The sequence below is a fragment of the Schistocerca gregaria genome, chromosome 5 (genome assembly GCF_023897955.1).
Source record: "Schistocerca gregaria isolate iqSchGreg1 chromosome 5, iqSchGreg1.2, whole genome shotgun sequence".
Lineage (NCBI taxonomy): Eukaryota > Metazoa > Arthropoda > Insecta > Orthoptera > Acrididae > Schistocerca > Schistocerca gregaria.
Window position 1 is genome coordinate 375,872,914 of NC_064924.1, and position 144,179 is coordinate 376,017,092.

At 42.4% G+C, this 144,179-nt stretch overlaps 1 protein-coding gene and 1 pseudogene across 3 annotated transcripts; both read left to right on the plus strand.

Moving 5' to 3' along the window:
• Positions 1-1,308: 1,308 nt before the first annotated feature.
• LOC126272537 (adenylate kinase isoenzyme 1) lies at positions 1,309-100,428 on the plus strand. 3 transcript variants are annotated; one of them, XM_049975456.1, is made up of 7 exons: positions 1,309-1,566; positions 55,475-55,607; positions 62,123-62,198; positions 68,944-69,107; positions 76,396-76,512; positions 85,567-85,752; positions 99,793-100,428. In XM_049975456.1, exons 2-7 carry the CDS (start codon positions 55,605-55,607, stop codon positions 99,868-99,870), a joined length of 624 nt encoding a protein of 207 aa, XP_049831413.1. In that variant the 5' UTR covers positions 1,309-1,566; positions 55,475-55,604; the 3' UTR covers positions 99,871-100,428. The 3 variants fall into 3 exon arrangements, with proteins under 3 accessions (XP_049831413.1, XP_049831411.1, XP_049831412.1); XM_049975455.1 differs by having other exon boundaries at positions 1,431-1,521; XM_049975454.1 differs by lacking the exon at positions 55,475-55,607 and having other exon boundaries at positions 1,321-1,465.
• On the plus strand, positions 3,243-3,360 carry LOC126274576 (5S ribosomal RNA; annotated as a pseudogene).
• Positions 100,429-144,179: the final 43,751 nt, after the last annotated feature.

The window sequence follows — 144,179 nt, forward strand, 5'->3', positions numbered from 1 at the left end:
CATATACAGGTTCAAAACTCCCTCATGCCCCACTTTTTTTCACGAAGTTGTGAACTGTCCGTCCGGTCATTGACGTGTCTCTTCGCTGTATTCAAATTTTCAACAGCTGTGTGTAACAAGGTGCATCCAGACGTACGTACCTGCTACTTGTTCTGCACAGGTTCCACATGTTACGCCTCTTGCGTTCCGTTTTGGAAGTTTTTAGTCTTCATTTCCTTCGCCGTAACATAGTTCTCACCCGATTATTTGTTTCTTTCATTTGTGCGAGAGGTCTATGAGGCATCTCGCACTATTCATCACATCTACTTGCGACGGTAATATACTCTCACCACGGATGGACAGTTCATAAATTTGGGAAAAAATTTGGCACGAGAGATATTTGAATACGAATCTTCCAAATTGACGACCAACGCCGTGACCCTAGAACCACGACATCGTGGTTATTGCATGTCGCTCGTTGTTGCCCATCTTCAACTTGGACCGTTCTTTCTTTCTATTTCGCTTCTTTTTACACCGTTTAGTACCCTTTTTTCCTGTTTTCATTCTTGATCTGTGTTCAGTTTTTTGACAGGCTATCCACTGAGCCATTTTACCACTAAATATGAAGGGGAGGGATGGGGACTTATCCTTGTAAGTAGCATCTATTTGTTGATTTTGATATTCCACAGGCGTAGGTATTCCAAACTGAACGAAAAAAAATACCACAGCAAGAGTTGAACTAGCGATCTATGGACTATCCCAGCTTACGATTCTACAATGTTAACGATTTAGCCATACAGCCAGATTACAAAATCGTCTACAGTTTAGTAGATGAAGCCCTCGGAAAACTTCAAATCCTTTTTTTCCCCTGTCATCTTGAGAACAGTCTGTTTCTCACCCCTTTTTAACAGTGTTGCGCGCTTGTGTTTCACTGCGGAGCAGGAAACAGCGTCAGACATTTTCACATTACGTATCAGCAGCGCGACAATCAGGGTACCACAGTGCAGAGACTGTGACTCCATACGATTGTTCAAATAAAAACTACGTAGATAAAGTATGATAAACGTTGATGACTGTTAATACTTTAGACTACCTTAATTTTCATTTACGACTAACACGATGTCTAATACGTTAAAAGGACCTACTTCTAATGGCGTAACCACACCTGTGGTTGATTGTTATGATGAACGGACTGCTGGTGACGTGGAACGCCTAGTCGTTAGAGTGCCCCCGTAGCACGCGCCGCAGTCTCGCAAGCAGTTTCCGCGGGCGCCGCCAGAGCGCGGGCCGCTCGCTCGCAACCCCGTCGCTCAGCTGGCCGCGACCGCCGCGTCCGGCGTCAGACACAGGCTGGCACAGTGCACAGTGCTGGCGATGCGCCCCCCAACGCCGCATGCGGCCGCGCTCCCTGCTGCTCGTCTCCCTGCTGGCGCTCGGATCCAGCCCGGCGCCCTTCTTCGCGCCTAACCCCCGCACCGGGCAGCAGGTCTGTCGCCTACCGTAGCCAGCGTCGCCGCAGCAGCCGAGCTCGCCCTCTCCCTGGTAAAACCCGCCATTCGCACCTCTTCTTCTGTAACTCTGTCCGAGGTAGACTCCTTGCTCTCAACAAAAGTCGTTAATGTTAGTGCAATAACTATTAATACTTCATTTGCTATTTCATTTTGTAGAAGTATTTAGATTCATAACAAGCCTAAAAACTCTTAGAACTGCAAAGTGTTTTTCTCCGTAGATAATCTGTTACTGACTAAATGCTGAAGCTCTGTATTTCTTTTTAACGTACACGTAACAACTTTAAGATATTTTTTATTGTTCAGACGCCTTGGAGCCTAGTTCGTCATATGCTCGTAAGTACAGTCACATAAGAAATATCTTTATTAATTATTTTTGTATGCTTTACACTCTAATGCAGTTTCAGATCGAGTCATAATGACACCTACTGTGCCCATCACTAAATGTTGCTGGTGAATCTTATGGCGAAGCTACTTCTTGCTCACTCTAAATCGAACATTACCATTGTAAGAAACCTTAATTATTAAGTCACGAACGTGGAGAATAGGATCCTTCTCCTACGCCGAACTATGACTACATAACACTTTCAGTATGCATCCTCCCGTTTGAAGAAATTTTATGTGTGCATTGTTAATGGAAACAATAGCTTGTCTCATAACATGAGAATTAGATACTTCTTGCAGGTATTAATTTAGCTGAGTCATATCAAAAATGACCTAGAGACGGCGTTTTAATTCTGATCGGGTGGAATATGACAGTTGTGATGCTGACTAGATTACACAGAGCTTCACATACATTTTTCATTTTAAAGTATATGACGTTTGAAGAAAATGTTTATTGACGTCAACACCATTTTACACCGATTAGATGCTTCGCCCTGTTTCGTTTGTATAAGTGCAGTAGGAGAACATTTGTACGTAAAACGTACCAGCTTCATTTACAAGTCAACTAGCCGAGAGATTTGCGCATGCAGTTATAGTTTTCCAAATAAAACATGTAAACTACGAAAAATTTCTATTTTACAAACGGTGCTGGTTTTAAGGCTACACTGTTCGCCTACTGAGCTAGTGACTGCGAAACTCTTTCGGCCGAAGAGAAAATTAATTTATCTTTACAGTGCAGAAGATGATCAGACGGATAGGTGAGTGTTTACCGACGACACAATGGTGCAAGGGAAGTGTCGCCTGTGGGTGACTGTAGAGGAGCTACAGGATGACTTGGACGGAATTTCTGTTTGATGTCATCAATGGCAGATTGCTTTAAAAGAAGAAAAATGCTAGTTAATGCTGATATGTAAGAAAAACTATGATGCAATGTTCGCAAACTATGTTAGCGGTGTTATGCTTGACAGTCGCAAAGGCACAAAGTTACAGACAGACAGGAAATGGAACGAGCATTTTAGGGAAGACGAATGTCGACTTAGATTTATTGCGAGAATTCTAGAAAAGTATTGCTCATCTTTAAAGGAAACACCGTGTAGAACACTGGTGTGGCCGACTCTTGAGTACTGATATAGTGTTTGGGACTCACACAGGTCGGACTACTGGAAGACGTCGAAGCAGTTCAGAGGCATTGGTTACCAGTAGGTTCAATCAACATTAATATTAATATTAGTTAAATGCTCCGTGAACTCAAGTGGAAATAGCTGGAGGGAAGGAAGCATTCTTTTCACAACTGACTGTTGGGGAGGTTTAGAGAACTGGCATTTGCGACAGACTTTAGGACGATCCTACTGTCACAGGATTGGGAGGGCAGGCTACGGCCTTGCCCCAGTGGTAACACCGGTTCCCGTCAGATCACCGAAGTTAAGCGCTGTCGAGCTGGGCTAGCACTTGGATGGGTGACCATCCGGTCTGCCGAGCGCTGTTGGCAAGTGGGGTGCACTCAGCCATTGTGAGGCAAACAGAGGAACTACTTGAACGAGATTTCAACTGTGCAGCGGAGTGTGCGCTGATATGAAACTTCCTGGCAGATTAAAACTGTGTGCCGGACCGAGACTCGAACTCGGGACCTTTGCCTTTCGCGGGCAAGTGCTCTACCATTTTAGCTACCCAAGCACGACTCACGCCCCGTGCTCACAGCTTTACTTCGCAGAACGGGAGGAACAAACGAAATGAAACTTTGTAGTTTTGAGAGCATGTGTGATGTTATTTCAGTGTTTACAAGATCGAGTCTAATTTGCAAACAACTTTACAAAATTAGAGCATTTATCAGTCTGACATTGCATCCCCTGTGCTCTGGATGCATCCAGATTGGGAAGCATGTCATAAAGCAGTTGTAACCTCGCTGAGGCAAGCTGCTCACAAATGTTGCAACTGGTCGTTAATATCCTGGATATTGACAGTGTTGATATTCCAGGTGGTCCCATACATGTATTGTCGGGGACAGATCTGGGAATCTCACTGGTCACGGAAGTAACTCAACGGCACGTGGACAGTTGATAGAGACACGTGACATATGCAGTCGAGCATTGTCCTGCTGAAAAACGACAGTACGATACGGTCGTGGGAGAGGTGACACGTGACGACATAGGATCTCCATCTGCATCGCTGTGCCGTAAGAGTTCCCTCAGTCACTAACAGCTGATGGCTCTTCGTACCCTAGCGCCAGTAATAACACCGCTGTGCCTCGCCAAAACATTGGAAGAATGGGACCTGTTCCCAGGTTACCGCCATATTCACCGACGGTTGTCATCCGTTGTATGCAGAACTGCTATTAATCGCTGAATGCAAATCATTGTCATTCATCAACAGTTCATGCTTCCTGCTCAAGGCACCACCCCAAACGCAGCCGTTTGTATTGTGGTGTTGACAGCACAGTACGCACGGGACTGGCTTCTGCTAGTGTCGACCAATGATGCGGGATATCGCTGATTGTTATAGGGGGTTCATTTCGTGTCCTCGGACTGCAGGCGCTGTTGTAAAGGGATTAAGATGTGCCTGCAGCACAATGCGACGATCCCCCCTTGGGGTGATACGCATGGGCGACCAGAACCTTGACAACAAGTATGCCTGCCCTCACGTTTCCATGTAGTCCAACATCGAGTCATTGTAACATCCGAACGCCCCTCAAATGTAGGTACTGCACGATATGACCAGCTTCCTAATGGAGATCCACAGTGACGCCACTTTCAAACTCTGTCAGGTGTTGATAGCGCTGTCTCACAGGAGTACGCAGCAGCTCTGTATTTTCTACAGTGATCTCTCAACTTGTGACTATATATATCCTACCAGGCCTGGTAACAACACTAAACTTGAACAACACTACTGCACTCTGGTAGCCGTTCTAGCTGTCACAGAACTGCAACTCTATAATCACTTACATACTCGCTGTTGGTGTGGACTTGTACGAAGTTAGATCGACATCCGACCATGTCTTCTGGTTGTTCTACTTTTTTTGTTAGGCAGTGTATATAGAGGCATAGTTCCACCAAGATACAAAGAACAACAACAGTAATTTTCCGCGGTACGAAAGAGGTGCCGAGTTATGAAACCGACGCAGAGTGAAATTTTAGTTTTGGAAACAACCCCCAGGCTGTGGCAAAGCCATGTCTCCGTAATATCCTTTCTTCCAGGTGTGCAAGTTCTGCAAATTTCGCAGAAAGGAAATAGGAGTAACCCATTGAATTACAGACCCATATCACTGACCTCAATTTGCAGTAGGATTTTGGAGCATATACTGTACTCGAATATTATGAATCACCTTGAAGGGAATGACTTATTGATACATAACCAACACGGATTCAGAAAACATCGTTCTTGTGCAACGCAGCTAGCTCTTTATTCCCATGAAGTAACGAGTGCTATCGACAGGGGATCTCAGATCGATTCCATATTCCTAGATTGCCAGAAGGCTTTTCATACCGTTCCTCACAAGCGACTATAAATCAAATTGCGTGCGTATGGAGTATCGTCTCGGTTGTGTCATTGGCTTCGTGATTTCCTCTCAGAGAGGTCACAGTTCGTAGTGATAGACGGTAAATCATCGAGTAGAACAGAAGTGACACCTGGCGTTCCGCAAGGTAGTGTCATAGGCCCTCTGCTGTTTCTGATTTACATAAATGATCTAGGTGATAATCTGAACAGCCCTCTTAGATTGTTTGCAGATGAAGCTGTAATTTACCGTCTAGTAAAATCATCAGACGACGAATTCCAATTACAAAATTATCAAGAGAGAATTTCTGTATGGTGCGAAAAGTGGCAATTGGCACTAAATAAAGAAAAGTGTAAAGTCATCCACATGGGACTGACGGAGGACATTGAAAAAGTGCAAAGAAGGTCAGCTCGTTTCGTGTTATCGCGGAATAGGGGTGACAGTGTCACTGAAATGATACGCGAGTTGGAGTGGCAGGCACTGAAACAAAGACGGTTTTCTTTGCGGCGACATCTATTTACGAAATTTCAATCGCCAACTTTCTCTTCCAAATTCGAAAATATTTTGTTGACACTCACCTACGTAGAGAGAAATCATCACCATAATAAAATAAGAGAAATCTGAGCTCGAACGGAAAGATTTTGGTGTTCCTTTTTCCCACGCGGCTTTCGAGAGTGTAATGCCAGAGAAGTAGTATAAAAATGGTTCTATGAACTCTCTGTCAGGCACTTAAGTGTGAATTGCAGAGTAACCATGTAGATGTAGAGGTAGACCTTCAGGCCCGTCTGTGTAAATTTTACATTTTCTTTCGCAAGCGACAAAGCACTTAACTTTTTCTATATTACAGTAGAAAAATGTAAAATTCTCGCAAGTTGCGTATGCAGTGGTCTGGATATGGGCTTAGGAACAAAATTAGTTGCAGAAAATAAATTGTGTATTCAATAAAAAGTGTGATTGCTGCAGCGTTTTTCTCGACTGATGTAAGATCGATGTACACTAGGAATAAAATGAAAAAAAGTATCCACGACAAGCCAATCGTTGTAATGGGGCTTAAGGCCCCGTAGAAATATATCTAGTGTTTGTCATCCCTGAATGTTGATACTAGCCTAGTGTCTTCCTATCTACAGGGTGTTTCCGAAAAAGCGTGCAAAAATGTAACAAGACATGGAAAATGCTCCACTGAACAATTCGATGTAGGGAACCTGAGGTCGGACAGCCAGCTTAAGGGGATATGCAAGTAAACTTGTCCTCCGCTTTGTCTAGCGTTAGTGTTTTCCATGGAATTAAAACTATTATGCGTACAACTTTACATGTACTCTGCTGTTTATTTACATGTACATTCTTTATTTATTGCAAGGATACGTAAAGGACGATCTTGATTACTAGGAAGTATTTCGTGCTCGCTGGATTGGAAGTGGGGTCTTATTCCACGGCCTGAATTCCCTTGATTAGTTTCTGTGAGGATATCTAAAGTCACTTGTGTATGAGGCCCCAATGGATACGGAGACGGAATCAGTTGCAGAATATTTGTAGCTGCCTGCGATGTGATTAGAAACACACCGGGAATATTTGTCGGGCTGCGTCAGAATCTTGTTCACCGATGTCATGTTTGCATTGAGGTTGATAGCCGACAGTTTCAGTACATTTTGTAAGATACAGTGTACGAGACAAACAGTACGTTCATTGAATCCGTGATGGTATTTGCAGCTGACTGTAACTAATGTAAGTAAGACATTACACAGTACTGTGATTTTATTCCCATTATCTCATTAAGCTGGCTTCTCCACTCCTCGTTCCCTACCTCAAATTCCCCTGTTAACTTCTTGCACGCTCTTACAGAAACACCCTATATACTGCACGGCCCTCCTGGAGTTTTCAGCGTAAGGCAGAGAAATCATTATGGATAACAGGACAGAGGTGGAAGTACTCGGGAGACTGTTGCTAAGCGCATCTCTGTATCGACGCGACTGCATCAGCCGGCGGCCATGTGGATCAATATCATCCGTTTATAGGTCAGGGCTTCTGTCTGGGACACCAGCCGTCTGCCAACAAACCCCCCATCCCCTTATTTATACAGCCACTAACAGCATGTATATTCTTCTCTCATTTAAATTAGAAACTTGCTGACTGAACTGGAAGATGTTTAGTCGATAAATTACTGTGCTCCAAAAGTTCTAGGAATAGGTATCTGACAACATAAAACAGAACGACAGAATTTTTGTCGTCTTTCTAGTACTGTCTTGTCACGGGTTCAGACTATACAACAGTGCTGCTACGCGGGTGCATTGATTGTGTCGCGGCAACTAAGTAACGGAGCCGCTAAAAGGGCGTCTCTTAAGTAACTGTTTCCGCCTGCGAAGGAAATGCTGCCGGAAGAGGCTGCCTTTATTTGTAGGTCAGAGGTCGCGCATCGATTCTTGCCCGGGAACTCGCCGCTGGGCGTCTGCAGAACAAGGCGGAGGGGTGACCTTCTTAAGAAACAGCGGTCTGCAGCCAAAGGAGCAGGGCGCGGCAGGCTGCTTCTGTCCGCCCTCTTCTCTGGTTGAGGAGAGGTGCAGGAAAGCGTCCTCAGTACTGCCACATCGCTTTTAACGTCATAAACGTCATACATTACCATCGAGCTATTTACAAGTTGTGTGTGGTGAATGTTCTGCTGATTTAAAGCTGGTGTTTTTGTTCTTCATTCAGTACATCAGTACCAGCAAACCCCCGATTCTTTAAACAATCGAACTGCCACTTCCAAAACAGCTTCAAATGCCCGATCTCTTTACTAATGAATTATATGTTAAGTATTTGTCGTTAAGCATGTAAGCGACAAAATGTTTAGAAAAAGTTTGAAATTATGCTTTAAGTTTGTTGGAAGTCGTTAACTGCTCTCATTATGAAACAGTGGACGAATATAGTCTGCGTAATTTGCGCTCCATTTTCAGCAAAAGTAGCTTTTCACGCATATTAATGATTATGACGTCACACTACTAGAACTATGTGTCATAAAATGATATAATTTTGCAGGTACGTCCATCGATATATATAGATACTGTCTGCAAAGTGTGTAGCAGATTGTTAGTACTACAGAAGTACGCAATTTAAACGTGGTACCTTATGCTCAAGTTTCACTGCGCGCCATTTTAAGCAGAAGCTAGTTTTTCCCACATCTAAATGTTCATGACATCACATGTCCTGATATATGTATCGTACAACGATATAATTTTGCAGGTACATTCAATGGTTATGTGGATACCGTCTGAAAACTGTGCTGCGAATAGAATCGTTAATATAGAAGTAATAAATTAAAGCATCATGTCTGATGCTGAAGGTTTACAGAATGAATGACGAAAATGTAGTAAGATCTAAAATTTCTTCCTCTCATCATTTTGCTGGGAGTGTTAACGAGAAGAAGTTTCGTGAAGGTTTGAGATTAGGTGTCGAGTTTGTCGGAAATCGCTAACTGCTCTCATTCTCAAATACTAATTGAATAAAGTTACACTGCCTCAATACAGACACACAGTTTCTAACTATAACATTCGTCTTATTGTGCTAAACTTTTAACATATGTGTATGCTTCGTAATGAATTGATTATGACAGCATTTTAAATTTTTAAATTCGCGAATTACAGAGCATCTCATTTTCGTTGCCCCTGGAAACCGTTAGTTATGCGACTTGGTTGCGGGACAGTCCCTTAGTAATATACATGTTATAAGCACCTTCTGTCTTGTGGTAAGCTAGTGATAAATCTTAGTAAAATCGTACTATCCCCGCCATGTTCTTTTTTCACAAACTGTTTTGTGCTCTCTTGAAAACAGTTTTTTTTTTTTCAAGTCTAAATAAGTCCAACACTCATCTCCCAGTTTCGAGGGTAGGGCAGGAACGTCTGTTTTCTTTGGAAGGTAAAAACAAGAAAAAACATTTTCCATTGTGTTCATTTGAATTGTCAGTGAAGAGTCAAAGATGAATTTGTACGTATGTATGTGTGTCCCACTGTGACCAATAGGGGAGGGTGTTGTACCTCGAAACTCTTCCCAGACTTGAATTTGAAAATGTCTTCTTATTCCATTTTCAAATGATAGCATTGACTTCATGTGTGCTGCAATAGTTTTCTGACATTGGCGGAATTACTCCGAAAAAGTAAAATTTTTCGAAATATGAAAAACTGTTCCAGAGTACAAAACGGCCATGCACACAGGTACAAATTTTCTATTAAAATTTAAAAGGGTTGCAGCCGAGAAAATCTTGTCTATACCGCATTTAATATACTATGTGTTACGTTATTATTCTGCTGCACATCAATAATAATCAGTAGGTGAAATTAACTTAAGAGGTAGTATTATCAAAAGCCAGTTAAAAGTTTAAACCATTTCTAAATACCAGCAGAATTTTACTTCCCGTGGAATTCTGTGATTGAAGAATTAACAGTATCCTCAAAATATGTTTAATATACTATACTACACTTAAATGTGTAGAACTTTTAATGTTTACAAACGTCGCACAAAAAGCAACCTCATGTCAACAACAATAAAAACAGTGCAAAATGACAGAAACTGGTTACGGCGATCTCTGGTTTGCGGTAGCTTTCAAGTAGCTATAAAATCGGTCACTCGACTGAAACGTCGACTACGAAACATTGTATGTTCCTAGACACACTATCCTCCAGGTACAAAGTTCTCCCCTGCTTTTATTATTTGCGAAGCCGTTGAAGATGTAATAAGAAATATCCTTTATTAGTGGTGACTGGTTTGCCATATTTGTCCTATTTAATGCCAAATTGACGTATTAATAAGTCGTCGCGGAATATAAAAGCAAATGATATTTCTTAGTGAAGGACACTTGGAAAATTTGGAAGTTTGTGGTAAGATCTTTGGGACCAAACTGCTCAGGTCATGGGTCCCTAAGCTTACACACTACTTAAGCTAACTTACGCTAAGGACAACAAACACACCTATGCCCGAGGGAGGACTCCAACCTGCGACGGGGTGAGCCGCTCGGACCGTGACAAGGCGCCTAAGACCGCGCGGCTACAACGCCCGGTGAAGGACACTTGATTCAATATCTGTATCACTCAAATATACATTGATAAGCCAAAAGGTTATGACCACTGCCCACCGCGATTTTGAAAGCCAACTGGTGACGTTCAGGTCACGTGACGTGCCAAAGAAAGTATTTAAGCGCAGCAGGAGGGGTGGGGAATAATTCTGGTGACGATTCGGGCGGCAAATGGGGAAATCCGTTGACGTAAGCGACTTTGAAAAAGGGCAGATTATTATGAACCCTCTATTGGAGACGAGCGTCTCGGGAACGGCGAAGTTTGTCAGCTGTTCGCCTGCCCTCTTGAGTGTCTATGGAAAGTACACTGCGGTGGGATGAACATTAGTGACACTTTTATTCAAGCCCGACAATTGTATTGAAGTCACCGCGATTGATGATGGTCCCCTGGACATTACAAAAGGCGTGACATAGCTCCTAATAGGATGGGTTGTCACCACGGCCGGCAATGCATGCTCTGCTGCGTGCTCCCATTCTGCCCACGGGACTTCGTTTGGCAGGGCGTTTCATTCCTCCATCAGCGCGGTTGACGATTCTTCGATCGTCGTTAATGCATGTGGAATCTCCCCAACGCATCCCACAAGTGCTACGTGGGATTTACGTCGGAGTAACGGACAAACAACTACGTTCACCGAATGTCCCCTCGTTCCAAGAGCTCTACCAGCTGTGTAGTTGGAAGCAGTCGCTCACTGTCACTCATGAAAATGAGGTCAGGACCGAAGGTATCCCCGAAAAGACGCACATGGAGAAGGAGTACAGTGTAATAGTAACATTGACCCGTGAGTGTACCGTGTTAAACATTTGGAAGTCAGTACGCCCATGCAGTATATACCTCCTAACGCCGCAACACGTGGACTACCAAAGCGATCACGCTAAAAAAAAAAAAAAAAAAAAAAAAAAAAAAACTCGGTGCATTACATGCCGTCATATGGTGGAAGGTGGCGACGCATAATGCACGCTGGAAAATCCCTGTTGATTGCTACGTTTCCTGTGGTATAAATGGGGTGATCTAGAAGGCCAATCGAGTTGCAGCAATATGACTGAGTATTTATCAAACTAGGAACTAATACATCCAAGTATCTAGGAAGAAGGGTGTGTCCACAGCATTCTCAGCATTAAGGGGGAGAAGAAAGGGTATATCTTTGGTCCCCGAGAATTCTGAAGCAAATCCTGGTTCGTGTCCACGCTAACCTGATTGAGACTCATAGATCACGGTACGAAAAACAGCCCGGAAGGTTACAGAACTACCTTCGGCCACAACTAGGCTCTCACACATCGTGGCTTAAACGTCTCATAGGATGATCATTGCGCTCTATGCCTTGAATCGTTCGAAAAGAGTCAAAATCGAGAAAGTTTGGCCACACTGCACACTTCTTCGTTAGCTAATGTCCAGTTTCCATGTTTTTTGCACCGCTGAAGTAGTTCAGTTTTATGTGTAACTGTGGAGAAGGTAATTTGTCATGGTACTCGATCTGCAGTGTCGACTGATTGCGTGTAGTTATCTTCGTAAAGTCCGCCCCGTTAGCTGGGTGGTCAGCGCGACGGGCTGTCATGCCAAGGAATCCGGGTGTGATTCCCGTATAGGTCGGAGATTATCTCCGCTTAGGGACTGGGTGTTGTGTTGTCCTAATCAGCGTCATCTCATCTCCATCGACACGCAATTCACCGAAGCGACGTCAACTCAGAAGACTTGCACCAGGCGACCGGTCCACCCGATGGGAGGCCCTAACCACACGACATTTCATTTCACCTTCGTAAAATTCGCTCGGAATCTGGGTAAGATATACATTGAGGTCACAAGCACATGGATAGCGATATGCAGATATACAGTTGGCGGTAATGTCGCTTACAAATGCTTCAAATGGCTCTGAGCACTATGGGACTTAACATCTGTGGCCACCAGTCCCCTAGAACTTAGAACTACTTAAACGTAACTAACCTAAGGACATCACACACATCCATGCCCAAGGCAGGATTCGAACCTGCGACCGTAGCAGTCGCGCTGTCGAGTACACAAGGTATAAAAGGGCAGTGCATTGGCGGAGCTGTCATTTGCATTTAGGTGATTCATGTGACAACGTTACCGATGTGATTATGGCCGCACGACGGTAATTAACAGAATTCGAAGACGGAATGGTAGTTGGAGCTGGAAGCATGGGACATTCCATTTCGGAAATCGTTAGGGAATTCAATATTACGAGATCCACAGTGTCATGAGTGTGCCGAGAATACCAAATTTCAGGAATTACCTCTCACCATGGACAACGCAATGACAGAAGTCTTCACTTAACGACCGAGAGCAACGGCGTTTACATAGAGGCATCACTGCTAAAATACAAGTAACACTGCTTAAAATAACAGCAGAAATCAATGTCGGACGTACTATGAACGTATCAGTTAGAACAGTGCGGCGAAAATTGGCGTTAATGGGCTATGGCAGCAGACCACCTACGCTAGCGCCTTTGTTAACGGCGTGGCATCGCCTGCAGCGCCCCTCCTGGGCTCGTGACCATAGTCGTTGGACCGCAGACGACAGGAAAACTGTGGCCTGGTCAGACGAGTCCCGATTTCTGTTTGAAAGAGCTGATGGTGTGGTTCAAGTGTGACGCAGACACGACGAAGCCATGAAGCCAACTTCTCAAAAGGTACTGAGTAAGGCTGTTGGTGGCTCCATAAATGGGTGGGCAGTGTTTACTTGGAATGAACTGAGTTCTCTGGCCCAACTGGACAGATGATTAACCGGAGGTGGCAATGTTCGGCTACTTGGAGACCATTTGCAACCATTAATGGACTTCGTGTTCCCAAACAAGGATGGAAGTTTCATGGATGACAATGCGCCATGTAACCGGGCCACCCTTATTCGCGATCGGTTTGAAGAACATTCTAGACAATTATTGCGAATGACTTGGCCACCCACATGGCCCTACACCGCCGGCCGAGGTGGCCGAGCGGTTCTAGGCGCTACAGTCTCGAGCCGCGCGAACGCTAGGGTCGCAGGTTCGAATCCTGCTTCGGGCATGGATGTGTGTGATGTCCTTAGGTTAGTTAGGTTTAAGTAGTTCTAAGTTCTAGGGGACTGATGACCTCAGATGTTAAGTCCCATAGTGCTCAGAGCCATTTGAACCGTTTTTTGCTCCTACACGAATCCCGTCGAACATTTATGAAGTCCTGCACCAGCAGCACTTCCGTAATTCTGGGCGGCTATAGAGGCAGCCAAATTCTGGATGTGGCAGGGGTAAGATCCAGGGAGTGAAGGGCTATTTACAATTTGTACAGAAACCTGATGGCAGTTATAAGAGTCGAGGGACATGAAAGGGATGCAGTGGTTGGGAAAGGAGTGAGACAGGGTTGTAGCCTCTCCCCGATGTTATTCAATCTGTATATTGAGCAAGTAGTAAAGGAAACAAAAGAAAAATTTGGAGTAGGTATTAAAATCCAGGGAGAAGATACAAATACTTTAAGGTTCGACGATGACACTGTAATTCTGTCAGAGACAGCAAAGGACTAGGAAGAGTAGTTGAACGGAATGGATAGTGCCTTGAAGGGAGGATATAAGCAAAACGAGGATAATGGAATGCAGTCGAATTAAATCGGGTGATGCTGAGGGAATTAGATTAGGAAATGAGACACTTAAAGTAGTAAAGGAGTTTTGCTATTTGGGGAGCAAAATAACTGATGATGGTCGAAGTAGAGGGGATATAAAATGTAGACTGGCAATGGCAAGGAAAGCATTTCTGAAGAAGAGAAATTTGTTAACATCGAGTATAGATTTAAGTGTCGGGAACTCGTTTCTGAAAGTATTTGTATAGAGTGTATGGAAGTGAGACGTGGACGATAAATAGTTTGGACAAGAAGAGAATAGAAGCTTCCGAAATGTGGTGCTACAGAAGAATGCTGAAGATTAAATGGGTATATCACGTAATTTATGAGGAGGTATTGAATAGAATTGGGGAGATAAGGAGTTTGTGGCACAACTTGAATAAAAGAAGGGACCGGTTGGTAGGACATGTTCTGGGACATCGAGGGATCACCAATTTAGTATTGGAGGGCAGCGTGGAGGGCAAAAATCGTAGAGGGAGACAGAGACATGAATACACTAAACAGATTCAGAAGGATGTAGACCGCAGTACGTATTGAGAGATGAAGAAACTTGCACAGGATAGAGTAGCATGGAGAGCTGCATCAAACCAGTCTCAGGACTGAAGACCACAACAACAACAACAACAATAACAACATAGAGGCAGCATGGCTCAATATTTTTGCAGAGCATTTCCAATGACTTGTTGAGCCAATGCCACGTCGACTTTCTGCATTACGCCGGACAAAAGAAAATCCTAAACGATATCAGGATGTATCCCACGACTTCTGTCAACTCTATGTACTTGCATTCACTGAGAGCAGGAATTCCTGCCGGGTTTGAAGCCGAATGACACTGACAAGACCTGATTCTAGTCTCCTCTACCTGTCAGTTAGCGTCTTCCTACAACCGCTCTTCCTACGCAGTGTTACGTCATTGCGAGAGGTATACCAGTCGTTATAGACACGTTGGGAATCCGCCTTGACACACCAACAAGTTGGACAACTTCATTCACGACGCGGTCACGGACACCTCGGATCACGATAGTTCCTTCTGTCATCGTGTCACGTATTCACGTCGACCCATCCTAGTGCTCTGATTCCATACAACCGACTGGCACATACCCATTCACTGACAAGATTTACGACGTCGGTGAGGTGTCGTATGAGCGCCTGGTACCAAAGCGACCAGCGCGCTGTTTTAAGAGTATGATCAATATTTTTTGCTACGAATTTATTCTCGCTTCCGGCTACTTTGAAATATAGAACGATTTATTCATCTTTCAATTCATAAGTTATCCCCTTGTGAAGTTCTGTCTTTCAGCTGATAAGGCTGAACTCTTGTTTGATCCCTATTGTGTAGGTCAACAAATTACAACACGCTGTTTAGATTCTCTTGAATCGCGAATTTATGATGAAGAACGGAACTCCCACAAAAACAAGACGCATCTCTGACTTTTATGTACGACAGTGCAGGCGATGTTTCCGCTGTTGCCAATTCCACGTGAGGTTACCCAGTCGTCTGCTGAGCACGAGACATCGCATTTACGAGGCTTCCTCTCGCACGTGCTTACATGTAACGCACAATCCACTTAGCATAACTATTCGGATTGCAGCAACAGTTTCAGATTACTGTTAAGAGTTTAGAATCCTGTCGCCGTTGACATTAACGCCAAACTTGATCACGGTATACCACGTGCAGATGAGTGTCGCAAAATAGACTACAAAATCCTTGATCATCCACTATTTTTAGACAGTAAGATTCTGCAAACATAATAGTATACTTCTCCATACTAAGACGACAAAGGACACGAATTTGTTCTATCAAGACTCCCCAGCAACGCTAATGAACAATTTCTGAATTTTTTGTTAGTTAGCTTCGGTTCCAGATCGTATTTCGTTCGTAAAATATAGCACTCTACACCGTGTATTTTTTGGATTCCGTACCTCACTCGGTAAAAACGGAACGCTTATCATTTTGTTGTCCGCCCGTGTATCTGTCTTTCTGTCCGACTGTTCAAAACCCTTTTTCTCAGGGACGGGTCGACATGTCGAGTTGAAATTTGTTTCCCATATTAGGGTCTACAGTTTCTTGGCGGTGTAAAAAACTGAAATTCTAAGCCAAAGCAATCGAAAAGATATGGCTATTTTTGTCACACATTTTGATATTCGCAAAATCACTCCTCTAAACCTATACAGGACTCCCCGTTGACCTAGAATCATGAAATTTGGCAAGAAGCAAGGTTTCACACGATAACGAAAGTAAAAATTACAAAAATTGTTAATTTTGAATTATATCACCATAAAAAAATGTGGTATCAGACAGTCAGTCCCATTATCTCAGGAAAGCGTGGTTGCGTCAAGTTGAGGTCTATGTCACGTACTGAGGACTATGGTCCGTCGGCTGTGTATTAAATGTTAGCTGCTAAGTCAGTGGAATGTACGGATACGGTCATTTATATCATATTTGTTGATATTCGCAAACCCAATCATCAAAACCTACATGGTACCTCCGATTGGACTATAATCATGAAATTTCGCAAGAAGCAATGTTTCACAATACAACTAAAGAAAAAACGCAAAAATTGTGAATTTGTAATTATATCACACTAAAAATATTTTTATCGACTATCTACTTGTCCATCCGTACGTTAAGCCCCCTGTTTCTCAGGAACGGGTAGAAGTATCATTTTGAAACTTGTGCCACATACTAAGGTCTATAATTCCTCTCCGGTGTAGTAAATCAAACCAAAAGATACGTCCATTCATGTCACATATTTTGACAGTCGCAAACGCACCCATCAAAACTTTTAGGTTGCTTCCCGTTAACCTAGAATCACGAAATTTGGCTAGAAATAAGATTTCACAGCAAAACTGAAGGAGAAGATCCGAAAATTGTTAATTTGTTAATATATCACACGAAAAAAATTTTTGTCACTTGTTATCAGACTGTTTGTCTGTCTGTCCGTCTGTTAAGACCCTTTTTGTCCGGAAAGGGTATACACATCAAATTGAAATTTACGTTCCCTGTTCTCTTGTCGGTAAAAGAAACGTAAGCTTCTGAGTTAATGGACGCAAAAGATACGACCATTTATGTCACGTATTTTGACACTCGCAAACTCACTCATCTAATCCTGTGGATACTTCCCATTGGTCTAGAATCATGAAATTTGGCAAGAAGAAAGGTTTTAGAGTACAAGTACACAGAAAAATCCGAAGCTTATTAATTTGTAATTAGATGACATGAAAAAATGTTTTTCCGTTATTTATTCGAGTGTGTTTGATCTTCCGTTTATTAAGACCTCTTTTTCTCAGGAATGGATCGATTATCAAGTTCAGATTTATATCATATACTTACGTCTACGGACCTTTGATGCTGTAAAAAATTGAAGGTTCTATCAGTGCAGTCAAAAGATACGCACTCATTAAAACCCATAGGGTACTTCCAGTTGGTCTATAATCATGAAATTTGGCAAGAACAAGATTTCGCAGTACAAGTAAAGGAAAAAAATAGGAAAGTTCTTAATTTTTAATTATATCACAGTAACAAATATTTGCTGCCGGAGTGGCCGAGCGGTTCTAGGCGCTGCAGTCTGGAACCGCGAGACAGCTACGGTCGCAGATTCGAATCCTGCCTCGGGCATGGATGTGCGTGATGTCCTTAGGTTAGTTAGGTTTAAGTAGTCTAGAGGACTGATGACCTCAGCAGTTAAGTCCCATAGTGCTCAGAGCCATTTGAACCATTTTTTTAACAAATATTTCTTTTGTGAACTGTTATCCGGTTTGCAACTTGAAATTACAACATTCTCGAAAGTGTTGGAATCCCTAGGACCGGTATCTTGCCAGTGTCAATGTCGATAACAGGCAAAAGCCGTCGGGATTCTCGATTCCCGGAATGGATGAACTGTCGATATACGTAATTACGTTTGTACAGAAGCTTCAGTGCGCAAGTCCTACTAACACCTGGCGAGTTTTTTCGGAAAGACGTGCTTCATACACAGTGTGGGTGTTGACGGAATTAACAGCACTAAGGCCCATCGCGACAGTTGTAGACGGTTTTGTTGTGAAAAAAGACTGCTATTTCTTTATCTTTGAACGGCGTTCAACAGTTTACAAACAATGCCATCTGTATGTACAAGTCTGTTTGAATAACGCGAGCAGTGTTTGGAACGAAGAGTGAAGTACAGTAAAAACATATCCGGCCGCCAGCGGCGGCGCTTCGTGACGTCCCAGCAGGTGTTTACAACCTCCCCTCTCCGAGCAAGCAGCTGTCTGCACGAGGAACAAGCAGACGAGTCGCACGGAGCGAGGGCCTTCGTTATTACAGGATCTGGAGACAGTTTAACTACCCTTGAAGCAAATACGGGAGCTTCCCCGGTCAGTGTCACGCGAATTTTAACACCCTATTAATCCCGTAGCAGCATCTCTGGGCAGTAGTCAGTATCTTAGTAGTGTGTGCTGCAAGGTGCACATTACCCCCAAAAAGGGCCCGCCCGGTTAGCCGAGCGGTCTGACGAACGGCTTTCCGTGGTGGGAAGGAGCGCCTGGTCCCCGGCACGAATCCGCCCGGAGGGCTTGGGTCGAGGTCCGGTGAGTCGGCCAGCCTATGGATGGTTTTTAGGCGGTTTTCCATCTGCCTCGGCGAATGCGGGCTAGTTCCCCTTACTTCGCCTCAGCTACAATATGTCGGCGATTGCTCTCCACGTACGCGTACACCACCATTACTCTACCACGGAAACATAGGGGTTACACTCCTGTGATGTGAGACGTTCCCTGAGGGAGCCCACCGGGGGCCGAACCGCACAATAATCTGTGTTCGGTGTGGGGCGTCGGAGGGGTGAAGTGGACTGCAGTAGTCGACGGGGGGTTGTGCACCACTGCGGTTGCGGTGGAGACGGAGCCTCTCCGTCGTTTCTAGGTCCCTGGTTAACATACAATACAATACAATACCCCAAAAGACGAAAACCTGGCCGGGCTACTGAAAAACAGGGAGGGGAAGTAGTAATATTGTACATTTCAGTATTATTACAATTGGAGCGCTGTAACATCATACACGTATACCGGGTGTCTCTCTTAAGAGTCGTCACGTGCAATTTCACTGGTGTATCGGAAGTTTTTTGCAATTTCGTTTTTGCAATGTGTAGCTGCAGTCAGTCCGATCGATGCTCTTCATCCCGCCTTTCATGCTAAGCCGTGTCAACGAAAAGTATTGGTTTGTTTCCCGTTACACGCAAAATGATTTTCAAAAGCAGGATTTTACGTGCCCGTTGAATAGAGCGGTCCCATGTCAGTTCAGTACGATATTCGTTTCAGCGATGCGTGTCAACACGACAGTATAAAGCGAAGAACTTGTCCTGTTTCATGTACCTCCCTGCCTGCGCTGTGTGCTAACGCCATGCAGTAGCTGAAGTTTTGATTAGCCTTCGTGTTTTACAGTCTTGTTAATTCATATCGCTAAACCGAATGTCGCACTAGACTAATTTTGGATCGCTGTATCGAAGGGGGACATAAAATTGCGCTTGAAAAATCATTTTATTTGTAACGGGAAGGAAATCGATGTTTTCCGTTGACACTGGGCGTTGCATAAAAGACATTACGAGCAGTATTTTTTGGGTAGACTCCAGCTACAGACTGCAGTTTCAGATGATACTATGTGTCAGGAATTAGTACGTAAAATACTCCTTTCTGTGTTCGCTGAAGTATAAACAACTGTACTTCTGTTGTTTCTTTGTATGCCAAGCACACAACAAGAATTCTTCCCAAAACCAATTATAACACATATCGCATTTACGTTCCTTAAAATCCTCAATTGAGTATCACTCGCTTTGGAAACACAAACAGAATGACTAAATAAACAAAGGCAGCTATCAACACGATGAACACTGCAAGTCACTGCACATGGCGAGCGAGTCATTGCCTTTATTATCTTACACTCTCACTTAGCCAAATGAGTACGTAAGTTCATATTTTCGACTGGGACGTATTATCCCAGAAATAAATATAGCTCCAACCGCAGCTTCTGAAAGAGCTCTTTTGGGAGTTTTTCCTTGGTTATAAGACAATCACCACAACTGGTTATCCCTTGCCCAATATTTCCAATCGTGAATCCCTCTACACTTCTGCTAGCTCGTTGAGATTTGGCTGAAAAGAGAAGAACTGTATAAAGGCCGGATCTCATATACCCAGCACCACCTGTTGGATCAGAGACTGAAACATATCTAATAAAATAGAACGGTACGGAGGCCCACAACACTAAATAGCGTGTTTGCTCCTGTCTAGGTATTCTAGATCTGTGATTTAACCATGAAACTCCGGGATGCAAAGAAGGCAGCCTAGATGTGGAGCGACCATCAGTCAGCCAGGACAGCCAGTAGTGAGCTGCCTCTTAGTTCATTGCGTTTGCTACGAATGTTCATCCTAGCAAGCAGATCATACCAAATCGATTGTTTGTGTTGAAGCTGTGAATCATAACTAACAAACAGAATGCAAAAGATTGTGCTGAAAAATTCAGTCGATCTCGGAAAGGTAGAACATTTTAGTGACGGGGGTAAAACCACACAGGGAGCCCCACAGGGTTCAATTTTCGAGCTACTCCGATTTCCTGTATATGGAAATGACCTTCCACTAAACATTCAGCTAACAAGATTGGTAATTATTGCAGACGATACAAGTGTTATAATAAATAAAATCAGAGTGAAAGCAACAGAAGAGTTAGTAAATGATATTTTCCAGAGAATTATTAAGTGGTTCTCTGAAAATGGACTCTCCCTAAATTATGAAAAAACAGACTACATTCAGCTCTGTACAACAAATAGTCATACCAACAATTGATGTAGTACATGAGCAGGAGTCAATAAGCTGGATACAATGCTGCAAACTTTTGGGTGTACATGTTGTTGTTGTTGTGGTCTTCAGTCCAGAGACTGGTTTGATGCAGCTCTCCATGCTTCTCTATCCTGTGCAAGCTTCTTCATCTCCCAGTACCTAATGCAACCTACATCCTTATGAATCTGCTTAGTGCATTCATCTCTTGGTCTCCCTCTACGATTTTTACCCTCCACGCTGCCCTCCAATACTAAAATGGTGATGTCTCAGAACATGTCCTACCAACCGATCCCTTCTTCTGGTCAAGTTGTGCCACAAGTTTCTCTTCTCCCCAATCCTATTCAATACTTCCTCATCAGTTATGTGATCTACCCATCTAACCTTCAGCATTCTTCTGTAGCACCACATTTCGAAAGCTTCTAGTCTCTTCTTGTCCAAACTATTTATCGTCCAAGATTCACTTCCATACGTGGCTACACTCCATACAAATACTTTCAGAAACGACTTCCTGACACTTACATCTATACTCGATGTTAACAAATTTATCTTCTTCAGAAACGCTTTCCTTGAAATTACCAGTCTACATTTTATATCCCCTCTACTTCGACCATCATCAGTTATTTTGCTCCCCAAATAGCAAAACTCCTTTACTACTTTAAGTATCTCTTTTCCTAATCTAATTCCCTCAGCATCACCCGACTTAATTCGACTACATTCCATTATCCTCGTTTTAATTTGGTTGATGTTCATCTTATACCATCCCTTCAAGACACTGACCATTCCGTTCAACTGCTCTTCTTTGCTGTCTCTGACAGAATTACAATGTCATCGGCGAACCTCAAAGTTTTTATTTCTTCTCCGTGGATTTTAATACCTACTCCAAACTTTTCTTTTGTTTCCTTTACTGCTTGCTTAATATACAGATTAAATAACATAGGGGAGAGGCTACAACCCTGTTTTACTCCCTATCCAACCACTGCTTCCCTTTCATGTCCCTCGACTGCCATCTGGTTTCTGTACAAATTGTAAATAGCATATCACTCTCTGTATTTTACCCCTGCCACCTTCAGAATTTGAAAGAGAGTATTCCAGTCAACATTGTCAAAAGCTTTGTCTAAGTATACAAATGCTAGAAACGTAGGTTTGCCTTTCCTTAATCTTTCTTCTAAGATAAGGCGTAAGGTCAGTATTGCCTCACGTGTTCCAGTATTTCTACGGAATCCAAACTGATCTTCCCCGAGGTCGGCTTCTACTTGTTTTTCCATTTGTCTGTAAAGAACTCGTGTTAGTATTTTGCAGCTGTGTCTTATTAAACTGATTGTTCGGTAATTTTCACATCTGTCAACACCTGCTTGCTTTGGGATTGGAATTACTATATTCTTCTTGAAGTCTGAGGGTATTTCGCCTGTCTCATACATCTTGCTCACCAGCTGGTAGAGTTTTGTCATGACTGGCTCTCCCAAGGCCGTCAGTAGTTCCAATGGAATGTTGTCTACTCCGGGGACCTTGTTTCGACTCAGGTCTTTCAGTGCTCTGTCAAACTCTTGACTCAGTATCGCATCTCCCATTTTACCTTCATCTACATCCTCTTCCATTTCCATAATATTGTGCTTAAGTACATCGCCCTTGTATAGACCCTCTATATACTCCTTCCATCTTTCTGTTTTCCCTTCTTTCTTTAGAACTGGGTTTCCATCTGAGCTCTTAATATTCATACAAGTGGTCATCTTTTCTCCAAAGGTCTCTTTAATTTTCCTGTAGGCAGTATCTATCTTACCTCTAGTGAGATAAGCCTCTACATCCTTACATTTGTCCTCTAGCCATCCCTTCTTAGCCATTTTCCACTTCCTGTCGATCTCATTTTTGAGACGTTTGTATTCCTTTTTTTCTGCTTCATTTACTGCATTTTTATATTTTCTCCTGTCATCAATTAAATTCAATATTTCTTCTGTTACCCAAGGATTTCTACTAGTCCTCGTCTTTTTAGCTACTTGATCCTCTGCTGCTTTCACTACTTCATCCCTCAAAGCAACCCATTCTTCTTCTACTGTATTTCTTTCCCCCATTCCTGTTAATTGTTCCCTTATGCTCTCCCTGAAACTTTGTACAACCTCTGATTCTTTCAGTTTATTCAGGTCCCATCTCCTTAAATTCCCACATTTTTGTAGTTTCTTCACTTTTAATCTACAGGTCATAACCAATAGATTGTGGTCAGAGTCCACGTCTGCCCCTGGAAATGTCCTACAATTTAAAACCTGGTTCCTAAACCTCTGTCTTACCATTATATGATCTATCTGATACCATTTAGTATCTCCAGGGTTCTTCCATGTATACAACCTTCTTTCATGATTCTTAAACCAAGTGTTAGCTATGATTAAGTTGTGCTCTGTGCAAAATTCTACTCGATGGCTTCATTTCTTAGCCCCAATCTATATTCACCTACTACGTTTCCTTCTCCCTTTTCCTACACTCGAATTCCAGTCACCCATGACTATTAAATTTTCGTCTCCCTTCACTATCAGAATAATTTCTTTTATTTCATCATAAATTTCTTCAATTTCTTCGTCACTGGCAGAGGTAATTGGCATATAAACTTGTACTACTGTAGTAGGTGTGGGCTTCGTATCTATCTTGGCCACAATAATGCGTTCACTATGCTGTTTGTAGTAGCTTACGCGAATTCCTATTTTCCTATTCATTATTAAACCTACTCCTGCATTACCCTTATTTGATTTTGTGTTTATAACCCTGTAGTCACCTGACCAGAAGTCTTGTTCCTCCTGCCACCGAACTTCACTAATTCCCACTATATCTAACTTTAACCTATCAATTTCCCTTTATAAATTTTCTAGCCTACCTGCCCGATTAAGGGATCTGACATTCCACGCTCCGATCCGTAGAACGCCAGTTTTCTTTCTCCTGAAAACGACAACCTCTTGAGTAGTCCCCGCCCGGAGATCCGAATGGGGGACTATTTTACCTCCGGAATATTTTATCCAAGAGGGTGCCATCATCATTTAATCATACAGTAAAGGTGCATGCCCTCGGGAAAAATGACGCCCGTAGTTTCCCCTTGCTTTCAGCCGTTTTCAGTACCAGCACAGCAAGGCCGTTTTGGTTATTGTTACAAGGCCAGATCAGTTAATCATCCAGACTGTTGCCCTTGCAACTACTGAAAAGGCTGCTGCCCCTCTTCGGGAACCACACGTTTGTCTGGCCTCTCAACAGATACCCCTCCGTTGTGGTTGTACCTACGGTACGGCTATCTGTATCGCTGAGGCACGCAAGCCTCCCCACCAACGGCAAGGTCCATGGTTTAGGGGGAGGGGGTGTACATAATGACGAAAGTTTGAACTGGACGTATCATATTACTGAGCTCCTCAACCAATTAAATTCAGCTAATTTTGCTCTTCGTTTAATTACTAATCTTGGAAAAAAACGTAGCAACCTCCTGAAATAATTTGCAAAAAATGGCTCTGAGCACTATGCGACTTAACTTCTGAGGTCATCAGTCGCCTACAACTTAGAACTAATTAAACCTAACTAACGTAAGGACATCACACACATCCATGCCCGAGGCAGGATTCGAACCTGCCAACGTAGCGGTCGCTCGGTTCCAGATTGAAGAGCCCAGAACCGCACGGCCACTCCGGCCGGCAAATATTTTGCATATTTCACTCAATGTCGTAGTGTATAATTTTATGGGATAACTCATCAGTTAGAAACAATGTATGGTAGCACAAAAGCGAGCAGTAAGAATTATATTTATTGTTCACCCAAAGACGTCATGTAGGTACCTCTTCTAGGAGCTAGGCATTTTAACTGCGTCGTCACAGTACATATTTCCGCTAGTGAAAATCCTCATAAATAATCTGTCACAATTCGAGAAGAACCGTGATGCACATTCCTACAACACTAGAGGGAAAAAAAGACCTTTATTACCCGTTTTTAAGACTGTCAGTAGCTCACAGAGGGGCTCAGTATGCAATAATAAAATTTTTTGGTAATTTCCTCAATAATATAGAATGTCTGGCAGGTAGCGAAGCAAATTTTAAATCGAATTTAAAATCATTTCTCCTGGACGGCTCCTTCTATTCCACTGAAGAATTTTCACTTAAAAACTGGCAGAAGAAAAACAAAAAAATAAATAGATAAAAGTTTGTTTTAATTGTATCTCCACGAGTAGGAAAAAAATGATAATGTGTTCATTAATGTTAACACTAATCATAGGCATCCATATCGTGTAAACTAACTAGTTCAACATCATTGCGATAAAACAATTGTTCAAATGATATATTGGACATGTAACTAAATAACACATTTTAAAACTCATCAAGGACGTTATTTTGAACTGCCAGACACCAATCAATTCTTTCCTTAAAAGTCTGAGTTCCCCTATAACTGAGACAGGAACAGAAGCATCACAAGTGGTGTTCGGCTGACTAAAATATGGAGGGGCTAATCGTACGCTCGTCCTGAGAGTGCTTTCCTGGATGCGGATTAGGTATGTATGGCCTCTTTCAACACGTCACCAAGTGACATGTCAAATAATCGAGATTTACCACGAGCACATCAAACTTGCTTCGCCGTCCTCTGAAGGTTATCACGGAAATAACGACCCTTTGGGCTCAGACAAGAACAAGGAATGCTTTTAAGTGCAAATGGTTCAAATGGCTCTGAGCACTATGGGACTCAACTGCTGTGGTCATCAGTCCCCTAGAACTTAGAACTACTTAAACCTAACTAACCTAAGGACATCACACACATCCATGCCCGAGGCAGGATTCGAACCTGCGACCTAGCAGTCGCACGGCTCCGGACTGCGCGCCTAGAACCGCGAGACCACCGCGGCCGGCCTGCTTTTAAGTAACAAGCAACACTTTACTCACATAACTGAAGGTTACTTGATTTCTCTACGTAATCACTTTCGTTGTTTAAGTAGTAGTCATACTTCTCCACGAGCTATGGACTATACTGATCGTAATCGGGTGCTGTCCGCCCCTGATAGCTGAGTGGTCATACCTAATGGCCCGGGTTCTATTCCCGACTGGGTCGGAGATTTTCTCCGCTCAGGGACTGGGTGTTGTGTTGTCCTTATCATCGTCATTTCTTCCCCATCGACACGCAAATCGCCGATGGCGAACGGTTTACCCGACGGGAAGCCCTAGCCACACGGCATTCCATTATCGGCTTCTGCAATTCAGAAAGTAAGTCCCTCGTCTCATTCTTCACACAGGCTTCAGTTCCTATATGTTTCCTGATCAGGGGTTTTTAATGTCCTGTAATGGTGTCTTCCAAGATTTCCTTCTTAAAATAACCTATGATGATTGACGGACTTCCGGGACGAGTTTTGTTGTGCACCTTTATTAGTCCACTGCTTAACACTTCACACCACTTTCCGTCCACTAGAAATACAGCGTGTTTCAAAAAGGACTTTACAACTTTGAAATTCATATAATTTAAAAATGGTTCAAATGGATCGGAGCAATATGGGGCTTAACATCTGAGGTCATCAGTCCCCTAGAACTTAGAACTACTTAAACCTAACTAACCTAAGGACACCACACTCATCCATGCCCGAGGCAGGATTCGAACCTGCGACCGTAGCGGTCGCGCGGTTCCAGACTGAAGCGCCTAGAGCAGTTCGGCTACACCGGCGGGCATATAAATTAGTTCATGAGTCCTACAGAGGTGATTGCAGTGTCAATTTGTAGAAATACATCAAGTTTTGTCCCGCTTAGTTCTCAAGTGCCGACTCGCACAGTAAGGAGCGCTAGCAGTAGTTGCGTTAAAGATGGCTGCACTCAAATGTTTGTGAATTTCTAAGGAACCAAACTGCTGGGGTCATCGGCCCCTAGACATACACACTACTGAAACTAACTTATGCTAAGAGCAATACACATACACCCAATCCCGAGGGAGGACTCGAACCTCCGCCTAGAGCGGCTGCGCACTCTGTGACATAGCGCATCAAACAGCGCGGCGACCCGGCGAGACATGACTGCCTTCAGTAGACCCCAGCGTGCTAGTTGTGTGTTTAGGTTTGAAGAATCGAAGTCGGTTACAACAGTTCTGCGTAATTTCCCTGACAATTAGACTAAGGATCCTCCTAGTAGACCTGCGGTTTATGAAAAAAATGGCTCTGAGCACTATGCAACTTAACTTCTGAGGTCAACAGTCACCTAGAACTTAGAACTAATTAAACCTAACTAACCTAAGGACATCACACACATCCATGTCCGAGGCAGGATTCGAACCTGCGACCGTGGCGGTCACTCGGCTCCAGACTGTAGCTCCTAGAACCGCACGGCCACTCCGGCCGGCCTACAGTTTATGACTGGCATAAATATTTTGTAGAAACAGGGGGCTCGGTGGACATGGGAAATCACCAGGTTTGCCCAAGCACATCTGATGACGTCGTTGAGCAAGTGGGACAACGTTTTCTCAGCAGCCATACGAAATCGACCCGACGTGCATCTCGCGAACTGCATATCCCACATACGACTGTTTGGCGTGTGTTGAGAAACCGTTTGCATTTGAAGCCGTACAGATTGACCATCATACAAGCAATGGACACTGATAAAATTGCTCGCAAGAAGTTATGTGCGGATATGTTAAATTGATTACATGAGGATGAACATTTCTTGGACAAAATCATCTTTTCTGAGGAGTCGACCTTTCACTACAGTGGCAAGGTTAACACACATAACTGTAGGATGTGGGGCAGTGAAAATCTACCTCAAACATTGCAACACGTTCGTGATAGCCCTAAACTGAGCGCTTTTTGTGCATTGAGCAAGAACAAAGGTACGGCCCCTTTTCTTTCCGTGAAAGAATCGTCAACGGGGTAGTATACCTGGTATGTTACAGCAGTTTTGGTAACCCAGATCGATGAGGATGACCAAGAACGAAATGTTTACTTCAAGCTAGGTGGTGTACCACCCCACTACTTGGCTGACGTCCGGGATTTTCTCAGTGACCGCTTTCCAGATCAATAGATTGGCCATGATGCGCCAATTGCGTAGCCGCCACGTTCGCCAGACCTGACACCACTCGATTTTTTTTTTAAATGGGGATTCATCAAGGATATCGTGTTTGTACCTCCTGTGCCGGCTTCTCAACCTGAACTTAGAGCAAGAATTTACGCTGCCACTGAGCAAGTTAAAACTGCAATGTTACAGCGAGCTTGGGAAGAAATTGACTTCCGATGGGATGCATGCAGGATAACCGACGTAAGCCGCATACAACATCTTTAATTTAAGGTAAAAAACCTGATGTGTTTCCCTACAAAATAATACTAAACCCAACTGTATAGCATCTTTCAATAGATTTATGTGAATTTTTAAAGCTTTAAAGTCATTTCTGAAACACCCTGTAGAGCTGCCTGTAAATTCCATTGTAGGCATTTCACCACCGGCGGATGTAGTGCAAGACGTTCTCGAAAGCAGCTGTTTCCACCGGGATGCCTCTTGGTACGTCGTGATTCATCAGAAACAAAGCTGTTACTCCAGTGATTCACGCCTCTCCACTTATCGCACGATGTGTTTGTCACAACGTGTAACATGACTTTCGACAGTGATGAAAACCGAATGTTTGTCCAGCTTGGCAGTGAATGCTGCCTCATGTTCACTCTTCCTTGTGAAATCCAAATAATCTGAGGAACAATTGAAGTTTTCTCATTACGTCATCTGGTCGTTGCAGAAACGTTGCGTTTGACTACACAGTGTGTTACGTCGTCGAGAATGCAGCATCTATCTCAGTAAGCATCCTGAACCCTGCAGCTGAAATAACAGGACGAAAATGTTCGGGAGCATGACGCCTCCAATTGTTGCCTCTCCACTATGCTGTAAATAAGTGTTCGTACATCGCCGAACGCACTTAATGCTTCCATTAGAGTCCACGTCAGTTCTATCGAGATAACATTTTAAAAAATTAATCCAACACCACCTTTCTTCTACATCACCATTTCCATTTCAATCACACCGCTTTTCTCATCATCCTATTTGTTCACTTTTCATTATTCATGGATAATATACGGAAAATCGTACGCTCTATTAGTTAAGAATCGCTTCCCTAAACCAAAAATGAGAAACGTACGTAAATATTTCATTACTATTATTAAGGTAAATGTTTTAAAGTTCCATGTCAAACACTTACTAATAATATGCTCAATAAAGCAGCAATAATAAGTTAACTGTATTCATTCTTGTAACCTATAAGAGGTTGCCAGATTCTAAAGTTAGAAAATTGTGACAGACAAATATCTACGGTTGTTTCAATATCTCACCCACAGTGTCGCTTTCAGACAGCATTAAGCAAACGTCGGGGGAAATCTTGTGATAACGCTCTAGAAAGCGCTTTTACTATACTGGCCACAACTCGCTCTCATATAATTATTGATATAGGAGGGTAATCCCGAAAGTAAGGTCCCCTATTTTTTATAAGTACATAGACCTGTTTATTTCTACAATGATTTACATCAGTTTACAGCTTGAACATTTAGCTATTTTTCGACATAATCACCATTTCTGTCGATGCATTTTTGTAGACGCTGTGGCAGTTTTTGTATGCCCATGTCATACCAGCTCGCCGCCATGCTGTTCAGAAAGTTGCGAACCTCTTCTTTCACCTCGTCGTCGGAGCTGAATCGCTGGGACCACAATTAACGCTGACAGGTATTGCGAGACTCTGAAAAAACTCGAACGGGCAATTCAGAACCGGAAAAGAGGAGTGTTGAGCAAGGGCGTGCACATTCTCCATGGCAACACTCGCCCACACATCGCTCGGCAAAGCGTTGCTCTCCTGCAACAGTTTCAGTGGAACATAATCACCCACCCACCCTATAGACCTGTTCCCTAGGTTAAAAGAACATTTGGCCGGAAAGCGATTCAGCTGCGACGACGAGGTGAAAGAAGAGGTTCATAACTTTCAGAACAGCATGGCGGCAAGCTGGTGTGACATGGGGCATACAAAAACTGCCACAGCCTCTACAAAAATGCATCCACAGATATGGTGATCATGCTGAAAAATATTTAAATGTTCAAGCTGTAAACTGATGTAAACCATTGTAGAAATAAACAGGTCTATGTATTTATAAAAAAAATAGGAGACCTTACTTTTGAGATTACCCTCATATCCCTTTATTGTGTTTTCTCTAATAAATTACATGCAAGAGACGAAAATGTCTCTACTGTCAAAAACTGTTATGTGTGCTTCTACTGCGGTAGTGATTCTCCCTTGTGTTTACACGAGCCGTTTCAGGAATACAAATAATAAAACCGCGCGAGATCTGAAATGATTAGTAACACTAACTTATCACCATAGATACACCAAGATCCCAAAATGCACTTCGCTGTAAAAAATAAATATTTCTTGTAATAGTTCTTGGTGGCACGCTGAACAAACAGTTCAGCGTTTCGCCTTGTTACTGCTTTTGCACATGATTCGATTCGTCACTCATAAATTTCTAATTATGAGAAATAGCTTTTTAATGCATTTTACAAAATCGGAAGTAACAAAGACTGTATTCCTTGATGTGAATATTTTTTTAAACACGAGGACGCACACAAAACATGTTCTACGCTTAAAACGACGAAGTAGGGTATTTGTTGCTACAGGGTCTAGGTTGTCCTTGTTTCACCAATACATTCCACATTACATGCTTTTAATCTCTGTTGTTTTATCCCATATCTGGCCAAAGTTCCAGTCTTAGTTTGTCGACGAAATTAGGTTCCATGTGTAAGAAACTATTGAGAAATCTTCAGCTCCTGATTGGACGGCCCTTTTTCAGTACGTCGAAGATAAATAGTTCGAACGTCACTTTCAGATCGGCAAGTGTTTCCTGCTGCTCTCTACGTCATATGCCTCACGAGGCCTTCATTGATAGTAATAATTACGTAAATGCACGGTAGGTATTGAAGTGGTTGTCTCCTCTGTTAACTTTACTTGCTTCAGAGCTTGTCAGAAAGCTGCACATCCGGCTGTACACGTTATGCAATCAACTTGAAAGCACAGGCGGCACATCAGGATAATTATTAAACTGTTTGTGTTTATATACATAATTACTGCACATACACTAATGAGATAGTGAAATGTCCATAGCTGTCTTGCTAGCTAGACAGCCCTTTTGTTTCTTGGTGGACGGAGTAGCTGAGCTTAGCATATGACAGTGATCACATAACATCCCACACAATGTTCGCGTGAGTTGATCGATAGATTATCGAGAGCAGGCGTATTTGTCTCACCGTCTCTCGAAAATTCGGCTTTTCACAGCTAATAGCTAAGCACAAGATGGAGTCTTTGTTGGGTCCTATACACAAGAAGCGAGTGAATTAGTCCCAACTCTGCCCATAATTTAGCAGAGATGTCTAGAGCAGATACTGTTCACGGCAATTGGAAAAGAATCCCACTCAAAAAGGAAACATCACTATCTTGACTTGGTTTGTTAAGGATAAAAAAGCACAATAGCAACATATCGGCCCCAGCAGTCGATCCTGCTAGAAAATTTGGTCCGTAATTCTGAGAGAACGCTGTTATGACATTTTGAATGTACAGGTTGTCTTCGTGCCTGCCTGTTTCTTGTCACTCACCCCGTCCCGTATAGCCACCTGCTCCCCGAGCTCCAAGCACTATACAGCAGGGCGAGAAGCAGCGTCCTCCTGTTCACATGGTGCTGAAGGCAAGGGAAGGTTAGTGGGGAGGAGAACACATCTGCCGAAAGTGTTTTGAAACATTGTTCTAGAACACGATGTTTCGTTTTTCGCGAAGAAAGATTACGTAATGTGCCAACCTGATGTCCACTCACATTAATGTGACCACCTGTTAAAAGCATGAATATCCTCATTTTGCACCGCGGAGAGAGTCGGTGAGGTTCTGGAAGGTACCGACAGGGTTGGTGAGCCAGGTTTCGAGAGTGAGGATCTTTAGCACGGACAGCCCGATTGGTCACACAGATTCACAATTGGGTTTAAATCCAGAAAGGTTGGTGGGCAGGGTAATACGGTAAACTCATCCTTGATGTCTTCGAACGACGCACATGCACTGTGAGCTGCGTGACACGTTGCATTGTCTTGCTGGTAGAAGCCATTGTGCCGAGGAAGACCAAACGGCATGAAGGGGTGGACATGGTCCTCAAGGATAAGTACACACATGTGTTGATCCATTTTGTACTCCAGAATGTCAAGATCACCCAGAGACTGCCACTAAAACATACCCCAGACCATAACGCTCTCTCCTCCGGCCTGGATCCTTCCGACGACTGTTGCAGAGTGTTTGCTTTCAGAGGTTTCGCGCCCGATGGGGCATAAAACGCGATTCATCTGAAAAGGCCACCTGTTACCACTCAGTGGAACTTCATATGCGGTACTGTCATGCAAACTCCAGCCTTCGTCGTCGATAAACAGCAGTCAGCATGGGGGACACGAACCAGACGCCTTCTGCGGAGGCCCATATAAAGCAACGTTCGTTAAACAGACATTGAGGTGACTGTTGGTAGCCCCTTAGTGCACCTGGGCGGTCAGTCGCTCAATACTTGCACATCTTTTCGCCCGTACACATCTCTGCTGCCGTCGTTATCCTCTGTCATCTGTGGCCCCTGGTGAACCACAGTTGCCTCACAGCTACTATTGTATAGCACCATTTTCCCATGCAACATATCCTTTAACCACGGCAGCAGGCGAGCAGTTTAAAAACTTAGCCGTTTCGGAAATGCTACCGCCCATGGCCCGAAATCCAACGATCTTTTTGGATGTCAGATGAATCTCTCCGTTTCCGCACTACGACAACGACTTCACTTTTTACTGCCCCCCCCCCCCCCCCCCCACTACCCTCTCTTCCCGTCACACTTTATATATCCTCTACTACTAGTGCTGCCACCTGCTGCCTGTGAGTGATTGTTGCAGGTTGACGCCGAATATAGGAGACGATCACATTAATGCGACTGGAAGTGTATATGCTCAATTATTTAAAAAATTTATTTATTTATTTATTTATTTATTGAGTCATCGATCCTCTTACTGGGTCGATGTAGCCAGCCACGAATTCCCCTCTTGTGAGAGCCTTTTCAACTCAGAGTAGCACTTGCAAGATACGTCCTCCATTATTAGCTGGATGTATTCCAATCTCTGTCTTCCTCTACAATTTTTTCCCTCTACAGCTTCTTCTGGTACCATAGAAGACGTTTCCTGTTGTCTTGACACATGTCCTATCATCCTTGTCAGTGTTTTACACATATTCCTTTCCTCTCTGATTCTGCGCAGATCCTCTTCATTCTATACCTTATCAATCCAGCTAATTTTCAACATTCGTTTCTACCACCACATCTCAGACTCTTCGATCCTCTTCTTTACAGGCTTTCACGCAGTCCATATTTCATATGGGTTGGGTTGTTTGGGGAAGGAGACCAGACAGCGAGGTCATCGGTCTCAGCGGATTAGGGAAGGACGGGGAAGGAAGTCGGCCGTGCCCTTTCAAGGGAACCATCCCGGCATTTGCCTGGAGCGATTTAGGGAAATTACGGAAAACCTAAATCAGGATGGCCGGACGCGGGATTGAACCGTCGTCCTCCTGAATGCGAGTCCATTGTCTAACCCCTGCACCACCTCGCTCGGTTCATATTTCATATTATACAATGCTGTCCTCGAAACGTACATTCACAGAAATTTTTTCCTCGAATTAAGACCTATGCTTGTTACTGGCAGACTTCTCCTTGCCAGGAATGCTCATTTTGCCAGAGCTAGTCTGCTTTTGATGTCCTCCTTTCTCCGTCCGCCATTGGTTCTTTTGCTGCCTAGATAGTAGTCTTCCTTAAATTCATCTACTTCGAGACCATCAATCCTACATTATGCCTCAAAATCTAAATGAATAAGCCTAAGCAACTGAAGAAATATTATGAAATGGAGTTAATGATTTTCGATTTACAATGTAATCACGCTTGTCACTTTGAAGAATAACGCAGCTCCTTCACGCTAACAGTATCAGCTTTGCAATTCAAATAAAATAACACACAACAGCGATTTAACAATTAAATAGCGCTACGCAAGTTCTCTAATGACACAGTCATTTCCATTAATTTGCAATGCATTTGTGAAGCGCAACGTAAAAGAGTTCAAAGTAAATAGAGCTGTGAAACCAGTTACGGCTTGGAGGCCGCGAAGCTTGACGCAAAGGACAAAGCAACATTATGAACACGAATGTCTTGCTCTGCTAAACAGTACTATGCACTCTGAAATGAAGAGGGTGAAGTGAGGCGGTGCGAGTGATAAACAACCAGCACACGTGAAGTTTAAAAGCGATACATTCAGAATGTGATAACTGCGAATTATCAGAATTATATCTCAAATTTTCGCATAGGATCGATTGCTGGGCCTTTTTCTCCTTAAAGTATAAAGTTAGGGTTGCGATTTTTCCTTGACAACTACAAAAACAGCAGCAAAATTCACAAGAGAACTACACTGTAGCGCCAAAGAAACTGGGATAAGCATGCGTATTCAAATACAGAGATATGTAGCCGGCTGGAGTGGCCGAGCAGTTCTAGGTGCTTCAGTCTGGAACCGCTCGACCGCTAAGGTCGCAGGTTCGAATCCTGCCTCGGGCATGGATGTGTGTGATGTTCTTAAGTTAGTTAGGTTTAAGTAGTTCTAAGTTCTAGAGGATTGATGATCTGAGATTTTAAGTCCCATAATGCTCAGAGCCAGAGATATGTAAACAGGCAAAATACGGCGCTGCTCTCGGCAACGCCTATATAAGACAACAAGTGTATGGTGCAGTTGTTAGAAGGGTTACTGCTGCTACAGTGACAGGTTTTCAAGATTTAGGTGAGTTTGAACGTGGCGTTATAGTCAGCGCACGAGCGATGGAAGACGGCACCTCTGAGGTAGCGATGAGGTGGGGATTTTCCCGTACGATTATTTCACGTGTGTACCGTTAATATCAGGAATCCTGTAAAACATCAAATCTCCGACATAGCTGCGGCCGGAAAAAGATCTTGCAACAACGATACCAAAGACGAGTGTAGAGAATCATTCAATGTGACAGAAGTGCAATGCTTCCTCAAACTGCTGGGCCATCAACAAGTGTCAATGTGTGAACCATGCAACGAAACATCATCGATATGGCCTTTCGGAACCGATGGCCCACTCGTGTACCCTTATGATGGCACGACCAAAGCTTTACCTCTCACCTGGGCCCGTCGACACCGATAACGTACTATTGATGACTGGAAACCTTTTGCCCGGCATGAAGAGTCTCGTTTCAATTTGCATCGAGTGGATGGACGTGTACGGGTATTGAGACAACCTCTTTAATCCAAGGACCCTGCATGCAGCAGGGAACAATTCAAGCTGGTGGAGGCCTTGTGATGGTGTGGGGCTTGTGCAGTTGGAATGATATGGGACCCCTGACAGGTCTAGGTAGGATTCTGACAGGTGACACGTACGGAAGCAACCTGTCTGTTCACATGCATCCATTCATGTCCATTGTGCATTCCGACGGACTTGGGCAATTCCAGCAGGACAATGCGACACCCCACACATCCAGAATTGCTACAGAGTGGTTCCAGGTACCCTATTTTGAGTTTAAATTCATCCACTGGCCACCAAACTCCCAGACCCGAACATTATTGAGGCATATCTGGGATGCCTTGCAACGTTCTGTTCAGAAGAGATCTCCAATGCTACATTCTCATTTTCTCCAGTTCTTCGAGAAGACATTCGTCTTTAGGTGTATGGTTGCGGCTGCAAAAGCCTTCATTTGCATTCAGAGACAAGGTTTTAGCTCCATATATAACTATTGACTTCAGAACCACTTCATAGTGTTGTACTTTAGTGTTTTGTGATTGGCATTTTTTGTTGTAGCACGTGCGCAATATTTGGTAGATTACTGCAAATCAAGCAAAGCCAAGCTTAACGTCCTGGCCTTCATGGGGCAGTCGAAACTAACCGACCACCGAGTCATCCTACGGCAATGGCGTCATTGGATGCGGTATGGAGAGGCGAGGGCCATCCCATAGCATTCCCGGCCATTGTCGGCTTTCATGACTGTGGGGCCACTAGTTCTCATTCATGTAGCTCTTTACTTGGCTTGACTATTTCAGGTTTACGCATTAATTCCTTAATTGTTTTCTTTTCCAGTGTGTGTTTCATAATTATTTCCCCCAGGTACTTAAATTTTTCTACTCTGTTGATATCTCCTTATTCCGTCTGGAGTTTTCTGGGGAGGCATCTGATTCAAGTAAATCCTTGCCTTTTTCTTTCGAATTATATTATATCTGCAAGCCAGTTAGTTCGGTGGTTTCCTTTAACTGTCGGATTTGAAGACTGGCAATTTCTACGTCGTTTGACAAAATGGCAATATCTTTTGCAAAAGCTACACAATCTAATCCCAGGGATTTATCCCCCATTCTCATCGGGATATGGTCGGTTTCCACTAATCTCGTTCGCCAGGTCCTGATGATTTTTCAAAGAACACAGTTAAAAGGCACTGCAAACAGTCCATCACCTTGTCTGATTCCTGTTTCGATTCCAAATGAATGAGTTTGTAACCGGCAGTCTAATTACTGCCAGCAGTTGAAGGTCAATGCCGAATTCATTAAGGATATCTAATAACACTTCGTGGTCTTTTGAATCGCAGGCTTTCTTTAAGTCCACAAAGACTGATACGCACCTATCGGACCCACCTTATGGTACTGTTAGACTGTTCAACTACCATTCCTGAGCTCCTCGTGGTATTCTCGTATTTGATGCTCGACTTGGACTTATAACGTTCCAGGATGGTATGGCACAGAATTTTGTAGGTTAGCGGTAGTACGCATATTCCTCCGTAGTAGTTGATGTTTTTCACGTTGCCTTTCTGGCCCAATGGCTGTTTAGGGCTACTTTCCTCATCTTCGGGTAGTGTTTTCTTAATCCACGATTTTTTTTTAATTTGCTGTTGCAATATTTGGGTTGATTCCTCGGAGGCATATTTCCACAGTTCTGCGACTACTCAGCCTTATTATTAGATACACTCCTGGAAATGGAAAAAAGAACACATTGACACCGGTGTGTCAGACCCACCATACTTGCTCCGGACACTGCGAGAGGGCTGTACAAGCAATGAGCACACGCACGGCACAGCGGACACACCAGGAACCGCGGTGTTGGCCGTCGAATGGCGCTAGCTACGCAGCATTTGTGCACCGCCGGCGTCAGTGTCAGCCAGTTTGCCGTGGCATACGGAGCTCCATCGCAGTCTTTAACACTGGTAGCATGCCGCGACAGCGTGGACGTGAACCGTATGTGCAGTTGACGGACTTTGAGCGAGGGCGTATAGTGGGCATGCGGGAGGCCCGGTGGACGTACCGCCGAATTGCTCAACACGTGGGGCGTGAGATCTCCACAGTACATCGATGTTGTCGCCAGTGGCCGGCGGAAGGTGCACGTGCCCGTCGACCTGGGACCGGACAGCAGCGACGCACGGATGCACGCCAAGACCGTAGGAACCTACGCAGTGCCGCAGCAGACCGCACCGCCACTTCCCAGCAAATTAGGGACACTGTTGCTCCTGGGGTATCGGCGAGGACCATTCGCAACCGTCTCCATGAAGCTGGGCTACGGTCCCACACACCGTTATGCCGTCTTTCGCTCACGCTCCAACATCGTGCAGCCCGCCTCCAGTGGTGTCGCGACAGGCGTGAATGGAGGGACGAATGGAGACGTGTCGTCTTCAGCGATGAGAGTCGCTTCTGCCTTGGTGCCAATGATGGTCGTATGCGTGTTTGGCGCCGTGCAGGTGAGCGCCACAATCAGGACTGCATACGACCGAGGCACACAGGGCCAACACCAGGCATCATTGTGTGGGGAGCGATCTCCTACACTGGCCGTACACCTCTGGCGATCGTCGAGGGGACACTGAATAGTGCACGGTACATGCAAACCGTCATCGAACCCATCGTTCTACCATTCCTAGACCGGCAAGCCATTCCTAGACCGGCAAGAGAACTTGCTGTTCCAACAGGACAATGCACGTCCGCATGTATCCCGTGCCACCCAACGTGCTCTAGAAGGTGTAAGTCAACTACCCTGGCCAGCAAGATCTCCGGATCTGTCCCCCATTGAGCATGTTTGGGACTGGATGAAGCGTCGTCTCACGCGGTCTGCACGTCGAGCACGAACGCTGGTCCAACTGAGGCGCCAGGTGGAAATGGCATGGCAAGCCGTTCCACAGGACTACATCCAGCATCTCAACGATCGTCTCCATGGGAGAATAGCAGCCTGCATTGCTGCGAAAGGTGGATATACACTGTACTAGTGCCGACATTGTACATGTTCTGTTGCCTGTGTCTATGTGCCTGTGGTTCTGTCAGTGTGATCATGTGATGTATCTGACCCCAGGAACGTGTCAATAAAGTTTCCCCTTCCTGGGACAATGAATTCACAGTGTTCTTATTTCAATTTCCAGGAGTGTAAAACATTTTTATATGTTATTCAAATTATGATAATCTTAGGCATTGGTCATACTTTAAAAGTGGTATTGACGGCAAGTTAAGTTTGGGGGCAGGGAGACACTGGATCAGCGCCTGACAAAGTTCTGCCTTTGAACATGGCAGTAGGAAATCTGTGAAGTGCAGCATTTGACAGGAACCGCTGAATCAGATGTTACTCTAACACCAGTGCGGCATTACAAGCTGAGGCAGTGTTTCAGAAAGCGTTCCTTCCGCCACTGCCTTTCGGCCGCCAGCTGCCTGGGTGGCGGCTGTAACCAGCTGAATTGGAATGTAATGCGTACATCCTGTGCGTCACACCCCGCCGTCACGCATTCAGTCACAGCACGGAAATGTCAATTCTCTGCAGTGTTTTTCAGCGACCGGAGGGCAAACAGTAAAGCTGATCGCTACGGAAATTCCTCTTAAGGAGTTAACAGTAAGAATGCAGAATACAGGAATCCTAACCTCCATGCTCTCGACCGTTTAAGCCAAGGATCGCAAGGAATCTTCGTGATTTTGTTTTACATGCCAGATTCTTTCTTCATCTCGTCGATTCATCTCTTGAATGGGACGGTGTAACGACAGTACACCGATAGCACGAACGGAGAGGTTAGCTAAGCGAATGTTGCCGAAGTTTCAATGCACTAAAACAGTCACTACAGGAGGCAGTAATAATGGTTCTGCCAGATTTTTTGTGTTGAAAATTATGTATTATACTTCGTACCAACAACATTCAGACATATCTTAGTAAAAGCGATATCTCGTGCCCCACATGTAATCGTATTCATTGTTATTGTCTTTTGAAGATATTTAGTATTGCTCCAGAATCTGATTCAGTTGTCCTCACTAGTGAGGGAGTCTAGACACTGTAACTTCTTGGCAGGTTAAAACTGTTAGCCAGACTGGTACATGAACATAAAAACGTACCTTTCACTGATCAGGTTCCGGATTCAAATCCCAGTCCGGCACACAGTTTTAATCCACCACTAAGTTCCGAAACAGGTCACAGTCCATTGTAGAATGAAATTTTCATTCTGAAAAATCTACATATTACCGCAGGAGTTAGATCCATAGCAGATGGTAAATAACAGATTCTGTTCAGAAAACTTTTTTAACTTTGCATTTAACATTTTTCCGTCTTGTTTGCACTTCCTTTGGCATTTCATGTACTCAACACTGTCATATTCCGACACTCTCAGAAGCTGTTTCAAAATGTTATCGAATACAATGTGATTCCATCAAGTCACGAATCTTAGGTTGTAAAATATCGGCATACTTCACGTGTAAGACTACTTCACGTAGCAGTTCACAGTTTATTAGTTTTTTTGTCATTCCTACTCCCGTTCGAAAATAAGGAACAGTGAAGTTTAAGTCCTCGTGTGACCATCCAGCGTCAGCTTTTACGTAGTTTTCCTAAATCACTCCAGACAGCTGGTGATACTTTTCTAATGACGTCTTAGTTGACGAGACGAGAAATTGTAAACTCCTTTCTAGACCCTGATAGAACAAGAAAGGCATTGCCTGCCAGCAACTTTCAATATTTTCTGTGTTGCAGCATTCATCCTGCCTCTGGAGAATGTTTTGCACTCCATTTTTCCAATATCACACACCCCTCGGTCCTTCCACATAGCAGTGACCCGCAAGCCACCGTACGGTGTGTGTTGGTGCATGTACGATAGGCTCACACTGTAAATGTTTCTCCTTAACTGTTGCTTTTGTGGATGGTGAGCGGTAAGAAATGTTGTTAGTATCCTGAGTATGTACCAACTGATCATAAGTATCCGTATAGTCCTATGTATGTGTAACTGACCACTAGATGTCACGAGACACGGGCCAACTATTATAAATAGCGGCAGGGAGTTTTGTGTTGTCGGCAGAGAAACAGTAACTGCAGAATGGGTCGATCAGCGGAGCTCAGTGACTTCGGCCTTGGACTAGTCATGGGATGTCACCTGAGAAGCAGATCCATCAGGGCGTTTTAAACCTTCTAAAGCTGTCCAGGTCGACTGCAGGTGATGTGATTGTAAAGTGGAAGCGCGAAGGAACAACCATAGCTAAATCAAGAACAGGCAGACTTAATGTACAGGGACCGTCGACAACTGCGGAAGGTGGTTGTAAAACAATAATAATAATAATGTCGCATGAAACCAGCAGAAGCAGTCACTCGTGTGCTCCAAAGCGTTGCCAGCAGTCCAAGTAACACATTAACAGATTGACTGAGCGTAGGGAGTGGACTACAATGGTCGATGATGTTTGGCTTTGTTGGGCGCTCAACTTCGCGGTCATCAGCGCCCATACAAAGTCCCAATTACTCACACAGTCCAGTTTCTTTACTCAGTCCAATTTACCCACTGCCACGAATGATGATGATGAGGAAATGATGAGGAAAACACAGACGCCCAGTCCAAAAAATGGTTCAAATGGTTCTAAGCACTATGGTACTTAACATCGGTCCCCTAGACTTAGAACTACTTAAGCCTAACTACCTTAGGACATCACACACACGTCTATGCCCAAAGCAGGATTCGAACCTGCGACCGTAGCAGCAGCGCGGCTCCGGACTAAAGCGCCCAGAGCCGCTCGGCCACAGCGGCCGGCACACCCAGTCCCCGGGCAGACAATGGTCGAGCACATTTCTATATTCAGTGCTAAGCGACGATTCCGGTAGCGTAAGGAGTGACGTCACTGAACAGTGGATGACTTGAAACGAGCGATTTGGAGTCATGAATACGGTACAACCTGTGGTAGTCCGATGTAAAGGTTTGGATAACTTCGTGATTACGGCCAAGAGCTGCTGACAAAATTTATTTATTTAACAACCAGTTTCGGTGCACGGATCATGAGGTTCCTGTATACCATTAGAAAGAACGTAGCCGTATAAGGCTAAATTGACACAATACTGTCAATTGATGTAGCTAATAAAATGTCACATACTAACATAAAAGCATTTAGAACAACATATTAAGCGATACAAAATTATTGTCATCAGACAATAAAATTCATATCTCTCCTCGTCCCTAACGCTCATGTCGGAACAACATGACAGAAACACACGTTCCCATTATAATAAAATCCTCTCCGTTCCACTGCATCGCTCAGTCACCTTCTCCAAGTCCTTTACAGTAGCGGGAACCCGACTGTGAAATAACCTCCCTCGTTATGTTAGAGAACTTAAAAACATGTCCAGCTTCAAAAAACAGTTAATGACGTATCTACTTAAGCAACAGTAATGCCTTCCTCTGTACATAAATGCACATTTATAAGGCAGTAGATGAGACAGAGTGTATGGAAATCTCTGCGTTTGTCTGCACGCAGCCAGGACAATTTTGTGTATGTTGGTGAAATATGATCAAAAAGTCGAACGTCACAGATATATCGGACGTAGACATTCATGACCAGTTCTAGACGTCGGGAATTTTTCTGAGAGAGGCCTTGTAGGATAATATCACTGTAGTCAATGATTGGGAGTATAAGTGCACCATCATAAGTTATTTAGTTCGAAGTGAAATGCTTCAGGCGTATTTTCAACTGTCCGATGAATTTCAGTCCTAAGCAATGAATAACTGATTTGATCCAAATAATTAATCTCCCCATCTACCAAATTGATATTCGCTTCCTCCTGGTAGAAGCACTAGACGTGTTCTTGTCTTCTATCTACTCTTTTGGATACACAAGATTCCTAGGAAAAGATTTATTTTCATTTTTTAAAATTTCAACTATTGATTATTGCTAGGTCTGGTCAGCGTACTCGTCTGTAATTGGGGATTTTTGGTACCCATTATTTGGTACCTGTTTTGTTTATAATTCTAATACACACATCAAAAAAAGTTTTGCTTCACCCCGGTTCCCAGAACTCCTGAAGATAGGTGTTGACGGTAGATATTACATCACAGACACAGTCCCTTTGACTGTTCAGAGATGTCACTAAACCCGAGCAAAGATGCAAACAACCGTGCATAAGCAGCGCCTATAAGATGCAAGGGGTCCGACAACCGATCAGTTTCAGTCATTCCACCAGGAAGGAGGTGCACTGCTCGTGTTGTCCGTAGTTCAACCACGCCGCGGTTCGATCGCATCCACATTGTTACTTTGTGCCAGGAAGGGCTCTCAACAAGGGAAGTTTCAAGGAGTCGCGGAGTGAACCAAAGCGATGTTGTTCGGACGTGGAGCAGATACATAGTCATAGGAACCGTCGATGACATTCCTCGCTCAGGCCGCCCAAGGGCTACTACTGTAGTGGATGACCACTACCTATGGATTATGGCTCGGAGGAACCCTGGCAACAACGCCATCGTGTTGAATAATGCCTTTAGAGCAGCCATAGAACGTCGTATTACGACTCAAACTGTGCGCATTAGGCTGCATGATGCGCAACTTCTCTCCCGACGTCCTTGGCGAAGTCCATCTTTGCAACCACGGCACCATGCAGCGCGGTACAGATGGGCCCAACAACATGGCGAATGGACCGCTCAGGATTGGCATCACGTTCTCTTCGTCGATGAGTGTCGCATATGCTTTCAACCACACAATCGTCGGAGACGTGTTTGGAGGCAATCTAGTCAGGCTGAACGCCTTAGAAGCACTTTCCAGCGAGTGCAGCAAGGTGGAGGTTCCCTGCTGTTTTGAGGTGGCATTATGTGGGGCCGACGTACGCCGCTGGTGATCATGAAAGGCGCCGTAACGGCTGTATGATACTTGAATGTCATCCTCCGACCGATGGTGCTACCATATCGGCAGCATATTGGCGAGGCATTCGTCTTCACGGACGACAATTCGCGCCCCCATCGTTCACATCTTCCTTCAGGATAACGATATCGGTATAGATTGAAAAGGTCTGTTTGTGGACGACGTGACCCACCAACCACGCTGTCCGCTTTGGCCGAGGGGTTCTAGGCGCTTCTGTCCGGAACCGCGCTGCAGCAACGGTCGCAGGTTCGAATCCTGCCTGGGGCATGGATGTGTGTGATGTCCTTAGGTTAGTTAGGTTTAAGTAGTTCTAAGTCTAGGGGACTGATGACCTCAAATGTTAAGTCCCACAGTGCTTAGAGCCATCTGAACCACCAATCTTCGCCGAATCGCCGATGAGGAGTGGGACAATGTGTACCAACAGTACCTTGATGAACTTGTGGATAGTTTGCCATGACGAATACAGGCATGTATCAATGGAAGAGAACGTGCTACTGGGTATTAGAGGTACCGGTGTGTACAGCAATCTGGACCACCACCTCTGAAGGCCTCGCTGTATGGCGGTACAACATGGTTTTCATGATCAATAAAAGGGCGGAAATAATGTTTACGATAATCTCTATTCCAATTTTCTGTACTGGTTCCAGAACTGACGGAACCGAGGTGATGGAAAACTTTTTTGATGTGTATATATTCGAATTGGTATTTTTATGTGACTGCTGATGGACCAAGTCCAAGGTCGTTTCCCAGTCAAACCCTCGTCCACCTTATTCTGTGCTCTGCCACAAAGGAACTCGAAGTTGGCGAGAAGTTCACACGAAACTTCCCTGCTCCCTAATGAGGATTAACGAGGAAACTGAAATTACGACTGCCGTGGGTTGCACTACATCACTCTTTTTATCTAAGCTTCACAATCTAATGAAATCGATAATGTTTCGGTACAGGCATGCCAGACTTTGAGCGGCATCCTCGAGTTTCACGAGTAAGTTTCCAATGGTGGGTATTTATAATTCTCGTGGCCCGAAAACGTTAGAAATGTTGCCCTATGGCTCCCGTTGGAAAAGTTTCAAGACTTGAAAGAGACCACTGTAGAGATAGCCCATAGGCAGTTGTGCAACACTCAGCCCGAAAAATAGTAACCGTTTCCTAAATTTAGTTTTAATAGGTCAAGTCAGCCAAATTGCTTACTTTGCTTACAAGCACCTAGAGGAAACATTTTCCTCGTTTTTCATATTGAGAAAGGCTGCTAATTCAGGTCTCATATGACAACATTTGCTTCTAGACAGAGTACCTCATCGATTGCTGCAAGAGATGACATGCGCGAGCTAATAAAACTTTCTCGAAGAGTCCAGTGTCTGCTTCAACAAGTTATTCGGCTTGTTGCAGAAGCCGAATGGCGTAACTCAGTGATTAAGACGCTGAACACGTAACCAGTAAGAGCAGAGTTCAAATCCCTAATCTCTGATTGATCATTCATTTGTTTTGTGGTTTCCACGAACAGCTTCAGGTGAAAGCAGGAGTGGTTTCTTCAGAAAAGATGCGTGTTGTTCTAAGCTCCTTTTTTTGGTCACCTCTGCTCCGTCCCTAATGACCGAACCGTGAACTAAAACTTAAATTTCAACAATCCTTCGATGCCATGACGAACCCACAGAAAAAATTCGTCACAGTAACTATTCTTCACAAAAGAATGAAGCTCTTTTGCATTCCATGTTTAATTTTTTTTTCAGTTTGCGCTTAACTTCTTTAACTTGTTTATATTAATTGTCACTCTACATCAAAATCTGTGACTTAATTCCTACATTTAAAGCTTTTCTTGATTGCGCCCTGTGTTGGTGAACCCCTTGGGTGTGACAGGCGCTTTAACTTATATGAGAAGAGAGAAGAAGTAAGACTTTTAGCATATACGAGTACAAAGAAGAAATATTTAGTAAATGAAATACGAGCTTACCGAGATTCGGACCTGATTTGCGACTGAGTTCAGAACTTAGTAACATGCAGAACTTTGACGTTCATTTTTAACTGGAAAAATCAACAGATTTTAAGGTAATATTGGCAGCACTCCAAGTGACAATTTTTTTTAAAAAAAGGTGTTTCAAAATGGATATATGGCTTTGAAAGTTTTGTAGCATATTTTTACATTCAACTTAGAGTTACAAATAATACATCAAATGCACCAACAAGTCAAACAATTTTGTTTGTATATCTGTGGGCAAAAGGAAGAGTATAGAACGACCATGAATGACTGAAGAAAGCGTTGAATGAGTGAGAGTATATCATGCGGGAGGCTAGTAGTGAATTAGCAAATCCAGTGACGTCTGTGTGGAAACTATTAAGGAGACGCTTACAACTATGTCCTTACTGTTTGTAGCTGTTACAAGCTCTCAAGTCTACATATTAAGGTTTACGTAGCAATTTGCAAACGAAATGCTGCATGACAGTGAAGCTCTTCTATATCGTGTCGTCTTTGGTGATGAATCGAAGTTTCACCTAAGTGGAAGTGTGAACACATATAATGTGTGCATGTGGAGGTCATGAAATCTCCATTGGATGGTAAATCTGCAACGAGTCTCCTAAATTGAATGTTTTTTGTACCATATCCCGACGGAATGTTTATGGCCCTTTTCTTTGGTAAAGCAACTGTAATTGATGTTTCTTACCTTGATGCGCTCGAACTATGGCTCTTACCTCAATTGAAGGAAGCTGAACCACAGAACTTTATTTGGCAGCAAGATGGTGCGCCACCTCCCTGGCGTAACGCAGTACGCGATTGGTTAAACGACGTTGTATCCAGCCGCTGGATTGACTGCAAGAGGCCGGATGACAGCTTGTTTTGCATGACACCACTCCCCCCTCCTTTACACACGATATGACATCATGCAAGTTTTACCTTTAGAAGTTCGTAGAGGATCATGTTTGTGTGCCTCCGCTACCAGCTGATCTACCCGACTTTATAAACAGCGTTATTGCAACAATTACTCCAGACATATTGATCTAATTTTGGGAAGATCTCGCCTACTGATTGGATGTCCGACTAATGTTGCTCACATTGAAAACTTATACTAGAAACCGTTTGAGTTGCCTTTTCATTTTCTCTATTATTTATAATTTTAAGTTGAATGTAATAAATGCTACAAAGATTTAGAACGCACATATTCATTCTGTAACAGCCTTTATACACAAGTGACCCAGTCGGTAACATCAAATGCTCCATGAGACAGTTCGCAGACGATGCTGCTGCAACACTAGGAGACTGTGGTGAGATGGGGAAGATTGACGATTGATGCAAGAGCTGGCAGTTGACCCTGAACGTAAATATAGGGTATCTCTTGCGCTTAAATAGGCGAAGGAATACATTACTGTTTGATTACTTTATTGATGATAAATCATAGGAAATACCAACTATCATAAAATATCCAGGATCAACCGTCCGGAGTGACCTAAAGTGGAATGATACAGACCTATTAACGTATCCGAAATACTATACAATGTAATAGGCGGGCTAGAGTGCAATTTTACAGAAGCCTTTTCCATTCTCATTATTTTTAACTGGTCGCATATTTTCTTACTGTTTCATACCACTTCTTTGCACTGGGTGACGAATATAAAATTTGTCTTGGCGTTTTCGACCAAAAATTGGTCTTAAGATTTACAACGGCTATTCAGTGCAGTGAAGAGAATTTTTGATGTGGGATGATATGTATTATGGAAATTCACACGCTCCGACAGACTGGGTGGGACCTAGCCTGAAGATAAAAAAACAACGGATCGAAAAGCCACAATGCCGCTTCATTCTGAGACTTTCGGCAGCACCGAAGACTTACAGATTGATCAAAAGTTCTAACGGATTTTTTGTCGTCAGTTTTCTAACTGGTTTGATGCGGCCCGTCATGAATTCCTCTTCTGTGCCAACCTTTTCATATGAGAGTGAAGCTTGCACCCTACGTCCTCAATTAGGCTGGGTGTGTTCCTGTCTCTGTCTTCCTCTACAGTTTCTATCCTCTACAGCTCCCTGGAGCACCACGGGAGTTATTCTTTGATCACTCAACACATGTCCTATCATCCAGTCCCTTCTTATTGTCAGTGTTTTCCGTACGTCCCTTTCTTCGCAGATAAGCTTCCCATTCCTTATCTTATCCGTCCACGTGATTTTCAACAGTCTTGTGTAACATCACACCTTAAACGTTTCGATTCTCTTCTGTTCCAGTTTCTCAACGGTCCATGATTCCCTACCATATAATCTTGTGCTCGAAACATACATTTCTCAGAAAATTCTTCCTTAATTTAAGGCCTATGTTCTCTAGGCCAGGAGAGCCCTTTTTTCCACACTGGTCTTATGTCCTCCATGCTTTGTTGCTACTCTCATTATTGCTACTTTCCACTACCTTTTTCTTTTTCAGGTTTATTCTCGTTCAGTATTCTGCTCTCATTAGATTGATCATTCCATTCAACAGATCTTGTAACTCTTCTTCATTTTCACTGAGGATAGCAGTGTCACCAGCGAATCTTATCATTGATATCCTTTCATAATTAATTTTAATCGCACTCTTTAACCTTTTTATTTCCGTCATTACTTCCATGAGGTGTAGATTGAGCAATAGAGTCAAAGACCACATTTCTGTCTTATACCTTTTTAATCTGAGGACTTCACTCTTCGTCTTCCAACCTTATTGTTCTCTCTTTGTTCTTGTACATATTGTATATTGCCCGTGTTCCTCTATAGCTTATTCAGATTTTTCTCAGAATTTCAAACACCTTGCACCATTTTTCACTGTCCAACGCTTTTTCCAGGTTGATAAGTCCCCTGATTGTGTCTTAATTTTTTTTCAGTCTTTCTCCCTTTACCAGCACGTCAGAACTGCCTGTCTGGTGGCCTTATCTTTCCGAAAGTCAAACTGATTTTCACATAGCAGATCTCTAATTTTCTTTTCCATTCGTCTGTATATTGTTGTTGCCAGCAGCTTGGTCGCACAGGCTGCTAACCTCCTTGTGCGATAGTTCTCGTACTTACGTGCTCTTGTTATCTTCTGATACGGGTGGATAATATTTTTGATAAGTCTGATAATGTTTCGACAGTCTTTCTGGCTGGACACACCAGCTTGAATAGTAGTTTTGTGGCCCCTTCCCCAAGTGAGTTTAGCAATTCTGATGGAATGCTATAGATCCTTTTTGCCTTATTCCATCTTATGTATTCCATAAGTCTGATTCATAACGGAACAAATACAATAAAGATTCATAAGCTTTTTTTACAATGTCCTGCCACGGCGATCTTTCAATTCCCACTTGTACAGATAACCGGCGTCGTTATATGACTTTCCTATAGGCTATCTTTCACTTGACCAAGGCTTTTTCACTTCGGGCCGATTTGTGACACATTCCTAACGATCTCTTTGCTATTTAGAATAATTTTTCCCGGAGTGTAAAAGACTTTCCTCATCAATTGTATTTTCATGACTCTTATGGGGCGTGACAGGCTTCAGAGATTTACTCTAATATTTTAATCTGATACTATGTACCTCTCTCTCTTCTTCATTGTGTTTATCTTAATTTATCAATATTTAAAGAGAGTTGCCACTAAAACAGATGATGATAGTACTGTAGTTCTAGGGGACTGATGACCTCAGGAGTTAAGTCCCATAGTGCTCAGAGCCATTTGAGCCATTTCATACGGCGTTAGTAGTGTCCTTCTTGACACAGTCACGTCGTTTAAACATCTGAGCGTAACGTTGCAAAGCGATATGAAATGGAACGAGGACGTGAGGATTGTGGTAGGAAAGGCGATTGGTCGACCACGGTTTATTGGGAGAATTCTAGTAAAGTGTGGTTCATCTGTAAATGCGGTCTGTTCCTGAGTACTGCTCGAGTGTTTGGAATCCGTACCAGGTCGGATTAAAGGAAGACATTATAGCAATTCAGAGGCGGGCTGCTAGATTCGTTACTGGTAGGTTCGAACACAACTCAAGTGCTACGGAGATGCTTCGGGAACTCAAATGGGAATTCCTGGAGGGAAGACGACGTTCTTTTCGAGGGATATTATTGGAAAAATCTAGGTGCAGAACGATTTTGTTGCCTCCAACATACACTGCGCATAATGACCACGAAGATAAGTTACGAGAAATTAGGGCTCATACGGAGGCATATAGACAATCCTTTCTGCCTCGTTCTATTAGCGAGTGGAACAGGAAAGGAAATGGCCAGTGGTGGTACGGGGTACTCTCCACCACGCCCAGTGAGGTTGACTGAGGAGCATCGATGTTGATGTAGATGTAGATGTATATGTAGGTGTAGAAGCGCAGGGTTATGTACTGTTCAAGATTTAGAGGCCGTTTCTTTACCGCCCGCTCTAATGAACGAAGGCTGCAACGTGTTCCAAAGTGAAGTACCACACGCAGTTGCAGTTATTTTGAAAGGACTTGTGTCAAAAACAACTTGTTAAAATTTCGCGAGCCGGCGACGAATGTGACTTTCTGAAGTTTCTGCACCTAATAAGGCCAGTGCAATCCCTTGGCGTGCTGCCTGCATCCTTCGCGCATTAGCGCGTTTAGTGGTGCCGCAAACTGGATTGTCGCAGTCACGTGCTCCGAGTCCGTCCCTAAAGGGCGTGAACGTGGAGCGGTTGGAAACAACTGAGTTTGCCGTCAGGCAGCGAAGCCCGCCGGCTGGCATTTGTCCAGGGTCGCCGTGTGACGTCACACTGCGGCTGCGGCGACCTGCGCAACACGCGCCGCGGCTGACGAGGAAGTGCGCCGTGTTAACACCGCGCTGCAGGTCACGCCCCCTCCCCCCGCCCCCCCCATAATCTGGAAACTTATTTTCATTTCAAGTTATTTGTGATGAGGAAGATAGATGACTGCAAAACCAATAATAAGAGGTTCAGGAATACCTCAAAAATAAGGTGACTCGCAAACACTTTAGGAGATCACTGATGAACAAATTCGACTTGAAGCTTTCGTAACAATATGTGACCAATGTCCACGGAAACGTAAGGAGTGAATATTCGGATTTAAGGTTCCAAGACGACGAGAGAGGGAATACAATATCAGAATGGCGACGAAAGCGGAACTGTGCCGCTTTTTCATTCTATCTATTACTTTCTCAATTTCCAAATCCCATTTTTCATACTTATAAGCCAAATTTTTTCGAATAATTCTGCTTCCATTCTTCTTGAAATTATTTAATTGCTTGGTTGTGTTTATGCAAGGCGTTCTGAGGGACATGAGCGCGTCAGCCGTGTGCTGCACTCAGTCTTGTTGAAAAAGGTGATCTGCAAGCTTCAAAAGAAGAGCAAAGCAGCGTAGCGCATTTTCTGACAGGAGTGTGGGAAACAGAAATAAATCCACGACTGGTACAAGTGAAGAGAGACACGGCATGTGTGTTGCAATTCTCATGCTCAATCAGACCTCCGCGGCATCGGTTGCTATCGTAAATTGCCGGTCATAAATAATGACGGCATCCTCCAGCTGGACAATGGCATCGTTATTGCCGTTTGGCTTTCCAAGCCGGCTATCATCGGCCGATAACGTTCGTCATCCCTTTACCCCCTGGGCCACATCTTTACACTTGTTCTATTCTTCGATGCCTTTCCATTAAGTGCACCTATTCCGCGCCACACCCCTTTGCTCTTCTTTTGAAGCCTCCACTTCACTTTTCACCTCGACTCAGTGTAGTGGACAGTTGAAGAGTGCATTTGCTATTTCTGTCGTCACGTATGTGTGTATCTGTGTCCCTCTATATCGGCGAGTTTGGAATTTCAGCTCGCTTATATGGACCACATCTTCTTCCGCTGGCAATAAAATTACGATTATTTCAGCGGTTTTCATTTTGCAGACTCCGGTTCGTTTCTTTTGGAATGCTCCTTATAATCACCCTCTCAACACTGTACCCTAGATGTTTTGGAGCGCTGTAGGTGGTGTAATGGTTCCAGAGGCCATATGACTCTCCATCTACAACTCCCAACTCCATCTACATCTACATCTACTTAATTTCTCTGCAGTTCACAATTATTTGCCTGGCAGAGGATTCATCGAACCAACTTTAAGCTACTTCTCTACCATTCCACTCTCGAACAGCGTGCGGGAAAAATGAACACTTAAATCTTTCTTCTCTTATTTTATTATGATGATCATTTTTCCCTAGATAGGTGGGCGCGAACAGAATATTTTAACACTCTGAGGAGAAAGTTGACGACTGAAATTTCATCAGAAATCACTACAGCAGCGGAAAACGCCTTTGCTTTAATGACTGCCACCCCAGTTGGTGTATCATATCCATGGAACTCTCTCTCCTATTTCACGATAATACAAAACGAGCTGCCCTTCTTTGAACTTTTTCGATGTCCTCCCTCAGTTCTGTCTGATGCGGATCCCACACCGCACAGCAGTACTCCAGAAGAGGGCGGACAAGAGTAGTATAAGCAGTCTCTTTAGTAGTTGCATTTTCTATGTGTTCCGCCAAGAAGTCACAGTCTTTGGTTTGTTTTCGCCACAACGTTATCTATGTGATGGTTCCAATTTAAGTCATTCGTAATTGTAGTCCCTAGGTATTTAGTTGAATTTACAGCCTTTGGATTACTGTTATTTATCATGTAACCGAAATTTAGCGCATTCTTTTTAGTCCTTAAGGGGCGAGTTAACACTTTTCATGATTTAGAGTTTATTTCCACTTTTCGCATCATACAGGTATCTTATCTAAATCATTTTGCAAGTCGTTTTGACCATTTGATGACTTTTCAAGATGGTAGATGACAAATATTCCACAGGACTGCTCACATTGTCTCCTAAATCGTTGGCAGCGCGGGGTAGCCGAGCAGTCTTAGGCGCCTTGTCCCGGTTCGGAGTTTATGTTGGTCAGGAATAACAGAGGGTCTATAACACTCCTCGGGGAACTTCAGATATCACTTCTGTTGTTCTCGATCAATTTCCGTCAGTCATTACGAACTGTGGCCTTTCTGACAGGAAATCACGAGTCCAGTCACATAACTGAGACGATGCTCCATAGGCACATAGTTTAATTAGAAGACGCTTTTGAGGAACGGTGTCAATAGCCATTTGAAAAATCTCAAAATATGGAATCAGTTTGACTTCTCCTGTCGATAGCGCCCATTATTTCGTGAGAATAAAGAGCTACTTGTGTTTCACAATAAATATATTTTCTGAATCAATGTTGGCTATTTCTCAATAATTCGTTTTCTTCGAGGTGATTCATAGTGTTCCTACACGCCGTATATGGTTCAAAATCCAACTGCAAATCGACATGAGTGATATCGGTCTGTAATTCAGTCATGACAACGAAGTGGTGCGTGTGTGCCAGACGATTGTTTGGAACCAGCGCAGTAAGATAGCTTGATGTTGATGTCCCGATAGAAGGGCAAAGGAAAGCTTGGATGTGTTCATGACTACAACGTGAATGAAGCTGCCCGATTTATTTACGTATCAACTCAGACTGACCAGTGTATCTCCAAGGAATGGTATACCACTCCCAGCCACGTATCACGGCCGATGAACAGTGTTAGCAAGAAGATCCTAACTGACTGGGTCTGTAAATGAGTGTCATATTTGTCAGTGACTGTCGGTTTCAGACGCGACAGTAACTGTTGCTCTCTGTGATTGGAAGTCCATCTCATTCAGTTTCCTAGCCAGCACCGTGAAGGGAACTGCATGCAATGCACAGTTGGACCAAGTGTAACTTTTTCTCCTACATCTTCATCATGAGTATGCTTTGGACGCTCTCCGCTCTCGTCTTCCAAAATGACAGTTTCCGTGTTCACTGGGCTGCACGCGTACGTTTCTCGCTTGACGAACACTCACCGAAGGAGGTGGCGCAGTGGTTAACACACTGAGCTCGCATTCTGGAGGACGATGGTTCATATCCCCGTCCGGCAATCCACATTTAGGTTGCCTGTGATTTCTCTACATCGCTTAAACCAAATGACTGGTTGGATCCTTTGCAAGGGCACGGCTGATTTCCTTCCCTAATCCGAGCTTGTTCTCCGTCTGTAAATAACCTCGTTGTCGACTTCACGTAAGCACTAGCCTTTCTTCCTCTTTGAGGAACACTCAAGGACCCTATCGTATCTCGACTGGTCCGACAACTCGTGACAGAAAATGTCTGGGACTACTTGGAACAGCAGGCGAAACATTGCAGTCAGCACCTCTGCAGTTCGTTAGGACTACGGTATTTAATCATCTAGGAGTGACTTCAGCAGAGTATTGCTTAACTGAAAGAACTTGTGGACTCTCTTTCTTGCCGGATTGAAGTCGTTATAAAAACTAGATGCTACCTAGCCAGTATTAACGTGATGTCTCCTGGGGACCAAATGTGAGTAGTTTAACACCCAGTCCGTAGCGAGTTCGTTAGGAACGGAAGCAAGAGTTAAGCATTGTTGTAAGGCAAAAAGTTGCATTTTTTACTTTAGTATAAGAGATTTAAATTTAATGCTTTTTTTGTCGAGAACTGATATGTCGAGACGGTGACTGTTAATTTTTACAATAAAGTAAAAAAAACAACCAGCCACTTTTATAATGTTAACTATAAGTAACCAATAGCGCCGTTATCGGTTTCGAACCGAGAGGTTCATCTTCAGATGATTATTCATATTTAAAATATGGCGAAGGTTACTTTGGATGCTGGTGTCCTGCATCGAAAAACAACGTAAGAAAATGACTGTTTCATTGTCAACGGACCTATTAAAGAATTATAGTAGAATAAAGAACTTCCTAAAATAAGAAGCGAATTACTTTTGTGTTACTTACGTTAACTGCACCATCTTTTTATTGAATTGATGACCAAGCAATATTTAACAATTTCCTGGACTTTGAACACATAAGCAGTTCCATTGATAGGCCGTTTTATAATAAAATAGTCCTTTCACTCCCTTCGTTTTTTGCTGTAGGGCGCGCTTGCCCAGGAGCATTTTCCACAATCAGCGAACATCACGTGTGCAGAATAATGTAATTTTCAATGTGAGAAGTCACCTAAAGAAAGTGTCGCTTCGAAACTGCGTGAAATTTCCTCGCTATACTATACCCACATAAGAGTCACAGTTTAGCCGCGATTTTCTAGTAAGTGGTGTAGGTAACATGCAATGTAATTTGTCATGGCTTCCCACCCGAGACTACGGTGGTTCAGCTAATCATTTCGAGGATAATCTCAATGAATCGACGCGTAGGATGATTTCCTCCTACACGTTTTCCGTGAGTCTCTCGTAGATGTCCCTCGAACGAGTTCTTGCAGCGCATTGGATTCTTTAGGAGTTGCAAGCACGCTACCTTTGATTGTAAGTGGACATGCAGATAGTTAATTTACTTGAAATAATAAAACAGCAATAACGCAGTAGTCTGAAACGATTCATCTCAAAAAGATGATAAGTTTCGTGAGCATGGGAAAACCGACTATCACGTGAGAACAGGCTTCGAATACATCTGTCGTCAACTAGCTAGATTGGCACGAGGCCGAAATCTCTTACTGACATCGTAAAACTTCGTAGCTCTTCGTACATCTTCGGTAATTTAACAGTATTCACTTGTCTACTGAATTAACTGAATTACTGCATAGCGTCGTTATGATGTTAAAGCCGTGATAGCGCTTAGGCTCCGGCTATTATTTGCCACGTAAAAAAAATGGTTCAAATGGCTCTGAGCACTAAGGAACTTGACATCTATGGTCATTAGTCCTCTAGACTCAGAACTACTAAAACCTAAATAACTTAAGGACATCACACACATCCATGACAGAGTCAGGATTCGAACCTGCGACCGTAGGAGCAGCGCTGTTCTGGACTGAAGCGCCTAGAACCTCTCGGCCATAACGGCCGGCTTTGCTACGCCAGAAGTGGACTCCAGTAACAAATATTTAGTAAAGAAAAATCTGAGTTTCGCGCCAGAACACTTGCCGTTTCCTTACGTATTGACCACGAAAAAGATTGACTCTCATTGCTCGCGTACTTTTCCTCACTGCCATGATTCACTGCCGCGCTATGTGGTTCAATCGTCGTTTGTGGAAACCAGCTACTTACTTGCTGCTGTCGTATTATGCAGCGCTGCTTAAGACAGCGAATTACTCCTGCTATCTGCTGAGTTCTCGTAAACGTAAAATTTAGAAGATACATAATTCCAGTACAGGTGGGACCTGTAAAACTGCTCTGTTATACCTAATAAATAGCATTATAAAATGTCTGGTTGCCATTGTAAAAATTATCCTGTATGTGTCTTCAATTTATTTACTTTTTAGTCAGACTGTGGCCTTCAACGTTCCCAGTTCAGGGCTGAATACAAAAATAATAGCTATTTTTGAGGTTGCAGCAGCAGACCTAGCGAGTGGAGATGACGTCGTAGCAACTTGGCGTGACGTGGTAACAGGTAAGCTGCAGCACATCTAAACAGTCATAGGCGTGAGGGACACGAGCGGTCACAGACCGCCAAAGAACGCCGTGCCCAGGTCCGAAAGCAGAGCACAACGGAGGCAGCTGACGCCGGCCAAGGCTGCGGCCGACACCGCTGCAAATATAGCAGGCGCTGTTTTTATTTAAGCCGGGCCCTGAGCGGAGCCGAGACCGCGGACCTGCCGCACCGCAGAACGCAGCACGGCACATCAGTCCGCCAAGATCCGCAGTCGCACAGCCACCAGGAGAGCGCAGGGTAGCCCCAGCAGCCCGCAGCCATGGTGAGTACCGGCCGCCGACGCGACCGCCACAGCTCGGCTGGTGTCGACATCGCACCGCACTGGTACGCAACAGACAACACGCCTACTCTGCCTAAACACTAATACTTTGGGATCCCCATCACCGGTCAAAGCTTAACCCTACATCTGCTCTGTGTCGCGACTACCACCCGCCAGTGTAATACTCACTGTGGATCTGTTCAACAGTTGCCTTACCAGCTCGCAAGTAGATGTCCTCTAACTACTACGCAGATCTGTAGAACTCATTCTTAGATCAATTCTCCTGCAAGTTATTGGTAATTAGTACACAAAACACCCACAAACCAAGTCTTTCAAATTTTATAATAACTGTTTCAACAGACCTGGTAACATATAATAGCTAGCTGTATGATCTGTTTCCATCTTAGACCATCTTCACTTCATGCCGTTGATATTGCTACATAAGCAATTCTTCTGAGTCATATTTACGTATACTATCAGCTATAAGCTGATGAGATTAAGACGTCTGAAAATATCAACAATTATGTCTTATTTCGACACCCAAAGTGCACAACCCATCATACAGCTTATTATTGCATGTGGTCAGTGTCACTAAATTCTATTCTGAAAACATTTTCGAGTTGAATTTGAAAAAAAGGTTGTTGATAACTGTCACCGTACACTGGTTTAGCTGCAGACAGCAAAAATTATTTCATACGTACATGTACAGACGGTGCCAGATGTACCCGAACGTACATCTCTAATTGGATATGTGTTGAAATTCTTGGAGCAGGAAAATAAAGTTAATATGGTCCAAAATAATACGTTTCTGTACGTTATAGGAAACTGTCGTCCAATGTTACATCCTTCCTACGAAAATAAGTCATTAACACAACGCAAATTGCTGGTTCTTGTATAAAGCTTCACGAAACTTAGTCTAGTGACTGACATTACATAAAATTTAAATAATTTCACTTGTCTTAATTGTCCTACTTCGGAAACTATTATAATAACTACACAGACTCTTTTTAGCCTTATGTTCCACAAACTTTTGTTTTAAACTTACGTTTCGGCTAGCAGCTTATTTCATAGTATCTTTAAAATAACTTCATGCTTACGTCGTGTGAAAATAAAGTTTTTTTTGGGGACTTATACATAGAAAATGATTTGTTAATATCATCTTTGCATAATTTATTCAACCTTCTTTTACTAAATAAACGCTCTTTTCCTTTAATTTTATAGCCTGTTTTATGCCTAAAGTTAAGTGCTTAGCACAGAAAAATTTTGTTTTAAAGAACACAAATAATATTCGATCGAAATCGAATTCTCACAGCACATCATTCCAGCGCGGTGAAAAATGCGATTAAATTGTGCGCAAATTGAGGACCAGTGAAATTTAAAATGGTTCCAAAATCGCAATTATCTCCACATGTATGACTGCCTGCCTTTATGTTTATAAAATTAAAACTACGTTACTTTCCAAGCTGCCTTTCTTTGGACCCAGATTAACTAGCTAACCATTTCCGAATTATGACCAGCATTATCGCTAGTGTTTCTTTTTATTTCGCTCAAAAATAAAATAAGCAAAGTATCCAAACACTAAACATTTGTCCCACGAAGAAAAGCAATAACTCTCGGCCAGTCGGTTGAACCAATAAGAGATATATTGAAGTAAATGGAGGTATGCAGGAATCTCAGAGCATTCGCATTTTAGCACCTGCAAATTTTTCGAGCGCTGTGTTAGACTGAACTCGCCACGACCCCTATGACCTTTGGTGTTTGGTTTCCCACGTAGCGGCTCTGCCGTGCCAGTTGCGGGGGACGGAAATAACGCTGACTCTACGTCTGTTTCTCCTGTCTTCTGTAAACTGTTACCTTATCATCTGATAAGCGTGATGAGTCTGTTATCGAGTAATTCGCGACACACGTAGCAGTATAATCAGTAAACAATCGTGACACGTTCTTGTCATGAGTATTGTATGCATGAAACAAAACAGTCAATCAGTCTGGCTTCAAAAGAAAACAAAATGGAGAAAAGAATAAGTTCTATCAATTGTAAATAAATAATTACTCTTAATTTAATACTAGAAGTCGAGCCATTGACACTAAGAACTAAAGTAATTGGGCATGAAACTGCATTTTTTATGTTTAAAGAAAAACAATATGTTGGTATCTTCTCTGTGATCGAAGATAAGATACGAACAACAACTTTGTAACGCTAATTTAATTGTTAAAATAAATTAGAAATGACTTCATTCTACACTTATGTCCCATGCTACATCCGTGTAATTCAGGATTCCAGTACTTGGACAGTCACTTGTAGGATATACATTAAACTAAATAAATTGAAAATATTGCATTTCTTCAAAATTTCTCTCTGTTTTATAGTAAGTTCAATGGTGATAAACATGAACTTCATAAACTGTGGTTTAAATGAGACTCGGCGGAAAACTGCAAATATGTAATTATATCACAGGAAAAAATATTTGTCATTTGTTATCTGACTTTCTGTCTGTTCGTCTGCTAAGACCCCTTTTTCTCACGAAGTTTCATGTTTCAAGGTGAAATTTAAACCAGACACTAAGGACTATGGTCCCTTGGCGCTGTAAAAAATTGAACGTTCTAAGTCAATGCACTCAAAAGATACGTCCATTTATGTCACATATTTTGATACTCGCGAAGTCACTCATCAAGACCTATAGGCTACTTCCCGTTAGCTTACAATCATGACATTTGGCAAGAAGCAAAGGTTCACAGTACAACTAAAAGAAATAAAAATCCTTACTTGCATCACATGAAAAAAAAAAATTTTTTGTCATTTGTTATCCGACGTCAAACCTGGAAATTTAAACATTCTCGGAAATCTAGGAATCACTGAGATCGATATCTTACCACTATCAATATCGATAACAAGCAAAAATAGTCGAGATCCTAGATTTCCGGAATGAATGAACTGTCTATACATATAATTGAGTTTGTACGGAACCCTCAGTGCGCATGTCTTACTCGCACCTGGCCAATTTTTGTAGTTTAGTTTGAGTTTTATCACACATTCCATAAGGCAGTATTAGTTATAACCAGAAGAAAAGTTCTCATAATTGTATGTCAGGAAACTAATCTAATCTAATCTAATCTAATAGCTGTTGAGATATACTTACGTCGAGTACTGTGGCAGTATCGGGTGGCGTAGGCCGTCTTACTTTTGCAGTTCTTTGCGCAGATCTGAATGGTTGTTTTTTCAGGAAAGCTCAAACCACCATGCCCGATTACAGTTCTGCTAATGGCCATCTTCTACAGACTGTTGATGATTCGCAGTTCACAGCTTGCATTTTATTTGCAAATAAGACGGGAGTCACAAGAAAAGTCATACAAAAGTACCACAATGCGAGCGTATGGCCAGACTCAAATCCTAGAGCAATAATAGAGGTGAGGCATCAGGAATGCTTCAGTATTACTGTATGGGCAGGAATGGTCGGTGACAGAGTCACAGAGCCATACATTTTACCAAACAGATTAACAGGTGCTGTGTATCACCTGTTTCTGCATGATGAATTACCAGCGCTATTGGAGAAAGTTACCCTTCCAGAAAGACATCTACTGTGGTTTACGCACTATAGGACACCACTCTGTTTTCTACGGATCGTGCAATAATACCTCACCTAAAGGCCTAGCGGACGATGGATTGACCGAGAAGGTCCAGTAGCCTGGCCTCCCCATTCACCACACTTGACTCCATCGGATTTCTGTCTATGTGGACATTTAAAGTCATTCGTGTAAGCCCAACCCGTCGGCAGTGTGTAGACGTCGCAGGAACGTGACACCAATGCACCTGACACAGTCCGAATGGAGTCAGTTGTATTTGAAAGGGTGAGAAGAAGGACTGAAGCATGTCTCAGCATTTGTGATAACCGTCTGCAGCACTGCCTATAGTGTCTACGTAATAGAAAGATGGGAATGAGAGAACAGATAGGCCCATATCGGTAGACGTGTCGGTTTCTGATCATATTGTTATTGGAACTTTTCTTTTAGTTTTGACCAGTGCTACCTCCTGTAGGAATATATGATACTTTTTAAATACTTAGTATGTAAAAAAATCAAAATAAAGTAAATGAAATTTATACTCATATAGGACATATACAAGGTAAACATCAAAATAAAATTACAGTGCAGCCGCAAGGAATCTGTCTTAAAGTTGTGGACTAGAAAAAAGTCTTTATTAGTCAAGATAGCAAGTTTTTTTTATATAACTAGTTTCGGCTAAATTAACGAACTAGCCATTTCAAGATTCTTTTTTTAGTGTACATCACGAACTGGTGGGGCACATCGACATGATTTTGTTTAAGGTGAATTGCTTACAAAGTTTTTTGTAGTCTCCATTCGCCCGACTTACACATTTGACTAAGGATTTTTTTGTGAATCTGCAACTGTCAATAAACGCAGATCGCTTATCTCCAATTTTTCTCTGCCAAATAGCAACAGAATCTGGCTTTCATTGGAATAAATATATAACAACTAATTTGCTATGGATATTCAGTACGTAGCCTCGTCAACGAAAACGTTCACGTTACGCCGAACGACTCAGTGTTATATTACTTATTACTCCTGTATTTTCTTAGGATCACAGCAATTTGCTGAATGCATCTTATTGTTCACACTCTTAAACAATGCGTTAGCTGTATCCTTTTACCTTTAATTTTTAAAGTTCTTAAACTTTTCTTCCTCAATTTTAAAATTCTTATCTAACGTCTACTTATTTGTGGTGTATTTTCCTTTATTGGCTTATGAAGAAGGGCACTAAGTGGCCGAAGCTGGTTGAGGAATTCAATTTCCTGTATGAAATTGGTTGCTGTTTACTTCGATATATACAACTAGAAGTGCTGAGGGTGGATAAAGTACTTAACATAACACGACTTGCAACAATTATTTCGTGTATGTAAGAACATCACACATTTTCAAGACTAGGAGAGTTATAAAATACACACATACGAATCTCCTTAGCCCCCATCTTAGAAGAATGTTTCATTGGCTCAGATAACGAATTTTCAATAGGAATTACATAAAATATAAACATTACTTTACAGATTACTAGAACTGATCTAAGACACATATCCTAGTTTATAAAGTACAATGATAGAAATCTATTGTAAAATTTTACCACTGATAAACAATTTTTGACATCTTCCACATGCACTTAATGGCTGAAACGTTTCTTGGTATGTTAAATCATGCAATAGAACACTATGGCATTAGTGCAAAGAATAATATCAATGTTTTTCTTTGTTTGTTTTATTCTGTATACACACGCTTTTGTTCAATTCAGATTAGTGAATCATAAGGAATCCATGCAGATTTAAATATCTCTGGAGTGAGCATTAAGATGCGCAGGATAGATTTTGAGTTGCCAGTATACAGTGCCATCGTGGTCAAGTGATCTCGTAGTCGCGCAGAACGAACGTCACGTCACTGCGCCGTCACATCAGCGTGTATTTACACTTAAGTCACGTCAGTTTGCTTAGCCCAGTACCGGATAGCTGTACAAAAAGTCATAGCATCGGAACTGAGTAACTAACAACAACAAAGTTTGCTAGCGGTCAATGCATACTTCTTAACGTATGTTCTTGATCAGTTATGTTTAATAATGTACTGAGAAGTGAAATATCATTTCAAAACATCAACATTTATTTACTAGGGAAAATAATATTTTACGTTCAAGCACATGAAGCAATGGGCACAAAGAAATACATGGATCCTTTTTACTCTATTCATTAAGGTTTTTCTTATGTAGCTAATAACATCGTAAACAGCTATTTTTCTTCTTTGATAAAGCTGACCGTTTCAGTTAAAATGTAATGGAAATTGCTTCTTCAACATATGTTCTTATTTACATACATTGTGGGGGCGGCTCTGTTCCGTATTGCAAAACGTAATAATTTTTCGCTTTCAGATATCTGACCTCACCTGTGTAAGAACACTCAACGGAGAAAAATATCCAAGTTGTCATGATACATTGCAATTTGCCACGAAAGCAAATGATAACGATAAAAATAAAGATAACGAAAACACAAACGCATGAAATCCACAACCACAACACGAGTGAGCGAGGCAAAAATACGTTAACTTACGATGTTAGCAGGACGACGCCATCAAAGTTTTCTTCCCATGAAACGATGACGTGACGTGACGTGACGGCCAATATGAACTGGCCTTAAGCAAACATTGACAACCCGAGATAATGTGAAAATTTCAGCTTAATGTCGACAACATGCGCAGAACACAATCCTCACTTCAGAGATATTTCTACGCTATGGGAATTCGCGCTGATAACTGGCGCTTACGCCAGAGACAGTGAAAATCTTTTAACGCAAGAAACGTAATATCTCTGGTCCTGTTCCCACTTTTGTAAACAATGTATTGCAGCTGTTGCTGTGCGTCTCAGGTCCTGTATTCCATTGCCCTCCATTTCTCATCCTGAGTTTTTCTTTACTACGAAAGAGGGGATTTCATCATGTCTTGCTAAATATGATCTTCCCTTATTGCAGGCAGACACAATCGAGAGGAAGGAGTATGATCTGGCACCACTGAAGAATGCAAAGCTTCCCATTATATGGGTCCTTGGTAAGTGTTCATATTACAGTTTTTAAACATTGCACCAGACATCTTTATTTAGTAACTCATGTATAAAGGTTTCCCTATTCAAACAGATTCAGTGAACACTGTCAACACACTAAACTAAAACTTCCAGTTACGTAATTTTAGAGTCATGATGTCGCTATTTTGTGGCTGCTAGATATGAGACCTAAACTGTTGTCATTGGTTTTGTGTCTGCACTAAAAGTTTGAGACAGTCTCCACCGCTACCAACACTGTTTTCGTGTTCCGAATGTTTTCTTTGAATAAATTACTGTATAGAAAAAATGGCTCTGAGCACTATGGGTCTTAACTTCTGAGATCATTAGTCCCCTACGACTTAGAACTACTTAAACCTAAGTAACATAAGGACCTCACACACATCCATGCCCAGGGCTGGATTTGAACTTGCGACCGTAGCGGTCGCGCGGTTTCAGACTGGCGGGCCTAGAACCGCTCGGCCACTACAGTCGGCTACCGTATGGAAGATTAGATACAAATTTGTTTTCTAAAAAGAAACAATTCGTGTGAGTACTTTAGTACCGAGTGTAGTGTGTCTTTTTAACGGTAATACTAGCCTATTGGCCATATACATAAATTCCATCAGTATGATATTAGTTTTTGCACTACTTTCACACAATTTAGTAAAACAGGCAAGTAGATCTCTAGTTTTGCCTCGGTGTTAAACCACAATAAGCGTTAAATTAAGGAGACACAGACGAGATTGCACGGTTCTTAAATGGATGAACATTGTCTGATCTCTTACGTTCTTGTTAAAATAGGCGAATCTCTCAAATAAAAAACGGTCTGCTGACGGAATAACTAATCCTGTTTTTACTGGTAAGACTTGTTAAATTGCACACCTTCTGTAGATCCTAGACCTGATCTCTCGAATAAACAATTCTGCTAGGGTAATGCTGTGTTTGGACAAACCTTTTCGAAATATCTTAATAAAAACTTTCAATGTCTACTTCTATCGATATTTCTCTGGAACACAGGTATGTAACATTATTGTTACGCCAACAGCAATTTTGGTCGAACAGTGTGAGAAAGTGACAGAACTAAGTAACTATGTGAAAAAAATGCTACTCGAAAATGAATGCTGTGTCTATTATTTCCTATGCACCTTTCAGTTGTTCTTTTCGTATTTAGTACTGTACCAGAAAATGTAATTACTGGCTTCATTAAAACGAGTACAACAGATCAAACTAGTTTCAAGAGCATAACGAGGATTTGAGGCAAATAATTGTGCTTTTATTGTCAGACTGATTGTGTTGACGACATTTCTGGTGAACGCTCCACGTTTTCGTTTTCCCCCCGTTCGGTAGACCTATTTTAATAGTACTAGACCTATTTCAATAGCCGGCCGCGGTGGTCTCGCGGTTCTAGGCGCGCAGTCCGGAACCGTGCGATTGCTACGGTCGCAGGTTCGAATCCTGCCTCGGGCATGGATGTGTGTGATGTCCTTAGGTTAGTTAGGTTTAAGTAGTTCTAAGTTCTAGGGGACTAATAACCACAGCAGTTGAGTCCCATAGTGCTCAGAGCCATTTGAACCTATTTCAATAGTAGTCTCTGTAGATTTTCTCCGATTATTTCACTCAGTATGTTTGACGAAAAGTAAGTCGTCTATTGAGGATACTATTAAAATAGGTCTACTGAATGAGAGTAAAATGAAAATGTGGAGCGCTCACCAGAAATGTCGTCGACATAAACAATCTGACAATAGCAGCACAAACCTTTGTCTCAAAGTCTCGTAAGGTTCCTGAAAATAGTTTCATCTTTTATACTCGTATTAAAGAGGCCAGTAATTTCGTTTATATATATACCCCAAAAGTGGATTCAGCAGTTGAACCTATCTGTATTTCGCGTCTGATCATCCCAACCCAAGTCGAGCATTTACGTCGGTGTGGCTCTGAGTTCACGTGTACGATTTTAGTGCGTGGGGATCAGGGATCGAGTTTTGCGTCTGGCAGGATATACTTCTTTGTTGTGTTAGACGACTATGTGTTAACATTCAGGGTAGGTTTATTATTTTATTTACTTGTCTCGCAATCTCCGCAGGTTTATAGCAAAATTCAGTAAAACCAACCTCCCGTATTGTGCCGCAAGTAAATAAGCATAAGCTTCCGAATTGCGTCGTTATTACATGTCTGTAAATAAAAAATGAGGAGACAAAAGGAAAGAAACTCAAAGTAAGAATTGTTTTTACCTTGTTACAATGAGGACAATAATTCTGTAAGTTCGACGTTTACAACAGATCACATTTACCAAAGGTGTTCGAAATTTGCACCGTTTGCTCGAATGCAAGTATTGCATTGCTCAGTCATCCCTTCACGCCCAAGTTCAGCCGCTTCATGTGTGCCGAGGTACGCGATTTGTGATGTCACATGTTCAACATTTCTCATCCTGTTTTGGGGTTTTTCCTGACATTTGCTACCCACTGTCTTTTATGTTAAATTAATTGTCTCAGTGTCTACGTCACTACAGGGTTTTTAAACGACAGAGTCTTTGGATCAAACTTGTGGGGATGATAGATGACGTCATGGAGATCAACTTTTAATAGTGACAAAATGTTTGTTGACGCTTCCTAATGGCATGGTGTAGCACTCTGTGGCGTTCGTATGTAGTGTGTGTCACTTATGATCCAGTCGTCTGCTCCACGTGGAAATGGTAGACGGAGCTTGTAAAATACATTTCTCCGCTTGGACACTCATTCTTAATGTTTTCTTGTTGAAATTCACTGTCTCAATGCACTGATAGTACGCAACAGACCATCCTAGTTTGGTGAAATCTCATTGTCCCAGGGCTGTAGAATTCAATAACAAGACGCCTGGCATCACTAGGAACTGTCAGCGAACATTTTCCTTCAAACAGAAATTCTTCCCCATGAAGTGATATATCACTCCTCCACATTTCATGCAAAGATTTTGGAATACCTTGTATATATAGACAAGACATATTTGTATGAATACATGTAGGCCATTTACAGGTTTTCAGCAACAGTAACAATTTCTGGTCCGGAACTCTTCTGTGTTACAGGAATTGCTAGGGAGAAACATCTTTAATCTATATTTTAAAACACTTCTGTTATCTGTCATCTAATTTATCTAAATGGGTGAATTGTGAAAAGATTTTATAGCTGTAATTTCACCCCTTTCTCACTTTTTATGCCATAGCTAGACTTATTAAAGAGTAATACAGATAATATTCCCTTCAGGTATTGTATTTGTGAATATTTCTGTTACTCTCAAACTCAGATGGGTTTATGTTAACAAATTTGATAAGTGAGTAAATGACTGTGAGGCTGTGGTTAGTATTCCCAACTGCTTAAAGAGACGCCTACATGATGTACCTGTGTGAACCTCACACAAAATTCTAATTACCTTTTTTCGTGACGTTAATGCTTTTTGCCTAAATGAAATGTTACACTACAATATCATGGCATAAGACATCAGAGAATGAACATATACAAAATATGTTAACTGCTTCTATATCCGCAAACTTCGCAATTATTCTTATGAAAAAAGTAACCCCAACTAAAATGTTTTAGCAGGTGTGAGGTATGGTTCTTCCAGTTCGTTTTCATCAACATGCACACCTAACAACTTGGAACTTTCTACTGTTTATTGCTAGTTGGTGTACTAGGTTGACAGGAGGTGGGATAATTCTGATACTACAAAACTAGATGAGCAGTGCTTTTGCAAAGTTTAGAGCTAGCCCATTTGTGCAAAACGAGTCGATGACTTTCACAAATTTATCATTTCCTAGTTTCTCTGTTAATAAATGGTTCAATTGGCTCTGAGCACTATGGGACTTAACATCTATGGTCATCAGTCCCCTAATACTTAGAACTACTTAAACCTAACTAACCTAATGACATCGCACAACACCCAGTCATCACGAGGCCTCTGTTAATACTTTTCAGCTCAGCTTCATGACAGTCATCAGCAAACAGGACTAATTCTGCCTCCTAATATCAAATAAAAGTGGCAGAGAATGTAATTTCTCCCCATGCAGATGTGTCCTCACGCACTGTATTACAAGAACAGCTTAGGGTAATGTTCTTCATTCTGTTTCTTAAATGAAAACAAAAACAGTCGTGCCGAACTACGTTTGCTATAAAAACTTAACTTCTCTAACAGAATATTTTGGTTTATGCAGTCAAACGCATTCGGTAAGTCACATAAGATTCCCACTGGAGAAATTTTATCGTTTAAAGAGTTTATTACGTGCACAAAAAATGAATAAATCGCTGACTCCGTAGAGCGGCTCTTTTGAAATCCAAACTGTGGTTGGCCAAGTATTCCATAAATACATAGGAGAACATTACCTTCTCAGAATTTGTAGAAACTGACCTAAGAATGACACTGAGCAGCAGTACTCTCTCACTCATCTCAGAGAGGTCTTACAATGACATATTTCAACCTGTCTGAGTATATACCTTGGATGACAGAAGCATTACATAAGTGTCTATGAACAATACATATTATAGGACCACAACCTTTTAGTGTCTTATTGGAGACATTATCCACCCCATATTAATAGTTATTTTTTATTCATGATGATCTTCGTTAATTGAGACTGGGATGTAAGGATTAATTTTTCATTTCACTAAACGTCCTTTGAATTTAGTCTTCAGTGTACTGACTCCATTTCTCTTCTAAAGCATGAACACAAATTTCCTCATCTATTTTTAAAAACCAATTGTTAAAAATAGCTGCTATACGTGAATTGTCTTTCACAATGCTCCCATTCTGTTTAGGTAGTAGCTGAGAGGGAAATGAGACAGGATTGTAGCCTGTTCCCCAAGTTATTCGATTTGTACTTTGAACAAGCTGAATAGCAAGCCAAGCAAAAATTTGGAAAGCAAATCAAAGTTCAGGAGCATGAAATAAAAAACTTTAAGGTTCGCCAATGATTAAGTAATTCTACCAAAAACAGCAAAGGACTCGGAAGCCTCACTTGACCAGAATGGATTGACTCTTGGAAAGTGGTTTGAAGAGAAACGTCAACAAAAGTGAAACAAGGGTAATGGATTGTAGTGGAATTAAATCAGGTGATGCTGAGAGAATTAGATTAGGACAAGAAGTAGACAAGTTATCCTATTTGGACGGGGGTATAACAGACGATAACAGAGGATATAAAATATAGTCCGATAATAGCAAGCAATATTTTGAAAAATAGAAATATTTAAATGCCAGAAAGTCTTTTCTGAAAGTAATTGTCTGGAGTGTAGCCTTACACAAAAGCGAAACATTTCTAGCAAACAGTAAAGACAAGAAGAGAATAGAAACTGTTGAAATGGGGGGCTGGAGAAGGATACTGAAGATTAAGTGGGTATATAAAATCAATAATGAAGAGGTACTTAATTGAGTGAAGGAGAAAAGACATTTTCGGCAGAACTTGAATAGGAGGGATGCAATCTTGAATCGTCAAGAAATAGTTGATTTGTTTAGGGAGGGAAGTGTGGAGGTAGACCAAGGGGTACTGGGGGCAGTTGGAGATATGCCCTAATATAATTCCTTGATTGTTCTTACCGAAATTCAGAACGAAATAGAAGCGGGCCAGAATGTCTGCCTGAATAGGAATAGATTGGGGATTATTATCAGCTCTGACGTCTGTCTTGGAGGCAAGGGAAATGTATCGAAAACCTTGATCGGAAACAGAGAGATCGGTACAATTTCCAATTTATTTCTGGGACAAATATATCTGTGTGTGTGTGTGTGTGTGTGTGTGTGTGTGTGTGTGTGTGCCTTTTAAGCTATATACGAGTGGATGTTGTTGAGTTGTTGATGAGGAGACCTGTACAGCGTAGACTAGCAAGTAGAGCTGCATCAGACAACGACAACAAAAACAACATGGGGAAGGAAGTTATAACGCCGTCTCTCTCTTCTGATGATGTACGCACCAGAAATTTCAAGGATAAGCATTTTGTGATGCGCATAGCATCTTCAATTAGCGTTAGCAAACATGTTTGCGTCACTCTCGCAGCTACTAAGAGAACTCGGAACGAAACAACGCTTTCTTTGGGTCTCTCCATTAATTCTACCTCATTGAGGTCGCGTAGGAGCAATACGTAAGAAGTAGATCAGTAGAGAATTTTGTAAGCTACGTATTTCATAGTTGAACTACATTTCTTTAGTTACCTTCCATACTTGCGGGCCTCGCGTCGAAGTCTGCAGTAATAAACGAGGGGTAGTCACGAAGTTTTATTAATCATATCAAAATAATTAAGCTAGGCAAATAATTTTTTGCTTGTTTGCACCTACGATCTGTAGTCGTAATATATATTTAAATTCCAGCACCACGTACCATATGACGCCACTAGAGGACCCAACTCGTCTCCGTTACCAGTGAACTACGTATTTTGTTTTGGGTCCTCTAGTGGCTAGCTTGATCCTTTGGATGGGATATTTTAGTATGTATTACGACTGTAGACCTTTAGTTGCAAAGAAACAAAGATTATTTACCTAATTTAATTATTGTCGACGTGATAAAAAGCTGTATGGCTACCCCTCTTTTAACGCTGCATATGTCGAGGCGAGTCCCGAAAGTATGGAAGAACATTGCAGGTATGTGCCTGAAATCAACAAAAAGTTAATTACGTAACTTTTTTTGTTTCGATGTGATGACTGGAACATTTTGACTGCCCCTCGTTCCTTCCGAGGACGCACAGAGCTGCTTGGAATGAGCGGGCGCCTTATCAATATGTAGACCTGCGTGTTGTGTTGCAGGGGGCCCCGGCTCTGGCAAGGGCACGCAGTGCGACCGCATCGTGCAGAAGTACGGCTTCACCCACCTCTCGACGGGGGACCTCCTGCGAGACGAGGTCAAATCCGGCTCCAAGCGCGGACAACAGCTGACCGCCATCATGGAGCGGGGGGAGCTCGTGCCCCTGGTAAGTCCCAGACCTCAACTCTCGTCATCGTTTGTGGAAAGAGGGACTCAGGTAAATAACAGGCGTAGTCAAAATTGAGGCAGAGGATGCCCAGTTTGGGTTTAGGAAAGGTAAAGGCACCAGGGAGGCAGTTCTGACGTTGTGGTTGTGGTTGATAATGAAAATTAAACTTAACCAAAATCAAGACACGTTCATGGGATCTGTCGGCCCAGAAAAAGGGTTCGAAAATGTAAAATGCTTCAGAGGTTCGAAATTCACAGGCATATAGGTCTACATCTACATCTACATCTACATCCGTACTCCGCAAGCCACCTGACGGTGTGTGGCGGAGGGTACCCTGAGTACCTCTATCGGTTCTCCCTTCTATTCCAGTCTCGTATTGTACGTGGAAAGAAGGATTGTCGGTATGCTTCTGTGTGGGCTCTAATCTCTCTGATTTTATCCTCATGGTCTCTTCGCGAGATATACGTAGGAGGGAGCAATATACTGCTTGACTCTTCGGTGAAGGTATGTTCTCGAAACTTTAACAAAAGCCCGTACCGAGCTACTGAGCGTCTCTCCTGCAGAGTCTTCCACTGGAGTTTATCTATCATCTCCGTAACGCTTTCGCAATTACTAAATGATCCTGTAACGAAGCGCGCTGCTCTCCGTTGGATCTTCTCTATCTCTTCTATCAACCCTACCTGGTGCGGATCCCACACTGCTGAGCAGTATTCAAGCATTGGGCGAACAAGCGTACTGTAACCTACTTCCTTTGTTGTCGGATTGCATTTCCTTAGGATTCTTCCAATGAATCTCAGTCCGGCATCTGCTTTACCGACGATCAACTTTATATGATCATTAAGTTGTAAGACCAAGAACGAAGTGCCCGGATTAGAAAGGATGTAATATTGTGATGTAATCCTTCTCTCTTAGTGTTCAATGAACATCGAAGGAGCAGCAACGGAAACTGAAAAAGCTTGAAGAGAGAGATTCGAATTTAGAATCAAAGGATATCAATCATAAGATTCGATGATGACACAGCAATACGCAGTGAAAATGAAGAATTACAGAACCTACTGAAAGTAGTGAATAGTCTTATGAGTACAGAATATGTATTGAGACTAAATCGAAGAAATGCGAAAGTAATGACGAGTAAGAGAAATGAGTTTAACGGTAAAATTAGCAACAAAATTGGGGAGCACGAAGTCACGAAGTGAAGGTATTCTGCCGTCTTTGAGGCAACATAATCCATGACGGAGAAAGCAAGGAGAACTTACAAAGCAGACTAGCACAGGAAAAGGAACCATTCGTGGCCAAAAGAAGTCGAGTAGATTAAAACTTTACCTTAATTTGAGGAAGAAAATTCCTCAACGTACGACTTGAGCGCAGCATTGTATGGAAGTGAATCATGAATTGTGAGAAAACCGGGAAAGAAGAGAATCGAAACATTTTTGATGTAGTGCTACAGAAGGATGTTGAATTTTGCGAGGACTGACAAGGTATAAAATGTGAAGATTTTCTACAGAATCGGCACGAAAAGAAACATGTGGAAAACACTTACAAGAAGGGCCATATTTACAGAACACGTGTTAGAACATGAGAGTGCGAGTATAACTTTATTAGTACTAGAGGACGCTGTAGAGGGTAAAAAGTGTAGGCAAAGACAGAGATTGGAATATACCCAACAAATAATTGAAGACATTGGGTTAAGAGCTAATTTGAGATGAAGAGGTTGGCACAGGAGAGGTAGCTGCGGCGGGCCTTAGCATGACTTAATAAACCGTCAATAAAATTGCAGTTCTGCCAGTATACAAGGAGTTCATTTAAACTTGAGACAACTAAATATTTCGAAAATGACAGATAGAAACAAGATAAAAAAAGATCGACTTGAAAAATTAATACTGGTAAAGGAGACATCTGTATGCCTTATAACTTGTCACTCCCTAACAATCCCTGCTGCGTGGGCAAGTTGTATTTTCAGACTTTGTATTTTCAGAAGGGCAGCCCCCCCCCCCCCCCATTTTTATTTCATATTCGGATTCCACGCAAAATAGTGTTTTCCATTCGCGGTAGATGGCGCTGTAATCAACAAATATCAAGAGTGCCTGTTTTTGCAATTAAGAACCGACACATCTGATCCTGCATTTCGTTTACGACGTAAATGTAAACTTTTGTGTTCTAACGACTGATATTCATGCTCAAAACATTTTTCAGTATTGCAAACTTATTTGTACTGTACAATAAGCTTAGCTGTCTCAATGTCTGATTAGAAACTACGTTTAGCACGATACAGGAACAACGACGCGGATGTAATAGTTTTCTGTTCCCATCTCGATGCTTGCCTTAGGTGAGTCCCCTTGCCTAACACAATTGTGGTGCTTGATTTCGGTGAGCATCCATGGCAGGTGTGTCTGTTACTATCATTTCATGGACATTTTTACCTTTTTACAATGGTTGTGGTCTGTATTCCGCCTATAGCCACTTAGTGGTCAGCGTAAGAGTAACGGCGGTTGGATGGAAACACACCTCTAAATCAGTCACGCACATGGCGGGATTCGAGGGTGGCCAACGAAGTCAAGCATTCCGATGGTTTGGGGGTCCACCACAATCAACGTAATAGGGAACAGAAAACTGTTACCGAACACTTAGCTTATTTGCCAGAAATGTCAATGTCTAACTATATTATCTGAACTGTACAGTCACATTTGAAATCTCAAATAACACTTGGATATCAGTATCAACCGTTAGAACACAAATGCTTACACGTCCATCGTAAATGAAACGTAGAATAGTATGCGTCGTTTCCTAATTGCAAAAACACGCACACTTGATATTTGTCGATTGCAATGCCATCTACCACAACGGAAAACAATGGTTTGAGTAAATCGTATGTATTTTTGGCGTAGAATCCGAATATGCATTGAAAGTGGGCGTCCCGCTTTGAAAATACAAAATCGACCGCAACCTTACAGGAGGGTTGGTTAGGAGGTGGCTAGTTGTAGCACAGATAGATGTTCCTTTTTTTATTTATATATATATTTTTTTTATTTTATGGCCGTCATTGGACGACTTTAGTCAGTTATACAAAGAAGGTCATTGTTGTTCATTAATGCGATTCAGTCCAACAATATCCAATAAGACATTAAATACTAGAGTGCTTATACAAGTATTATTATAATTCATTGTTATATGAAGTATGTCTTGCTCTTCTGTTTGCCCAATACTTCATTTTTCAGATATTTTCTTTCTTTTTTCGTCTGAGATGACTCTTCTTATAGTCCTTTTGTTTATCTTCGTTGAAAGTCTGGTCTGTCCGTATTGCATTACTCTGATTTTCTGTTTTTTTTTTGTCATCTACCGATATTTGGAGTTCTTTTAAATCTTCCTTAATTTCCGAGATCCATTTAATGTTGCTCTTACTGTTCCACAGTTTCTCTATTATTCTCTTATTAATTCCGTTTTCTGGTGTTCGATGTCTAAAGAATGAGATACGTTGCTTCCTGATCGTACTCATTACTGGTTATATTTTCTAGTACTGTTTCATTTGAAGATATTTTCCAGTAACAATTTACTTGATGTTTTTTATGCATGTCCTAATCATTCTTCTTTTCATATATAGTATTTTGTCAGTTTCCTCTGTTTCAGTTGTTTTGAAGATGGTTTCGGCTGCTTCTGTCATTTCTGGTTGTGTAACTGTTTTACACTGAGGCGCCGAAGATGCGAGTATAGGGATGTGTATTCACATACAGAGACATGCAAACATGCAGAATACGGCGCTGCGGTGGGCAATGCCTAAATAAGACAACAAGGGTCTGGCCCAGTTTTTAGATCGGTTACTGCTGCTACAATGCCAGGTTATCAAGATTTAAGTGAGTCTGAACGTGGTGTTATAGCCGGCGCACGAGCGATGTGACACAGCATCTCCGAGGTAGAGATGAAGTAGAAACCGTTTCACGAGTGTACCGTGAATATCAGGAATCCGAAAAACATCAGATCACCGACATCGCTGCGGTCGGGAAAGGATCCTGCAAGAACGAGACCAATTACGACTGAAGACAGAAGTGCAACTTTTACGCAAGTTGCCGCAGATTTTAGTGATGGGCCATAAACAAGTATAAGCGTGCGTACCATTCAACGAAACGTAATCGATATGGGCTTTCAGAGACGAAGGCCCACTCGTTTACCCTTTATGACTGTACGACACAAAGCTTTACGCGGCACCTGGGCCCATCAACACCGACCTTGGACTGTTCATGACTGGAAACATGTCAGCTGGTCGGACGTGTCTCGTTTCACATTGTATAGAGCGGGTGGACGTGTACAGGCATGGAGACATCCTCATGAATCCATGGATCCTGCATGTCTACAGGTGACTGTTCAAGCTGGTGGAGGCTCTGCAATGTTGTGGATCGTGATATGGGACCTCTGATATGTTTAGATACGACTCTGACGGTGACAAGTACTTAAGCATCCTCTCTGATCAGCTGCATCCATTCACGTCCATTGTGCATTCCGACGGACTAGGAGAATTACAGCAGGACAACGCGACACCCCAACAAGTCCAGAATTGCTACAGATTTGCTCCAGGAACTCGCTTCTGAGTTAAACTAATCCTCTGGCTTTCAGACTCCCCAGACATGAACGTTAGTAAGCATATCTGAGATGCCTTGCAACGTGCTGTCCAGAAGAGATCTCCATCCCCTGGTGCTCTTATTGATTTATGGACAGCGCTGCAGGATTCATGGCGTCAGTTCCCTCCAGCACTACTTCAGGCATTAGTGGAGTCCATGCTACGGCGTGTTGCGGCACTTCTTCGTGCTCGAGAGGGCACTACACGATATTAGACAGGTGTACCAGTTTTTTGGCACTTCAGTGTATAATCTTCTAATTTGCATCTATGGCGAGGCTTTATTGTTGTAAATGTTTTTGGTAATGTAATTCGTTTTGTTCACTTTTTTACTATATTTGCCATGTTGGTTTCTCATTTAGATTGTATGTTACGATTTCAGCTAAATATTTAAATTCATCAACAATTCTGATTTCCTGTTCTTCTATAGTAATTTTGTTCGCAACTGGTGGGTCGGTTAGCATAATCTCCAGTTTTTCATATGATTTTCTTAGTCTAATTTCTGTGCTGTTTTTTGTAATGATATAACTTGTTGTCTGGTTTCTTGAATATTGTTGGCTAGCACAGAAAGAGTACCAGCAAATCCCAAATCATTTTTTGCACTTCCAGTTCCTATGTCCTGTGGGTTATCCTTTCACCATTTTCTCATTATATATTCCAGTGCGCAGTTGAACAAAAATGGTGACTGCCTGTCACCTTGCCGTAAGCTTGTTTTTAAAAGTAATGGTTCAGAAAGTTCTCCTCTAAATTTGCTTTATATTTGGTATTAGTTGGAGTAAGACTTATTACTTTAATTGGTTTTGAATGAAGTCGCGAATTCCTTAAAATTTTTAATATTGAAGGTCTATGGAGACAGTCATATGAATGGATGCAGCTGATCAGACAGGATGCTTAAGTACTTGTCACCGTCAAAGTCGTATCTAAACATATCAGAGGTCCCATATCACTCCACCTGACACGATCCACAACATTGCAGAGCCTCCACCAGCTTGAACAGTCACCTGTATACATGCAGGATCCATGGATTCATGAGGATGTCTCCATGCCTGTACACGTCCACCCGCTCTATACAATGTGAAACGAGACACGTCCGACCAGCTGACATGTTTCCAGTCATGAACAGTCCAAGGTCGGTGTTGATGGGCCCAGGTGCCGCGTAAAGCTTTGTGTCGTACAGTCATAAAGGGTAAACGAGTGGGCCTTCGTCTCTGAAAGCCCATATCGATTACGTTTCGTTGAATGGTACGCACGCTTATACTTGTTGATGGCCCAGCACTGAAATCTGCGGCAACTTGCGTAAAGGTTGCACTTCTGTCTTCAGTCCTAATTGGTCTCGTTTTTGCAGGATCCTTTCCCGACCGCAGCGATGTCGGTGATCTGATGTTTTTTCGGATTCCTGATATTCACGGTACACTCGTGAAATGGTTTCTACTTCATCGCTACATCGGAGATGCTGTGTCAAATCGCTCGTCCGCCGGCTATAACACCACGTTCAGACTCACTTAAATCTTGATAACCTGGCATTGTAGCAGCAGTAACCGATCTAAAAACTGGGCCAGACCCTTGTTGTCTTATTTAGGCATTGCCCACCGCAGCGCCGTATTCTGCATGTTTACATGTCTGTATGTGAATACACATCCCTATACTCGCATCTTCGGCACCTCAGTGTAAAGCAGTTACACAATCAGAAATGACAGAAGCAGCCGAAACCATCTTCAAAACAACTGAAACAGAGGAAACTGACAAAATACTATATATGGAAAGAAGAATGATTAGGACATGCATATAAAACATCAAGTAAATTGGTACTGGAGAATAGCTTCAAATGAAACAGTACTAGAAAATAGAACCAGTAATGAGTACGATCAGGAAGCAACTATCTCATTCTTTAGACATCTAATGAGAACACCACAAAACGGAATTAAGAAGAGAACATTTTTTTCGTATGGTGCGTCGTTTTCGGGATACTTAGTCGTATCAGGTTAAAACATTTACCCTTTATATTTCGTTGGTTTGAAAACAGGCCTTTGGTTGTGGCAGCATTCTCTCTTTCTGACTGGTCCTGTTTTGTAACTCATCGTAAAGCGTCCCATATTGGGAGACAAGCAGGTGGACCTGCCCTGAATGGAATCCACGTAGCAAATGAACGGCAGTTTGTCTCTTGCACTGATCAACCTGAGACGGTTTTCACGGTCGTTTAGGAATATTTTGAACTGGTCCTCAATCACAGCCTCAGTAAATACGATACATTTACAGTTAAAATATGATGAGATAGAGAACGAGGTTTACACAAATAACAGACAGATGCGCAGCGACTGGTAAAGCACTTGCCCGCGAAAGGCAAAGGTCCCGAGTTCGAGTCTCGGTCTGGCACACAGTTTTAATCTTCCAGGAAGTTTCATATCAGCGCACACTCCGCTACAAAGTGAAAATCTCATTCTAGTTTTTACTATTCTTTTTCTTATTTACATATATATCTTCTGGACGCGTGAAAGCGCCATGTTGTTAATGGTTCCAAAGCTTCGATCACCGTTGAAGGTAGTACTCTTCAGGGCGATAATGTATACTGTCCGTCAAGCAGACCTGCTGCTCCATACGTATTGCTGATTCTCTCTCCCCTTGTTATATCATAACAAGGATGCCATGGCGCTACGTTACGTGACGGTAATCTTTTTACAGGAAGTGGTGCTAGACCTTCTGAAAGAAGCGATGCTTCAGAAGGTGGGCACCTCAAAGGGATTCCTGATCGACGGCTACCCCCGTGAGCTGTCGCAGGGCAAGACGTTTGAGGAACAGGTGAGTAACATCACGCTACTAATTCTTAGTTAATGCACAATCAGCGTCGCTTTCAGTAAGACATCTCTAAAACCACTATGACAACCCTTAGAAGGAAAGAGATTACGTAAGATTATCTAATAATATGTGGTCTGAGGCTTTTCGGCGTATATGCTTCATAAATTCGCGTCACAGACAACCTCGTCAAGCAGGGACACTGGTTAAAACTCAGTAAGGCCTGGGTATCAATACTAAGCTCTATCAAGGAGCAATGGTGCAAGCGAACGCGAAATCATTTTGCCACGGCCACCGAACAGATACTGCGCTCCTCATCGCCACCTACCTCAACACCGCTTCCCCCAGCAACGGACACGCCGCGCGCCGTCAGTGCACAGAATCACACCAGAACCCTCGAGGGATAAATACTAACGGCAGAGAGTGGACGGCCATTGCATCAGCACCACCTGACGATGGCCGAACGGCTATTCGCCGAAATATCGTAAGCATTTGCCGATCGTATCCGGCTGGACACTCGAGAAACCTTCAAACATTATTTAATTATATTAAAGCATTTTGGTGTTGGACTATGTTCATGCTTTTCACCATTTACAGTAGCTTCAGTCACTTTGGAATTTTTTTATTTTATGTTTGACTCTGCACTAAGAATGTTAACCAGTTGTATGATAACCGATGATTGCTGATCGATACTGGTAATCAATACAGATTTATTTCATCAGAAGTTGTTGGAAGTTCTTAAATATTATTTTCTTCAAATATTTACCACCTTGACAAAACACAGGGTGTCTGAAAAAGAATCATACGATTTGCGACGTCTGTATTTCTGAAACTAATAAACATATACAATGAATTTTGTTTTTTATTGAATGGGAAACTCAAAATACCTTTTCATAGATGTTCACCTTGAGGTGCACGGCATATGTCAGTGCGGTATTCAAGTTGTTCGCACATTACAGAGGGTATGTCTTGAGTTACAGCTTCCACAGCTGTAGTTATGCGACGTTTCAGTTTATTCATTGTTGTTGGTAACGGACGCACATAAACACAGTCTTTTATAAACTTCCACAAGAAATAATCACATACAATCTGGTCCAGTGTCCTTGGAAAAGTAAGGCTGAATCATTTGGTCCGGTGCGACCGATCCATCGTTCAGTAATCCTTTCATTTAAAAATTCTCGCACTTCCATACGTCACTGAGGCGGTGCCCCATCCTGTTGATAAAATAAGTCGTACAAATCAATCTACAACTGTGGGAAAAGAAAGTTCTGAAGCATATAGAGATATGTCTTCCTGGAACATTGTTCTCGGCAAAGATAAATGGATCATACACCTATTCCTGTGAAACTGCACAAATCACATTATATTTTGGAGCGTCCCTCTCATGTTGTACAACTTCATCTGGTTGTTCCATATCCCGTATTCTCATGTTATGACGGTTCAGCTTTCCATTTAAATTGAATGTTGCCTTGCCACTAAAAACTAAGCGTGGACGAAACCTGTCATCCTCCATCTTGCCAATAATGAAATTACAGGACTCCACACGTTGTTGTTTGTTACCTTCACGAAGAGCTTGCAGTAGCTGGTTTTGTATGGTTTCATGTGTAAACGTCGACGCATCACATGGCAGACGTACATCGGGGTAGTTGAGCTCTCGAGCTGCGAATGGATTTTTGCGGACTCCTTGTGAAACTATGGCGAATGTGTTCGACGTCTGTGTCAGACACACGAAGACGGTCCGACGATTTGCCTTTACACAAACAATCTGTTTCTCTGAATTGTTCATGCCATCGTCTGATACTCTGTTCTGTAGGAGGGTCCACACTAAGTTTGCTCTTTCTAACAGTACGTTACTCACGCACACAACAGCTATCGGATGATTATTTTTGATACACACTGTATGTTACTAACTTACACAGTGCCTTATTTACCAATTATACTTGGTGTAAAATGTAAAATTGTGGCAGGAGATGGTTGGTTAGTTGTTTTGGGGAAGAAGACCAGACAGCGAGGTCATCGGTCTCACCGGATTAGGGAAGGACGGGGAAGGAAGTCGGCCGTGCCCTTTGGAAGGAACCATCCCGGCATTTGCCTGGAGCGATTTAGGGAAATCACGGAAAACCTAAATCAGGATGGCCGGACACGGGATTGAACCGTCGTCCTCCCGAATGCGAGTTCAGTGTCTAACCACTGAGCCACCTCGCTCGGTTGTGGCAGGAGAAGAACCCCCTACCACCGAAAGTAGAAACTGACATGAGGGGGCTTGCTTGTACGCAACTACTACACAGCATTATCGCACGGCTAAAAATGTTTAGATAGATTACAGCAATAATAATGGAAACACAGGTTATCAACGGCGTACTATAATTTAACGAAATTATTCATTAAGTATGAAGGAAATGTATGACAATGTAGTTAACTGTTCACCTGCAATGGTATCTATGAACACTGATCTAGTCCTGAATCCAGTGAACGATGTGTAAGAGAGCGTCCAGCTGGATTCTTCTTGGCGGCGACTAGATGGTTCTGATACTACCCAGATAACTGTTGAGTAGAGCCAGGCCTCTGCTTATATCCATTTAGGGTGGTTGAATGTTTAATTGGGAAATATTTGTTTTGTGTGCGCCCTCTGTGACGTCTGACCGTAACTATGTTGCGTCTCTCAAGAGGCTGACCATATTCGTGACGCCCTCTCTGTATGGCTATGTTTCGTCTCTTCTGAGGGACTCAGTATACATAAAAATGTTAATGTTATGACTAAGTGCAAATGTGGGTATTCAGCACGTTGTCTTTAGAGAAAAGAAAGCGCGTCGTATCTTTCAATTAGTGACGGTACTAGACTCGCTTTCATTCAATGGAAGCACTCTGAATGTAAATAATATGCAGGGAACTCTTTCATATTTTCGATAATAATTTCCACAACTTTTAAAAGTTTGTTTTCGATAGGCACTGGGAAACAGTTTTCATCAGGATCCGTCGGACAGATCATTGAAGATTTATACATTTAAGAATTTATCATGTATTTCAGCCTCAAATCACATAAATGGCATTGTTACCGATTTCCACTACTTTATGAGTCATCGACAGACACAGTAACTCATCAAAGTACAACTAATGATTACTTGATAATAAGTGCAAGTCGATAATGATGCCATTTATTTCACCTGAAGCTGAAATGCAGTGGGTGTCAAAAATCGTGGAGCACACAGAAGAGGAGGACGAAACGAGATGAAACTTCACAGGTATAAGATATTGTCTCAGTGATTACGACATCGAGTAAAATTACCAAGAACGTCACAGGGTAGCTGTACTTAAAAGTGTGACGTTTCACCTTCTTTGGCCAGGATGAATGCACTGATTCGTTTTTACCCTCTCCTGAGACAAGCTGCCCCAAATCTGTTGTACTGGTCCTTGACATCCTAGAGACTGGCACAGGGACGGAGTTGAGGTTGGAGTTGGTGGGTGGTGCTAGTCTTCAACCAATGGTGCAGAATGACGCAGGAAGTTGCAGTGACTCCATTGCTTGTTCTCGGATGGCAGGGCAGATTCAAAGGGGTTATTACTGTGTGCTCGGTACACAATATGGCGATCCTCCCCTGTGTTGGTCAAAGGTGGTCGACCGGAACCTTGCTCTCACGTTCCCTTGTTGTCCAACATCGGCCCAATGTCACAGTCTAATGCCACGCAGATTTGGGTATTGCACGATTCGACCAGCCGTTAAAATGAAGACCCATAATGACGCCCCTCTCCAACTGCTGATAACCTTATCTCATACGATTATGCGGCATCTCCGCGTCCTTCACAGTGATCACTCTGTGCCTAACGCTGCTGACGCCCTTTATATCACCTAACAGGCCTGGTAACAACACCAAACGTGGACAACAATTAACAGGCTGTTAGCCATTCTATCTGCCTCAGAGAATTGCAACTCTAATCACCACCATATCCACTGATGGTGGGTGTGTGGTACGAAGTTATATTGACATCCGATCGTGTCTTCTGGATTGATTCACTGTTTTTGTCAGGCAGTTCGTACGATAAAAAAATCATTGTAATGTCTAGTCTGTGTAAATTTACGTGTTACGCTGATGTCAAGGAGCGGAGTGGTAGGGGTGTTGGCCACACTGCAGTACGATTCTTATGAAAACAGGAATACTTTTCGTACTAAGTGTCCAATGAACTCAAATGTACACTTCAGGTCCCCGATGCCTGTGTCCTATTCGTACATAGTACCCTCCTCTGAACTACTCACGTCTGTGTAAATATAACGTAACATTTACGATACAAATGTGTTCATTTCTTAATCCTTTATGTCTGTATCGTGTTTGTGGCCATGAAATCAGAATGTGTTAAAATAGTTCGAAACTGTGTTTCATCCGTACATGGGCAGCCGTTGCATGGCACAGAATACATAAATTTCGGGTAAGCACGTTTTACACTTACGTCCCACACACGCATGTCGTGCCACATATGACTGGCCTCCCGATAACCGTGTACCGGTGCCGACTTCACCGACGCCACATACGTGTGAAACGACCTCGGACGCATGTGCGTTCCTACTGAACTACGTAAGTTAGCTTGTCCATACTCAGCTGTGTCCGCGAAGCGCTCTCACAGGGGTACGGTTGCCCCCGTGCAACGTGCATACACAAGCGGCCAGCCACATCGCTCAGCTCTGCTACCCGCACTTAGTGCCCTCCACAGCTGCTCAGCGTTGCCCTTGCGGCTCACGGTGACCGCAGGCAACCATCCGAGTAGCTCTCGTGCCCACCCGTGGTTTCCATGATCGACTAGAAGTGATACTGCGAAATCGATTAACGAAAACAAGATTTAAAAAACCCATGTTAACTTAATATAAGAAAATGTAAGAGACATGTCAGATAGAACAGACACCACATATACTGGGTAGTCCATTGATACTGACGGGGCCAAATATCTCACGAAATAAGAATCAAACGAAAAAACTACAAAGAACGAAACTCGTCTAGCTTGAAGGGGGAAACCAGATAGCGCTATGGTTGGCCAGCTAGAAGGCGCTGCCATAGGTCAAACGTATATCAACTGCGTTTTTTTCTTAAATAGGAGTCCCCATTTTTTATTATATATTCGTGTAGTACGTTAAGAAATATGAATGTTTTAGTTGGACCACTTTTTTCGCTTTGTGATAGATGGCGCTGTAATAGTCACAAAAGTATAAGTACGTGGTATCACGTAACATTCCGCCAGTGCGGACGGTATTTGCTTCGTGATACATTACCCGTGTTTAAAAGGAACATTTACCAATTGCGGATAAGATCGATACCGTGTTGATGTATGGCTATTGCGATCAAAATGTTCAACGGGCGTGTGCTATATATGCTGCTCGGTAACCTCGACGACATCATCCAAGTGTCCGGACCGCTCGCCGGATAGTTACGTTATTTTAGGAAACAGGAAGTGTTCAGCCACATGTGAAACGACAACCACGACCTGTAACAAATGATGGTGTCCAAGTAGGCGTTTTAGCTGCTGTCGCGGCTAATCCGCACATCAGTAGCAGACAAATTGCACGAGAATCGGGAATCTCAAAAACATCAGTGTTGAGAATGCTACATCAACATCGATTGCACCCGTACCATATTTCTACGCACCAGGAATTGCATGGCGACGACTTTGAACGTCGTGTACAGCTCTGCCACTGGGCACAAGAGAACTTACGGGACGATGACTGATTTTTGCACGTGTTCTATTTAGCGACGAAGCGTCATTCACCAACAACGGTAACGTAAAACGGCATAATATCCACTACTGGGCAACGGAAAATCCACGATGGCTGCGACAAGTGGAACATCAGCGACCTTGGCGGATTAATGTATGGTGCGGCATTATGGGAGGAAGGATAATTGGCCTCCATTTTATCGATGGCAATCTAAATGGTGTAATGTGTGCTGATTTCCTACGTAATGTTCTACCGATGTTACTACAAGATGTTTGACTGCATGACAGAATGGTAATGCATTGCCAACATGATAGATCTCCGGCACATTGCTGTCGTGCGGTTGAAGCGGTATTGAATAGCATATTTCATGACAGGTGGGTTGGTCGTCGAAGCACCATACCATGGCGCGCACGTTCACCGGATCTGACGTCGCAGGATTTCTTTCTGCGGGGAAAGTTGAAGGATATTTGCTATTGTGATCCATCGACAACGCCTGACAAGCGTCAGCGCATTATCGATGCATGTGCGAACAACACGGAAGGTGAACTACTCGCTGTTGAGAGGAATGTCGTTACACATATTGCCAAATGCAATGAGGTTGACGGACATCATTTTGACCATTTATTGAGTTAATGTGGTATCAACAGGTAATCACGCTGTAACAGCATGCGTTCTCAGAAATGATAAGTTCACAAAGGTACATGTATCACATTGGAACAACCTAAATAAAATGTTCAAAGTACCTACGTTCTGTATTTTAATTTAAAAAAACCTTCCTGTTACCAACTGTCCGTCTAAAACTGTGAGCCATATGTTTGTGACTATGACAGCGCCATCTATCACAAAGCGAAAAAGTGCTCCAACTAAAACATTCATATTGCTTTACGCACTACACCAATATGTAATAAAAAATGGGGGTTCCTATTTTTAAAAAAACGAAGTTGATATCCGTTTGACCTATGGCAGCGCCATCTAGCGGGCCAACCGTAGCTCCATCAGGTTTCCTCCTTCAAGCTAGACAAGTTTAGTTGTTTGTAGTTTTTTCGTTTGACGCTTATATCGTGAGATATTTGGCCAGGTCACGATCATTGGACTACTCTGTATATAATTAAGGCAAAGACGACCAATGATCTCTTCAGTGCGAATGCACAAACCAAGTTCGAACTCTTACGGGAATCAGTGAATTGCCGCAAGTAATGACGGTAATGGGCAAGCGGCACTACATAAGTAGTGTGTGGATAAGCTGAGAATTTGGGTCTAACGGGAGGCGTACTAGGGTAGTCCGTGGATTTGTGACTGCCATTGTGTCCGGGTGACGCAGTGGTCACAGCAGTTTCCTAGTAAGCAGACGGCTCGGGTTCGAATACCGATCTGGTACAAATTTTCAAATTTCCCCATTGTGTTATAACAATGCCCACTAGCAGACGATATCGGTAATTCATTGTGTCTTCTAATCTACCTTGTCCATACCATGCTATTCTACCGCGGCACAGTGTCCATGGTTACGTATCTGTTTATGTTCACATGTATGTTTCTGAAGGAATAATTCAGAATCCATTCGTTTACAATTTTTCTTGTTGCTTTCTTCAATAACTATTTACTTGAGTTTTTATCAAGTTTCATTTGCTTTCAGCACATAGATGTCACCCGGAAAACTGATGTTTCTAAAAGGATTTACAATTTTAAAATTTCGTATAGATTTATTCATACCGCTTACAGACCTGGCTTTTGTGTCATTTTTTCGTATTGTACATCAAGTTTTCTAGCTTGTAGCTGATTGTGTTGAATGCGACTACATTGTTTATGTGGCAAAATCTCATTTGAAGTCGATTTATTACGAAAATCGCTGTAACGTGTCAGGCATGTTGTTCGACTGCGGCATAGACTCTTGCTCTGAGATCTGGTAGCCAAACCGGCAGGGATGGTACAAACACGGTATGCTTGATGAATGCTGATAGGAAAAAAAAATCTAAGAGGTGACAGGTCTTGCCTACGCGGGGCCATGGAATCAGCGTAACTCATTCAGTCCATTTACATGGAAAGCGGTTGCTGAGGAATTCCCGAACGTCGACGAGGTTGTGCGTGAGCGCGTCATTTTGTATGATGTTTACGATATGTTCTTGGATAACGTTCTCAGTCAGCGAAATAAAAAAGTTCTCCAGTTTCATCTTGGTAAAAGAAAGGACCTTAAATTTCTCCTTGGTCATTACGCAAAGGCGTTAACTTTTGGGCTGTCACGACCATGTTCCAAGGTTCTTCGTGGATTTTTACCTTCTATATCCCAAAGTCGTATTTATTAGCTTACCATTTAAGTGAAAAGTCGACCCATTTCTGAAGCTAATGTTTCCAATAAAATCTTCTTTACTCAAAAACGTGTGTGAAATATTATGGGACTTAACTGTTAAGGTCATCAGTCCCTAAGCTTACACACTACTTAACCTAAATTACCCTAAGGACAAACACACACACATGCCCGAAGGAGAACTCGAACCTCCGCCGGGACCAGCCGCACAGTCCATGACTGCAGAGCCTAAGACCGCTCGGCTAATCCCGCAGGGCTCTTACTCAATCGAGGTAACACTTCCACGCAAAAGTAACCATTTCAATGTCTTTCACTTCTTGCACCGTTGTTAATTTGTTCGCTTTGAGATGACAACGTCTTCTTAACACACATTGGTCATATGTGGGACACCATCTTGCTAGAAGCGCGCCGCGTCGATTCTTTGACAGTTAACAAAGCTTTGCCCTTCTTCCCCTAAGACGTTGTCGAACTCACGCACACCTCAGGATTTTTTTTTACTGAGCACGCATTGTCAATAAAACGCTTATGTCACTCATAAATAGTATGCCTACCTGGAGGATCCTTACCGTAATCGGTACGAAAATTATGCTGTATAATCGTCGGAGACTGGTTCATCAAACCAAAACACTCAGCGAGCTTCCCCTGGGTCACTGAAGGTAGCCATCTTTACTACGACTGTCGCTAGAGCTTGTTATTCGCGACTAGTATATTGTGTGAGTCAAAAGTTGATCTGCTTTCTTACAAATTACGCTGCAACTGTCGCCTTCGCTTGCAGTGGTAAGATTCGGTACTAGTGTACTACAAAACTACGCCTAATCTAGATCTGCAAGTCTCATGAATAGATTTGTAAGAATTTTCAAAATTATGAAGTGCTTTAATAAACACCGCCTCTTGACACACTGATGACTTGTTTATTTCTGCACTAACTAGAGCAGGTTGTTAAAATAAATAAGTTCGCATGTCTCAGCCCCCTGGAATATGCCAATAAACAAATGCGCATGCATCACACTGTTGGCCATTAGCAGGAACAACGAATGACCGCGTGTCACGATGTGTGCAGATCAGCCCCTGCACGCTGGTGCTGAACTTCGACGCGAGCCCCGAGACGATGACGAAGCGGCTGCTGCACCGCGCCCAGACGTCGGGTCGCGTCGACGACAACGAGGAGACCATCAAGAAGCGCCTGCAGACGTTCCTCACGCACAGCAAGCCCGTCGTCGAACACTACGCCGACAAGTGCCGGACGGTGAGTGAACCCAGGGGTGGTGGCACCAGTTACCGCTACCGAATGACGGCGCAAAAATACATGTGTTGAAAGTTATCTGCCCTCAGTAAACACAACCTTCTTCATTTTCCACCCATACATCATCAGTGAGTTTCCTCTATTTTTCTTAACAGCTCCTACAGTTGTTCTTGTAGCTAGCTGTCTGTCATGTGCAGTACATCTGATATTTTGCCACAGTTTGTCGTCTGCAACTAAGTAATGATTTATCTACAGTCTGCATTATCGTCATCAGTTTCCTGCTATTATTTTTTCGCCCCATGTCTCTGGTCCTGCTGTGTGCATGGCCATTGTTTGCGATTTCAAATCTCTTTCTTTCTCGTCTCCTCTTTCCTTTCACGTAGCCTCTGCTTTATAAGCCCATCATGACTTATATAATTTCCTTCTTCTTTTCTATACAGTCCATTGCTCTATATTTTATCTACACCTGTACTCCACAATGCACCTGACGGTGTGCAGCGGAGGGTGGTGCTATCTGATGCCCCTTTCCCCGTTCCATTCGAGAATGGCGCTCCGGAAGAACGATTGTCGATCTATCTCCGTTCAAATGGTTCAAATGGCTCTGAGCACTATGGGACTTAACATCTGAGGTCATCAGTCCCCTAGAACTTAGAACTACTTAAACCTAACTAACCTAAGGACATCACACACATCCATACCCGAGGCAGGATTCGAACCTGCGACCGTAGCAGTTGCGCGGTTCCGGACTGAAGCGCCTAGAACCGCTCGGCCACATCGGCCGGCGATCTATATCCGTATTAGCTCTAATTTCTCGTTTGCGCGTTGTGGTCATCTCACCAGATATATGTGGGAGATGATTAAATGTTTTCCGACTCTTCCTGAAACTAAGCCTCTCGGAATTTCGATTGCAAACCTCTGCGATGCACAACGCCTCTCTTGTAGCGTCTGCCACTAGAGTTTGTTGAGTGTCTCCGTAACGCTCTTGCGCCGTCTGAACGTTCCCGTGACAAAATGCGCTGCTCTTTGTTGGATCTTGTCCATCTCCGCTTTTAATTCAACTTGGGTAGGGTACCATACTTACCAGAAATAGTCAAGAATCGTTGAAATTAATGTATTGTAAGCCACTTGTTTAGCGAAGAATTATTTTGTAAGATTCTATAATCTCAGTCTAGTACCTACTTTTCCTACTATATACACTCCTGGAAATTGAAATAAGAATACCGTGAATTCATTGTCCCAGGAAGGGGAAACTTTATTGACACATTCCTGGGGTCAGATACATCACATGATCACACTGACAGAACCACAGGCACATAGACACAGGCAACAGAGCATGCACAATGTCGGCACTAGTACAGTGTATATCCACCTTTCGCAGCAATGCAGGCTGCTATTCTCCCATGGAGACGATCGTAGAGATGCTGGATGTAGTCCTGTGGAACGGCTTGCCATGCCATTTCCACCTGGCGCCTCAGTTGGACCAGCGTTCGTGCTGGACGTGTAGACCGCGTGAGACGACGCTTCATCCAGTCCCAAACATGCTCAATGGGGGACAGATCCGGAGATCTTGCTGGCCAGGGTAGTTGACTTACACCTTCTAGAGCACGTTGGGTGGCACGGGATACATGCGGACGTGCATTGTCCTGTTGGAACAGCAAGTTCCCTTGCCGGTCTAGGAATGGTAGAACGATGGGTTCGATGACGGTTTGGATGTACCGTGCACTATTCAGTGTCTCCTCGACGATCACCAGAGGTGTACGGCCAGTGTAGGAGATCGCTCCCCACACCGTGATGCCGGGTGTTGGCCCTGTGTGCCTCGGTCGTATGCAGTCCTGATTGTGGCGCTCACCTGCACGGCACCAAACACGCATACGACCATCATTGGCACCAAGGCAGAAGCGACTCTCATCGCTGAAGACGACACGTCTCCATTCGTCCCTCCATTCACGCCTGTCGCGACACCACTGCAGGCGGGCTGCACGATGTTGGGGCGTGAGCGGAAGACGGCCTAACGGTGTGCGGGACCGTAGCCCAGCTTCATGGAGATGATTGCGAATGGTCCTCGCCGATACCCCAGGAGCAACAGTGTCCCTAATTTGCTGGGAAGTGGCGGTGCGGTCCCCTACGGCACTGCGTAGGATCCTACGGTCTTGGCGTGCATCTGTGCGTCGCTGCGGTCCGGTCACAGGTCGACGGGCACGTGCACCTTCCGCCGACCACTGGCGACAACATCGATGTACTGCGGAGACCTCACGCCCCACGTGTTGAGCAATTCGGCGGATCGTCCACCCGGCCTCCCGCATGCCCACTATACACCCTCACTCAAAGTCCGTCAACTGCACATACGGTACACGTCCACGCTGTCGCGGCATGCTACCAGTGTTAAAGACTGCGATGGAGCTCCGTATGCCACGGCAAACTGGCTGACACTGACGGCGGCGGTGCACAAATGCTGCGCAGCTAGCGCCATTCGACGGCCAACACCGCGGTTCCTGGTGTGTCCGCTGTGCCGTGCGTGTGATCATTGCTTGTACAGCCCTCTCGCAGTGTCCGGAGCAAGTATGGTGGGTCTGACACACCGGTGTCAATATGTTCTTTTTTCCATTTCCAGGAGTGTATTTTATGTGATCATCCCACTTAACGTAGCTCCGGATAGTAAGTCCTAACTATGTTACGGTAGTTACTGTTTCCAGAAATTTGTCGCCAACACTGTCAAATGAAGCTGCTGGTGTGGTGGTTAATTTTGCAGCTTGTTGATATTATTTACCGCTACTAAGTAATACTAAATTAGCACAAAACAACCCATATTCCAATAATGTACTTTAGAACCAAATTTTTCATCTACATGTAAAGGAATTTACTATCGAGAAATGCCGCTATAGAACGTGCTATTAAGCTATATGTTTTGTTAAAGTGTTTTGAGCAAAATGACCATAATCCCAAAGCTGTATGCAGGTATATTACTGTGTAGCGTTTTAGTTGTTATTCAGGAGAAAAATAAAGAGACAAAGTTAGAGAAACTTCACTGAAACATGTATGGATGAAAAAAGAAGATAGCTGTTTTTCTCAATGTAGAATCGTTTCAAAACACTTGTTGAAACAAACACGGACACCTAAAGATGAAAATGTCTGTAACTTCTGATGTAGCTCCTGAAGATCCTGCACGATTACCACGAAACGCACGCGCGCGTGCTTGTGTGTGTGTGTGTGTGTGTGTGTGTGTGTGTGTGTGTGTGTGTGTGTGTGTATGTGTATGTGTATGTGTGGACTGTTTGATCAGTGATGAGTAAATGAAGTAATCATCTCCCCAGCAGGTGCCAACGCCCACCGCTCTTTTGTCCAAAAGAAGGAGCGACTCCTCGCGGCATGTTTTAGACATGTGGGCCGGCCGGAGTGGCCGTGCGGTTTTAGGCGCTGCAGTCTGGAACCGCGAGACCGCTACGGTCGCAGGTTCGAATCCTGCCTCGGGCATGGACGTGTGTGATTTCGTTAGGTTAGTTACGTTTAAGTCGTTCTAAGTTCTAGGGGACTTATGGCCTCAGAAGTTGAGTCCCATAGTGCTCAGAGCCATTTGAACCATTTTTTTTTTTATGGACATGTGAGCTTGAGCGTTAGGTGTGCCCTCAACAGCTGGCCACATCCCCTAGACCCCGGATCTAGGTGACGTCAAACTGTGTGCTAAGCGTGGCCAACTGAACTGAAAGCAGGCGTGTTTTGGCGCTGGGCAAGTACCCGTATACCAGCGCAGTGACCGTAATGTTCCCGCCTCAGATGGCACAGCCATGGCGCGCAGTTAGGCGAATGAAAATATCTCTCTGTTCCACCCCCCTTCCTAGGGGACATCTGTTATTTCCGCTAGAAAAGCTACCGGTACATGTATATGCCACAGGGTTGACCGAAGAGTATTTTGGTGGCCCAATACGGGAAATCTCCGAATCCGCTCGACCGAGACATGCTGTTCGTTTTTCAAGCCCATATCTTAATATACGTGTACCTGACAATCTCAAAATGTTAATTACTTAAGTATCTCGTTTTCAAACGATCGCTAACGAAAATTAATTCTTCCTCTTCTTTGGTCGCTCTGCACTTTCCTCTGTCCCGTGTGTTTTCCTTAATCTAGTGGTACTTAACTTCATCTATTTTTCATCTAATCCAGCATTCAAACCCGTCTTCCTCTCCATATCTTTTCTTCAGTCTTTCCTTCAATGAATCTTCATTCCAAGCAGTTTCTTCTCAGTGTGGCCTATATCTTTCCCATGTTCTTACTATTTGCGCTAATCTTTTTTCAGCTATGTTTTGACTTCTGTGCATTTAAACATCAATTTCCAAAACTACATTCTAAATAGTTTTCTTATTTCTTTTCGACTGTCAGATTTTTACTGTTACGTAATGATGCACACCATGTAAAACATCTTGCGAATCAATTCCTTAGTTCTACTGGATGTCTTATTGCTGACACAGACCTTTTATCTTTCCAAAAGCATTTTTACCCATAGATTTCAATACCGTAATTTCTCGACATTACGTTCACTTTCCTTCGCCAAACTTTTTAAGTACCTGAAAAATTTTATCTGTTAAACAATAATAAAGGTTTCAAAACGAAACAAATTCCCCTAGGACAGTGCTCGTGGTCGAAGTTATCCGAGCACGTACTTGCAAAGACTTCAGCTACATTTCAGCTACGCGTGTTGTAGTGCATTTATTCTCAGACTGCCGATGTAGCAACGCCGAATTTATTTTCAACCGGTTATGTGGAGCAGACAGTCTTGTTATTGTTGGGAATGTAATTTTGTATCTTGCATCATGCTTCAGTAAATGTCCTGGGTCACATTTAGTAGTTACTTATCGATTCAGCATCAGTAGATTGTATCTCGGCCCCAATGTCCTTTTTTTAAATTATTGATCATTAAGTGTAATGGAAGAACAATCACCTCACCGTGGGGTGGAACGGCTTCGGTTGGTCGACGTGCGTTTACTGCTACTTGTAAGACAAGAAAACTGCACCGATAGGACGGAAATTATTAGATATCACTGTACGACTTGCAGCTTTCTCTTTAATGGCCAACTTATCAATCTGTCTATATAATTTAAGAAAAACCATTTCACATCTACATTTACACTCCGCAAGCCGCCCAACGGTGTGTGGCGGAGGGCACTTTACGTGCCACTGTCAATACCCCCCTTTCCTGTTCCAGTCGCGTATGATTCGCGGAAAGAAGACTGCCGGTGCGCGCTCGAATTTCTCTAATTTTACATTCGTGATCTCCACGGGAGGTATAAGTAGGGGGAAGCAATACATTTGATACCTCATCCAGAAACGCACTCTCTCGAAACCTGGACAGCAAGCTACACCGCGATGCAGAGCGCCTCTGCCACTTGCGTTTGCTTAACATCTCCGTAACGCTATCACGCCTACCAAATAGCCCTGTGACGAAACGTGCCGCTCTTCTTTGGATCTTCTCTATCTCCTCCGTCAACCCGACCTGGAACGGATTCCACACTGATGAGCAATACTCAAGTATAGGTCCAACGAGTGTTTTGTTAAGCCACCTCCTTTGTTGTTGGACTACATTTTCTAAGGACTCTCCCAATGAGTCTCAACCTAGTACCCGCCTTACCAACAATTAATTTTATATGATCATTCCACTTCAAATCTTTCCGTACGCATACTCCCAGATATTTTACAGAAGTAACTGCTACCAGTGTTTGTTTCGCTATCATATAATCATACAATAAAGGATCCTTCTTTCTATGTATTCGCAATATATTAAATTTGTCTATCTTAAGGGTCAGTTGCCACTCCCTGCACCAAGTGCCTATCCGCTGCAGATCTTCCTGCATTTCGCTTAAATTTTCTAATGCTGCAACTTCTATCTATACTACATCATCATCTGCAAAAGCCGCATGGAACTTCCGACACTATCTACTAGGTCATTTATATATATTGTGAAAAGAAATGGTCCCACAACACTCCCCTGTGGCACGCCACAGGTTACTTTAACGTCTGTAGACGTCTCTCCATTGAGAACAACATGCTGTGTTCTGTTTGCTAAAAACTCTTTAATCCATCCACACAGCTGGTCTGATATTCCGTAGGCTCTTTTATCAGCCGACAGTGCAGAACTGTATCGCACGCCTTCCGGAAGGCAAGGAAAATGGCATCTACCTGGAAGCCTGTATCTAATATTTTCTGGGTCTCATGAACAAATAAATCGAGTTGGGTCTCACACGATCGCTGTTTTCGGAATTCATGTTGATTCCTACAGAGTAGATTCTGGGTTTGCAGAAATGACACGATACTGGAGCAAAAAACATGTTCTAAAATTCTACAACAGATCGATGTCAGAGATATAGGCCTATAGTTTTGCGCATCTGCTCGACGACCATTCTTGAAAACTGGAACCACCTGTGCTCTTTTCCAATCATTTGGAACCTTGCGTTTACTTTTACCGAAACGAAACAGCAACCCATTTGCGTGCAGCCTACTTAATATAAAATACAAAAGCTACGCAATACAAGCTACTCTACAATATCCTCCTAGTTCAGCACAATAATGCAATAATAATGCAATAATCACTAAGGTTTAAAACTTCAGCTCCAAGGCCCAGTAACACAATTAGTCAGGGCAAAAGTCTTACTAAGCGTAGCACAACAACAACCTTTCACAATTGTATGTTGCTCTTGAGACAACGTTAGTAAATATAATAAATACCCAAGTAAATAAAATTAGCGCCAGAATTAATTAGCGAGGAATGACGCCAGGTCACTCGAAGGCAGAAGGAAAACTTAAATTGGAGAAGCCAAGGCGAAAGGTGGAAGGCGACAGTTCGTACAAAACCCACTTCTCGAGCTTCGACCCGGAGTCACCAACAGCTACCCAGAATTTCAGAGCTCCGGTACCCATAGGTGGAAAGGTAGCGCTTACTCCGAAACACCAACCAGCCAGCTGTAACTTTTAAGAAGCGCACAGAATAGTTCCACAGGGACAATGTAAACAACCACCAAAAGATATTAGTTAATTACTTTAAAATTAATTGGCATAAATGTTAATACGTTTTCGCCACAAGAAGGTCAATGCCTTCAGGATAAATGTTTGCGGTAGCCTAGGCAAACATCATTGTTGCCAGGCGTGCCATGAACGTCTTTCTTCAGGACTCCAAAGATATGGTAATCACATAGGGAGATATGTGGAGTGCATGGCTTCCCAGCGTAGCTTCTGCACCGTAGTACAAACAACCCCGTCAACATGTGAGCGAGCATTATCCTGCAACAGAGTGAAGCCGTCCGTCACATTCCTGGGCGATTGGACTTAATGCCGCGCTTCAATTCCTGCAAAGTGTTCACGTACCACAGTGCGTTTATTGTGGTGTCGTATTCCATTAAGTCAATGAGCAGAAGCCACTTGCAGTTGAAGGAAAGGTCGTCGTGGCTTTCCCGGTGATGGCGTGCCTATTGTGTCGACTACGCTGCAGACGTTTCACTACTTGGTCCCATAGAAACTTATCACAAATAGAAAATACCACAGATTTTCACGGCGAAGCCCTTACACATCCTCCATACAGTCCAGATCTCTTACCGTGCGCCGGCCGCGGTGGTCTCGCGGTTCTAGGCGCGCAGTCCGGAACCGTGAGCCTGCTACGGTCGCAGGTTTGAATCCTGCCTCGGGCATGGATGTGTGTGATGTCCTTAGGTTAGTTAGGTTTAAGTAGTTCTAAGTTCTAGGGGACTGATGACCACAGCAGTTGAGTCCCATAGTGCTCAGAGCCATTTGAACCATCTTCCCGTGCGATTTCCACGTTTTTGGAGCTCTGGAGAAGGAAATTCGCAGCCATCGTTTTGCTACGGATGAAGAGGTGCAAAATTCCGTACTATCATGTTTCTGCACGTAAACACAAACGTTTTTGCATGAAGGCACTGGTCATCCTGTTGCATAGCGGGATAAATGTAGTAACAGTTATGACGATTACTTTTGAAATAACATACAGTTTATTTATTTTTTCACATCTGTCTAGTTTTGATTTGACTGCACCTTATGTAGCGAGTCAGCTTGCTGTCTCTTGCCCCCTGATGTCACACCAGAACGCTAACAGCCAGGCTTTGCAGGTAGTCGCCTCGATGTGTTGCGGTGCAGCGTTCAAACTACCTCTCTCGTCTCTTGTAGACCGTGCGTACACCACCGCAAAAGTGACTCTATTTCGGCTCCTAAGGGATTTTAGTTATGCATAGTCTGTTCCGCGTCCTTCACAGTACAACATTAGGCCCAATGGGTTGTTAAAATAGCTCATCACTGAAGGCTACGAGGAAGTTTCAATGCCCTGATCTGCAGTTGTCACCTTCGAACGAAATTCAGCGCCAATAGTCACCCACAGAACGTTACGAGGACCAGTAAGTAGCCTTGGAGGCCGTTTACCCTTAAAGAAAGGTAGCCTACGTCAGAAGGGACATCTTACTTCCATTTCCTCATTGCGTGTATGCCAACATCAGCCTGACGGGCACCCTGCTTCACGACGATGTCGTTCACGGCCCCACGATTTCTATCATGTGCCGCGATTACACCCCATTATTTGAACCTCCAGTAATTGTGTTCCTACATGCACTGAAGTGTTTGTGTAACGTCGCGTGCGCTTAACGTATAGCTAAAGACTGAGGTCTGCGCAGATAGGCAAAGTAATTTCCGCATCTCCTGATCCAAATCTGGAGCTTTATGCTCACCTGGGAATAATAAAATTTGGTACAGCGCTTCAGCTTTCCTCAGTAGTCGGTGTGTCAGTCTGCTTTGTGGAGGACCCCAGTTCGATTTCGAATACTGCCAGAGATTTTTCCTTGCTAGGAGGGCTGGAGCGCGGTACACTCAGCCTTGCGATGCCAATTGAGGAGGTACTTGAAAGCGAAGTAGCGGCTCCAAGATCAAGAAAGTCGACAACAACCGGGAGAGTGGTATGCAGACCCCACGTCCCTCTACACCGCATCCAATTGCGCCATTGGCAGAGGATGATGCGGTGGTCGGTCGGCCGCGACTGGCCCATGAGGGTCAAAATATGAAGCTTTGAATTTTTTTACATCACTTTCATCATTTTTTGGCAACAAAACCTTGTTGTTCAGCATACTCTCCGTTCAGTGCCACAGTTTTCGGCGACAGTACAGGGATAGCCTGTATGCCCGCATGGTAGTACTCTACTGGTCGACGTCGGAGCCTGCGTCAGGCTACATCAGCAACTTCCCTATCACCAACGTATTGCCTAAATTGGGGTGCATCCTTTGGGCCAAACGTAATTTTTTTGTCTTTTTTTGGAGATGAAATCGCTATAGTCGTTTCTTCTATTTCCTGAGGGTAGCACAGTACATTTCAGAATTGATCGGTGCACCATGAGGGAGGACATCAAATGGGATAACCACTTCAGAGTCCTAGAAGACCGTCGCCATAACCCTAACGGTTGAGAATTCGGCTTTGAACTTTTTCTTCAGAGGAGAGCTGGTAAGGCCGTTATTCTGTTCGAAGTGATGAATGAACCCATTTTTCTTCACCTGTGACGATGTTCGACAAAAACATGTCACAACCAGCCTCGTAATGCGCCAGCAAATCCGCACACACGGTCCATCGTTGCTCTTTGTGGTCTACTATTAGGCGGCGAAGAACCCAGCGAGCGCGCCCCTTTGAGTACCCCAAACTGGTGGGCATGTGTGTCAGCACTACAAACAGAGACGTTCAGCTCTGCAACGGGGTGTTTTACTGTAATCTGTAGATCACCTCGAATGAGAGTGTCCGCACGTTCCAACATCACAGGAGTCACAGCTGTGTACAGTAGGCCGGAACGCGTGAGATCGGACAGATTTGCACGATATCGTTGCGGTTATGACAGACGCCTCGCCCAGCGACTCACAGTGCCCTCGTTCACTGCCAGGTCTCCGTAGACGTTCTGCAAACGCCTATGAATATCTGCGATGCTATGATTTTCCGCCAAAGGAAACTCAGTGACCGCTCTCTGCTTAGAACGTATCTCCGTTACATATGCCATTTTGAAGGCTACGTATAGCGCCGCCACCTATCGTAATTTCAAGAAGCTATGGGGACTGAAGCGGGAACAACAAAGTCAGCATTTTTTCAACCGAAATTGGCCGAGAAGAAAATGTATTACAATATTTTTTGAACGCCCCTCGCACTTTCCAGAGAAAGCAACGAGAAATAATTTTTTAAATAGAACGTTATTTTCTCTGTCACATAGTTTTATTTAAAACAAGTGTATACGAGTCAGTTATAATCAAAGCTATCAGTTTTAGTTAGGGAGATAGAAACGTTAGGAGTTTTTGGGATGAATTCAGAATACTCTACATAACTCACTGTATTTAGATGAATGTTCTGGTGGGGGGATTTTCATTTAATAGAACGCCCATTTTAATGAATGTACAGTTCAGTGGGCCTTCCAAACGACCTATCAGCATCCGCGTACCTGCACGACGGTATGCTGATAACCACTATAAAGTGGCGTTGGTGGCCGAAACTGGTCATGATATCAGAAAATAAAATAGCGACAGGTGCTGTAATTTGTTTTCAGTTATTTATTACAGTTGCGAATACACTGAACCACCATGCTGGTCTGCAGCTCGTGGTCGTCCGGTAGCGTTCTCGCTTCCCGCGCCCGGGTACCCGGATTCGATTCCCGGCGGGGTCAGGGATTTTCTCTGCCTCGTGATGACTGGGTGTTTAAGTAGTTTTAAGTACTAGAGGACTGATGACCATAGATGTTAAGTCCCATAGTGCTCAGAGCCATTTGAGCCATTTGAACCACCATGCTGGATAAGAAAAAAAGGCAGACACATTGTTCAGTCGGCCATACAGCCACGTCACGCGTCTTGAATCAGGAAATGGGCTTGTTCCCAGGAAAACAAGTATCCACACGCACAGCCTAACCAAGTGTAGAGCAGCACGCATTGTCAGCACAAGTACCATTGTTACGGCTTCCATTAACGCGGCAAAAGAGAGACACACAATGGAAATCGTACACCCAAATGTCTTTTCTGGAGACTAGAAATCTACTCTGTAGGAATCAGCATAGGTTTCGAAAAAGACGATCGTGTGAAACCCAGCTCGCGCTATTCGTCCACGAGACTCAGAGGGCCTTAGACACGGGTTCACAGGTAGATGCCGTGTTTCTTGACTTCCGCAAGGCGTTTGACACAGTTCCCCATAGTCGTTTAATGAACAAAGTAAGAGCATACGGACTATCAGATCAATTGTGTGATTGGATTGAGGAGTTCCTAGATAACAGAACGCAGCACGTCATTCTCAATGGAGAGAAGTCTTCCGAAGTAAGAGTGATTTCAGGTGTGCCGCAGGGGAGTGTCATAGGACCGTTGCTATTCACAATATACATAAATGACCTGGTGGATGACATCGGAAGTTCACTGAGGCTTTTTGCAGATGATGCTGTGGTGTATCGAGAGGTTGCAACAATGGAAAATTGTACTGAAATGCAGGAGGATCTGCAGCGAATTGACGCATGGTGCACGGAATGGCAATTGAATCTCAATGTAGCGAAGTGTAATGTGATGCGAATACATAGAAAGATAGGTCCCTTATCATTTAGCTACAAAATAGCAGGTCAGCAACTGGAAGCAGTTAATTCCATAAATTATCTGGGAGTACGCATTAGGAGTGATTTAAAATGGAATGATCATATAAAGTTGATCGTCGGTAAAGCAGATGCCAGACTGAGATTCATTGGAAGAATCCTAAGGAAATGCAATCCGACAACAAAGGAAGTAGGTTACAGTACGCTTGTTCGCCCAATGCTTGAATACTGCTCAGCAGTGTGGGATCCGCACCAGGTAGGGTTGATAGAAGAGATAGAGAAGATCCAACGGAGAGCAGCGCGCTTCGTTACAGGATCATTTAGTAATTGCGAAAGCGTTACGGAGATGATAGATAAACTCCAGTGGAAGACTCTGCAGGAGAGACGCTCAGTAGCTCGGTACGGGCTTTTGTTGAAGTTTCGAGAACATACCTTCACCGAAGAGTCAAGCAGTATATTGCTCCCTCCTACGTATATCTCGCGAAGAGACCATGAGGATAAAATCAGAGAGATTAGAGCCCACACAGAAGCATACCGACAATCCTTCTTTCCACGTACAATACGAGACTGGAATAGAAGGGAGAACCGATAGAGGTACTCAGGGTACCCTCCGCCACACACCGTCAGGTGGCTTGCGGAGTACGGATGTAGATGTAGATGTAGATGTAGATGTAGACCACTGGACACAGGAACAGAATCACGTCCTCATTTCGAACGCGTCCCAGGACTGCGTACAGCATTGAGCTGGATATTTCTGCTTGACATGGCTCCGAGGAGATTGCTTTCCTCAATATCGTACGGGGCCCAGAACATGGCGTGATGGTATAAGGCGCCGCTGCGTTCACCTCTGGTTCACAGGAGCTGTAATTTGGACAGTAGTTACATTTCTGACGTGTTAAGGCTGATGCCTCCGAGGTCTTCGTTATGTTATCTTTGAAAAAGTACTACATGTTGTCCATGCTGTCCTGCCCCAGCTCGATACAATGTGTTGACCTTGACCCCAATCAGAGAATTGTCCACCTATTGAAAACATTTGGCATCCTTGTCGAGTGACGCACGCGCCACCACGCGCCCTCCACTACGCTATGACTGATGAACTCTGTTACGGAGATGACGTTGCTTGCAGGGCTTCGAAGCGCACGAGAGAGACAAGCCGTGGCGCATCACGAGGGTAGTAGACCTGAGCTCGCTCGCCCTCTCAGCTCAACAGACGTACTGTGTTTCCACAACTGTTAACTCGTAATTGGGCATTCATGTACAAACGAGAATAGCATCTTCTCCTGGAACGCTCTGTTATGGAGTCTTGCTGTTTAGTAGTCAATAGCCCTTGTACTAAATTATTACAACTGTAATGCGTACAATAAAATTAAAATTATACCAAAATGATTATCTGTTACATGGGGCGCTACTCCTTGTATGAAATAAGAACTGTTAAGCAGAAGAAACTTGATGGCACAAACAAGCCGTTATGCCTCTTATGTCAAGCACAGATCTTTAATTACAGCTTACTCCAAAGTATGGCTAAATGGCTCTGAGCACTATGAGACTTAACTTCTGAGGTCACCAGTCCCCTAGAGCTTAGAACTACTTAAATCTAACTAACCTAAGGACATCACACACATCCATGCCCGAGGCAGGATTCGAACCTGCTACCGTAGCGGTCGAGCGGTTCCAGACCAAGCGCCTAGAACCGTTCGGCCACTCTGGCCGACTTACTCCAGAGTAATGTGTTTCGTCTTAGAACTAGTAATCAGTAAAACTCCATAATGGCGCATTGCAGTAGAAGATGTAATTCTCATTTGTACATAAATGCACAATTACGAAGCGTAGAAACGCAGTTCGTTTGCTGACAAGAGCTAGCGAGTGAGCTTAAGTCTACCCTACTGACGTACACGCCGCAGCCTGTCTTCTTCGTGGACCTCAGCTGGACTTGGAATGATCGATGTCTGATATGCAAGACTTTTCCACTCAATGTTCGCCAGGTGGGAGTCATTGTTTCTGTCAAAAGGTACCAGCTGTGTGAACTAAATTTCGCACCCTCTATACGACCAAAACATACACAAATTTAATCATGCAGTCTTCCTATTATATTATAAGCGCACATTAATTGAAATTTCATCGTCGTTTTATCCTTACTGGTGTTTCAATTTCAATGTCCGAAGTGTACTTGATACGTGTATACAAACAATATATTGTTTTCCCTCTTCTCCGTACAGTATCCATTTCAGTTACATTCAAGACTTCACTAGAATACAAACTTCTCAGGTTTCCAGCCGTTTCATAACCTCACCATTTCAGCACGGTACCTCCGTAGCTTCAGTGGATGCTGCAGTAGATCTATTGCAAGTTTAAGTTCGTGAGCAGAAACTGTACCTTTTTTCAGTGGGAGACCGGCATAAAATACTAGTTGTGCCCACGGGTTGACAGGTGATTCTGAAGCTCTGATATGTCTTTCTCGATGCTCTTGTTTCAGATCAGTGCTGAAAATGACCCGGACGTGATCTTCAACGAGGTTCAGCTGTGCTTGGACAAGGTGGTGGCCAGCGCGTAGACCGTCGCTCTCCACGGAAGTTCTCACTGTTTCTTCTTTACAAAGCAACATCGTCACTAACATCCAGCAACAACGTAGAAACTTACATTGCCTTCGTTGTGCCGAAGACGGATCATATATCCTTTCACGCAGAAAAAATGTCCATTGCTGATCTGTTGCATGACTTATATCGGCACAAAGCTTACGGTGCAAATGTAGGACCTTACTGTGTAAGTTGAGGCGTTCTGCTACATCGAAGACTGTTTGATTTTCACAACTAGTGTAAGCATGCATCAGTATGACTGTAGTTTTGGGTAAATTTCCCATGTACCAGCACGCTACAGGAGGAGAAGCTAGTTAAATTCTGCTGCAGATTCTGCCACGGCACTGTAATGCATAATGGCAGTGATTATTATACGACACCGCCAGTACCATTAACACGAACTTTGTTGCTTCTCTACAACCAATCACATTGACTTGTTACTCCATTAGCAATAAAATCATTACAGATCTCACTTCCATTCACAACATGTTCCTTGCTCTACTGTACATTCGCCAATAAAGAATGAGGGACATACATTTGTTTGTTTTATTTAACTATAATTCTCTCTGTTCCTATAAAACTCGATTTATTTTCCGACTAATTAACTGCAGTGCTAGTCAATAAAACAATTTCTGTTCTCCTTATTTGTTTCCCTCGTACTAGGTAAGTTTCTCTTCTCATGCGTTACAGCATACACTGATATTTTAATGCTGATAAATTGAGGTGTTTATTGCGCAATAAATCTGCTCCAATCAACGGAGCTCCATTGAAGGGCACTACCTACGTACTCAAAAATATTAATAAGCATTTCAACGCCATCAAAGAATCGTTAGAAATACATGAGATTCATTTAAGTCTGTTGCTATCGAACAATGCTACATATTTAATGACTATATCGGATACACGATGAAAAGAAATTATATGCAACAGACGAAATAATTCTACGTAAAACTGTTAGTAGAGGAATTAGATGGCAAGACTAATTGGAAGCATCCGTGACCAGTTCGTCTGGAGATGGGAAGAGACGATGGGAGAAATGGTAGATGTGTAAGATGTTGATATGCAAAAGAAGTCATCAATACTGGATAGATAATGACGCTGCTGGAAGATGAGACAAAAAGGAAATATAAGAATATGCTAACCAAAATATTGATCTGTTCACAGATTTTTCTATACAATTTAGTATCAATTTTATTACATTATGATTTTTAGAATTCCCTGATGCAAACAAATAAAAAGATTTTGCTCAAAATAGACTCCATAAACAGTAGTTACGAATTATATTGTTAGCAAGTCGTTTCTGTTTCTTACTGAAACCTAAATGAGTAACACCAATAAGTCATGACGCATACAGGGTAATTAAGTGTTAAAGGAATGATGTGGTTATAACAGCAGTTTAGGAGAAAACTAAATGGAAATCAATGGCTTGTCACACCTTTGTTTTTTCCTCAATCGATGAAAACCAAAACTAAATATTGGTTTCCTGTAACCTTCCGCTGTATGAAAAGTCATAAGGTTCCAAAATTATTTTTCATTCATTTATTACCGTTTCCTTTACAATTGTGATATGTAGCTACACTGCTATTACGTAAACTATGTTAAAAATGATACAATAATATATTTAGGTTGTTATCTTCTTTTCAACACCATGTGAGGATTCAACGATGGATGAAATAAACAAAAATGTATCGATAAATCTGTATAAACAAAAATGTAAATTTTCGTTTGTTCAAAATCTTATACCTCTGAAAGTTCTTAATTGAGTGTCATGAAATTTTGACACAACGTTCAAATTTAATACGGGCGTGTTTTTAGGTATATAATTCCTTAATACATGATGTATAATATATGTGTATGTAATGTTTTAGGTTTTTTGTAACAAAGAACCCGTAAATTTACACCGATTTTTATTGCATATTTTTAAAATAGACAAGTGGATACACGCCCGTATACCAGTGGAATGTTGTGTCAAAATTTCAAAGCAATCAGTCAAAAACTTTCTGAGATTTGCGATTAAGAACATCTACGTTTCTATACAAGTAGAAACGTAGGTGTTCGTTTCTTCAAAATCTCAAACCTGTGGAAGTTCTTCATGGACTGCTTTGAAATTTTGACGCAATGTTACTTTCGAATACTCAAGTGTTTCTACCGGAACGCCATTTGCTATATGTGGAATACATACCGAATAAAAGCGGAAACGTTACAAAAATGTAAATGTTGGTTTGTTCAATATCGTTATTCTCCGAAAGTTCTTGATCATTTGTTTTGAAATTTTGAAACGTTTCACATGCATACGGGTGTGCTTTATTTACCAATTTTTAATTGTATGTAGGACATAAATTCATGTAAATTTAATAGTAGGGAAACTATAAAATATAAAATAGTGGAACTTTGTTAGCAAACAGGAATGCTATATTTATGGTTTTTCGGCTTATGATTAGACTACTACTACAGAATCTGAATTTAAAATAACAATAAACAATTCTGAAGGTTACAGAGTGGGAGAGGGGAGACGGACAGAGGGGTGGGAGGAAATAGAAAATGGAAAGCAGGAGATGGACAGAGAGAGGGAGCAGGAGGAAATGGAGAGAGGGGGGAGGAGAAGATGGACAGGGAGAAGTGGATGGAGGAGCAGTTGAGCAAACATAGGGGAGGGTGAGATGGGCAGACAGAGGAGAGGAGGAGATTAGAACTATATCCAATTCCCACACATATCAGAAACGTGATCTTTCTCTTTTCTTTCTTTTCCATTTAAGCAGACTGAGCCTCAACACAAGCCGGTGTCGCTTTGAACGTTGTAGATCAGGGGGCAGGTGAGCCAAATTTTTGAGAGGGGTATCTTCGTGGAGCACATTAACTAGAAGAAATATTAATTTATTTTTTAAAGAAATTAAATCAAATCTGAGGGAAGAACGTTTATTATACAATTTAATGAAATAAAAGTTTAGTTGGATATCTGGCTTTGTTTGACTGAACTAAATGAGACAATGTTGATGTCACACGCAAACAGTTTTCTAGGTTATCATCAGTAATTCGCGTTCTATTTGTGATTTGATGTTAATCATCCAACTAAAAAGTTGTTCATACATGTAAGTGTCTACAAGTAATGGAATCATTTTTAAAGCGTGTTTTAAAACTCTGGATATTTCTTCTCGTCCAAATATGTTTTATAGAACTATTCCATACCAACCTGATTAAATTTATCTTTTAACTGTGCGCCACATTGCATTTCACAGCATTCCGTTTGCAGTGAACTCATGTCTACGGAGAATGGCGTAGCGAATACAGAAAAAAAGCAGACGATGTTTCTTAAAATCTAAAAATCGGTTTCCGAGTTCGTATTTCAAGTCAGATATCAAAGAAGCGTATTTAATCGCTGCTGGCTGTGTAACGTCCCATTGCTTTGACAGTGTAGGAAATTTTTTGCTCATAACTGTTGTTTCCAAAGCCCAAGTTTCATCTGTAATGCGGCGATATGATCATGCATGGTGTTAATCAGCTTATCTTTTCCTTGGAGTCGAGTATTAACGTCATTTAGGTGACTGCTTATTTCGAACGCAAAGTGGGCAAGCCATTCTTTATCTTACAATTCCAGAAGTTTCTTTGACTTACTTTCAAAGAATGATTGTATTTCTTGCTTCAAATCAAATACTCTTTCCAACATTTTCGCAATATTTTAGCCATCTTACTTCCGTATAATACGAAATGTTACCATGCTCTGAATCCAAAGACTTCATAAATTCTTGGAACTGACAGTGAGTCAGTCCTTTCGACTTAATAAAATTCACAGTTTTGATAACTACCCTCATGACATCGTCCATTTTGAGGGACATGACACATAGATTCTCTTGATAGATAATATAATGAAAGTTTAGCATCGACGTATTGCCCACTTTGCAGATCTCGTTTTCAATCAACTAAACTAAACAGTCGTTTTTCCCAGCCATTGCTGGAGCACCGAAGGTTGTTAAGTTTTAACGAAAAACGCCTTAATGTCGATATAACTGCGTCCAAAAAATTTCTTGAGTTCGTGGTATCCTTAAGTGGATACAACACCGCTAATTCTTCTGTTTTATTAAAATTGGCATCAACACCTCTGACAAATCGCCACTTGAATGGTAGCCGCCATATCTGTGCATTCATCCAAACCTAGAGAATAAAATATAAATTCAGACGCAGTATCTTTTAAATTATCTTAAATTTGTCTTCTAATGTCTTCCACATGTCAGTAATAGTTTGACTAGTTAGGCTTATTTTTGAGAAATCCTTTTTCTTTTCTGGACACACAGTTTCAACGACAGTCTCTAAGAATACGTTAAACATTTTGCCATCTGAATATGGCTTTGTGTTTTTGCGAGTGCAGCTACTGCAGATTTCGCTTTCACATTGCGTGTTGACTCTGAATTCGCCCTTGTAAATATTTGCTTTTGCCCAGAACGTTTCCTTTTTAAGTCGTTTACCTGGTATTGTCGAAATTGTCCCATGTACTTTAGTCCTGTAATGCTGTTTGATGTTATATTCATTTGGAAACGAGACAGATTCATTGCATATAAGACATATGGTTTTTTTATGTTCCGCAAAAAAATTGTTTACAGTACGCTTGTCTTGAAAAGTTATTAACTCCTTCGTAACTTTCCTCTTCTTAGGGCCTTTTTGTTTACTAGCTGACGCCATAACTAGTTTACGACTTGAACTGAAACAAACATTTTATTTACCATAAGTCGGAAACCAACGAAGAGACCACACGGTAATAGGAGTTTTATATATATGGTACGTGAAGTTCAGAATAAATATCAGTTTCCTGAAGTAGTTCGATGCAACTCGGAAAAATTCCCTACAAAATCTATTTTTAAATTTCTCTAAGTTGTTTAACAACGCAAAGCAAGTTGACTATTTTGATGGGCTGATTGGCTCTGTGGTAAGATGCCCAACGCCTCATGGGTGGCCTTCGATTCCCAGTTGTGGTATATTTTTAAACAAAGGATTATCTTCCACGAGCATTGCCGTGAAGCGTAGGTTACATGAAGATGGAAAAAATTAATGTGCAATGTTTTTCTTTTTGTAAAACTACCTTATATGTAGGGAGGATCGCTGATTAGGGATTTTTATCTGCAGTGAAAACTGGATTTTTGTGTGTGTTGTGTAATTGCAAATAAGGAGACAATCATTTTTCATAAGATTTACAATTAAATATGTGCTAATTAGCATATATTTATATGACGAAGGTATTCGAACTGAAGGGAAAAATGCTAAAAAAAGAAATGATCGAAACTAGACTCGATCCACCAATCCAGCAATTGCCAGTCTCAAGCGTTGGTTTTTTCGGTTTTTATGCATTTCGCTCTTCACGTAAATGCTTGTAGAAGAAGGAGCTATGTTTAAAAAATGCATATCACATATTTCCCACCTGGGAATCTAGTCCCGCTTCTCTACATGGAAGGCATCATGACACAGAGCTAAACTGCTCGTCAAGTTATCAGTCTTTCTTTTGAGTGTTATACGCGTTTGGGAAACTTCATAGCCGGTTCTGTCGAAAATTTTTGAGAGTAGTATTTAAGTGCTTTAGGAAATTGATATTTTCGTTCTGAACGTCATCTATGATAAATATAAAAAATTACATATGCTTCACTTACCCTAGCAGCCTTACTTCAAAATTTCGACTCCCATTTCGACTACTGCTTTCATTATTCCTTAAAACTGTTCTACGTTTAGAATCGATAACATTATTAGTTGCTGTAAATAAGAGAGGAACACATGTGCATGAAGTTGCACTATGAGAGTCCCTTTTCTATCTTTCCTTAAATGTTATCAATGAAAACACACTATTACAATTAAGTATTTATTTACTTTGTACTACTAAAATTAAAAGAAGATACTGAGGCAGAAACCAATGCTAATGTCTATTGGTATACCTACTCGCCATAAATGAATACATAAAATAAATGCAAATCTACTAAAATTAAAGATACGCATCACAGAGAAAATGTAAAAACATAAAAGCTGCGATCAAATGTGCACCACGTATGCACACGAAAGGCAGTAACTTTACGGCCGATGAAATATGAAATTTATTGGCTATGTTTGATACTTGTCTCACTCGCGCAGCGCGACAAACGCATCTGGTTGCGCAATTCACACTATTGTTGATTGTTGGTTACATATCAAGGCGAACTGTATTTTCCTCAAGATGGCAACCGGGCTTCTCAAAATAAATCCAACATGGCGATTTTCTTCAAACGGGAATATAGACGAAAATCTAACGATAGTTGAATCAATGAACTGAGATATCCTGTTGTAATTGGATATGATACGAAAGACGCTTGATGGAATGCTCTTTAGGGCTTTTACCTGAAATAAAAGCTAAGTTTTACTTTCATACAAAACAGCTTAGCGGGCCGCAGGTTGGCCACCCCTCATTTAGATGATAGCTACTGCAGTTTTTATAAGAAATGATTTTACAATTTTTCTGGCAGACTGTCGTAGTTGCTTCTACGAATAGGTTGTGCCCAATGGCAATGTCCTTGGCTTAGTTACGACAGATGGGCACGTGCCAGCCAAGGACTCAGGCAAGGGCGACGCGTTGTGAAAATAACACGTGTAAGCGCGCTAAAACCGCCGCGGCTGTTGCGTGAATAGGCGGCCACGGGATAATGCGGGAAATTAAAAAAGACCTGCTCTCGGTTGACGCAAAGACTGTACCTCCAATCTCACTTCATCAAAGCAAATCCTCTGTACCAGAGATTTGCGGTAGTTACTGTTACGTGAAGACAACCGTAACCCTATTGCTTCTCCACGTTTTATCGCTCTCAATGGAAATTCTTCTAGAGTTCTAGATAAACTGCTGGCGACTAAAACTGTAGCTCTATCAAGGCTGTGTGCACGTCACAATGGCATGAAGTGTACTGCATGGATGTACGAGTATATGCAAATGATTATCATTTCAGCACAACTGCTCATAGTAGGTAGGAGTAACACCATATACACTGAGGCGATGGAAGTCATGGGATACCTCATAATATCGCTGTCGGACTTCCTTCCACCTGGCGTAGTGCAGCAACTCGTCGTCGCATTGACTCAACAACTCGTTGGAACCCCCCTGTAGAAATATTGAGCCGTGCTACCTCCATAGCCGTCCATAACCGCAAAAAATGTTGCCAGCGCAGGATTTTGTACACAACCTGACCTCTCGATTATACCCAATAAATGTTTGATGGCATTCATGCTACGCGATCTGGGTGGCCAAATCATTCACAATAATTGTCCAGAATGTTCTTCAAACCCATCACGAACAACTGTGGCCCGCTGACATGGCTCATTGTCATCCAGAAACACTGGAGCGTTGTTTGGAAATATTACGCTATGAATGGCTGTAAGTGGCCTCCCAGAGGACCCAGTCCAGTCCTTGTAAAATGGTTCAAATGGCTCTGAGCACTATGGGACTTACTATCTATGGTCATGAGTCCCCTAGCACTTAGAACTACAAAAACCTAACTAACCTAAGGACATCACACAACAACCAGTCATCACAAGGCAGAGAAAATCCCTGACACCGCCGGGAATCGAACCCGGGAACCCGGGCGTGGGAAACGGGAATGCTACCGCACGACCACATTTCTTGTAAAAATAGCCCACCCCATTATGGAACCACCACCAGCATGCAGAGTGCCTTGTTGAGCACTTGGGTCCATGACTTCTTGGACTCATCTGACCAGTCGTCCAGGTGGATCCAAGTTCTCAACAAGGCACTCTGCATGCTGGTGGTTCACGATCACGAGCCCAGGAGAGGCGCTGCAGGCACTCGAGTAGCCGTCTGCTGCCATGGTCTAGTAACGCCAAATTTCGCCGAACTCTCCTAGCGGATACATTCTCACATTGGTTCCTGTGGTAATTTCACGCAGTGTTGCTTGTCTGTTACCAATTACAACTCTACGCGAAACGTCGCTGCTCGTGATCGTTATGTGAAGGCCGTCGGCCACTGCGTTGTCCGTGGTGAGATATAATGCCTGAAATTTGATATTCTAGGAACGCTATTGACCCTGGCGATCTCGGAATATTGAATTCCCTGACGATTTGTGAAATGAACTGCCCCTTGCGTCTTGCTCCAACCTACCATTCCGAGTTCGAAATTTGTTAACCGCCGTCGTGCGTCCATAATCACGTCGAAACCTTTTCACATGAATCACCTGAGTACAAATGACAGCTCCGCCAATGCACTGCTCTTTTATACCTCATATACGCGATACTACCGCCATCTGTATATGTGCATATCGCTATCCCATAGCCTTTATCATCTCAGTGTATGACCTGTATAAAAAAAAGGTTGCAATGTGGATTTCTCATTCAGAAATCGCATTTGAAAATTGTTTGTGAGAAGATAGAGTAATGCTTGGTGTAAGATAGAGAAACGTACACCAACACTTGCCGAAATTCGTCAGCGACAGGCTCCTGGTCTATCGAGACTGTGATTTACAAGTCTTCAACGCCGATTCTCGAATTGCTCGGAATCCCAGAACTATCATGTGAATGGGGAAATGGTCTGTTCCAAGAACGATATTCAACACGATATAGGATCTCAATCGACGCACACGACTAGAGCACGAGAGGTCGGCCATACTGTAGACCCGGCTGGGCAGGGTCATACAACCACGTCACGTACTTTGAGTCAGGCATTGGGTGTGTTTACAGCAACACAAGTAACACAAGTACCAACATGGACAATTACGACGATATCTAGAGCACCACGGACTAACAGCACAGCGACCTGGCCTGCAGCTTCCCCTGACGCTGTAGCAGCGAGAATTATGGCGAAATTTGTGAGTCAGACGATGAAGTTGGACAGAGGAGTGACACCACGTCGTCTTTTCAAACGAGTCCCGATTCTGCATATAGCATCACAATATTTAATGCAATCGTGGATGCAGATTCCGAGGAGACCTTACGTTGCCAGATTCCTTTCGTCACCCCTTACGGGGTGTAGTACGTGGCCTGTATAATATAATTTTTTAAAAATCTAAATAAAAAATTTAAAGGTAAAAGGAATGAAAGAAATTGATTGGTAATTGTCCTTTCGCTTGCAATGAAGAGTGAATATTAGCACAACTGCATTTCTATGAAGTGTTCTGCGTGTACAAATTTGTGCTATTGTTCATTCACTTTACGTTGCGTCGTTTCTTTTTCTGTGTCCAGCCCTATACAAATATTAATCATATTTCTCGTCTTCTGAAAACTTCTCCTTCTGTTAATTTTACGAAAATATGACCGTGGACTTCTTTTCCTCCATTTCAATTGTAAATGCAGGCAGCCGACTCCAGGAAACCCAGTGACTCTCAAGATGATGCAAAATATGAATGAATTTTTCTTGACTTGAGTCAGTTTCACTTTAATAAAAATGCTTAACTAAGTTTTCTCTTATTCGGAAACACATATGATACAAAAGACTCGTAGCCCATCGTACTCGGAGCAGTACAGCGTAACAAAACTTCCACATACCACAGAGACTGACTTAGACAGTCTAAAACAAAATCATATACAAATAATTGAACGAAATTCCCTTCATTTGTCTGCGCCCCACCGTATATTCACAATTAACGTCTTTGCCAATGCTTACGTTCAATCGGTGTTTCATTTTAGTTTTGTTCTCCAATAAATATTAACTTTACACTATCCTGGGACTCTTTCATCATGTACCTAAACAATTGGCCCCACAGTGTACGTTGACATAGCATGGAGACGTACAGTCTTTTTTTTATTTTTTTGCTTGTTTGTTGAGTTGAGTTGTTTGGGGGAAGAATCCAAACAGCGAGGTCATCGGTTTCATCGGATTAGGGAAGGATGGGGAAGGAAGTCGGCCGTGCCCTTTCAAAGGAACCACCCCGGCATTTGCCTGGATAGATTTAGGGAAATCACGGAAAACTTAAATCAGGATGGCCGGACGCGGGATTGAACCGTCGTCCTCCCGAATGCGAGTCCAGTGTACTAACCACTGCGCCACCTCGGTCGGTTTGCTTGTTTGTATTTATATTTGTCGATAGGGGTCGATGCCCGTTATTGTCGGCTTCATTTTTTATTTAACGGAATGGATATATCAGCTTATCATATTAAAATATTATATGCATAATACGTGTGTATTGTGAGTGGGCACAGTTAGGATACCAGATAAGAGTGACCTCGTGTTTCGGTTATGATGGCATGACAGGTTTTTAATCTCTGAAGCTAGGTACTGGGGTGCTTGAGCGACGAGGAGTCGGTGAAGTAGACATAGAGTGTGGTAATCACGCAGTTTGTCCGGCCGCAGCCACACTAGCTCGGAGTATGAAGCACTAACATGATCATATCGGCGAATGTTGCAGGTGTAACGCACACAGGCATTCATGGTTAGCTCTAGCCGTCTTTTGTTTTTACTACTCATGCCTTGTTGAATCACATCACAATAGTGAAGGTTCGATAGAACGAGTGCTTGCACGAGCTGGCGTTTCAAGTCCTGTGGAAATATGTTCCAAAACTTTTTGAGAGCATAGAGACAAACAGACGTCTTACGGCACACTGCGACTGTATTCTCCGCCCAGTTGAGATGCTCGTCCAAAGTTACACCCAAGTTCTTCACTGTTTTCTGATATGGTATTGGAGTACCGTCGAGCAGAATAAGAGGTAGCCGTTCTCGGAAATCTGAACTTATTAATTTCTGATGGGCTATTAAGATTACTTGCGTCTTTTTTGCATTTAATTTAAGCCCCAGGTTTTTCGCCCGTGTCACTACTGAAGACAGATCATCATTCATCAGAGCGATTGCAGTGTTTACATCTTCAGGTCTGACGCTTAGGTAGAGTTGGAGTTCGTCGGCATAGAAATGATGTTTACAGGAGGAAAAAACCGACGAAATATCGTTGACATATAAAGAAAACAAAAGTGGTCCTAAGACTGATCCTTGTGGCACTCCCGAAGAAACATGTTTCCAGGACGATTTTTCATTTACGCAGACAACACATTGCTGTCTGTCTTTTAAGTAGCTTTCAAACAATCTCATTGCACTATCAGAGAAATTAAGCTATTGCATTTTTCTGAGCAATATGTCAAAGTTAACAGTGTCAAAAGCTTTGCTGAAGTCCAGTAGCGTCAATATTGTTGCCTTTCGATTGTCGATGGCATATTTCAGGTCATCAGTTACTTTAATTAGAGCAGTGTTTGTGCTGTGATGTTTACGGAAACCGGATTGAAATTTGTCATATAGACTGAATTCATGCAAGTGTTCAGTGATTTGGTCATGAACAATATATACGTCCCGGTAGTCATTACTATCAGTCGTACTCGCATTTCAGTGGAGAGAACCCTGACCAACAGCATCCGTCGATGAGGTGAGTACCTGTTCGAACAACTATAGTTCACTTGTCCATGTATCAAGCGTTGTGAGCCACGATATTCGTAAGTTATTTCGTTGCACACGCATGTTCATGTCACCACACTTGACCGTGAACTTGTTGAAAGACACATACAGCCGTCCAAAACATTGTATAAATTGCTTATCTTTGAAGTTCATTTCTTCATATAAAGTTTGGTTTCCAATGAAAATTCATACAAGTACTGAGTTAAAACAATATACGTACCATGATACCCTATACCTATGGCTGACATTCCATCCATTGGTTGTATTACGAACATAACTGTCTTACGTTTTAAAACGTCATAAAAATTTTCATTAACTGGGTGCTGTTACTACAGTTTGTTTATTTGCTTCGACTTATCTTCATTCACGTCACATATACAAATTAATTACATATCAGATATTTAAGACGCAAAACAAACATGTGATACATTTTTTCTTCATTTTATAAATAGGCTTTTATCACTCATGGGAGCTCAACTCTTTCTTAGGTAGAGGAAGGAGAAAAAAATTGGAAATAGGACTAAAACATTGCGCGTTGCTATCCTAACTACGTCTGGCGCCGCCTTCTTTATTTGGAAGGGAAGAAAGGAAATACTCATCTACTGGTTCAAGGATTTATGTGGAAATGTTACTCGTACAATCATGGACTAGTTGCCATGAAACTTTTGCTTCATTGAAATAATGTGTATCGACTAATCATTGACGAAGTGTCAGTTTGTTTCTTCATGTACTAGTGCTGTTTACTTCAGTTCACGTGTAGCCTAAAGTGAAATCTAATGTTTTAACCATCGTATAAGTATCTTTCTCAAATACCTGACAATGTCTTTATTCGAGCTTCCATGTGTGATGATAAAAAATTAATTGGTTTTCGTGAAATCTCATGCTTAAATGTTTATATGTACTCTGCAGCGAATATGTAGTGATACTTGTCACGTAGACACACTGCGACGATGCACATTTCATTTTTCATTTGCCTTAAGACCTTTATTGTAAATATCCTTATAAATAAATTGTTTACGCGAGGCGTGACCCCTTTCTCCATTTGGTACCTGCTACTCTCGACGTAATTCTCTTCTTCTGCGTCGTGACGATGCACTGGTAGCTGAAAGAAAAAAAAAACTTAAAACTAAACTAACTGTATTTCGTAGCTCGGTGGCCACTGATACTTTTGGTAATTGCATACGTCCGCAGATATTTCCATATTTTGTTTAAATTCATAGACATTTGTTTATTCCGTTACCCTTTATGATTATTTATTCTTCAAAGGAAATTATATAACATCTCTCACGGTATTTTGTCGTTAGTCCTTAGCTTACATGTCTCGTATAGTTTTTCATAATGCTTCCTTTCTGTTGTAAATATGTTGCATGTAGCTTAGTATTTAATTAAATCTGTGTATACATATATCAATAGGTTCCTTAGTTCCTAGACAGTAGATGTATTGGATTAGTATTTCTGTTTACTTTGTATTTATATTAAGTTCACATTGCATTCCTATTATGGCTGTGCCTTCAGCCAGTCTGTAGCGTATGCGTATAAGTCAATGCCTCCTCTCCTGCTACTGACGTCAGCGCGTATTGTTGGGCGCGTTACAGCTGAGCCATAAGCTAATTGCGTTTATACGAGTACTTTCGCTTCGCATGAAGCGGTGGGTTACTTCTCATTGCTGTTAATTTTTATGCCTACGTGTACAAATCAAAAGGATTACTTATGCTTATAAACATTACTTTATCTTAAAATACACACCAGAAGAAAATTACACCTAGAATTGTGTACAGTTATCTTGTGACACAAAAAAAAAATTGTACCACGTTTCGTTATTCTATAAAGGCTTTGGTATCTTTAGGCGGATAGAGAGCCGGGCCGCTGTGGCCGAGCCGTTCTAGGCGCTTTAGTCCGGAACCGCTGCTACGGTCGCAGGTTCGAATCCTGCCTCGGGCATGGATGTGTGTGATGTCCTTAGGTTCGTTAGGTTTAAGTAGTTCAAAGTCTAGGGGACTGATGACCTCAGATGCTAAGTGCCATATTACTTAGAGCCATTAGAACCTTTTTTTTGTTTAGGATAGAGATTATTCTCTCTTCCTGTCTTCTCATAGGCTAATCTATAGGTCCCAGAGTAAGGTCTCTTGGAAATTACATTCTAAACCTCTGCGTGGTGTCTGTTGTTCTAAGTCGTGTCTCCCAGCCACTTTCGCGCAACGACGCTCTGAGCGTGTTTTTTAGGGAATTGACTAGTTTGAACCTGGGACCTGTTACTGGTAAGGAGACGCCAGACCACACATGACATGTAGAGTTCAGTGAGACTAGCGATGATATAACCAAATACTTAATGATTTCAGCGTCAGCTCCACATCACTCCCTGTAAAAATAATCTTAATACTAACTAAATTTAGTGGAAGGTGTTCAAGGCTTTCCTATTTTTAGTTAGCTAGTAAAATAACGTCGAAAAAGCAGTTAAGTTTCCCATTGGAAATTTTATTCTACTCAGAAAACATTGTTTATAAATTGCACTATTGATAAAAGGATATGTTTTAATGCAGGATAATAAAAACCAACTGCGCTCAACAAAAATGTGAACGAATATTACCTGAATGGGTTTCCAAGTTCTACAATGGATCAAAGGATGACCTATGCCATATCACATCTATAATCTAGGTTTAAATTAAATTTCACAAAACAGAAAACTATCAAAATGGTCTACAGTGACCGTCAATTATCTTTAATTACTTATTTAACTTGTCGCAAATTGCAGTGGCTGATGTAGCTTCTCAATAATTATGTAACAGAGAAATCATTGCGTTTCAGATTTTAACTTATGTAGCAAATTTGAATACCATGAGCTTTAATTGACGATCGATACTAGTATTACGCAAAACGGGGATGTAACAGATGTGACTTCTGCAGTTCTGAGTGAAGCATTATGCGCTCAAAAACGCGGCACCGCGTCCGTTCATTACCTTGTCGGTGTTCGTCAGGGGGCGGTGCTCGGCGCAGCTCCATCCAGCTCGCCGTCTCCGAAGCAACTCATTCCTAACTTCTCGTTACTACAATTTACCGAAGTTAGTTTAAAAAAAACTATCTGGCTGTGTTTTCATCTGACCAATCAGGGTATCAATGTTAACCTTAAGCTCCGACTACAAAAATTCTGTCTATCCAATGAGAAACGTTATACTTTTCGTGGTGGGGCAATGTTTTTAAAGTTTCCAACGTAACAGAGACGCGAAAAAGTCTCATGCTAAAACGTGCGGCTGGTGTGGCCGTTTTACTGTTATCGTAGGATCTATACTGTTCTTCTGGAGGGCTCTAGCTTTTAACATGGGCTGGGAGGGGTGGTCCTGTCGGTTAGCTGGCTACGTGGGTGTCCGTCTCTTATCGAAGGAACTTCCAGCTTAACACGGTAGTGCTCTCGGCTTCTGTTCTCGTTTCTCCCCTCGGAACTGCTACGTCCAGGGATACGATATCTAGAGGTTTTTTTGTGCCTATGGGTGTGGCTCAGTATATTTTGACACATTCGACTGTTTTTATTTTTGACATATTATACACTTTCTTCATACCTGTAGGAACCGCCAGCTCAAATTTGGAATTTGCAATTTTTGCAGTAAATTTGCTCACTCTGTATTGTCCCCATTCTTCATGTGTGTGTCTTATAAACTCTTCGTTGTAATCTTCAGGAATGCGCACACACCATTGATCAGATTTTTCATGTTTCCTATGAAACCAAACGCTCTTGTACTCCTGATACCATTTACTTAACTTTCCACCTTCATCTTGCTTAAAGTTTTGCATGACTTTACCCTGTGTGCATTTTTGCTGTTGTACAAGTTTCATCTGCTTACAAAACATATGATAATCAGACTGTTGTGTTGTACCTTGCATTAATAACGTTTTGATTTCTGCATCTTGCTCTGTTAATTCACTAAATTCCTCTAAACCAACTGGTAGCCTAGACAAGGCGTCTGCAATAACGTTCTGACTTCCCTTAATATAAATGATCTCAAAATTGAATTCTTGTAAATATAGACACCACCTAGCTAATCTACAGTGCAATAGTTTATATGTTACAAGAAATGACAGCGACTGGTGGTCACAGTAAACTTTGGTATCCTTGCCCGACAAAAAATATTAAGACTTTTTAAATGCCCATATTACCGCTAAGCTTTCCAATTCTGACACTGAGTAAGACCTTTCTGCTTCTGATGACGTGTGACTAGCAAAACTGATGACCTTGGGTACTTCCTTACCTTCTTCCTCTCGCATCTGGAATAAGCATGCCCCCAGCCCATGAGATGAGGCATCTGTGCATAGGCAAAAATCCTTGGACATCTCAGGGTGGCTAAGAATGTTTCCGTTGTCTAATGCTTACTTAAAGTTATTAAAGTCCTCTTGACATTTATCATCCCATAACCAACAAGTCCTCCCCCCATGAACCATGGACCTTGCCGTTGGTGGGGAGGCTTGCGTGCCTCAGCGATACAGATAGCCGTACCGAAGGTGCAACCACAACGAAGGGGTATCCGTTGAGAGGCCAGACAAACGTGTGGTTCCTGAAGAGGGGCACCAGCCTTTTCAGTAGTCACAGGGGCAACAGTCTGGATGATTGACTGATCTGGCCTTGTAACAGTAACCAAAACGGCCCTGCTGTGCTGGTACTGCGAATGGCTGAAAGCAAGGGGAGACTACGGCCGTAATTTTTCCCGAGGGCATGAAGCTTTACTGTATGATTAAAGGATGATTGCGTCCTCTTGGGTAAAATATTCCGGAGGTAAAATAGTCCCACATTCGGATCTCCGGGCGGGGACTACTCAAGCGTGGAATGTCAGATCCCTTAATCGGGCAGGTAGGTTAGAAAATATAAAAAGGAAAATGGACAGGTTAAAGTTAGATATAGGGGGAATTAGTGAAGTTCGTGGCAGGAGGAACAAGACTTCTGGTGAGGTAACTACAGGGTTATAAACACAAAATCAAATAGGGGTAATGGAGGAGTAGGTTTAATAATCAATAGGAAAATAGGAATGCGGGTAAGCTACTACAAACAGCATAGTAAACGCATTATTGTGGCCAAGATATATACGAAGCCCACACCTACTACAGTAGTACAAGTTTATATGCCAACTAGCTCTGCAGATGACGAAGAAATTGAAGAAATGTATGATGAAATAAAAGAAATTATTCAGATAGTGAAAGGTGACGAAAATTTAATAGTCATGGGCGACTGGAATTCGGTAGTAGGAAAAGGGAGAGAAGGAAACGTAGTAGCTGAATATGGACTGGGGCAAAGAAATGAAAGAGGAAGCCGCCTGGTAGAATTTTGCACAGAGCACAACTTAATCATAGCTAACACTTGGTTTAAGAATTATGAAAGAAGTTTGTATACATGGAAGAACACTGGAGATACTAAAAGGCATCAGATAGATTAAATAATGGTAAGACAGAGATTTAGGAAGCAGGTTTTAAATTGTAAGACATTTCCAGGGGCAGATTTGGACTCTGACCACAATCTATTGGTTATGACCTGCAGATTGAAACTGAGGAAACTGCAAAAAGGTGGAAACATAAGGATATGGGACTTGGGTAAACTAAAAGAACCAGAGGTTGTACAGAGTTTCAGGGAGAGCATAAGGGAACAATTGATAGGAATGGGGGAAAGAAGTACAGTAGAAGAAGAATGGGTAGCTTTGAGGGATGAAGTAGTGAAGGCATCACAGGATCAAGTAGGTAAAAAGACAAGGGCTACTAGAAACCTTGGGTAACAGAAGAAATATTGAATTTAATTGATGAAAGGAGAAAGTATAAAAATGCAGTAAATGAAGCAGGCAAAAAGGAATACAGACGTCTCAAAAATGAGATCGACAGGAAGTGCAAAATGGCTAAGCAGGGATGGCTAGAAGACAAATGTAAGGATGTAGAGGCTTATCTCACTAGGGGTAAGATACGTACTGCCTACAGGAAAATTAAAGAGACCTTTGGAGATAAGAGAACCACTTGTATGAATATCAAGAGCTCAGATGGAAACCCAGTTCTAAGCAAAGAAGGGAAAGCAGAAAGGTGGAAAGAGTATATAGAGGGCCTATACAAGGGCGATGTACTTGAGGACAATATTATGGAAATGGAAGAGGATGTAGATGAAGATGAAATGGGAGATACGATACTGCGTGAAGAGTTTGACAGGAGGACTTTCATCAGAGCTGAGTCTAAACAAGGCCCCCGGAGTAGACAACATTCCATTGGAACTACTGACGGCCTTGGGAGAGCCAGTCCTTACAAAACTCTACCATCTGGTGAGCGAGATGTATGAAACAGGCGAAATACCCTCAGAAATCAAGAATAATATAATAATTCCAATCCCAAAGAAAGCAGGTGTTGACAGATGTGAAAATTACCAAACTATCAGTTTAATAAGTCACAGCTGCAAAATACTAACGCGAATTCTTTACAGACGAATGGAAAAACTAGTAGAAGCGGACCTCGGGGAAGATCAGTTTGGATTCCGTAGAAATGTTGGAACACGTGAGGCAATGCTGACCGTACGACTTATCTTAGAAGCTAGATTAAGGAAGGGCAAACCTACGTTTCTGGCATTTGTAGACTTAGAGAAAGCTTTTGTCAATGTTGACTGGAATACTCTCTTCCAAATTCTGAAGGTGGCAGGAGTAAAATAAAGAGAGCTAAAGGCTATTTACAATTTGTACAGAAACCAGATGGCAGTTATAAGAGTCGAGGGACATGAAGGGGAAGCAGTGTTTGGGAAGGGAGTGAGACAGGGTTCTAGTTTCTCCCCCATGTTATTCAATCTGTATATTGAGCAGGCAGTGAAAGAAACAAAAGAAAAATTCGGAGTAGGTATTAAAATCCACGGAGAAGAAATAAAAACTTTGAGGTTCGCCGATGACATTGTAATTCTGTCAGAGATAGCAAAGGACTTGGAAGAGCAGTTGAACGGAATGGATAGTGTCTTGAAAGGAGGATATAAGATGAACATCAACAAAGGCAAAACGAGGCTAATGGAATGTAGTCGAATTAAGTCGAGTGATGCTGAGGGAATTAGATTAGGAAATGAGACACTTAAAGTAGTAAAGGAGTTTTGCTATTTGGGGAGCAAAATAACTGATGATGGTCGAAGTAGAGAGGATATAAAATGTAGACTGGCAATGGTAAGGAAAGCGTTTCTGAAGAAGAGAAATTTGTTAACATCGAGTATAGATTTAAGTGTGAGAAAATCATTTCTGAAAGTATTTGTATGGAGTGTAGCCATGTATGGTAGTGAAAGATGGACGATAAATAGTTTGGACAAGAAGAGAATAGAAGCTTTCGAAATGTGGTGCTACAGAAGAATGCTGAAGATTAAATGGGTAGATCACATAACTAATGACGAAGTACTGAATAGAATTGGGGAGAAGAGGAGTTTGTGGCACACCTTGACTAAACGAAGGCACCGGTTAGTAGGACACGTTCTGAGACATCAATGGATCATCAATTTAGTTTTGGAGGGCAGCGGGGATGTTAAAAATCGTAGAGGGAGAGCAAGAGATGACTACACTAAGCAGATTCAGAAGTATGTAGGTTGCAGTAGGTACTGGGAGATGAAGAAGCTTGTACAGGATAGGGTAGCATGGAGAGCTGCATCAAACCAGTCTCAGGACTGAAGACCACAACAACAACAACAACCAATAAGTTGAGCAACGCATCGCTGTTCATGAGTTGTTGTGGTACGAATTTACGAAGAGCGAAGCTAGTCTTAAAAAGGCTTTTAGTTGTTGTTAGTCCTTGGAGCTGGACAATTGCGTATGGCATCAATTTTTTTTTATCAGATAATATACTTTGTTCTGACACAACATGTTCTAAAAATTTGACTTGCTCCTTACCAAAACTAGACTTTTTTAAATTGTCTGTTACTCCGTAATCTGCAAATCGTTGAAGCACCTGTTCAATGAGCCTGATATGTTCTAACCAAGTGAGTGTGGCCATTAGCAGGTCGTATACATAGACAGTGACTTTGTTAAACAATTCTGCTCCTAAAACCTTGTACAGTGCAGATATAAACACTTCTGCGCTAATGTTCAGTCCAAAAAGTAGAACACAGAATTCGTAACTTCTGCCCCGACAAACAAATGCAGTATATTTTAGACTTCCTTCGTGGAGCTTTATTTGCCAGTAGGACATTTTGAGATCGAGTACACTGAAATATTTTGTGTTGTAAAACTTTAGAAGCTGTTCGTCCAAATTGTCTGGTCTTACGCGTACTTGTACTATATTCTTATTGATACCCCTAGCATCGATAACTAATCTTACAGAACCATCTGATTTGCTTACTGGTAATATTGGACTACCATAGGGTGAAAATGAAGGTTGTATAATTTAATAATACGATTCATCTGTTTCCTTTCTGCCTCTCGTTTTGCTCATGGAATAGGATATGACATTACACAAAATATCTCATGTGGATGGACTTCAATTATGTTCATAGTCTCTTATTACTCCTGGCTCCTTACTGAAAACGCTGGCATACTTGAATAACAAGTTAGAAAGTTCTTGTCGTTGCATCACATTTAGTACCTGTGATTCACTGAATTTCTGCTCTACCATTTCCTACCTAACCTCAGTGTTCGCTTCTTGTTCAGTATCAAATTTGCTTGTGAAATACACAGCTGGTAAGGAATATTGTACTACGACAGTTGACTCTGGTTTGTTTTTCTTACTTTCATCAGGTGTTTTGACTAAATCAATAGAAAAGATCTTATCCTTTACATAAAAGTGGCATTTACCGTTACCTATGTCAGTCTGTGTTTTGTACGTCCTAAACGTGCCCCTGTCAATAAGACAATTAACAATAAGTTTGTCAATTATAAGAAGGTTGCACTCCACTTTAAAATGTCCAATTTGTACTGGAATAAGTGCCTGATGCTTAACTAATGTAGTCTTACTGCCTGCCTCAGTTTGAGCCTTGCAATTTTGTACAGGACATGTTGGGAACTTGCCTCTGTTCTTCAATTCACAAAAAATGCATTTGACATTAGGTTGGCAGTTCAACCCGTATCTAAAATTAACTGTGTATCAATGTTAAATATTTTCACCTTAATGATTGCTTGTACTTGTTCTTCCTTGACTTTATCTACTACATCTAACTCATGCTGATACAGATCATTCTTGATGTCTCCTCATTTGTCAAATATTATGAAACATGTTTGTAGTTCTGCCTTGCCCTCACTCCCTAAGAGGTCAATAGCCTGGGGCTTAACAACGACCGGTTGGTGTTTTCAGACATTAGTCAGGAAGAATCAATACACAAAGAAGTGGTATACGGAAGTCCTAAGGAATGACGAGATACGTTTGAAGTTCTCTAACTCTATAGATACAGCAATAAGGAATAGCGCAGTAGGCAGTACAGTTGAAGAGGAATGGACATCTCTAAAAAGGGCCATCACAGAAGTTTGGAAGGAAAACATAGGTACAAAGAAGGTAACTGCGAAGAAACCATGGGTAACAGAAGAAATACTTCAGCTGATTGATCAAAGGAGGAAGTACAAACAAGTTCCGGGAAAATCAGGAATACAGAAGTACAAGTCGCTGAGGAATGAAATAAATAGGAAGTATAGGGAAGCTAAGACGAAATGGCTGCAGGAAAAATGTGAAGACATCGAAAAAGATATGAATGTCGGAAGGACAGACTCAGCATGCAGGAAAGCCAAAACAACCTTTGGTGACATTAAAAGCAACGGTGGTAACATTAAGAGTACAACGGGAATTCCACTGTTAAATGCAGAGGAGAGAGCAGATAGGTGGAAAGAATTAATTGAAAGCCTCTATGAGGGTGAAGATTTGTCTGATGTGATAGAAGAAGGAACAGGAGTCGATTTAGAAGAGATAGGGGATCCAGTATTAGAATCTGAATTTAAAAGAGCTTTGGAGGACTTACGGTCAAATAAGGCACAAGGGATAGATAACATTCCATCAGAATTTCTAAAAACATTAGGAGAAGTGGCAACAAAACGACTATTCACGTTGGTGTTTGGAATATATGAGTCTGGCGTCATACCATCTGACTTTCGGAAAAGCATCATCCACACAATTCCGAAGACAGCAAGAGCTGACAAGTGCGAGAATTATCGCACAATCAGCTTAACAGCTCATGCATCGAAGCTGCTTACAAGAATAATATACAGAAGAATGGAAAAGAAAATTGAGAATGCGCTACGTGACGATCAGTTTGGCTTTAGGAAAAGTAAAGCACGAGAGAGGCAATTCTGATGTTGCGGTTGATATTGGAAGCAAGACTAAAGAAAAATCAAGACACGTTCATAGGATTTGTCGACCTGGAAACAGCGTTCGACAATATAAAATGGTGCAAACTGTTCGAGATTCTTAAAAAAGTAGGGCTAAGCTATAGGGAGAGACGGGTCATATACAATACGTACAACAACCAAGAGGGAATAATAAGAGTGGACGATCAAGAACGAAGTGCTCGTATTAAGAAGGGTGTAAGACAAGGCTGTAGCCTTTCGCCCCTTCTCTTCAATCTGTACATCGAGGAAGCAATGATGGAAATAAAAGAAAGGTTCAGGAGTGGAATTAAAATACAAGGTGAAAGGATATCAATGATACGATTCGCTGATGACATTGCTATCCTGAGTGAAAGTAAAGAAGAATTAAGTGATCTGCTGAACGAAATGAACAGTGTAATGAGTACACAGTATGGTTTGAGAGTAAATCGGAGAAAGACGAAGGTACTGAGAAGTAATAGAAATGAGAACAGCGAGAAACTTAACATCAGGATTGATGGTCACGAAGTCAATGAAGTTAAGGAATTCTGCAACCTAGGCAGTAAAATAACCAATGACGCACGGAGCAAGGAAGACATCAAAAGCAGACTCGCTATAGCAAAAAAGGCATTTCTGGCCAAGAGAAGTCTACTAATATCAAATACCGGCCTTAATTTGAGGAAGATATTTCTGAGGATGTACGTCTGGAGTACAGCATTGTATGGTAGTGAAACATGGACTGTGGGAAAACCGGTACAGAAGAGAATCGAAGCACTTCAGATGTGGTGCTGTAGACGAATGTTGAAAATTAGGTGGGCTGATAAGGTAAGGAATGAGGAGGTTCTACGCAGAATCGGAGAGGAAAGGAATATGTGGAAAACACTGATGAGGAGAAGGGACAGGATGATAGGACATCTGCTAAGACATGAGGGAATGACTTCCATGGTACTAGAGGGAGCTGTAGAGGGCAAAAACTGTAGAGGAAGACAGAGATTGGAATATGTCAAGAAAATAATTGAGGACGTAGGTTGCAAGTGCTACTCTGAGATAAAGAGGTTGGCACAGGAAAGGAATTCGTGGCGGGCGGCATCAAACCATTCAGTAGACTGATGACAAAAAAAAAAAAAAATAATGGTGGCTTAGTTCATTACCTGGAGAAATTCCAGTGAGTTGCACTGTGTGCGTTCTTCGCCAATTTGTGTCGTTAGCTGATGTGGAGTCACTCATATTCTGCTGCCGAAAGGTCGCCTGCGGTACAGCATTGTTGCCCCGCGGCGGCCACTGCTCCCGCGACTGTTTCTACTCATATTCGGCATAGGGCCTTGTGATGGTGACTTGTAATTCGGTCGTGCTTTGAAATTAGGCCTGTTGTTTTGGAAATTTCTTTTGAATCGTTTGCTATTTTCGTTCCCGTTACCGTACTCATTACCTCTGTGTATGTAATTTTGCCGTTGTGTGTACCAACCTTGCTGTGTGGTTAAATCACTTTTTACTGACTGATTTACATAATTATGTTGTTGTTGTGCCTGGTTTTCTGTTGCTCTATGGGGTACAGGTATTTCCACATAGATTACTGACTGAAAATATTCAGTGTCCGACTCGGGCGTTGTGACTAATTTTTCTCTAATGTGCAATGGTAAACGACTTTTCAAAAATTTAACACGTCTACCTGTGATATTGGGTTCGTCCATTAGCGTGTCTGGTTCAGGTTTTTTTTCAAAGTATCCACGTAGGCTGCCATATTTGCCATTCAATGGTGCAGGGATGAAAACCTCGCGTCTGAGTCTTTCTAGCACTGCCTCCGACCAGTATTTGTCAAGGAAAGCTCGTTCATATTGGGTATAAGTGCTGCAACGTTCGGCCACTTCAATTGCCCGTAAGAGGGCACCGCCTTGCGTATATCCCACGACAAATCTGATTTTCTTTGCTTCCGTCCAGTTGCGTAGAAATACATGACGAAAAGCACTAATAAATACTACGGGATTCATTATTTTACCTTCGGCAGTAAATGTTGGTAATTGTCGATGTGTTACAAACCTTCGTCTGCAAAAATAGTTGACAGACTCGTGGCATTTTCGATCGTATTTATATTGTTATTGTAGTTACCTGTAATTCTGGCTCGTAAATGTTCAGGTATTGGAGTCGTGGGTATGTTTACACTTCGCAGTCTACACTGGTACCTGCTGTGGGACTTGTGACAATTTGTAAATGTATACCAACAGGTTGTGGTTTGTTTACTGTAGCATGTGTATTATTTACATTCATATTTCGAGATACGGCAATATTTTCTTCTAAAAGATTCCGGATCCTATTTTCCGCGGCTTGTATCTTAATGTTTATCTTATTCTGAATAGCCTTTTCTACTACATCTGTGTACAACTTACAATCGGTTACTAACTTCTCTGCGATGGTGTTACCCTTATGTAGCGTACCTGCTTCAACTTGACTAATGATATCACTCACATTTTCATTAATCTTCTCTCTCTCCTTCTTAGCACGTGCTGAGTCAACTTCTAATGTTGCTACCATTAAAGTAAGCTCTTCTACAGCTAGAGGTACAACTTCATAGTCTCTGTTTATTTTTCTGACGACAGTGGTTACCTTTTTTACTGTCGAAATCAATTGGTTTTGTGTGGCTTCAATGTTTACGTTTGCGCCTACGATTTTCTTTATCTGTTGCTCTATTCGATCGTGATGCTCATTAAAAGAATCTACCTTCTGTTTTACCTCCGTAATGTTACTGTTAACTTCAGAAAGTACTTCATGTTTTACCTGTGTTTTCATATCACTCAATTTTCCCTCGATTTCAGTGCGAAAATTTTTGGCTAAGTCATCGATTTCTATGATACTGTGTCTTGAAAATCCTTGAATACTTGTTTTTGTTCTCGCTTCATTGTATTTAGATCTTGTGTAACAGTGTTTTGTTGCTGTTTTACCATGTTCATATCTTGTGCCGAATTACTGAAATTGGTGTTTATATTGAGTTTCATACCATCAAATTTCGCATTTATATTAGACAGTAACTGCCAAAGCAGTGCTTCAGTTGTACTACTGAGGCTGCTGTCAACTGTACTTCTCAAGTTAATGTTTGTGTCGTGGCCAAGTGTTGTTTGTAACGTGTTGTCGAGATTCGTATTTAGATCGCTCTCCGACGTTTCATTCAAGAGCGGTATGTCGCTCTGGGAGATACGTGACATTGTCTCGTCAATTGTAAACATTGTGTCTTCAAGGTTATTCAGTTGTGGAGCGTCGCTATCATTTGTCACTCCTGCGACACTCATCTCTGATCTATTTAAACTTTCTGCAGTAAGCATGCTTGGCGCCTGAACTTCAATTGTTCGATCTCGCAATTCTACGCCATCTTGGCTGCTTGCGTTTCCACTATCGCTATCAACAATGGGCGAATATATTTTTCGGCCGTGTTATATAAGTTTTCAAAAAATGGAAATTTCACAGAAATGTTAAAAATTTCATGCACTAATTATTACACTTGATGAATGTAAATTACGTAATGTCAAAGCTTTTTTTACGTCTGTTATGATGCTCAAACTATGGTGTCACAAATCTTTACGTTTTATTGACAATGTGTATCACACTGAAAAATATCTGTAACTTTTTCACCAGTAAAATTCAAGGAAGGAAATAATGAGGAAAAGGTTTCTATGTACATCAAAAGAGGCGCTACCAAACGTAACCATGCAAGCAACTTGCGTAGTCGTCCTACCTTTGCTGCCCCGAATAAAACAGCTTATATAGCGTCCCCAGTGTTTTATTACGAAAAGACTTAAAAAACAGTATTTATAAAGAAGAGACATTCAAAAATTGAATAATATATTTTTATCAAGTAGCCTTTTCGATTGCAAAGAAATAATTTATGACAAAATGATCTAAAGAGGTGACAAGATACGCTCTTTTGTCAATTTTTCAGTCGTCTTCACTTCTTCTCTTGTCTTGATTGTGTATAGATGGACATCTTGCGAGTGCTGGCAAATGTAAGCATATTTGTATGAGTTAATTATATATTGAGTTGATCTTATTGTGCACTTTCAATTTGTAAGAGGTGATCTCGATTTCATGTCCGCCTTCCTTGAATTAACCTGCATTCAAATAATTTACAGTTCAACAATCGCAGCGGCCGATGCAGCCAACAACGCCATTACGTGGCGATATTAACTTATGAAAAATTAGCGGAAGCGAAATACTCGCCCGCTACTAACATAATATTAATTTTTCTCCACAGCCGCATGAAGTTGCAGAAATACGTAGCTTTAAGATTCTTATTTTCAGTACCATAGCCGACAGCCAGAGCCAGGACTCTGACTACGTGGCAATGGTTGACGGAGGTAAGAGAAAAAGTACTCTCGCGCGTGTGTGGGCCGCAGTTGTAATTAATAACTAAAGATCTTTTGCTTTAAAGTGAGCTGACTAGCCGAGGATGTAATATGAAAAGTTTATTACATTGTTCAGCTTATATACTCATGTTTTAAGATTCAGCGAGTCAATCATTCATTAACGTAACAAATAATTTGAGATTAATATTGTTATAAAGGATAACTTCAGGTAAGCATTTAATCGTAAATCAAAATTAAATGAACTATCATTTTTATTAAGGCTCACCACGAAAGTCGGCAACAATCAAAAAATAATAATAACATTAATAATATATTAAATTACGACGGCCGACGGACGCGAGACTTACTATGGAAAATTTTTACGTGACCTGGGTCTAATTTTTATTCCTTTCAAAATTTTTCTTCTCAACTTTTGCCTTTTTGTAATACTTGCTCCCCGTTGTGATTCATGCAAATAGAAAATATAGACAATTTTTATGACTAACAACAATGTCCTAGAAATTTCTTATGATAAAAATAGTTAACAAACACTACTAACGGCCGGTGCTGAAAAGTCCTGGCACACAGGTCGCCAGTTGTAATATGATAAAAAGATATAATTAAAAATTTTAAAGGGAAAAGGAATGAAGGAAATTGATTGGTAATTGTCCTTTCGCTTGCAATGAAGAGAGAATATTAGCGCAACTGCATTATTATGAAATGTTCGGCGTGTACGAAATTGTGCTATTGTTCATTCACTTTACCTTGCGTCGTTTCTTTTTTTGTGTCCATCGCTATACATATATTAATTATATTTCTCGTCTTCTGAAAGCTTCTCCTTCTGTTAATTTTACGAAAATATGACCGTGGACTTCTTTTCCTCCATTTCAATTGTAGATGCAGGCAGCCGACTCCAGGAAACCCAGTGACTCTGAAGATGATGCAAAATATGAAGGAATTTTTCTTGACTTGGTTCAATTTCACTTTAATAAAATGCTTAACAGTGTTATTAAGTCTTCTCTTATTCGGAACACATATGATACAAAAGACTCGTAGCCCGTCATACTCCGAGCAGAGCAGCGTAACAAAACTTCTACATACCAGAGAGCCTACTGAGACTGTATAAAACAAAATCATATACAAATAATTGAACGAACGTTCCTTCATTTGTCTGCGCCTCACCGCGCACTCACAATTAACGTCTGTACCAATGCTTACGTTCAATCTGTGTTTCATTTTTTTTTAAACATTAACTTTACGGTATCCTGAGCGTCTTTCATCATGTACCTACACACCTGGTGATACTCTGTGTCATTGGGAACACACCACGAACGCCTCTGGTTCTCATAGTCGGCAGTTTGGACAGCAAGCCTTACATTTCTGACATGGTAAGGCCGTGGGTTGTTCCTTACCTTCGAAGACACGAGACATTATCTTTTGACAACGTAACGTAAGAGGGCAAGTTACCCGTGCTGTCCTGATTTAACTCGATGTAGGAGGGTTCTCCGATCTTAGCCCTAACTACCACGTTCTCCAGATCTTTCACTCACTGTGTACGTCTGGTCACGCATTGTTGAGGTGCTCGCTTACCACGACTCGTCAGCCACAACGATTTATGAAGTTTTGCGTAAAGCTGAAGCAACAAGTCATAACATCAAATCGACTAGATGTACAGCCGGGTTGGAGGTACTCTTACCTCGTGTACTAAATTAAAGCACGATTTCTACCTACTATGTCGCATATGCACATTAAGTAAAATTTCGTTGTTTGCTATCCTTCCTGGTGTAACAATTTCAATAGCTAGCAGTGCAAATATTTCCGATGTAGATTCTTGTTTTTAATCTCTGTTGTCAATCCCGTACAGACAGCAAACACTGTAACATTGTGGACATAAATCTGCCAGCCGCCCTCAGGAATCCATCAGGGTATTATAACGCGAACAGGATAAGATTAAACTTTTCGAACAGAAATGGCTATGCGTTCCATTTGCAGAACTGAGAAGCTCGTCGTGAACAACGTACTGTGTGGGCAGTATATCGATTACAGTACTCTCAAACTCCAAAACAACTGGCACTAAATCTTACCTTTTAAAAAGAAATCATAAGAACTCCGTCCGAACAGGTCTCGGACTGCCCAAAGGTACCGACCGACCGTCACCTCATCCTCAGACGTCAGGCGTCCCTGGATCGGATATGAAGGGGCATGTGGTCAGCACACCGCTCTCCCGACCGTTCTCAGTTTTCGTGACCGGAGCCGCTACTTTTCCATCACGTAGCTCCTGAATTGGATTCACACGAGCTTAGTGCACCCCGATTTCCAACAGCGCTCTGCAGACCCGGACGGTTACCCATCTGAGTGGTAGCCAAGCCCGACAGCATTTAACTTCGGTGATCTGACGGGTATCTTGTTACCACTGCGGCAAGGCCGTTGGCACAAGAAATTGTAAAAACATCAAAAAACGCGAAGTAACGTGCTTCGCAACTGTGGGGTGAAAAAGGGGCTCATATTCTCAAACAAGCCGTGCGTCATCAACGGCACTGTGTTTTCCTGTTGTAAAATATGCTACCGCGGTCTGGGATAGCTCGTCGTATATTAAGCAGATGGATTCATCGCTGTATGAAATACGTAACCTCCTTACAGTTTGTCTCAGCCCCATTCCAACAGGTAGTCTCTTTATGTAACTAGAATAGCAGCACCCTCTGTACGCAGAAAAGTGGCTGGTGATAGGGAGAGGCTTGAGTAAAGCAGAATAGCACCCACTCATTGCATGGGGGTACTTCTCTTCCCCAACGACTGAGGTCAAGGGAGGGCTCTCTGTGATCATCTAAGAAGCATACCGCACCTCCCGAGAATGCGAGGCTACAATTGTGAACGGGGAGACCACCATAACTCTGCAGATGCATACAGCAACCGAGAAATTACCCCCCTGGACACAGTGAAAGGTGGTTGAAATGGAATTGGCTAAACGGATTACAATACGAAAAGGTAAGACAGAAGGACAATATGAACAACAGGAAGAATGTCGATCATAAGTACTGTAAAAGTTAACAGTAGCAAACCACACTCCAAGTACTTCGGTGCTCTCTGTGCCTAACATCCTGCACAAAAGTCGATGTCATTCATGCCACTGCGAGTGCCTAGGAGACTGTGAAGTCCTGGGTACATCTGATACAAAGAAACAAGTTCATAATATGTATTGTATTTTCCGAACATGCATTATCTAATAGCGGAAGAGAAGGCGTATTATTCATGTTTAAAAGACTTTGACTGAAAAATGGGATATCAGCTGTCTCATTCTTCCTTCCTCAGCACCTTAAAAAAATTTCCCAAAAATTTTGGCACGTGAACATATTCATGCTCTTTTTAACATGCAATTAACCTCTCTCTCCCACAAGCTCCTCTAACTGTAACTCGCTCATACTCGCTAGTCGATCTCTTTAAGCGTCTCATACCCACCCACTCCCATTTGCTCATTCGAGCACTCATTCATTCAGCCCAACTCAATGTGATTATCTCTTCGTATCTCTCTAACTGTCAGTGTCTCCAGTCTCACAGCCACAGTCTCCGTCGTTCTGTCCTGCTTACACTACACTACTGGCCATTAAAATTACTACACCACGAAGCTGACGTGCTACCGACGTGAAATTTAACCGACAGGAAGAAGATGCTGTGATATGCAAATGATTAGCTTTTCAGGGCATTCACACAAGGTTGGCGACACCTACAACGTGCTAACATGAAGAAAGTTTCCAACCGATTTCTCATACACAAACAGCAGTTGACCGGCGTTGCATGGTGAAACGTTGTTGTGATGCCTCGTGTAAGGAGGAGAAATGCGTACCATCACGCTTCCGACTTTGATAAAGGTCGGATTGTAGCCTATCGCGATTGCGGTTTGCTGCTCGAGTTGGTAGAGAAAAAATGACTGTTAGCAGAATATGGAATCGCTGGGTGCAGGAGGGTAATACGGAATGCCGTGCTGGATCCTAATAGCCTCGTATCACTAACAGTCGAGATGACAGATATCTTATCCATATGGCTGTAACGGATCGTGCAGCCACGTCTCGATCCTTAGTCAACAGATGGGGACGTTTGCAAGACAACAACCATCTGCACGAACAGTTCGACGACGTTTGCAACAACATGGACTATCAGCTCGGAGATCATGGCTGCAGTTACCCTTGACGCTGCATCACAGACAGAAGCGCCTGCGATGGTGTACTCAACGACGAACCTGGGTGCACGAATGGCAAAACGTCATTTTTAGGATGAATCCAGGTTCTGTTTACAGCATCAAGATGGTCGCATCGGTGTTTGGCGACATCGCGGTGAACGCACATAGGAAGCGTGTATTCGTCGTCGCCATACTGGCGTATCACCCGGCGTGATCTCTCACCAACTGAAAACGTCTGGTTAATGGTGGCCGAACAACTGGCTCGTTACAAGACGCCAGCCACTACTCTTGATGAACTGTGGTATCGCGTTGAAGCTGCATGGGCAGCTGTACCTGCACACGCCATCCAAGCTCTGTTTGACTCAATTCCCAGGCGTATCAAGGCCGTTATTACGGCCAGAGGTGCTTGTCCTGGGTACTGGTTTCTCAGGATCTATGCACCCAAATTGTGTGAAAATGTAATCACATGTCAGTTCTAGTATAATATATTTGTCCAATGAATAGCCGTTTATCATCTGCATTTTTTCTTGGTGTAGCAGTTTTAATGGCCAGTAATGTACTATCTCCTATCAAAGTCACTGTCTCGCTCTTGCTCTCTGTTGCTGCTAGTATCTCCTACAGTCTTTCCCACGGTCACTATCTCTCTCTTCCTCGTTTTTACCGTCATATACTCTGTCTCTCACCCACTTTCTCCTTCTCTTTATTTCTTTCCCCCAGGCACTGTTTTCTTCACTCTTTTTCCTAGTACGGTAATGTCACTATCAACTGTTTTCCACTGCCAGTCTGTCCCTCTCATTCTCTCACACTGATGTTGTCTCTATCGCTCTTTCTATAACGCAACCACAGTCCACCATGACTCAGTATTTATTGATTTTCCGTCGCTTTCCACAGCCGCTGTCTTCTCCTTTTCTCTTAGCACAAAAAAGCACGAATATGTTCGCATGCCAAAATTTTTGGTAAAAGTTTTAAAGGCGCTGAGGAAGGTAGAATGAGGCAGATGGCATCGCACTTTCTAGTCAGAGACTCTTAAACAGGATCACACTAGCCATTTTTTTGCTCCGATAGGAGTATTTTTCCGTTAATTCCAATATTTTCTCTGCCACAGCAGGGCATGTCACTCATATTAAAAGAACTTTATGGGTCAGTAAAATTTTGATACTTTACTTTTGTGAAATTGAAATAACGCAAAACTAGTTTTACACCTAAGGCCGTATTTTATGTGCACAAAAATTCTGCATGGGCTTCAGAACTACAACAAGGAGTTCCCGCCCCTTTTGATGATAACGGAAACACTTTACAGTACATCTCTCCGTGTTACATCACTTTATAAACTACGTATTCGCATCGCCGGATTTTACGTGCGCATTTTGCGTGTACAAGTAGTGTAATTTTGAGCCTCTGTGTCGTGGAAAGGATAAAGGTACCAAAAAAATTTTCTATGTTGTTCGAGGACGAGACCTTAGAAATGTATTGTAAAAATTTCAGCCATTTTCTGTGCACAGCCGTTTTGGGATCCGTAACTCGGTTTTTGTATGAAAAAACGTGATGGGGGGACGTTGATGAAATTGACCATAAATTTCAATTTTCGATTTATTTTTTATTTGTTAGTACAACTCATGGATTATAAGTTCCCAAAGTTTCAATGTTGAAATCGCATCCGAAGTGCCTGAAAATAAATTAAAAGTGTGACGCGGCCACACGCGGCTGGTGTAAATATCTACAAGCTCAGAGGGATAACAACGTCTACATTCACAAGGAGAGGCTTCCAAATTGTATCCTGGGTCTTTTCACGCCTACTTACAGGCTTCTGGAAGACCCTGCACTTCTCAAAAAGTGTGTTCATGGTAAAACCCAAAATCCAAATGAGTCTCTAAATTCACTCATATGGAAACGATGCCCTAAAAACACATTTGCATCTGCTACATTTGTCAGAATTGCAACTTATGATGTAGTTATTGTATTTAATGATGGGAACGTCGGGAGGATGAAGGTATTAAAAAGAATGGGCTTCAAGATAGGAAATTTTACTCAAGACATCCTGAGAAAAATAGATTTACAGAGCGTCTCTGCAGCTGAAAAGTCAGTTGAAGACCTGGTAAAGGAAAGAAGACAGACAACAAGAATCCAGAAGAGAAGCTTTGAAGGGAAAGACGAGCCAGAGTAGAAATGTGGTGCCTTCTGAAGAAGAGACATAAGGAAAAAAAGTTACGTTGAACTTTAAATTGCGTTTGCTGAAAAGTTTGTTTTTTAAAGTTTATGTACCTTTTCCTCAGATTCTATGAAAGCTAGAATTGTGAAATTTTGTAAACATATTTCTGCACACCTAACAAACGTTGTCTCAAGAACAAACTTTGAATTTCTAATTGCAAGCTGAGATATGAGGCAAAGTGCTTGGAATTTTGCATGAATTTAAAATTGTACTTGTGGAGTTATAGTTACGAAATTATGAAAATTCTCCTATTTGACCTATTCCAAAATCCTCATGAGAGAAGCTTACAACATATAAAGAGATGAAACAGAGAAATTTTTGTAGAAATCTCTTGAATACTTTCTGAGAAAAAGCTACATACATTATTTTTTTGAAAATAAAACTTCAAAAATCATTTTAACAGGTTGAATATATATAATCAAAGAATTTTATATTCAAAAGTGCTACTTTCATGTAAAGCGTGGCACAAAATTTCATTGCCATATCTCCAAAACTGTGGTGCATTTTTGAAATAGTGTGTGTTTTTCATCAACGTCCCCCTTTAAGAAAAACTCTTTTCTAAGGAATCGCCTATGAACTAATGGTACCTCCGTAAGCCCCTTAAGGCACACCGTAGACCACAACAACTGCAAAAAGGATCAAACCACTAGATCCATTTGCCTAAGGATGAGGATGTGAGTAATATTAATACTTTGACCCTGTACTATAAGATAGTGAAACTAAGTTGATCCATCCTCTTCGGTACATAAATGGTCCCTGGCCCAAGAGCTATGCAAAACACGTGACCCTACCTTTCTATCGCCCATAGAACCCGAGGTATGAGCCTCGGAAAAATCTTGTTTTTATGTGCGGTGTTTTGGAACAGGTAGGTAGCGAATGGCAGGTTGAGATTTCTCCAAAGCTGTTGTAGGTAAGAGACGTTGAGGGGCATAAGAAGGCGCTTCATATGTAGATGCATCGCAATGGAAATGACAAATAATTGTTCAGACAAGACTTCTCCGCGCTTTAAAAAAATTGAAATTTGTGGTAAGGTCTTATGGGACCAAACTGCTAAGATCATCGGTTCCTACGTTTACACATTAGTTAATCTAACTTAAACTAACTTACGCTAAGGACAACACACACACCCATGCCCGAGGGAGGACTCGGACTTCCGGCGGGGGGCGCCGCGCGAATCGTGACAAGATGACGCGCTGTCCGCGCTTTGTTGGATGGTTTTGAGAGATCAAAAGAGATATTGAATCATGTGTGAAGAAATATTTCTAACGCACTTGCATTTCGTGTCTCAAGACATACTTTGTAATTATAATGACCACAAATAGAATTTGGTCCACACAGCACAAGACATGAGATAAAAATTATTACTACAGTGGGTCAAACAGCTACGATCCCTGTCCCTGAACACATCGCTCACTACACGGACTCAGCAAACACTTTTTCGTAATCTCGTAGTATAAGTTCAGTAGCCTAACAGAGGATTTCTTGCTGGGTGTAATGCCCACAAAAAATAACTGTCTTATTTTTTGAAACAATCGCCAGAGATGCTCAAACACCTGCGGTACGTTAATTGTAGACATGTTTCATAAAATCATACTAAACAGAGAACTCATAGATAGCGTCACTCATCTGTCAGCTGAGCTTTGTGAAAACGAACATTACCGTCCATTAAAATAAACACTGTTAGCATTGGCGTACGCCAGAACAAACTGTCGAATAAAATTCACAGCTATCTGAATGAGTGATTCCAAGTGATGGGACGAAAAGCTCCCTCAGAACATCAAACGCACCATATTCGGCCTGAGCTACACCGTAAACGTACTGCGGGTTAAACCTCTCATTAGGCCGTCGGTGCATTCAGCGCTTCGCATCATCTGAAAAAAGTCAAAATCGCGATTTCTAGACCTCATTAAAGGGTTCCAGTCAGCTAACCGACTCCAAGTGTCCATTGCATGCAGTTCCCTTCGCAGTGTTCCTTTGGAAAGTGATTGAGATTTCCCTGCATTCACTGGCAGCAGGAATTCCTGTCGGTTTTGAAACCTTGACAAGTGATCAATCTCTTCTCAGGTCTCTTTCGGTTACGCTACTGACTATGACGTTTCTACGACCACAGTTCTTACGCTGCGGGTCGTCCAACATTATTTACACACGCGCGACAAAGCCCACATTGCTGCACCAGTGAATCGGACAATTTCATTCACGGTGTGGTCATGGGATACGATAGCTTCTTTCTGCTGTTCTACGTCTTTTCCACGTCGAGCCATCTTACTGTTCTTACTCTATGTGGCCGAGTGGCACATATACACTACCATGACTTACGTAAGCATTGGAGGGTCAGATGACCGCCTGGCAAGAGTCATACCATTTACAGCACTCCAAAGCAATCTGCATGCTCTTTTAAGATAATGAGCAACAAATTTTTTTCGTCTTTTGCTTCTCAATTTTTCCTACTTCGTGCTACTACTTCAACTCAGCGTGTCTGTGACACCAGACATCCACTACACAAACTGCTTTCGACAGTCCTGGTCTTTATCTGCCCTTACAATTTTGTTCCTCAGCTGTTGCCTCCAGAGCTAGATTAATTTTATTGGATGTTGTGGTAATGTCCCACTAATGTACTCCGCAACCACCGTACGGTGCATGGCGGAGCATACAACGTACCACTATTATTCGTTACCTTTCCATTTGCAAAGACAAAGAGGGGAAAACGGCTATCTATAAGCTTCCGTACAAGACCTAATCTCTCCCATCGTATCTTGATGGTCCTTACGCGAAATGTACGTTAGCGGCAGTAGAATTATTCCGCAGTCGGCCTCAAACACTTGTTCTCTAAATTTCCTCAATGGAGCCTCGTGGAAAGAACATCATCGCCCTTCCAAACATTCCCTTTTGAGTTATCGAAGTATCTCTATAAAACTTGCCTTCTGATCGTGCCTATCGGTAACAAATCCAGCAGCATACCTTAGAGTTGCTCCGAAGTCTTTCTTTAATCTGACCTAGTCGGGATCCCAAACATTGGAACAGTACTCAAGAATGGGTCGCACGAGTGTTCTACACTAAAGCGCCAAAGACACTAGTATACGCATGCATAGTCAAATACAGAGATATTTAGACGGCGCTGCGGTCGGCAATGCCTGTATAAGACAACAAGTGTCTGTCACCGTACTTAGACCGGTTACTGTTGCTACAATGGCAGGTAATCAAGATTTAAGTGAGTTTGAATGTGGTATTATAGTCGTTGCAGGAGCAATGGGACACAGCACATCCGATGTAGCGATGAAGTACGACGATTTCACGAGTGTACCGTGAATATAAGGAATCCGGTAAAACATCAGATATCTGACATCATTGCGGCCGAAAAAGATCCAGCAAGAACGGGACCAACGACGACTGACGAGAATCGTTCATCGTGACAGAAGTGCAACCCTTCCGCAAACTGCTGTAGATTTTAATCCTGGGCCATCAACAACTGTCAGCGTGCGAACCATTCAACGGAACATCATCGATATGGGCTTTCCTAGCCGAGGCCCCACTCATGTACCCTTGATGACTGTACGACGCAAAGCTTTATGTCTCGCCCGGGCTCGTCAACACCGATTTTGGACTGTTGATGACTGGAAACATGTTGCTGGTCGGGTGAGTCTCGTTTCAAATTGCATCGAGCGGATGGAAGTGACGGCTATGGAGACAGCCTCATGAAGCTATGGATCCCGCATGTCAGCAGGGGACTTTTCAAGCTGATGGAGGCTCTGTAATGGCGTGGGGCGTGTGCAGTTGGAGTGACGGATCCCTGATACGTCTAGACGCGGCTGTGAGAGGTGCCACTTACGTAAGCATCCTGTCTTATCACCTGCATCCGTTCATGTCCATTGTGCATTCTGGCTGACTTGGGGAATTCCAGCAGGCATTGCAACACCCCGCACATCCATATTGCTACAGAGTGGCTCCAGAAACACTCTTCTGTGTTTAAACACTTCCGCTGGCCACCAGACTTCCCAGAAATTAACGTTGATCATATCTGGGATTCCTTGTAAAGTACTGTTCAGAAGAGATCTCCACCCCTTCGTACTCTTACGGATTTATGGACAGCCCTGTTGGATTCATGGTGTAGTTCTCTCCAGCACTACTTCAGACATGAGTCGAGTCCATGCCAAGTCGTATTGTGGCACTAGACGATATTGGGTAGGTGCACCAGTTTCTTTGGCTCTTCAGTGTCTCCTTTATAGATGAGCTACAGTTTCCCAAAAACCTCCGATAAAAGGAAATCGACCGTTCTCCTTCGCTACTACCAAACTGATGTGCTCGTTCAGTTTCATAGAGCTTTGTAACTTACGTCTAGATATTTAACCGACGTGACTGTATCAAGCAGTACACTCTTAATGCTGTATTCGAACGTTATAGGATTAGTTATCCTATTCAAGCGCATTAACCTACATTTTCTATACTTGTATTGTATGTTAACTGGGGGGCTAGAAACGACGGAGAGGCTCCGTCCCCGCCATAGCCGCAGTGGTCCACAAGCCCACGATGACTATCGCACTCCACTTCATCCCTACGCCGCTCCACACCTAACCACTCTTTCAGGATTATTGTGCAGTTCGACCCCGGTGGACCCACCCAGGGAACGTGTCACACCAGACGAGTATAACTCCTATGTTTGCGTGGTAGAGTAATGGTGGTGTACGCGTACGTGGAGAACTTGTTTGCGCAGCAATTGCCAACACAGTGTAGCGGAGGCGGAATAAGGGAAACCAGCCCGCATTCGCCAAGGCAAATGGAAAACCGCCTAAAAACCATCCACAGACTAGCTGGCTCACCGGAACTATACACAAGTCCGCTGGGATGATTCGTGCCGGGGACCAGGCGCTCCTTCCCAAAACGGAAAGCCTTGCGTTAGACCGAACGGCTAACCAGGCGGGATTCATTACACTTAGGGCAAGCTGCTGTTCATCGAAGCAACTACAAACTATGTCTGAATCATCCACTGTCCTTCTACAGCCATTCAACGACGACATCGTTCCGTAAATCACAGCATCATCAGCGAACAGCCTTAAATTGCTGCTCACCCTCTCCATCAGATCAATTATGTATATAGAGATTAAGAACGGTCCTGTCACATTTCACTGAGGCACTTCTGGCAATACCTTTGTTTCTGTTGAACACTTGCCGTCGAAGAGAATCTATTGCACCTTATTATTAAGGACTCTTCGATGCACCGACATATCGGGGAACCTAAACCGCATGCTCGAATCTTCGTCAACAGTCTGCAGTGCGGCACCGTGTCAAACGCTTTCCACAAATCTAGGAATGTGGGATCTGCCTGTTGTCCTTCATCCATAGTTCGCAAGATACTGTGTGAGAAAAGAAGAGGGTCAGTTTCGCATGAGCGATGGCTTCTAAATTTGTGCTGATTCGTGGCAGAAGCTTTACCGTCTCAAGGAAATCTATTACACATCCTTTTCTTCTGGCAAGCGTCTCCCGCAAACTTTTGGAACTCACCTATTCTTCGTAGTACGTCTTCGTCTGGTAGTTGATCTAGTTACCTTTACGTTAAATTAACTTTTTATGTTTTCATTTTCTCCCTGAATTTTCTAACAGTTATTGGCCCACCCTCGCACGTAAGTAAAACAATAACTAACAGAAATAATGCGTTCGTAGATACTAACAGCAGCAGAACAATATTGCTGTGTCAAGATATTAAGTTAGTAAAACGTGTGCTGAATCATGATCAATAACGATGTTTCTTTCTAGACAAGTGTGAGAATGTACCCTCTAAAGAACAGTTTCAGGGACTACCGGTGGGAGTGAAACTGACAGAGGTGAGACGACAGAAACTATTCCAGTACAAAAACGTAATTCAGTTAGATGGCCTTCCTGCAGTGGTTAAATATAGTCTGTAACGCAGGTGGTGTTGCACAGCACCTCATATTACTGCCACGTGGAACAGGCGTATTTTCCTGAGGGATCATTCGTGTCGGCTTGAAATGCAAACTGAGCATAGTGTATGTGACAGACAGCTGCAGCTATTCATTGAGCCTGACCCCGATTTTTACGCCAATAGATGCTGTCAGAACAACGTGACATGATAATTTCTGTAGTCACGGCAGCCTGGATGCTGGAACGAAGCGGGACCCTCCGCTGCTCTCGCAGAACACAGCATGCAACCACCACGACGGAAGCACAACAGTCAGCCATTCCATGTCACGCGCACAACACACATTCTTCATCGTCCTGTACTGTTCAGGTAAACATAAACATTTGTCAGCTTATTTCATGTTTTAATTAGTCTTTTCTTCTGTGGCAAGATTTGTTGTGTATCAGAATGCAGCAGGGGCGGAATCAGCTTAATAGCAAAAGAACGTTGAGGTCACAAAAGTCATGGGATAGCGATACGCACATATACAGATGGCGGTAGTACCGCTTACACAAGGTATAAAAGGGTAGTGCATTGGCAGAGCTGTTATTTGTACTCGGGTGATGCATGTGAAAAGGTTTCCAACTTTATTATGGCCGCACGACGCAATTTAACAGACTTTCAGCTTGGAATGGTTGGTGGAGCTAGATGCATGGGACATTCTATTTAGCCGGACGTTGTGGCCGAGCGGTTCTAGGCGCTTCAGTCTGGAACCGCGCTGATGCTAATGTCGCAGGTTCGAATCCTGCCTCGGTCATGGATGTGTGCGATGTCCTTAGGTTAGTTAGGTTTAAGTAGTTCTAAGTCTAGGGGTCTGATGACCTCAGATTTTAAGTCCTATAGTGGTTGGAGCCATTTGAACCATTTTTGACATTCTGTTTCAGAAATCGTTAAGAAATTCAATATTCCGAGATCCACAGAGTCAAGAGTGTGCCGAGATTGAGTTCGTATTGAGGGAGGACATAGAAGCAATTCAGAGGCGGGCTACTAGATTTGTTACTGGTAGGTTTGATCATCACGCGAGTGTTACGGAAATGCTTCACGTACTTGGGTGGGAGCCTCTGGAGGAAATGAAGCGTCCTTTTCGTGAATAGCTACTCGAGAAATTTAGAGAACCAGCATTTGAGGCTGACTGCACTACAATTTTATTGCCGCCAGCTTATATTTCGCGGAAAGACCACAAAGATAATATAAGAGAAATTAGGGCTCGTACAGAGGCATATAGTCAGTCATTTTTCCCTCGTTCTGTTTGGGAGTGGAACAGGGAGAGAAAATCCTAGTTGTGGTACGAGGTACCCTCGGCCACGCACCGTATACTGAATTGCGGAGTATGTATGTAGATGTAGAATACCAAATTTCCGGCATCACCTTTCACCACGGCCAACGGAGTGACCGACGGTCTTTACTCAGTGCCCGAGAGCTACGACCTTTGGGCGTGAAACAATCACATAAATCAGTGTGGGACATATGACCAACGTATTCGTTAGGACAGTGCGGTGAAATATGCCGTTAATGGACTATGGTAGCAGACGAGCGACGCGAGTGCCATAGCTAACAGCACGACACATCCTACAACGCTTGTCCTGGGGTTGTGACCTTGTCGGTTGGATCCTAGACGACTGGAAATCGTGGCCTGGTCAAATGAGTCCAGATTTCTGTTGGTTAGAGCTGATGATAGGGTTAGTGTGCCGCAGACCCCACCTAAGCCATTGACCCAAGTTGTCAACATGGCACTGCGCGAGCTGGTAATGGCTCCACAATGATGTGGGGCGTGTTTATAGAGGATGGACTAAGTCCTCTGATCCAACTGAACCGATCATTGACTGGAAATAGTAATGCTTGACTACTTGGATACCATTTGCAGCCCTTCATGAACTTCGTGTAGCCAAACAATGTTCATGAATGACCATAAGCCATGTCGCCGGTTCACAAATGTTCGCGGTTGGCTTGAGGAACATTCTGGAGGATTCGAGAGAATGATTTAGCTACCCAGATCGCACGACATGAATCCCATCCGACATTTATAGGACATAGTCTGGAGGCCAGTTAGTGCAAAAAATTCTGCACCTGCAGCTCTTTCGTAGTTATGATCGGCTACAGAAGCGCCACAGTTCAATATTCCTGCAGGGGACCTCCAACGACTTGTTGAGTCTACGTGACGACTAGTTGCTGCACTTCACCGGGCAAAAGGGGGTCCGACAAGATACTAGGGAGTATCTCATGACTTTTATCGCCTCAGTGTAATCTGGTAGTTAAAAGCCTCACATCCTACACATATACATCAAATACACATCAGTGATATAACTAACGTTATTCTTTCGTGTCTTGTGATGGGTAACTGTTAAACAACTCCATCTCCAAATTCTTGCATGCACAGTAAGAAAAATTATAATGATAATCAGAATGTAGTACTTTGTATGTGTGGTAGAAGATCGTACGAAATCCAAAGACGAACAAATTATAGCTGCTGCCCACGTTTTCCAGATGGAACTGTTGTCAAGGTGTTATGTACTTCCGTTGTCTCTCAAAATCGTTAAAGCTGAAACTCTTTTCCTATATTTTTCTTTTTTCGATCAGTGTACTGCGCTATTCCATGTTAAAAGTCTCACAGCCAAACAAACGCTGATAATTAGTCTTACCTACACAGCATACGTACTACAAAGCTCAATAGCATCCAAAAGATCTGAATCGTTTTGTGCCTGAATCGAATGCAGCCCATATAAAGTAAATCTCTTGTAGGTCTTCCTATCTGTTTTTGGTTCAGTCATCTGACTATTCAGAATCGTTACCACAAGTGACCACTAAAGAACGTAAATCAATACAGTGAAGCCTCTTATGGCCGACCACTTGAATTTTTGTGAGAAATTACTCGCCTGGATGGGTGCTCTTCTTAAAAGGTGGTCAAGGTAAAAATGTGATGCTAAACATAATCATTTAAATGCAATTAATGACAACTGCTACAATGAAAAACAATCCCCTATAATGCATTAATAATTGTAATAATAATTCAGTACGTACCTAGGTGTTTATGTAGTAAAATACGCGGAAATTGGCATCTTCCATACTTTTTGATGCGTTTGTTTACAATCACATTCTCGTATTCATTTTCCACCTCAGATAGCAAGTACATCAGTATCTGGTTGCAAATCTCAGAAGCAAGGAACTTATGTTTAGCAATTCTATGTAAGGCTTCACCTAATGGGATTGCCTCTACAGGAAATGTGTCATCTTCACTATCACTGTTTTTATTGTCACTACACAGCAGTGATCAACGACATGAGGATGCAGAAGGCAATGGAAGCCACTGTACTACACATATATAAAGCGTAACCACATGGCATATGGCCTGTAATTGAAAAAGTGTCATGATGATCTTTCCAACGGCAAATGATTCCCGAATAGTCTCCCATTCGGATCTACGGGAGGGGACTGCCAAGGGGGAGGTTACCATTAGAGAAAGATTGAATAATCAACGAAAGGATAATGTTCTACGAGTCGGGCATGGAATGACAGAAGTTTGAATGTGGTATGGAAGCTAGGAAATTTGTAAAGGAAAATGTAAAGGCTCAATCTAGATTTAGTAGTGGTCAATAAATTGAAATGGAAAGAAGACAAGCATTTCTGGTCATATGAGTACAGGGTAACATCAACAGCAGCGGAAATGGTATAACGGGAGTAGAATTCATGTGAATAGAAAGGTAGGACAAAGAGTGTGATACAGTGAACAGTTCAGTGATAGGGCTGTTCTTGTCAGAATCGACGGCAAACCAATAACGAAAACGATAGTTCAGGTATACAATCCGACATAGGAAGCTGAAGATGAAGAGATAGAGAAAGTATATGACGATACTGAAAGAGTAATACAGTACGTAAAGGGAGATGAAAATCTAATAGTCACGGGGAACTGGAATGCAGTTGTAGGGGAAGGAATAGATGAAAAGCTTACAGGAGAATATGGCTTGGGACAAGGAATGAAACAGGACAAAGACTAACTGAGTTCTGTAATAAATTTCATACTGTAATAGCGAATACTCCGTACAAGAATTACAAGAGGAGGAGGTAAACCTGGAAATGATAGGGTGAAACGGGAATATTTCAGTTCATGTTATAGTCAAGGTCAGGGTCACACAGAGATTTAGAAACCAGGTACTGGATTGTAAGGTGTACCCAGGAATAGATATATACTCAGATCACAATGTAGTAGTGATGAAGAGTAGGCTGAAGTTCAAGAGATTAGTCAGGAAGAATCAATACGCAAACAAGTGGGATACAGAATTACTAAGAGGTGACGAGACAAGCATGAAGTTCTCTAAAGCTGTAGATACAGCAATAATAAGTACAAAGAAGGTAATTGCGAACAATTCATGGGTAACAGAAGGAATACTTCAGTTGGTCGATGAAAGAAGGAAGTACAAAAATGTCCAGGGAAATTCATAAATAAAGAAATATAAGTCCCTGAGCAATGAAACAAGTAGGAAGTGCGGGGAAACTAAGACAAAATTGCTTCAAGAAAAATGTGAAGAAATCGAAAAGAATTGATTATCGGAAGTACTGACTCAGCATGTAGGAAAGTCGAAACAACCTTCGGTGACATTAAAAGCAAGGGTGGTATCATTAAGAGTGCAACGGGAATTCCACTGTTAAATGCAGAGGAGAGAGCTGATAGGTGGAAAGAATACATTGAAGGGCTATTTAAGAGGGAAGATTTGTCTGATGTGATGGAAGAAGTAACAGGAGTAGATTTAGAAGAGAAGGGGGATCGAGTATTAGAACCAGAATTTAAGAGAACTTTGGAGGACTTAAGATCGCATAAGGCAGAAGGGATAAATAAAATTCCATGAGAATTTCTAAAATCATTGGGGCAAGTGGCAACAAAACGACTATTCACGTTAGTGTGTAGAATGTACAAGTCTGGCGACATACCATCTGACTTTCGGAAAAATATGATACACACAATTCCGAAGACGGCAAGAGCTGACAAGTGCGAGAATTATCGCACAGTCAGCTTAACAGCTCATGCATCCAAGTTGCTGACAGGAATGATATACTGAAGAATGGAACAGAAAATTGAAGATCTTTTGGATGGCTATTAGTTTGGCTTCACGAAACGTGAAAACACCAGAGAGGCAATTCTGATGTTGCGCCTGATATGGAAGCAAGACTAAATAAAAATCAAGACACATTCATAGGATTTGTCGACCAGCAGAAAGCGTTCGACAATGTAAAATAGTGCAAGATGTTCGAAATTCTGAGGAAAATAGGGATAAGCTATAGGGAAAGACGGACTTATGCAACGTGTAAAAGAACCAAGAGATAATAATAAGAGTGGACGACCAAGAACGAAGTGCTCGGATTAAAATGGCGTAAGACAGGGATGTAGTCTTTACCCCTACGGTTTAATATGTATATCGAAGAAGCAATGATGGAAGTAAAGGAAAGGTTCATGAGTGGAATTAAAATTCATGGTGAAAGGATATCAGTGATGCTATTCGCTGATGACATTGCTATCCCGAGTGAAAGTGAAGAAGAATTACATGATATGCTGAATAGAATGAACAATCTAAGGAATACAGCATACGGACAGACAGCAAATCGAAGAAAGATGAAAGTAATGAGAAGCAGCAGAAATGAGAACAGCGAGAAACTTCACATAAAGATTGATGGTCACGAAGTAGGCGAAGTCAAGGAATTCTTCTACCTAGGCAGCAAAAAACCAATGACGAATGAAGCAAGGAGGATATCGAAACCAGACTAGCATTGGCAAAAAGAGTATTCCTGGCTAAGAGAAGTCTATAGTATCATACGTAAGCCCTAATTTGAGGAAGAAATTTCTGAGAATGTACGTCTGGAGCACAGCATTGTATGGTTGTGAAACATGGACTTTGGGAAAACCGGAACGGAAGGGAATCAAAGCATTTGAGATGTGGCGATAGAGGCGAATGTTGAAAATTAAGTGGGCTGATAAGGTAAGGAATGAGGAGGTTCTGCGCAGGATCGGAGAGGAAAGGAATATGTGGAAGACACTG

What these genes read in the sequence shown, in the direction of transcription:
- LOC126272537 (XM_049975454.1), top strand. Translation starts at nt 1,373, where the DNA reads ATGCGGCCGCGCTCCCTGCTGCTCGTCTCCCTGCTGGCGCTCGGATCC. An exon ending in ACCCCCGCACCGGGCAGCAG is followed by an intron (nt 1,466 to 62,122) that starts GTCTGTCGCCTA and finishes CCCTTATTGCAG; the next exon opens with GCAGACACAATCGAGAGGAA. An exon ending in ACGCCGACAAGTGCCGGACG is followed by an intron (nt 85,753 to 99,792) that starts GTGAGTGAACCC and finishes CTCTTGTTTCAG; the next exon opens with ATCAGTGCTGAAAATGACCC.